The sequence below is a fragment of the Oreochromis aureus genome, linkage group 14 (assembly GCF_013358895.1).
Source record: "Oreochromis aureus strain Israel breed Guangdong linkage group 14, ZZ_aureus, whole genome shotgun sequence".
Classification (NCBI taxonomy): domain Eukaryota; kingdom Metazoa; phylum Chordata; class Actinopteri; order Cichliformes; family Cichlidae; genus Oreochromis; species Oreochromis aureus.
The window spans coordinates 18661143-18805321 of NC_052955.1; the positions used below are offsets into that span (position 1 = coordinate 18661143).

At 41.8% G+C, this 144179-nt stretch overlaps 4 protein-coding genes and 1 long non-coding RNA gene across 9 annotated transcripts in view; 3 read left to right on the forward strand and 2 right to left on the reverse strand.

Moving 5' to 3' along the window:
* Window positions 1–2179: 2179 nt before the first annotated feature.
* Window positions 2180–11681, forward strand: rab4b (RAB4B, member RAS oncogene family). Its single transcript, XM_031732870.2, has 8 exons — window positions 2180–2340; window positions 5939–6019; window positions 6863–6977; window positions 7148–7210; window positions 7907–8061; window positions 8146–8241; window positions 8461–8636; window positions 8762–11681. The coding sequence occupies exons 1-7, from the start codon at window positions 2325–2327 to the stop codon at window positions 8574–8576; spliced, it is 642 nt and encodes a 213-aa protein (XP_031588730.1). The 5' UTR covers window positions 2180–2324; the 3' UTR covers window positions 8577–8636; window positions 8762–11681.
* A 719-nt stretch (window positions 11682–12400) lies between these two features.
* Window positions 12401–19546, reverse strand: ap2s1 (adaptor related protein complex 2 subunit sigma 1). Its single transcript, XM_031732828.2, has 5 exons — window positions 19389–19546; window positions 18693–18842; window positions 18172–18285; window positions 14541–14600; window positions 12401–13949 (listed from the first exon to the last, which is right to left on the reverse strand). Exons 1-5 carry the CDS (start codon window positions 19389–19391, stop codon window positions 13848–13850), a joined length of 429 nt encoding a protein of 142 aa, XP_031588688.1. The 5' UTR covers window positions 19392–19546; the 3' UTR covers window positions 12401–13847.
* Window positions 19547–21528: 1982 nt separating this feature from the next.
* LOC120443494 lies at window positions 21529–24014 on the reverse strand. The gene is made up of 3 exons (XR_005615460.1): window positions 23907–24014; window positions 23773–23823; window positions 21529–22819 (listed from the first exon to the last, which is right to left on the reverse strand). It is a non-coding gene; the product is annotated as an uncharacterized LOC120443494 (long non-coding RNA).
* arhgap35a (Rho GTPase activating protein 35a) lies at window positions 23830–86874 on the forward strand. Its single transcript, XM_031732830.2, has 7 exons — window positions 23830–24478; window positions 63446–67289; window positions 73049–73181; window positions 78167–78244; window positions 80197–80328; window positions 81873–81978; window positions 82728–86874. Exons 2-7 carry the CDS (start codon window positions 63561–63563, stop codon window positions 83197–83199), a joined length of 4650 nt encoding a protein of 1549 aa, XP_031588690.1. The 5' UTR covers window positions 23830–24478; window positions 63446–63560; the 3' UTR covers window positions 83200–86874.
* Window positions 86875–94916: 8042 nt separating this feature from the next.
* The window catches only part of npas1 (neuronal PAS domain protein 1), a 59937-nt gene continuing 10674 nt past the window's right edge, over window positions 94917–144179 (forward strand). For 2 of the 5 annotated variants that reach the window (XM_039622313.1, XM_039622318.1), the window contains exons 1-5: window positions 116932–118851; window positions 128485–128652; window positions 130135–130373; window positions 140557–140624; window positions 142263–142352. In XM_039622313.1, the coding sequence (XP_039478247.1) occupies window positions 128558–128652; window positions 130135–130373; window positions 140557–140624; window positions 142263–142352 (492 nt within the window). In that variant the 5' untranslated portion in view covers window positions 116932–118851; window positions 128485–128557. Of the gene's footprint in view, window positions 95068–96620; window positions 96786–116931; window positions 118852–128484; window positions 128653–130134; window positions 130374–140556; window positions 140625–142262; window positions 142353–144179 lie in introns of those variants that run through there. The other 3 variants (XM_039622317.1, XM_039622316.1, XM_039622315.1) reach the window with 3 other exon arrangements.

The window sequence follows — 144179 nt, forward strand, 5'->3', positions numbered from 1 at the left end:
ACAACAGTCTGCCTGTTATGTTTTTAACAGCTGGGTTTTAGAGTTTTTCAGACTTCAAGTTCTGCATAGGTGAAGTATGTCATCACGAATCCTTGCACGTGTTTCACTCATTAATGCATTCACACCTTTCATCAATTTACAACACCTTGTGTTTTAATAGCCCTGACTTCATAAACTTAATGTCTTTGTTTTCTTTCTAAAACAGCAAGAATCCATCTGTTTTACTGTGTGGGCTATGACTCATGTGACAGACACCTTTATATTTACAGTGATGCCAGCCAAATACAGAGCTCACCTGTCTCCAACTATGCCCTGGAACATGACTCATTGTTTGCTGTAAACATTGTAAATGTTGTATGGTTTATGTGGGGATTCCCTAATGAACGCATTTGTTTTGATCTGGGATTGAGACTGTCTGGATTGGGGCACGAAGAAGTCTTATTTCTGCACCGTTTCCCTCCCTTTGTGTTTCTGCTTTCTGAACGGCATGTGAATCCAGCAGGCAACTTTTCTATTTGTCTGAACTGCGTCAGCACAGCCCAAGGTCAAAACTCCCAAACATCCCACACACAGATATTGCAAACACCTTGTTTGTCCTGCAACCCAACAAATATCAGCTCTAGTGATGATACTGCAGTGAACAAAAGGACAAGGAAAAGGACAAGAGAGACAAAGATACAATGAGCATTGGGACACCCATAAAGGAAAAGCGCCTAACGGAAGCACACCCACCTGCCCACCTCCCCCCTTTTCTTTCAGCCTGCTGCACACCTTTGAGGCCAGCCTTTCTGTAGCCCACCTTAGGAAAACATCCGTGCCCCCACACGATGTTGAGCCTTGTGTTTCCTTCTGTCTTTAATCTTAGTGAAAAGAGCTTTTAACAAGGCCAGGGAGGATGAGTAGATCTGCCAAAGAAGAACAAAGGCAGGGAGGGACTTGGAGAGATAGTAGCAAAGTGGAAGGCTCTGTAATCTATCACCTGTTGCCCTTGGGCGGCCCTGTACTCCCTGGGCCCTGGGCTTGCTGTGAGTTCATGTGTGTATGTACGTATATCCAGGTATGGTAAGGTGATGAATAAATAAGCAAAGAACAAGAACAAAACAGATATTCTGGATTCTTTCAAAACCTCAGATTGCTTCAAGTAATTTTCTTCACAAGGAAGCAGTTCTCTGCTTGCCAACCACTTCACACTTATACCAAACTCCCATATCACAGACTTATTTTGACATAGCGTATTTATGTGCTGTTTCTTTGTTTGTTTTTTTGGTCAAGATAATGGGATTAATGGAGCAATATATCAGTTTCCATAGTGCACATATGAAGAAAAAGTGCAAAATTAATTTACAGTAGCATTTAAATGAGAAAAAGTATGCAAAAGTAATTATGAAATACATCAAAATAGTCACATCACCTGAGGTTATACTCAAACTCTAGTGTTGTTAGAGGGATCTATTTGGGTTTTGCTACATTCTGCTGCCTCTTAAAAACTCAGTTCTCAAGTTCCACTATCTTTGTCTGCCATCTTGTGGCTTCCTGTTGCACGTACCGTAATATAGCCTATATCCTGTACAACATACTATATGGCCAAAAAAGTATACGGTGGCTTCCCTCTGCTCAGGAAGAGGACATTAATTCTGTGAGAGGCAATGCACAAGCTCACTCTACTTCTTATTTCCACACTATACTGTACAATATTGTAGCAATATTTCGATGTCATGTCATATTACATTTATATTCTACTTTACTCGTATTATTTATTTATTTAGTTCCATCTACCTCATGTCTATTTCGTGGTGTGTTTGTAATTGATGACAATGTGTTGCTGGAACACTGTGATTCATAAATAAACTATCTGTAAAAACTATAAAGGAAAAAATCTGGTCTTGATCTGTCTTAATACAAGGCGCTTTGCTTTTTAGCTTAGTTAAAGTTGGCTAGGCTTCACGCTTCTCTAACTGAGCATCATTTTATGTACTAGTCGTTCGTTCATTAGTTTAAGCGTACAAATGAGAACTGTCTATTCGTAAAATTCACTCAGTTTCTGTGCGATGCCAGTGTCCTTTCAGCGTGTTCGTCTCTTCTCTTAAAATTCCAACGTGGCCAATAACACATGAACGCAACACCACTAGATAACTAATGACGTAGCGCGTAGCTGCCGTACTGGTTGTGGTCGAAGCAGAGGAAGCTGGGAAAGGATCAAGGAAACCTCTAGCATCGTAGATAAACACCGTAAAGAGGTGTGAAGCCAGCGGGCACACGGCTGTCACAGTACTAAAAGAACAGTAAAAGAGTCCGACTGAGTCCTCCATACAGCGAGGGTCAACATGTCTGAGACATACGGTATGTTTGTGTGGAGTAGGCGGTCATTTAATGCTTGCTAGCGGTTATGTATGACTGCTTCGTGTTCTAATGTGACAGACTGGCAGCGTTGCTATCAGCAAACTGTAAGATTAGCTTAGCTTAGCCGCAGGCTAACTTGCCACCTCACCGTGTCTGTGGATTTTAATAGTGATAATTAACATTCAGTGCTGACACTTAGGTCAGTTAAAGTGCTCTGGTTGGATTTCTTCGTGTGTATTAACTGACACCCCTGTCGTATGATGGCAGCGTGCAGTGCTTCACGAGCAGTAAGGAGAAAAAGATGGTGAGACATCAACGAGTAAAAGTTGGCCAAACTTTAAACAAAAGCCATTAATAGCATGTGTAGAGACGTTGAGTTAACGTGAACTTGGGGAGATTCAGGCAAATTGTGTGACCTTGCGACAGGAAAGACTGCTGCGATTTGATGTATATTTTTACTTTTAACTGTTAGCCACAAGGCCTGTAAGAGGAAGTTTGATAGCGATGGTTGATCATGCATCGGTTACCTGCAAGGCAGACGCTGCTTGGTGTCTCACTTGTGTAATACATCTGCTTCCATGCTTATTTAAAGTAACTCCACTCTTGCGCTTGACACAGATACTTTACAAATGAATCCTGACAGAATGAATGCTGCCTGCACTTGTCCATGATCATTCACATAATGAGCAGATACAGAGATGTATTCATGGTCTCATAAATTCATTAAACAGTACTCTGTCTGATAGTCAGTCAGTAAGCCTGACACTGCAGAGCCATTTGTTATGAAATGGCACACCATCATCCTCTCCTGTTGCACTCCCAGATACACTCTCTCCCTCTGTTTATACTTGTACCCTGTCTCTCTCTTTCCTCGTATGAAACTTTATCCAAGAGGGGAACATTTATGGGAGAGTGCCAGCACTAATGGGAGCTGTAAAAGACTTTTATTGATTTTTTTTTTTTTTTTTTTTTTTTTTCCTTCTCTCTCTCTGTCTCCTCAACTGTCTCATCTGGAGGATCAGAAGTCGACAAAAAAGCATTATGAATTCAATAAAGGCCTGTTACGTGTTTTAAAATACATAGTTTTCACTTATAATTTGAGTAATTTCAATATCAACATAAGGATCATTCATTAGTTTATGTTGGTCTTACAGAATTTGGCACATGTAGCAGGGGGAGAAGGAAAATATTGTAGTAGTACTCCTTTCATTTAACTTTTTTGCTGTTAGTTTTTATTCATCATTACTTTTTATATCGAGGGATCTCTCACCCCCCTCAAAAAAAATAAATAAATAAATAAATAAATCCCTGTTGAAGTTGTCAGAGATGGGAGGGCTCACCCATCACACTGTAAGCGAATGCAGATAATTGTTGTTCTCCTCCCTGGGGGGGTATTTAATATTGATGGGTGAAGAATAAAGTAGCCTGAGAGGCTTCTCTTGAGGGGGCAGTGCTGCAGTCCATTCTCCCTGTTTTTGACATTATTGATGGCTTGATTGTTGTCCACATCTCACACAGGAGTATACAATGTCTGAGAAAATGCAGAAAGGCTTGGGCAAGCTTTTAAAACTGAGCTGTCTGTCTCTGATTTTTGTCAGCACTGTCACAGCCACTGAAGTGTGGTTGAGATGTTACACTGACTGCTATTACACAGAAAAATAAGCGGGTGTCGACACCCTCTCTTTGTTGCAGCTACTCTGTTACTGAGACTTTGACCTCTGGCTTGTGTTGCTTAAGAAAACACCCGCTTCAACAAAGGTGCACCATGAACTGAGCTGGCGGAGGTGTGTGTCAGTAAATGAAGGTGGCTCATGGAGCAATGACATAATTGGTTTAAATGTCACCCAGAGAGTAAAGATTAATCTCATTCTTTGCTTTACTGTTTCTGTTGACTTTGTGTGAAGCTGGTGATATCAACAGCAGCCAGTAATCACATGCCAGGCTTTGTGCTTTCAGAACCTGTGTTTGAGCTCAAAGTGAAATTGAAAATTTACTTTAAATTCAACCTGAACAGGTTCTCAGAAGGGAAGCTGTAGTTTGGCATCATGGTTAACTTTCACATATTTAGGAGCACACTATCACTTCTGCATGTCTTGCATTTCATTTACTACCTCTCTAATTATTTATTATCTTTTACTTAACCGGTTAAATGTCTGTCTTTTATGTGTTTATATATAGAGAGATACCAGGCTAAGATAGCTGGATAGATTGAAAGTTGCAAGATAAAGCTTGTGAAGCCTTTGGAATTACCTGGATTACTCACTGATTGCTCATGCAGGCTGGTCTTTATGTAAATCACAAGTATAGCCAGATGAGACTTGACTAATCTAACACACAAAGACTTTGATTCACTTAAGCACTAACCTTTCATGTCTTGTTTCATCCCACTCAGGAAGTGAAATTTTCTGTTAGCAGTTTGTCTCAGAGTGCCGTATCATGCCTTTGAAAATGATAGCATGGTAGAGGTAGCATCATGGTTTTGGGCTGCCCTTGGGATCTGGATGGCCTGTAGCCATTAAGAGAACATTTAATTTAAAATTATATCAAAAAATGTTCTCAGTGTAAGAACAAAGGAGCAGTTCATGACCCAGAGCTTGAAGAAGTTGGGTCACGCAGCCAGACAGTGACTCAAAGCAAAAGTAAAACAACAGAGTGGTTCAGAAAGAAGATTTTTGGGGAGTGATGGCCAAACCGCAGTCCTGACCTAGTTGAAATTATGTGGCCTGACCTCAAAAGGAGCAAACAAATATTTATGAACTGAAACGGTTCTCTTGGGAGGAATTCTGCATCATTCCTCCCAATCACTGTGTTGTGCTAGTCCCACAAGCTGTACGTGAAACACATGGTCAGGTCTTTACTGCTACTGCTTAGGTGGTTAAGAAATTCTGAAATCCTGGTAATTCCAAAGCCTTTTTTTTTTTTCTTTTCTTTTTTTCTTGCAACTTGGTTTTCATAACTCATCAGCATAAATTCACACACATGCAGCCACTTTTCATACCTAACTCTCCTTATCAGATCTCCCAGAATACCGGTCAGAACTGCAGTTCAGCGTACATCCAGTATGCAAATACCCCTCTATGTTATCTTTGGCCACAGCACAGAATGGCTATCTGTACTCTGAATGGGTTTGCATGTCAAGGGATCAAGTCATTATGGATCATTTGCGTTGGCTGGATTGAGCCCTTCAAAGAAAAGACCCACTTTCCACAACATCTGTGCAAAAGCCTGCCTTTGGTTATTCAACCCGCGTGCAAGTCTGTTACCCTAAGCTGTGGTTAATAATGCTAAAGCTCTAACCTTGCTCTAATGACATGTGTTATTAAGTGTTGGTGCTTTTCTAAGGCTTCAGATACACTCATTTTCAACCTCAGACAAACAAGTGTATTAAATTAGAATCGTAAGTGGCAAGTTAAACTGATTACATGCTAGGCGCTTTGTGATTAGTAGGCTAATTTGGGTTTGGCAGGATACTATGAAAGTAGTAGCTCAATGGGATTAAGAGGAAGGATTGTCCCTGAGGATGGAAGTGCAAAGAGTAGCAGGTTCTCCATTGATGTTGGCATTGCATTGATCTCTACCTCCTTTTTTGTGCTTGCAGACTTCCTGTTTAAGTTCCTGGTGATTGGCAGTGCTGGGACGGGGAAATCCTGTCTCCTCCACCAGTTCATTGAGAACAAGTGTAAGTTCTAAAATGCTGCATTTCTAAAGCTTAATACTGCGCAGACACATAAATCGACACGTTCACGAAATTATTGTAGTCATTGTCACGAGTTGCATATTGACTAAACAGTTAGTCTGCTGATGATCTGGAGAAAATTCTTAATTGACTGGTATGAGTCAGAGTACAATGACAGGATGATGTGGGCATTTGTCGACCCAGAATTAAACCAATCACCACAGTTCTTTGCCTCACACTGCCCTTCAGAAAGAGAAAATTTTCTGTGTGGTTAAATGGGGAAAAATTACAGTTCCTGTAGACTTTCTCTGGCTAACAATGGCCAAGTTTACACAGAGCTTGAGGCTCTCATTATATTGTGTTAAAATGCTCCATATGGAACCTTAATTAGTTTAAAATGCAAATTGAAACGTCAATTCAGTTTCAAAGGGGTGGTTTTAAAAAAAAACAAAACATGTCAACACTCCTCCATGTACAGAGTCGCACTCATGATTACATTTAATTTGATTAAGATATCTCAGGGGTCCCTGTGGATAGAGAAAGAGAGGCTGGGCAACTTGGCACTGTTAATCTAATCTGCAACTCCCTGTAGCTTATAATGTGGATATGAGCTATTTGAAAACAGTAGCAGAGGTCTTTTAAACAAGCCAAACACCAAGTATTACACATGTAGATTCTGATGTAGTTTCTATTATAGCAGTGGATCCCTAGCTTTGCATGGGATAAGTACATAATTGCATAATTACAAAGACTGCACTGTAGTTTTTTTCGTTTGTTTTCCTGCTCCTTTAGGTATATTTCACATTCTCCCTTTTTTACACTGTTTTCTGTTTGTTCCTGCCGCAGTTAAACAGGACTCCAACCACACCATCGGTGTGGAGTTTGGGTCTAGAGTGGTCAACGTTGGAGGAAAGACAGTCAAACTGCAGATCTGGGATACTGCTGGGCAGGAGCGATTTCGGTATCTACCTTCACAATTTGCCTAAAGTCACAAGTCCCAGCTCCACTGGGATAATAAAGTGTCTGACTGATGATAACCGTTAAAACGATTGGACAGTTTCTCCTATCAAATCTCACCATCTGATCTTTTAAAGGAGCCTTTCTCCCCCCCCCCCTCCATTTTCTCCGCAGCTCTGTTACACGCAGCTACTACAGAGGAGCAGCTGGAGCACTTCTTGTCTACGATATTACCAGGTAAAACAACCACTGACTTCACACTCCCACTTCCTTTTCACAAGTTTCTCTAACAAAGTGAGCTTTTTGTTTGCTGTGATAATGGGATGTAGATACTACAGTTGTACCTTCATTTTCCCAGAATAAAAACTAAATGTTTACTAAGACTCCCAGAAGCAACAAAATGTAAGGTTGTATTTGGTGTGGGCACTGGCATCTGTGATTAATTCAATATTTTAAATGTGGCTACAATTGAAATGAAATTTTAGACTTAACTGGAAGCTTAGTTTATTTTTGAGTGCTCATATTGCTTGTAGTCCATATAGCAACTAACAAAAGGAGTCACATTGTGCCTGTACAGCCTCCAGAAATCGTGCTGTTTAATGACAGACCACTCACATTACTGTATTTCATAAACTCTGGGTTGTAAAATCAAGATGGATTGAATGCAGTAGTTTGCTTTTAAGAAAGTATGGGCTTTTGTTGAGGGGAGGTGGAGTGCGGACTGTCAAGAGCTGTAATATAGAGGCATCCTCTGTCAGGTAGCGGCTGTAGAGGAAAGCAGAAGTCCATCACAGATGGTGTCACCTGACACACACTCTCGCACAGTGAAACAGACAAGTGTATACAATGAAACTAGAGCTACAGCCTCATGCTGAAAACAAACTGCAACAAAAAATTGGGTAAATAACATGAATAAAACATAATGTCTTACAGTCGAGAGACATACAATGCCCTGACTAACTGGCTGACAGATGCACGGACACTGGCGAGTCCCAACATTGTTATTATCCTATGTGGCAACAAGAAAGACCTGGATGCAGACAGAGAGGTGACCTTCCTTGAAGCTTCACGCTTCGCTCAGGAGAATGGTAACTAATGATAAATCTGTACATTGATGCATTTCAAATCCTTTCCCCCCACTCTTACAAGTATTTTTGTTCTCCCACACACAGAGCTGATGTTTCTAGAGACAAGCGCGCTAACAGGTGAAAATGTCGAGGAGGGTTTCTTGAAGTGCGCTCGCACCATTCTCAACAAGATAGATTCAGGTACACATTGTTTTTCTTTGTTGCAGAAGTGTATCTGAGTTGGATGTTTTCTGTTAGAATTTAGTGGCTTTTCCATTTTTATTTTTTTTTTTTTTTTGTTTGTTTGTTTGTTTTTATTTAATGCTTTTAGAGCTTGAGCGCATGAAGTCATATGGATCTGACATTTTTAGAGTATACATGTCTGTATCACTGATGTTTCTCATTGTGCTTCACTCAAAGGCGAGTTGGACCCAGAGAGGATGGGTTCAGGTATTCAGTATGGAGATGCTTCGTTGAGGCAGCTGCGACAGCCCAGAGGCACCACAACACAGAATAAGCAGCAGTGTAATTGCTAGGGGTCGGGACCCACCCTCACCCCAGCCCACAGGTCCACACAGACAGAACTCCCCCTACAGGTCAGTAACTTATTAACTCATGTGACCAGTGGGACTTGTAAACTAACAGGTTTTATCTGTGTTAGCGTTGATGTGGGCGTGTCGGTGCTTACTTTGTTTCCTGTTCTCAAACATCTCGGCTCCAGGTGTTTTTTGGTGTGTGATCGTCCTTCCCCCTCTCCTTCAGTTCCACACACCTTGGATCACCTTGGGTCGTGGAGATCACTGCAACCTATGACCCTTGACCTCTGGTAAGAGTCTCTACGGCTTACCTGAGTGGGTCGGTTTTGCCCTTGCGTTTGGACAGCATAACCCCTTGGTGTGAGCAAAGTGGAAATGTAAAGAGACATCCTCCACCATGGTCTCTGTTACTTACCAGACAAGGACAAAGTCAAGGGTTGTGTGTTTGGGCTGCCCTACTGTTGTGTGTTGTTCTCTTTTGTTTTTTTTGTTTGTTTTTTTTTTGTTTTTTTTGTTTTTTTTTCCTCTCTTGCTCTTTGCTTTTTCATTCTGGTTTTAGCAATCCCAGAAATACTTTCAGCGTAAACATATCATTGCTTGTAAATTATTATTGTTAAACTCTTTTGTGCATTCAACCTGTCCCTGTGTGGGTCATTAGTTGTGTTTTTTTTTCTTCCTAGTTTTAGCATTCATAAAGACATCCCTTACTGTTTTTTTTTTTTTTTTTTGTTTTGTTTTTTTTTTTTTTTTAAATCATGCATCATTAACTATACTTCTCATAAATTATCAGTAATGGAAAACAAATGATAAACATCACATATTTTGGGGTACAATTTACACTAGGTGTGATGCAAATCCTTTCAACTTTGTCCTGTTATTTTAATTTTTTGTAATACTACTTATTTAAAGTGAATGTTGAATCTTGGCTGACCTTGAGTTTTCAAGCCAGTATAGTGTTTGAGTCCTAAATTAAAAACTTTTGGGTTGCACTGTAGAGTGTTGGCCTTTGTAGTAGACCAGATGGGGGAATGATCCTATCACTTTGTTCTACACCCAAATAGGCAAGCCTGTGGGTCAGGTTGAAAGCACAAAAAGAACTTTTGGTCTTTATTTAAACCAAAAGTCCACCAGTCTGTAAATTGAGCTTTATCAGATTCACACCATGTTTAAATTCACATGTCCAGTTATAGTGATAAATTGGCATTATAATGTTTTTGACTCCTGCTGGGCTTTTCTCCATGACATCTCTTAGATTCATACATGCACATACTGTATAAGACGTCACAGGAAACCACAGTTGGCTTTTGCTTGTTTTCTTTGGGAAACTTTGGTGCCGCCCAACCAGCCCCGTCATTGAGGTTTGACCTCAAAAATCATGCCAGGTTTTACGTTCACTTTTACAGGATTCTGTTTTTAACCTTCCAAGTAATCACTTCTCTTTAAGCTCTGGATATCAGAGGGGGGAAAAAGACAACACAGTTATTATTAGACCGTGTACTCCCAAATCATCTTCATTGTGATCTGGCATTGATTGTACAAGTGGAGCTGTATTGGACGGATAGATACTTCCTCATTTAACATCTTAACATGCTAGTCAAAATCTTCCATATGTGCTCGTTTGAGCTGTAGTATATGATTTGTATTATTTTATTTTTTTTATAGTCGGAACAATAATCCCAGGTGCTCTATTGATAGGGCCATTCTCACCCTAGAAGACACCACCCCCATCAATTTTCTGCCTAAGATGAAGTTGTGTTTTTTTTGTTTGTTTTTTTTTGTTTTGTTTTTTTTGACTATCGGTGACCCTGACCTTCTAAAAGGAAAAGTGGAACTGATCCATGCCAGCAAAGTGGCCCTCTCAGTATAACTGAGACACCACATCTCCTCAATGTATGGGTCAAATTCCAGGTTTTTCCCTTTAATATCTCCCTCTGCAGCTCTGCTGCAAAATGTCAGTTTTGTTGCACCACTGAACTGACCCAGATGTTTTCTCTTTAGAACAGACCTTGTATTACTCTAGAGAGAAACAGGGGAATTTCCACAGAAACACAGTTTCCTCTCTGCTTGTAACACTGACAACATGGTTTGTGGTGCTGCTGGAGGAAAATGAGGTTGCAAGTTAATGGCTTAGAAAATCCAAAGCCCCTGCTCTGCTGTTTAATCAAAGGCACCGCTTCTGTCTGAATCACTGTCTGAGAGCAGGTCATACAAACCAAGCCAAGAGGAGCTCAAAAACAAAGTGTGTGCAAACGTATTTCTCAAGCTTCTGTGTTGGCATATGTTCTCCCAGACAAACCATATGTGTTTAAGCTCAACTGAGCCAGCACACTGAAAGGGCAAACATGAGATCATATAGGACATCAAGAGACAGATGGTCAAAACGCGTCGCTTTCATAAAATATTTGCATAGCATGATAGTTTGTCTCCTTCTGCAAGTGCACTTTTACTTTTGAATCTGTGTTTGTTTTGTTTATATGCTGTAACTATAGAATTGTACATTTTATTTTACTTGAACTGTATAATGTAATAAATATATTAATTTTAGATGTTATCTTTTTTTCTTTTTACTAAATGACAACTGAGATTCTTCATATGGTTTCATTTTTTTCTGATTCTGTCAGGCAGCAACAAAAAATGGTGTAATAGTGTGATCTCATGCTGTGTGAGATTTGATTGGTTTATTGCTCCCTGCTGACGTGGAGGTAATGATGGAAGGGTGTTGACTTTGTGAGCTGTAGGTGGCCATCAGCAGCAATTCTGATCACTCGTTCACAGGCTGTCATCTATGCCCAGTTACTGAGTCAACTGTTGAATCGTTAGCTTGCATTCATCTGTATGTATTTGCTGTACAGTTCATAAAGATAATCAGAATAGCTATATGAACATTATTTTCTCATTTGTTCCAGTATAGACTCAATAATGTGATGAACGCAATCCAACTCAGTTGTTGCTTAGTAATGTTATATAATCTAACCTAAATACTACTGTACATCTCAAGTAACCTATCCTGTAAATAAGATTTGTCTATTGTCTATTAAGGGTGAGTGTTGCTCATTGATTGTAATGATTATGCAATTCCCAGTAAACTGCTTGTTTTTCATTTAACTCTTTTCACTGGCTTCCTGATTGTTACTGCTATCAGGGTTTTTCTTTTTGGCATTAAGCCACTGTATGCACTCGGTTATTGCTCAAGGGCGTTGAAGTGCATCAGATCCTGAATGTTGGTAACCCCACCCCTCGTGCACAGCAACGCAAGCAGCATTTACAAATCAGATTTATAGCTAGCTGACTTAACAGACCTTGAAATTTAACAATGGGTCCTACTAGGTACATGATTCATTTACCTTTGCCTGCCATTCTTCCGTCAAGTCATTTCTCTCAAAGGCAGTCAGGTTGGGGTTAGGATATCAGAGGACTCATATGATGAAGAGTAAATGCCCTCTGTCACAATTGTCTGGATTTATGCTGTTGGGTCGATGGAGTAATGGCCAGAGCGGTTTAATGTAGCTCAAGTGGATATATTGAATGATTTATTGATTTTTAGACAGGCTATCAAGATGACCTCATAACCACATTGCAAATTCACCGAGGGAAAGGATTGGTTTACCGCTAGATGGCGCTGACGCATTAGAGGTTTAAATCTGAATTTTAAAGACTTGTTTTTACATGTTTCGTCAGTAGCTTTCAGTGTTGTTTTATATGAAATCAGCCCAACAGTTTTAACAGTGTAGCATGACTACACGTTTTAAGACATCAGGAAAAAGTCAAGATCTACACCTAATAAAATCCCCTCTTCCCAGAATATTAGGTCAGATACTGAAACCTTTGCATTACTTCATCTGTTTATTATTTACACAAAGAGGGAGATACTGGCATAAGTGAACGGGAGACAGTACTACACTCATCACTTTCATCAACAAACTCACAGGTGGACAAGAAGGGAAGCAGTACATATTTCACTAATTTAAAAAAAAAAATTCAAAACTTGAATACATGAAATCAACTTTGAGACCTGTGAATAGATATGGTTAAAATTAGATTATGACCATGTCAAAGATTTAGGCTGAGCAAAGGGATGTGAGTAAAAGCTTTTTTTCTGACTAAGAGGATTTTAAGTGGAATTTAAAATTCAACTCATTTTATGCAATGCCAAAGGAATGTATGGAAATACTGTGAGCAGGAACTACTCGTGTTCACAATATTCAACACAGGCTACACTGTATGTACACACCGTACAAAGCAATTTTCACATTACTGATTTATGTAAAATATACCTTCTGTATCTAGGGATAGTTAAGTGTTCTTAAGAGTAACCAACCAGCACCATTTGATGTAACGAGCTGCATTAAATGATAAAGATCATTTCAAAAGCAACAGAAATCATCACAACATACCAGTGTGCAACCATTGGATGTAACATGACCTATACTATTGACCACCATCAACCATGAGGACGTCTGGACAGCACAGGTTGCCATAACAAACTGTCAGAACGGCACTTGTTCTAAGCACACTCCATTCAATTGAACTAGCTGTGCTGGGTCAACTGGTCTGAAGAGGTTTCTATTTGTAGTTTGCCTATACTCCAATCCAGATATAAATTGCGCAGCAGCCATGATGAATATCCTAAAACTTCCAAGATCCTGCATAACATTACTTATAGAAAAGGCTGCGAGGCAATCATAAGTTCTCAATGCACACGGGTCATTATAGGCAGTCTCTATGGTGCTTGTTAGTCACAGTAGTGCCATTAAATGTTTAGGTTAATGAGAGGTGGACATAAGGAGGGCAGAAGAGAGCAGCGTGACACTTGTTTCCACACTGCACAGAGATAAATGCAATTACTTTGTCGTTACTACAGGAATAATTCATTTCTGTGGCCACTGGCTTGTGGAAGGAGAAAAACAGAATATAGCTGAGTGTAACTAAGGCAGTATATGAAATGTTAACATGTTGAAATGTGCTGTATAGCCTTCAAGACATCCTGACCAGTAAGATGGGTGCAGAATATTGCAACATATAGACTTGTGACAAAAGATTAATTGGACTCATATCCATATGTAAACAATATTAATCTTCTTTACTAAACACCCCCTCCCCCTTTTTCCCTTGAAGTCCCGGTAAATGTTGGCTCTGCAGAGACAGGAACATGACAAATGTCCATTTCAGACTGATACAAAAAAAGGAGCAAGATGTTTTGGGTGCCAGGGCAGCAGATTAGTATCCAGGTAAGATAGATGGTTATCGACTTTTTTTTTTTCTTCTTCTTTTTTACTCGAGTGACTGGAGCATGAGGAGCTGCTTGAGGACCTTTGTCTGACTGGTCTCCCTGATCTCCCCCGCCAGGAACATCTCATCCACCACCGTGTACACCTTGAAACACAGTTCAGAGGACAGTGAGAGCCCAACACTGTGATGAAACTGAGGATATTAAGACGATTCAAAACAGAGTACAAATATCACAAAGTAGTCATCTAGCCTGCTATTTGTCATCATAGTGTAAAAATAGCCAGAGTGACAAAGAAATTAACCTGACAAGATGAGTCACTCTTCTTTCCATCACCTGCTTTTCTCAGGTGTGTTGTAGTTTGTGAAAGAGGTTGTAGTTGTCAACAGCTGAATTACCTTATTTGTTGGTTTCTGGCCATGTCATACATGAGCGGTGTTAGAGTAAAGCATGTGGGCGGATGTTCACATGTAGGTAATTAGCAATTAACACTAGCGGCAGGTGGGGGAAGGGAGTTTAAGCATTTATGGAAAGAAAAAAAAATATCCACCCCCACTACAATAATTAAGATAAAAAAGAAAAAACCTAGCTGTGATTATTATATCAGTTACCATGGCACTATACTAAAAGAAGCACTTTCAGAGCTCTCTTTTGTCCTCTTCTGTTCAAGGTCTTTTTGATTGGATATTAAGACTCTTAAAAACAAAAGGGAAGAATTCATTTCTCAATATGCTTACCTTGTAGAAGTTGAACACAAGGTCCAGCTCACACACATTGTGGAAATACTCATTCAGCACCTTCAAAGAAGCAAAGGAGCAATTGAAAATACAGACCTTCAATTCAATCAGATAAGAGTCCAAACAGACTACTGTTAGTAAGACACACACACACACACACACACATATCTTAATGTGATGCACTAGTGCAGAAATTATGTGATGCTGTAGCAGCAGCAGAATCCACTTGAAAACCATGTAATACACTTATATCTACTACATCTAAAATGTGGCCATTTAAAATTAATGTGAGTCTGGCCTCATCTCGTTTCCACAGGAGATCATTTCGAGCAGTGATATGGTTTCATTTACAAAGCCAGAATTACTGACCCCTTGTTAAGTATTTGCTACAATGAATGTTAAAACCAGCCTGTGAGCAAATCCTGCTGTGAGCTAATGGTAAGTGTGGCATGGTATCTTTTATGAGAATATTTTCACTGACTGAAATAATAATAATTAAAAAAAATCCTTCACTGGTTTTTAGATGGGGCTTTATGTAATAACAAGCTTGCCAGCTAGAAAGTAAGACTGCTCATTTTGGAAATACCGTAATGTGCATTCCTTCACAGTCAAACATTACATCAAATGACCTTCACTCCTGGGTGCTCTGGACAGAATATGGTCTGCTGTTTGTCTTAGCTTGTGGCAAACACTAGATTGTACTTTAAGCTCACAATTTCAGTTGCTACCACATGATTTAAAGACTAAATGATTAGAAAAATAAAGAGATGTTAAACTTAGCTTTAGAAGAAAGCACACTCAAGCTGACTAATGTGTCCAGACAATCACCATGATCTACCTATGCTCTATAAATCACTGATTAAACTAAATGCAATAACTTGATAACAAAGAGTTCAACCATTTTAGAAATAACACCAACTATCCCATATCAACTGCTGATTAAAGTCCATGAAGGCAGCATAACTTGTCTCGAACCTGATGCACCACTGAAGACTAGGTGGTTAAAGCGACATTGAATTTTGGAGGGAATTGTGAGAGCAGTTTGAGGGCATTCACTAGCTATGGCCTTGTGTTTGTAGCAGTTAGGTCTTTTCTTGAGTTGGCATGTGGTATTTAGTTATGTCTATGTGTGAACATACCGTTTTTAACCTAATGATAAGGTGAGTGTTTTGTGGTTCGACCTTTAATGTTGTGGAGAAGTTGGTCAGTTTCATTTGGATCACTTGTAATTGTCGCTGGCCAAGTAATGATGGTAACTGTGGTGTAAATGCACAATGGTTGATGTGATCAATGTGGGGAGTGATACTGAATTTTGTGGCTATAGTAACCTTCTGTGGTATAGAACCACTTGGTATGTGACCATTTATGTTGTGTGGACAACAAATCGCTTCTGGTTGGGATTATTGGTTACTACTATTGGTTTCAGTGGCAAAGATTTTTTTGAGTAATCATTTTGGTTTGCGGGTGTTATACTCCAATTTGGGTTGATCGCATGTTACTATCGTGTATGCAGTGTAGCGATTTGTGTTATCTTCATAATGATTAAATCCATTTAAATTATTTTAGAAGGACCAAGTTTTGCTGTGTAGTGGTCAGACAGTAGCTGTCTTTAAATGGGAGTGGCTGCAGCTCAGGAGGTAGAGCAAGTCATCTACTGATCGGAAGGTTGGTGACTGGTTCGATCCCTGGCCCCTTCAGTATGCATGCCAAATCCACCCCAAGTTGCTCTCCCATGCAGCCACCTGAGTATGAATGTGTGTGATTGGTAGATAGAAAGCACTTACGCACAGAAGAAAGTGCTTGTGTGAATGGGTGAATGAGGCATCTATACAGCGCTTTGAGTGTTCGGGGAGATTTCTGCTGGCTTAATCTTCTTTCCATGGTTGATTTTGCTTGATTGGAATAAATTTGCCACCGTTGCAAGGCACACGTGTTGTCCTGCTTTCCCTATTTGTATTTCAGATCTAGGATATCAAGAACCAGAAGACTCCAGAGGGGTATTTCTTTATTTGGGGATCTTGGAGGAACCTTTTTGAGTAGGGGAGGTGGTACACCCATCTGCAACCTCTACTTGTCTTGCAGTGACAGTGGCCAATTGTCTACACCTGACGAGATTGGATAAAGCCATGCCTGAGGTTGGCTTAGGAGGATGGCACTTCTTGTCTTTATGCTCTCTGGCCTTTCATTTTTCGCTGAAATTTTAAGTACTTTAAAATAAAACCAGTGTTTTTAGAAACTGTGGTATCAGTCTTCATGCTGTGACTTTTGAGCCAAGTCATAAAATAGTGTAATGCTGCCTTTTGGCACTGCAGTGTATCTATGTGGCAAGGCGTTATCAAATCTATCAATATTTTAACGATAACATTTTTTTCCAGCATGGCATAACACTAACACTAGTCAAAAATGATACACCCAAGACTGTAAAATGAATGTGACGTAAACATAGCTTTAATGGGTTCTGGAATTTGTACTGAAATACAGCGTCATGCTAAAAGATTAAACTATAGATACAAGCTGTGGTATGATCTTCAGCTAAGTCAGGTTTATAGAAAATAATCTGACTTCACTAAAAACTATGAATAAGTTAGACTTTTAAAAATGCAGAAATTCAGGTAGCACTTTATTCTGAATTTAAAGCATCGTTTATACCTGAGTTATTTGAAATCCAAAATGGCATTCACAATTGGAAAACAATATTATAATAATGTAAACTAAATGATGTGCTCTTCAGAAAGGAACAGATAAAAAAGAAAACATATCATCTTTTAAAATTGGACATATGTATGCCATGGAAGAAAGGGTTTATATCTGCATAACTACATTTGATCTTTCAGTTTGAATTGCACAGGTTAAATTATTTTATAGATAGGTGCCTACTGGGAATATGCTTCAAAAATAGGGCATTCTATAGTATAATGTTGTAGTTCTATAGTCTTATACAGATTTTATCAGCAGGAAGTCAGATCACAGCATAATGGATCTCTGCTACCGATTCAGTTTTTACAATTGTCCTCTATTAAGTGGAAGGTAAATAATTGAATAACAGCATCATTATGTGGGCAGGGGAAATCTATCAAAATAAAGATATTTTTAAGAATAAATGGCAGAATTGAATAGCTGAATATGGGATGCTTTGAGCCAGGGTGAAAACTGTGAATACCAGTGGAGACTGATGAAAGAGGCAAGAGGGGATTTTGTTTTTCTTCCTGTTCTCTCTGTTATGTAAAGATGAAAAAATAATATTGAAATACATGTGCATTTAGCTATAAATGCACATATATTTCAATATAGGTTGGTAACTAATATGTGGATTGTGTTTAGCTGTACAGAATAATGCTTAAGTAATTTATTTTCTTTCTTTTCTTTTCCTCTGCTTCTTTGTAATCCAGCTTTTATTTTATTTTTTTACTTTTTCACTTCAACTGTATATACTTCAACTTCAAGATTTTTACTACATATAATTTTACTGCAATCCTTACAACCCAGAGAAGTTCTAAAGGAGCTCCACGCCAGTGAAGAATGATAGCCTCTGAACAAAATCATTGAGAGATATTCTTGAAAACCATCAGACCATGACAACTAAATTATCATAGCTCACTTACTAGGTCTATATACTGTGTGTTTCATTTACCTCTACAAAGTTGTGGATTCCCTCGAGGTATGCCAAGTTATTATCAGTCACGTCCACACAAATACAGAAGTACAGACCAGCATAACGTCTGTAAATGATCTTGAAGTTCCTGAACTGTGAGAACAACAGAAAAATCCTCTTAAGAGCTTAATCTCGCATATTGTGACAACAGCAGCAGATTTACCAAGGCTGAAGCTCCCACGGTAAGGTAAAACACACCCAGTATGCATACATTCATACTGATTTTTTTTTTTAATAGCATTAAAAACCTGATCCACAAAACGGGTTCTCTTTTCTTTTGATGTTGTATTCCACTAGAATTTCATTCAGTTATGCATATAACATTAAAAAAAAAAAAACATGCTAAGAGATAATGCCTGCAATATCTATACACCGAAGGAGCTGAGCCAGCTGTGTCATTATACAGGATTAGAGAAAAGAGGTTGTTGCTGTTCTAGCATGTCAAAGAATCATTTTAAAAAAGAAAATGTGGGCACATGTGGCACTGCCAAATCCCATACCTCCACAAAGTTGGTGTGCTTGGCATCTCTGACAGTAACGACAGCATGCACTTCTTCAATCAACTTCTGTTTCTCATCATCATCAAACTGCATGTACCATTTGGCCAGTCGTGTCTTTCCCGCTCGGTTCTGGATGAGGATAAAGCGGATCTGTAAGAAACAAGACAAAAAAAAATAAATAAATGAGGCATTCTTTACTTGTCCTGAACAAGTAAGCAGATTGATACTGACAGAATTATGAAACTCCCAAAAATGACTCACTAGCAACACACAATATAGTCTTACTTTGCCTATTAGTAGCTGTCGTACACATTATAACTTTGGAGATACTTACCATTTAGGCATCCAACTATTTTAATATGTAAGAGAAATTACAAGTAACTGTAGCTACCCTTAGCTTATCTACAGCTTATCGACAGTTAAACATAGTGTTAGCTAAACCACACCCATTCATTTTGACAGCATCATTTTTCGGAGAACTCGGCAAGGTAAAAACGATCTATTTCAGTAAACTGGTAGTTGATCTGTTTGGTAAAACATCTTGATTTTAAATTGTTGGCGTCCCAGTTAGCTTATCGTTTTCTACTCACTGAATGGAATAGCCGATCTGGGGAACTCTCAGATGCTAGCAACCAAACGACAAATGTTCCTGACATGAGAAGAAAATACAACATAGTTCGTTTGAGACATATTTACCATTTTCGCCTCCCAAATATGGACCTTAGAGACTCCAAAGCAGCAGGTTCCCAAGCAAGTGTGCAATAATTTTCACATTAATACATCGATATTTTATGACCGCTCGTCCGCTATCTTCTCCAAGCTAATAGGAAGTGGCAAAACTATGGCTGCGTCACGTTGCATGATGGGATTGTAGTTTTTGCTGTCACATTTAGAAGCAATGGGTTTTAATATAGAACTACAACAACCAACATCACTGTGTGGCGTCTCGTATTGAGTCGTGCAGTGGATCACATGAGAAGCAAAGAGCCCATCTCTCTAAATATTTTTGTCGTTTTTCGTGTTTGTTTCAGGTTTTATTCTTTTCTGAAAGAACTACCGAAAACACTTCCTGTGGAATAATTTCATAAGTATTGCATTCCACTTGTTATCTATTTTTATAGTATCCTAATACTATAAACTTGATTAAAAAAATATGTCACTCTTCTCTTGGGCAATTTCCTGTCAGTTCTTAGACTGGTTAACACTTCTTCTTTTGGCTGCTCCCTTTAAGGGTCGCCATAGTGAATCATTTACCTTCATCTCCTATCTCCCTTGCCTAGCATACTCCTCTGTCACACCAGTCCTCTGTATGTCCTCCTTTACTACATCCATTAACCTTCTCGATGATCTTCCTGTTGTCTGCCTACCTGGCAGCTTCATATTTAACATCCTTTCTTGAATATATCAACTATCCCTCCGCCTCACATGTCCAAAACATCACAGCCTTGGCTCTCTTTGTTTCCAAAGCACTTCACCTGAGCTGTCCCTCTGATATACTGATTTCCTATCCTGTTCCTTCTGGTCCCACTCCCAGTGAAAATCTGAGGATGTTCAACTCTAACTCCTATCTTTTTGTAAGGGCCACCATCTCTAAACCATACATCTATATCTTCCCTTTCACTCTTGCCGCTATCCATCTGTGAGAAATCACCCCTGACACTCGTCTTCACCCACTCCACCCTGCCTGCACTCTCTTCTTCTTCTCTATTGTGCAATGTCTGTCACCTTCACTGTTAAATCGGTCTCCGTCTCATTCACACGTCTATTCTGTCTGGCTTCTATTGACTTTCATTCCTCTTCTCTACAGAGGATACCTCCACTTCTCCAGGCTCTCTTCCACGTGCTGCCTGATCTCACTACAGATCACATCATCATAGTCCAAAGAGACTTTTGTCTGCTCTATTTGTTTATACACATGGTGAAAATTGCTCACATACAGACTTACTAAATGTAAAAAAGTCCCCAAACATGATAGTGTATTTGTCACATACACAGTTAATCAAACTGATAGTTTTATTTATATCCACTTAATTATATTAGATTATTGCGTATAATTAGCATGAAGACGTATGAACAAAAAGGAAGATTTGTAGAATACAAAAGATTTATACCGAAACTCATTACAGGCTGAAAAGCAGCAATAGCCTATATAACTTATTTGCAGCCCCTTGAGGTTACATTATTTTTGGAGGTTGTTTTCTGCAGAGTCAGAGTTTGTTTACTGGTGTGCTTGGGCAGCCAGTTCACCGCAGAACATTGCCCAGACAGCTTGGACAGCTTGCCTCTGTTCTGGGTGTTTAGGGAGTCAGAGGTGGGGGGGATGGGGGACTGTGATTGTCAGGGATTGCACAACTGTGAGTGGAGGAATGCGCTGCCCTTGGGACGGAGACATATTTTAGCTGCAGATACAACGAGGACTGAAAGTGGGATGGAAAAAATAATAATAAAATGAAAGAGGAAACAAACCAGTGATTAAACAAAAAGTGCAGTGTTTTTCTTCCTTATAATGCTTGCAGCTGTGTTTTGATACTGCCGCGTATTTTAGAGTAAAATAAAAATTAAATTTGCCGTGGTGGTTATATAAGAATTATACGCATAAACAGCACTGCATAGCAATGTTTTGTGATAGTCGCAAGACCTTGGCCTGTTTTAAAAACAAGTGGAGGTAGGCGAAAGGGATGTAAAACAGAGGCACATTATTCAACACACACTTTGACCCCAGCTAATCTTGGTTTGTGTGATTGGGGTCATGCAAATATTGCTGAGAACCTAGTGAGTAATGCAATGGGACAGAAGCGTGTGGACTTACTCAAACAGAGGACAGTGCACCTTGAACCCTGTTTGACTGTGTATTTAATGGTGGGTCACAATTCAAGCTTGTCAGAACACACATAGTGCACATTATGTACTTCAATTTAATAACTTATGTAAGAACAACATAATTTCTTTCCTATTTTTTTTATTACAAATGATTTTCTGCTATGTTTTGATTCTGCTATCCAACACTTCAGGAGGTTGAATACAGTAATAAACCTTTAAACACGATGGCTCTATTGTTTACAATGGTTTAGTCTTAAATATCCCCTAAAGTGCCAAATTCCAGTTCAAAACAATAAATTGAGTTCTACGGCCACACAAACTATTTGTTTTCATATCACACAGAGTTTAGATTACCAGATCGGAATTGCATGTTCTTGAGAGTTCAAGGAAGGACTAACAGGGAGAGAGAGGAAGCGAGTGAATGAGAGAGAGAGAGAGAAAGAATTTCAAGAGAGGGTCTCACTGCTAGACACTAAACATCTGTTTGAGCTATTAGTACAGGCTGTTGTCTTGTACGACACTGCAGATATTTCTCCAATGTATCTCAACTCTCTGCCTTAAAAGCGTAATTTTTTAAATGGCTTTAATCAAAGTAGAAAACACTTCGCAATAACTCTTGACGAGCACATAACTCAGCGAACAACACTTATAATTAGGACTAACCTTTAAGATGATTAATTTTTCTCAGGAAAGGCATTAAACATTTCCTCTCTCTGCTGTTCAATAACAGTTTAGGTGGGAGTCCTTGGGTGAATGCACAACAAATCTATCACAAATGATTCAGCCATTAACTATTTAAATCTATTAAGCAACAGTTCTGTGCAAAAGTCCTCAGCCAATCATCAATGCTAAGTGAACCACTTAGTATTGACCTATGAATCATTCAACCATAAAAAAGGAACCTAACTCAAAAGATGAACCACACCTGGTTTTCTACACATAGCAGATATCAGAAAAATTAACAAAGAGACTAATTAAATTTGTTTCTTTAGACACTTTTGTTACTAGCAGTCTGTCACAATCAAATCATTTTGTAATTAGTTCCTCTCTTGATAAGGTGGCTGTCAAGAAGCCATTCCTAAGGAAAGGGAACAAGAAGAAAAGATCAGTGGCAACAGGAGTGACGAATCCACATTTGAAGTTTTTCTCAGTTGAAATCATCATCAGTATGTGTAGAGGAGATCAGGGCAGGGGTAAAACAGGGAGTGTCTAGAGTCATCAGCAAAACATGGTAGAGTGTTTGTCATGGTTTGGGTCTGCAGTTCAGCGGCAGTGGTGTGAGGGATCTGATGGGAACTGATGAAATCCTGAATACAGAAATATAGAGTCAAATTTTGATCCATCATCAAAATACCATCCCATTAGCATCAGCTTCATTTTAAAGCACGACTATGACCTCAAACACACTTCCAGTGCAGTCAAAGGATACCTAAATTAAAAAACACATATGGGAACTTTACTGACGTAGCTCATTAGAATAGTGCAAACTTTGTTTTTGCCTTATATACTGTATTTCCACATATCCTTACAGATGTTTCAATAAATCGCTGCACCTATTTCCATTTTCCTGGGAAAATATAAAGAAACGAATGGGTTATTCAAGACCTTTGCATAGTGTTGTATAACTAATGCTTGAATCTGTCCGGGGAAATGGTGGTCAGTTTTGCAAGGAAGTGGTATGGGAGCCGTGGGGCCATGAACGCAAATGGGCCAAAATAAAATAAATTAATCACAGTCATGATAACATAAACACATTTCTTTTTTATGCTTAAAAATAATAAATAACAGTTTCATGTTTAACAGTAACCCAAGATGAGGCATTAAAGACATTAGCCCCACTTTGATACAACTCACAAATAAGTCCATGTTGTACAACGGAGCTAGTTTGCTGTTCTTCAATTTAAAATAAAAGAAAGAGCTATAAAGAAACGAAACTGGAAAGTAATAGAAATAGTTAAAGTAACTAGAAGTAGCTGGTTGCTAGCTAAAGCATACTCACCCTTTGCATGTGTGTGTTTTTTGTTGTTTCGAATATTTTCAAATATTTCTTTTTAATTTCTAATGTATTCAGCATGTTATATGTCAACTATTTATTTTTAGTTTAAATATACATACGTATGGAAGAGTATTATGATGGCTCATTTGAAATAAATTCACTGTTGTTCTCGGCTTACTAGTCACCATTAGCTACGCCTTAATAGTGTGGCGGTGAGCAGCGTATCATAAACAGTCTGCGTTTGTTGTAATTGTGTATATTTACCGCTGGGCGAGAGTGTCTCTCTGTGAAGAGCATGCCGCCATTACTGGGAAGCTGGGGAAAAAAATAGACTTAAACACAACGTCACACATTTATCCTGCAAGGGGCTTAACATCAGAAAGGGAAAAAACACACACACACACACGGCTTTCGTACGAACTGTTGTACTCTTCCAACAGCGGCGCTTTTTTGTAAATCAAGGCTGATCCTTGCGGTCGCGTTTCCTGCGGACTCTTTTTTTTTGTAAATTTTTGACACAACAAAGGAAATAATAATTGGTCAAAACAACGTGGTGGTGAACCAAGAAGGGAAAACACACCGAAACAGCGCTTTCCAACGCCGGCCCCCCTTTTCTCCTCCTCGCAAGACGTTTCCAGCCGTGGTGAAAAAAACTGAAGTTGAGCAGGATTTTTTTTTCCTGCCCTTTTCCCTACTAGAATTTACTTGTATTTTTTCCAGACTGGGAGAAAAGACAAACCATCTATGTATCTCGTGTCTGAAAACTTCAGACTGATGTAAGTGAACACCCTATGTGGGAAGCAATGGACAGACAGCCTGTTTACTGAAAAGGCGGAAAATAATCGATGTGAGAGCTTGTAGGGAGTGTTTTTGTCTGGTTTTTAAAGTATTTCCCCGGCTGCGGGTCGCAGAGGAGCACGGAGAGGAAGAAAGGAGCGGACAAGAACAGGACAGAAACGGGAATGATATGGTATGTAGACTGTAGCTTTTCGGCCACGATTGTGTGTGAGTCAATGTGAATAAGCGGTTTTTAGACCTAACTAGTATTGGCAAAAGGCATTTTAAGGCGTTCACCTGATTTTACTTCTCCTAACATTGCAGCTTGGGTTGCAGTGAAGTGCTGCGAGTAACAAGAAACTGGGAGTTAACCCCAGTCCCCCTCCCCTCCACGGGGGCTGGCTTGATTTGAAGCCCGTTAATAGTAATCATAATGACTGCGTGATGATACGTGTGTGTATTAAAATAAAAGGCGTTCTTATGCAGGTTAGGGGTTAGCGTGTGCTTGTTTAAATGGGACGTTTACATAGGAGAAAGGGACTGAGGGGGGTGGGGGTCTTAAAAATGGATCCTGTCCAAACCTTACAATTGTTTGGACAACAACACCTGGAATGCATTGGTCTGTCAGACCTGGAGAAACTCCAGGCTATGTCTGAATGTAAGGGGCAAACAGGACTTGAAATCGGGGTAGAGCAGATAGGATGTTTGGGGTAGGCTGAAGATTGTTAAACAGTTGTGTCACAGCATGTTTGATTGTTCAGTTTATTTCTTACTATGCTCTGCTTTAAAAAAATGACTTTGTTTTAAAAAAGCTTTGTTTATTGTAACTTCTTACATTTAAGTCGTATGTAAGGTCTTAATATACTACGTTTTCTTCAAGCAAAGATATTTTAGCGTTTATCGAATGTATCATTAACTTTGTAAATGCCAAAGCTGCACAGGGCTGTCTATTTCATATAGTTGGCTAATGCCTGAGGGTACCTGTACTAACTTCCTCATTTCCTTTACCCAGCCTGTCACACAAAAGGCTGTGTTCTTCCTAGAAAGCATATAAAACATGTCAAGTTATTTCTCACCAATCTCAGGTGAGAATATTTATGTTGGCTCGCTGAATGTGGAATGTCCACCCATTTGTCCTTTGGTTCTGGGCTGGTTAGGGTGACCTAATGGAGACAATTAACACTATTAATCTTTTTTTATGCCAGGACTAGTCACCAGTGTGTCACAGCCTAATCCTGCAGCAAAGTGGTCATTGCCCTGGAAGCCACTCCCTTTTCTTTCTTTCTGTTTCTTTCTTTCTTTCTTTTTTTTTTTTTTTTTTTTCCTGTGAGCCCTTCCACTGGACTTTGGTGCTTTTAATTCAAAGAGTGATCCTTCTACATGAGGCATTTAAGACTGACTGACAATGGCTGATTTTAAAGCATGAGATCTCTGTGTAGCTTTATGACGTTGCCTTAACACAGAGTATCCATTGGTTTGGTCTGTGCTGCTGTGTCATTGCCAGTTAAAGGAGACATTTTAAAACAGGAACCTTGATAATGGGTATGTGCCTTTGGTGTTGTGCATCCTTTTCAAGCAAGTAGGTTGAAGCACACATTTACTAGCTGTGCTTGGATATGTGCTTTTTGATGAGTTTTACCTCCCTTTGATCTTAATCAACCTTGTCAGGAAGACCATACTGAGGAGCAAAAGCACACAGACTCGTATGCAAACTTTTCTTGGTAAGATGGTCTCTTTGCGCTCAGGTAAATGCATTAGCAGCTGTCAGCACTTCTGTTCTGTGCTTGATTGGGCCCTTTGCAGTGCAGTCACACCTCTCCAGGAAGCCTCTTCTTCCCCTAATAGCCGTGCCATTTGCCCAGGCAGCAGGCTAGCTACCAGCATACCCACTCACCCCTGTCAGTCTGTCTCTGGGATCATGTTGTGAGTCCTGGGCTTGAACATGTTTCCGAGATTAGAGGAGAACAGGCTTTGTTTGTCAGCATGTAGGCCAGAGATGAGAATGCATCCTTTGATGAGGACACTGTTCTGTCCCATATTATGTGAACAGATAAATCCTGGGTTTTTCATGCTTTGTAATAGAAGCAGCATAGGAGCACTTACTCCTTACAGCAAATCTAAGATGTCAGCTCACTTGTTTTCTCAACAGTGGACCAGTGGGGAAAAAAACGAGGAAAGGTAATTAGAAATTACCTGAGCCCTGTAGTGTGAAACATTACTTAATTCACTAAGCCAAGCAGTGATTAGTTTATTTCAATAGGGCGAAAGTGTCTCGGGCTTGTAACACAGCACGGGCCGCTTTGCAGTGTCGACCCAGACGCTTAGATTTCTACTGTGCTGGCTGAATTAAATGGTGGACTTGCACCTGCTCCAGTTTTACTGCTTGCATACCTGTCAGAGTGAAGTTACTCCACCTGCCAAGCATGGAAAATTTTTTCCTACTCATCAGAAAATGCGTCGTTCGCTAAATCTCTTTCCTCTTGTATTACAAGAGAGGTTTGCTTGCGAGTCACTGTAAGTCTGTGTTTGATGGAGAAAGGAGCTAATTATAGCGGGCAGCTTTGGAGTTTGGTGGACCAGATTACAGTCACTCTCCTCTCAATGGCTGCCTTGTTCTAGTGGCTGATTATTAGGCAGAGAGAAGTGCATTCTGGGATGATTGTATCTGAATTTCCATTAGAAAGTGTGCCTGCCTCAGTTGAACTGAGGTTCTCTTCTCTCCCCACTGTTTCGGCTCTCTTGCTCATTACAGATTTGCAGATGGGCACAGGCTGATATAAAGGCCTCTGTACTGTGGCCCTGTTCTGTTCCAGAGCCAGTTTAGCTCTGTACCCTGATTGACCAATTTATGTACGAGGGAAATGACCCTGTTTTGAGGGAACAAAAAGATTAGAAAGTATTACTAATATTCCTATTCACTGGCCCTTTTTAACAAATTTGTGATCTGAGAATATTAAGTTCAACACAAATCCATCATTGTTGTACATTTCTAGATAAAAATAAGGGCTTTGGATATGAACAGTGGTTTGAATGGTGGCTGTACGGTTCTATTGAGGTACTTTAAAATAGCATTAATGTTTAAAAAAAATACAGTGCTGACAATGTTTGAAATTACTGTGACCGTCGAGATAAAGGACCACAGAGGAATGGTGACCTCTGGACACGAACAGCCCTGTTTTGTCTTTTGCAAATGTGATTACACAACAGAAGGACGAGAGCTGAACATGAAGGGAGATCTTTAGGAACGAGGAAAAGTGAGAGAGTGACGCCACAAAGTGGGTTTTCAGTTTTTGGGTGGGGGGGCCGCTACAAGGATGTTTGAGTAAAGTAAAGTGTGAACAAACTGCTGCCAGTTTCTGCTTCAGGCTGTGTTCCTGGTATGTGCCCTTTCAGCTTTGTGCTCAGGGATCAACCAATCAATGGCAGCCATAAGTAACCCTGCTGCTTGGCTATTGGACACAGCTGAATTCCATGACTCAGCACGGCCGTAGATAAGATGTTATGATTGAGGCTCTGCCAATAAAACGAGGCCACTGCCCGGAGTTCAATAGGTTGGACTTCTGCTTCTATGATTGCACGCACAAAGTTTGCACCACCTACACACACTGCCAACATGGTTCTTATCCTTAAAGTTCTCTGAGGTTTATGGACTATGCAGGGCACAAGCTTAAAATGAGAGATTTGTCATGCATAAATACACGCTCCATTACATTATCATGTTAAGGGTATAATGGCCTCTGATGGTTTTTGGATGAGTCAGTGTTTATACGGACTGTTGAAAGCCTGTAGACATTTGAAACCTCTCTCACTCAAAAAAAAGGCAACAAAAAGACTGCTCTGAAATCCACCTACATAAGTATTAAAGGATAACTCTGAGCATGTTTGCAATCTGTGGATGCATACACGCTCACACGCTCACACTCATTTCCCACACTAAAGCAACACTTGGTTTTCATTTTTGTCTTAACCTGTCGTGCTGACCTAGCCCTCATCTCATTCGCAAGTCCTAATGCGTTATTGCCAAAATTGGGCTGGAGTGAGCAGGAGAAGTCTGTGTTTGTCATTGTTTGACTGTTTTTTTTTCTGGAGCTTCTCCCCCCGATGGTGGTCCTGAATTTCCTGAAGGAAGTCCACTCACGATGCCTGGTCATGTGTTTATGCAAGGGGGATGGGGATGGAAGGCCAAAAGGAGTGGACAGGGTGGAGAAGAGGAGAGCTGAGGGTCAAAGGTGAGGGTAGGAGTTAGAAAGTGGCAACAATGGAGCCAGTTTTGTTCTTCTTTTAAGGAAGAATGGTGGCAAAATGAGAAGAAAGATTGGCTGTCTGTTAGAAAAATCCAGCATGGTAGCAGAAAAAAAAAGATCAAATCCTGACCAATCAGCTGTCATGACTGTTCTGGAAAGATATAGACAAGTTTTAACACAGACCCTCCCTTTGAACTAGTACTACCAAAAAGCCAAATTAGAATTGAGCCTCACTCAGTAGTACTTAAAACGTCAGTGCTCCAAGCACAAAGACAGTAGCATGTGTACATGTATTATTAAAAAAAAAATCTACTAACTTAAATATTTAATCCATATATTCAGCGTAAAATAGTTTTAGTGAAAGATTGTCTGTCTTTTTTGAGTTAAACAAAGTCATTTTGATTAACTGGAGCTGTTTTGCAGACTTGGCTCACTCCAGTTATTCTTATTGTTTCAATGTGAGTCTGACGTCATCATGTTAGTGGTCGTGTTAAAGCAGGCTGGACGAGAGCAACCGCAGATTGTACCAAATATGATCATGAAAAGCAACGACCAGCCAGCACCTGCTTGTCAGGTTTAGTCTGCACTGGACAGTCCCAAGAGGGAGTGTCTGAAACGTTCTTGAGAAGTAAATTAGTTAAACTTTCTTTTTTTTCTTTTTTTGAGGTTGTGGTAACCTCATTTGATGAAAGAGATAAATGAAAAATATGTGTAAGTATAAGTGGGTGTATAGTGCGGTGGTTAACACGTTCTCCTAACATGTGAAAGGTCCCCGGTTCAGTGCTGGGAGGAGACACAAATCCCTGGGAGGGCTGCTTCAGGAAGGGCATCCAGCCAAAGCAAACATGTCAATCCATCCGCTGTGGTGACTCCTTGCAAATAAAGGAGCAGCTAAAGGAAGCTACTTAAACTATAATCACAAGATCTAAACTGTACTTTCACTATTAAGTATATCATCAAGAGGCGTTATCTGTTTTTTTTCTAGCTCTGTTTGCTTATGAGTTTTAAAACTTTCTGCTTGTACTTGCTGTCCTAAGTCATGGCATGTGCTGTGGGTGGTATATGTGTTTTTAAGTGAAGCAATAGTTTTGTGTATTCTGATACAACTTGTTGTATGTCCATCTTTTGTGAAAGTAGAGAGCATTAGAGGGCTGGATTTTTCGAACATTTCATTTTAACGGCATGTTTCTCTCTGCAATCTTATTGTTTAGCGGTGGAGCCCTCGGAGCATCACCAGTTGGATTAAATTCACTGGGAAAGAAGGGGGGGAAAAAAGAGGTTTGTGTAACAGCAACTTGTGTATTTCAAAGAAACTTTGAGGTTGGGCTGTTATCTGTGAAGACTGGCTGGAAGCTCTTTCTGTCAGCCATAATATTGCAACTCAAAACACAAAGCAATAACTAGAATCCGCACCTCAGCTTCTCACCTCAGCTGTTTGCTTTTCATTTCATTTTAACTCATTATTAGCAATAATTAGATTGGGTGGCTAGTTGAATGTGGTGCAGAAATTATTTTAGTGTTTGGCAGTGTACAAACAGGAGACTGTGTGCAGAGGTAGGAAATGAGATGGTGGTGCTGTAATTGGGTTTAGATTTGTGTGTGAGCAAAAAACCCCCCCAAAAACACCTGCTTTAGGTTTGTTAATTCTCTTAGATAATGATGTTGACGCTGCTACAACATGAGGTTTAGTTTGCATTATCCCGACTTGATGTCTGTTTATCGTGACGTCTCTTACATGCTGCTTCTGCCTGGAGTCCTGACAACTTTATTGGAGGTGTCGGCATACACCTGCGATGCTCAGACAGAGGAGAGGTGGAGAGTGGGAGGCTGAGAAGTGTTCTGTTTCTGAAATATTCTAATTAAGGTTGGCAGCTTTAATCACAGACCGATAAGCATTGGAGAAAAAAGAGAGGGACAGGAGTTGAGAGGAGGGCTTGCAGACCCAGACAACCAGATGTCTCAAAAAGAGGTTCACTGGAAGTTTTTCATTTATGAGTTGTGTAGATTGCTTATGCTGCCCCTTTGCTTCCTCTTTTCTCTCCTGTTTTTTTTAATTTTTTTATTTGTTACAGAATGTTTTTGTTTATTTCTGTTCCCATGGCGCCCTCCATCACTGGTTTTTCTTGCCCTTGGAGAGCAGCGCAGTGGTCGTCTGAGCCGCGGTTAAGGACACAGGAAGGGCACCACCTTGTCACTAGACGTTTGCTTCAGATGCCACTTCAGGGGGATCTGGGCAGCACTGTGGCGGCCTTTGGCATCTCCACAGTGAATACGTGCTGACGCTGTCTCTCTCCTGCACATACATGGCTGCACAAAAAAACCTTGTATCTGGAGAGGGGACATGTTTTACAATGTTGTGATTAGGTATTCTGAAGTTGTATCTTGCCAAAGGCATTTTAACATGTGCAAATCATTACCTGGCTGTTAGTGGTTAGTATTCGTGTTTGATCCAGCTCGACTCAAAATGTTTCAGAACTGGTTGTTTTGAGTACTAAGGGCACTGAAACTGTGTGGGGAAAAGAAACATGTACACTACTTTATGTACACCCAATGAGAGCAACAGCAGCTGACCTTTCCTCACGCTCATAACATAACTGTCAGTTAACTGTGGTTCTGGCCATTCGGCAGCTATGTGACAACGGACATCATATCCTCTTTAAGGTGAGAAGATAAGGTGGCTGTTCATAGCCATTTGTTATCACAGGCAGTGAGACCCTGACACCTCCACATCCCTTATCTGGCTTTGTCCCAGTTTTTGGCCCAAGCCTGGGCTCATGCGTGCCCAAGGCTGATGAGTAAGCACCGCTCAGCCTGCGGATGGCTGTGCCTGCCGTTATCGATCGCAGCGGCACCGCCTGTCATCCAGCCACCACTTAGCTAATGATGCCCATGCTATTGTCTCACGGTTTGGAAAACTGCCATTAAACAGAAAGTGGCGGCTGATGGCGGCATCAGTGAAAATTTATTTTAATAATAGAGGAGACACACCTAAAGCGGGATCCACTGTAGCGTGCTTGTGTCCGTCTGTGTAGGTATTTGACTTCACAGAGTGGAAGGATTTGGGGATTTTCAGCCTACACTGATATCCATGTGCACAGGCCGCCAATAAAACTAAGAGCACGTAGTCCGATGTGGATGATACAGTGCGTAGGTCACATGCTGAGTGTTTGAAAAGTGGGTTTAAGCAGGAAAGAAGGGAACTGCGAAAGGGAGACGTTAGAAATTATACCAAAGATCAAAAAAAGCAACAAGAGAAGCACAGACAGTGGCTCCGGTGGACTGTTTTGTTTTTCACGCTGCTCCCACAGATGCAGCATATAGACAAAGCTGTGAATAGGCTCTCTCTAGGTCCAACCCACAGCCATACCACTTGTTTAAAGGAACCTAGGCTGACCGATACTCTGTTATGCTGTCCTTATCACAGGCTGTGCTTTCTTTCTGCCCACTCCCTGTCTTTCTGTTGTTGGCTGTCTTTGTTGTGACGCTGGTTGGTTCATCTGCATGAAAGACAGACCATGATTTCCACCAGTCTGCAACACTTTGTGCTGACCTGGTTTTGACCGTGCTACTCCGACTGTTACTGTTGTTAGGCAAACACACATACGCGTGTGCTTAATAAAACCCCCCTGTGATGAATCACGTGAAATGCTTTAATCTAGAGGATATCCGTGACGCGCAGTACTCTTTAAAACTTCTAGACATTTTAGATGCATCCGTCAGGCAGTCCCAGCAAAGGAAGTTGACTTATCTGTGCCAAATTTAATCTGAAGGGTGAAACCATCCAACCATACAGAGTCACAGATTTTCAGTATTGACACTTATGTTGTAGGCCTCACAGTATCTGGAGCTCAACACAATGGAGTTACTCTAGGATTACATGATGTGGCTGAAGCTACTGAGACAGGATTAACCACAGAAGAAATGCTTGAAGTTTCCCAAGACACTTGGAAAAATTGACCCTGCAACCTTCAAACGCTACGTACAAGTATAGCAAGGAGAAACTGCGCTGTTTAAAAGTAAAGAGTAGTCAGACTAAATACTGATTTGATTTTGTTTGTTTTTCTGTTTACTCCTCTTTGTGCTTCTGAAAGCAGCCTCGCTTAACAGTCATTAATATAGCTACTGTGCCATTTTAGAGGATTGCACATGGATTTCTCTGAGTTGGGGTTTCCTGGTGGTGACATGGGTCATTTCTCTTCTCAGTGCCATAATTTCCCAGGATGCAGTAGAGGCCCCAAGGTCCATAGCTCTTATGTCAGAGTTCATTTCCTGTTGGAGTGCTCCAGCAGCTCCTGATCCACCATTTTCTAACATTCCTGACAAGAACTGGAGTAATCCGTGTCACTTCCCCATCAGTTATTTAAAATGGGTTTTTTCTTGTTTTCGTTTTTTAGAATCAGCTGAGGGAGTTGCGGGGAATTTCCCACAAATTACCCAAAAATTTGAAACCATGTTGAAGTCAGTTTACAGTGAATAAACGAAGTGTAGTTGAAGTGAAACTATGCTTGAAACAGCAGTGTGAAATCATGCATCTAGTTTAAGATTAACCTACTGGCGTTAACTTTATGAATCACACAAGGGAGAGAGTGCAGTGGTTTAAAAAGGAAAGCGTCTCCTTTCACTTCTGTGAATGATTACAAACCACAAACATAACTCGTGCATCTTCCTTTGTTGCTTTCCTGACTTGCATGGATATTGTGATGATAAAGGTAAAGAAAACATGGATGAAGAATGTAAACATTTTGTTTGTTCGAAATCGCTGTTTTTGGTTTGTAGGTTATTCGGAGAGAAAGATGGCCTCACCAAAGCACAGCTTACATCCGCCAAGGAGAAGACACTGCAGACCTTTGTGGGAAAATGTTGCTGTGAATGCAGTTTGTTGTTGACGGGTTGATTTCCTGTAGCTTAAATCCATGTGATTTCCCAAAAAAACTCCAAAACATATTTTTGGTGGAAAAGATGAATACAAGACGTTGGCATTTGAGTGGGAAAAGGAGAGAATAATGCATTTATACTGAAAAGAAGAGATGCAGCATTTAGATTTGGCTGAATATCGTAATTGTCACCATTTGCACAGGTGTATGTGACCTTTCAAATCAAATGCAATTGAAATTCGGCATTTACAAACGATTGCATCCATTAAAGAAGAACTCCAGGTATTTAGCGTCTACTTCAAGGGTTTCAGATTTCTGAGAACTTGTGCAACAGTGAAACTGGCTTTTGCATTTGTAGTTTAGTCGGTGTGGATCTTGCATTTCAAGTGTTCAAGCCCAACTGAGTCATTTTCCCTGAATTGGCTAAGCCTTGCCAGAGCCACACACAACTGTTTTTCCACGCACTGTGTAGACCGCAACTAGTAAAAGGACGTTTACATGTGCCCTTAACAATGAATTAAAGATTAACACTTACTAAATGTTTAAAAAGGCGTTTCGAGAACACTGATTGTGTGAATGTGTAACTGAACTGTTGAGGTTTCCAATGCGGTGCAGAAATACAGGATCATATCATATCATATTAATATAGTATTTCAGTATTTGTGAATTTTCTGTGGCTTATAACTCAATTTTACAATGATCCCAAGAAAGAGCGAAGGTGCCTCGCAAGCTTATGTGTCGCTACCGTTACTCCTGCACAAAAAAAACAAAACAGTTTATTCATGTTTATTCATGCAGGCTCTTATGCTTTAAGTCCTGCAGTCACACCACAAGGCAAAGCAGTTAATCACTAACGACTCTGAATGACTAATGGCGTGCTCATCCACCAGCGATTGTGGATTCGGTTTTAAAAATTTCATTTGTTCTCAGTTGTTTTCTGTATTTGGTCATCAAGAGCACATCGATTCAAAACAGCAGGGATTGTGGATAAGAATTCTTAATTTCTGACATGAAAGTTGTGTAAATTACATTTTGGAAATGATTTTAATGTGTTGTATTTATTGCATTACTATGTTAGAGCTAACAAATCTTAAGTCACAGTTCTGCTTCCTCCATAAAACACACCTGTGACACTTTAAGCATTACAAACGCTGATGGGCACTTTTAGAGTTACAATTTTCAGCTCACAAATGCTCTATCTATGTAAGCACTTTGTGGGCATGCCAACAGTAAGGCTTTAGGTTAACCAGAAGGTAACATTAGTGGTATGTCCATGTTGAGACTTTAAGGCTACAACAGAATAGAAACAGCATCTGTTAGATTACGCAATAGCGTTTTACACCATGTGCTACAGTTTTGTGCACATACCACATGACTCAAAGTAAGACTTTTTATTTAGAGCACAATATTTTAATTTTAATTTTTAAAATTATTATTATTTCACCCACAGTTACAGTCCAGCGCTAACTGCATAGTTTCAGCATGAGTTGAGCTTATATTTCCTTCCCATATTCACCGTAGTCACGCCTCATTCCAGGTTTTGGGTTACAACACTTTTTGTGACAGAAAGAAGCAGGGAGCAGATCCTGATTTACTCAAAGGTGCAGTGTAACAGTTAATAATTTTAAACAGAGCCAGAAAGGTTTCTGGTCATGTCGAGAAGTTTTGTCACCACAAAAAAACAGTGAAAAATTATTCAAAAAAGTTCCTCGAGCAGCTCTATCACCTGCTCTTTGTGTGTGTGTGAAAATATGCGTGTGCTTTAGAGAGATCTAGAGTCACAAAGAAGTGATTTGGAACTTGAAATAACAAGACTAAGAGAATGATTGTACAAGGAGAAGATCCAAAGTGTATTATATCCATTAGCTTAGGAGTTGACGTAACATGTCAGATTCTTTCATTCTTACATGTTTTGATTGCAGTTCTTGTTTTGAAGCTCTTTGGTAAGATGGATCAAACCAGTGCCCAAGACTAGTTTAACCTGCCCTTAAACAATGATTCGAGGTGTTCCACATGAGCAAGTTTAGGCCCTAAGCAACCCTATTTCAGTAAGAGTCCCATCCACAACTTTTCAGTTTTCACTTCACAACTTTGTAAATACATCTTCTCTCTGTCTGAGGTCTCCCGGTGTTTGAACATCGTGATTTAGGCTGTAGGAAATTTTGCCGCTCTGACTGTTCACATGCAGCTTTTAGACTGCAAAGCTGAGCTTCCATTTAAGGCCTTGCCTTTTCCTCTCTTCCTTTCAGTCGTGCCTGCTCCTTCAGAGGTTATAGTTGACAGGAGACATGGGTGGGTGATGTCAGCCCTTTCCTTAGGGAATTCAGGGGTCCTCAGGGGTCCTGTGAGGTTGGGCAGCAGCTCCAGACGGGAAACGGTGATGGTAGAGAGGGGAAGGAACAGCTCGCTTTTGTTTTGCTTTGTTTTGTTTTGATCACGTCCGTGCTAAAGAGGGAGACACAGGATGTCGATGGTAATGGCTCTATTGCCAAGAGGGGCTCAGTCATGAGCATTTGTGCATATACATATGTTGGAGCTGTTGGAAATACTTGGCACACCACCAGTTTTCCAGATTTAAGTTGAAATCGCAGTTTTGCTTCCTTTTGCATTCATTTTTTTTTGAGAATTTCTTTGTTTTTGCTACAAGCGTGTAAAAGAAGTTTGTGTTTCTTGCAGCAGGAGTTTTCCCAGCTTTTCATGCAGAGATTGCATTCGTTAATGCTGGGTTGCTGACTTGTTCAGAAGGTGTATAATATTTAACATCATGTGCTAAACACTTGAGCGGTGGTTGTGAGAGCTCTGCTAGCGCGTGGGGTGTTGCTCCTGGGTCTCACTGATGATGTACCATTGTAAACAGTTCCCACTGCTTGCACAGCTGGGGCACACTTGACAACCTCTGCAGTGCATGTGAAGTGGGATGGGGAGGAGGCAGTCGGAGAGAGCTGGGTTAGCGCTGGGCGGCGAGTGACTGGACTGATACAGCAGCGGAATGCTTCGAGGGCCTTTGGGGCACGATACGAACTGCAAAAAGGAAAAGTGAGTTCAGGGGAAACAAGAGCATAAAACTGATTATAAATGACAAATCCCCAGCTCTTGCAAGCAAACAGTGTTACCTGCTCTATTCCGAGGATGGTAAAATGCAATCACAACAGCTCTGAGCCCAATTCAATCTCCTGTATGTATTCTGCGTGCATGTGTTGTGAGTACCATTGTGTTTGTGGCCTCCCTGATTTCGACAGTGACAGGAAATTTTGCCCCTCCTCTTCACTGTCCTCCCTTCATCCTCTACCCTCTGCTCGCTGCCTGGCGCTGATTGGCTGGAGGGAAAGCGAGGGATGAGGTTTTGTCGTCTAATCTGCCAGCAGATCGCCTCTGATGGGTCTCTGTAGAATGGCTTTAGTAAATTACTGTTCCAGGGAAGGGCAAATCCCTTCTATCAGATAGCAGCTCTCTCTTCATCTCTCCCTCTATTCCAAGTCCCACACTCTTTCTCTTCAGTACGTCAGTCAGGCTCTGACTTTATCTTTTTATCGCCATCTAACTCTCCTGTTCCTTTCACAGTTGTCCACTACTTGTGTTTTTTCTTCTCTTCTCTTCTCCTCTTTTCTTTTCCCTCTCGCTTTTTTAACCTTGAACGCCTCCCGATGCACACCTGTTTGTGCGTCTGCACATTACACCTGATTTTCTGTGCCGATGGGCCTCACACCTGGAGTGAATTAGATGAGCTGGTGTCAGAAAGAGACGCGCTGTGAGTTTTGCTCCGAGGCTACTCATTGACATCGGCACATTACAGTCCCTGTGAACAGTTTCCCCTATTCCCTGGTGTGTTCATGCGTGTTAACAAGATGGACCAGTTTTGAGAGCAGCCATCTTGCCTCTCAGTGTGTGTGAAATTGCACAAGATAATACAGTACATCCTGAAGAAGGGTGTTTGCGGATTAGAGGGGAACTGTTTTATGCATATGGATTTAGTTTTGCATACCTGTGTCACAAAAGATATCACAGGAATAAAGAAGATTAGGGAGGGAGAAGGATTTTGAAAAAAACAAGGGAGTGTTTTTGTCTACCTGTAACTTGCTGTGTGGGTGCACTTTTGCCTGAGGTGGGGAATGTTGCTTGGCATGAAAAGCTGAGTGAAGCCAAACTCCAAGTGACCTCCTGTGTTTTGTTACAGCTCAGTCTAACTCCTCCTCAGTTGTGTGAAACTGCCAGCATTATTCTGCTCTGTAGTGACATATGGTAGCCAGGCATGTCTGATGTCACAAAGTACCATAGTTTCTGTGATGGTTCTCTGTCTTGACAATTTGCAGGTGGGGTATGGTGAAAGGTGGAGACGCCACACGCGAGCACATTTCAATTTAAAAGGGAGATTTGTAGAAAATGCTGCCGTGGGAGAGATCACTGTTGTTTCTGTTGAATATCTGTGAGCTACTGAAGCCACTTCAGTATTATACATGCATTATTTGTGTTTTAATACTCACTCATAGGGTGCTTAAATCACTGTCAAAGACACTGAGAGGCACTGTCATAGCATAGAAATGATCCAAAATGCACTGCAGGATAGGCTACATGATCTCAGCTTGCTTTGGGGACCAGGCCTCAGTGTCTCTTAATGCCGGTGGCTGTGACGTCATAAGCGAGGAAGCATAAGTGCAGCTAGAAAGAATAATGGTCTGTGCTGTGGCTAAAAACAAATGGCCATCCTGCTTTCTAATTGTCGCTTGCCAAGAGCTTCTGCCATTGTTTTGTTTACTGTTTATACTTCTATATTTCCTCTTATGTCAGACGGAAGGCAAACTGTATGCTGCAGTGACTCATCCCATCTTGGTACAAAGTACTACCTAACCAGCTAGTGCTGGTTTTTACCCTTATATAATACCATATTTTGCCATTAGTAGAAATATATTACAAATATTTCTTGAACAGAATGCCATACCTGTACGTTTTAATTTTGGAATGTTTAAAACTCCCTCTTTTATGATGAGATTTTTTTCTTGGCTATACTGTTACCATGATGTGTTTCACTAAACACGATTCACATAACCCAACCCACTGTTTTGTAACTGTTTTATGAGTGTTTGCGGTTAAAGTAGAAGTTTTGAATCATACACTGGCTTTGATCATTTGCAAGATAAGCGCTTTACAAGGAATGCCAAAACTCTAATCATCTGAAGGAATTTGTCTTTGGCGCCTTTGTGTTGGGGGTAAACACACATTTCTTGACGTGTGGACATTGCTGTTGCACAAACAATTGTACTTGGTCACCAGTTGAGTCCAAGATAAGGGCGAGAGCACAGTTAACATTGCAGATGCATTATTGCTGCAATAAATAATTCTTATCATTTACTCAATTTTCTCCTGGAACTTCTCCTGACTCGGCCAAAGTTTACATAAATTTGGTGGCAATGATCAAGAGGAAGGATTGTTGTTGACTTTGTCTGTCTACAGATTTAACTGATGCATTCAAGTCAATATTACTCCGACTGCAAGGATATAAGAAACAGTAATGATGAAAGTATATGCACAGTACTGGACAAACATGTACTGGGCAAACATACATATATATATATATATATATATATATATTTCTTTTTATATGTATTTTGCTTCCAGGAGCGGTATTGAGCAATAGTTATCCAGGCGTTCAAGATAGAAAACAGGTGCAGAATTATTGAAATATGTTCAAACATACACACAAATTCAGAATATAAGGCAAAAAGAGTTTGTAAGTTGATATTTGGTATGATGGTAATATGATTTGTATAGCGCTTTTCTAGTCCCTAAGGACCCCAAAGCGCTTTACACAACCAGTCATCCACCCATTCACACACTGGTGATGGCAAGCTACATTGTAGCCACAGCCACCCTGGGGTGCACTGACAGAGGCGAGGCTGCCGGACACTGGCGCCACCGGGCCCTCTGACCACCACCAGTAGGCAACGGGTGAAGTGTCTTGCCCAAGGACACAACGACTGAGACTGTCCAAACCAGGGCTCGAACCGGCAACCTTCCGATTACAAGGCGAACTCCCAACTCTTGAGCCACGATCGCCACATTTATTCTTCAACACAGCCTGAACTCTCTTAGGCAGCTGTCTTGTAATTTCTTTAAGTAGTCTTTAATATTTCTCCAGGCTTCTTGAAGAAGAACCATGAAGTTGAAATCTTATGATGCTGGCTACACCTTCCATTTTCTGTCAACATGAACCCACACTGCTTTAATAGTGTTGAAGTCCAGGCTGTTGGGTGACTGTTACTGTTCCATTGTGGGGGCGGGTTGTGTCTATGCTTTTACTGCATTGCCAGTGTGTTTGGGATCATTTCTATGAATCTGGGAAATTAATCTGTTGCCAAGCTGATGCTTTCTAGATGGTATTGCATGGTGGATCAAAATCTGATGGCACCCTAAGTGGCTGAAATGCAACCTCAAATGATGACAGACCCTCTGCTGTGTTTTACAGACTAGCTGCTGTAACTCTCTCCTGAACTTCTCCGCCAAAAAATTCCAATTTAAATTCATCACTCTATAAAACCTGTTGGGAATCATTTTACTTCCAGTTTTTGTGTAATTTGGCATACTTTAGACTTTTCACCCTGTTTTCTTTTCCACACTTCCACTGAAACAATTTCTGGTGAGGCTTTGGCAAAACATTCCTCCATTTGGTGAAACAATTCTCTGATAATAGTCAGGTACAAAGACTGGACTGAAAATAATTGAAAAAGACCTTCCAAAGCCCAAAGAACCGTTGTTCAAGGCCATTTTTAAAAATTGCAAGAAAGTCTGATTCCTTAGAAGCAAAATATAAAATAAAATGAGGGGTGGCAGAAGACCTTTGCAGAGCATTGTGTATATTAATGTTAAGCTACACCTGGATTGTTTATGCCCATAGCTTCTAGTCAGTATTGCTGCTTGTGAAAGTGGATAACGGTAATGTTAATTCTTTGACCTTAACACAGAATGTTTGATTCTTCAGTCCAGATTAATTTTCCAAAGTATTTTGAAAGACTTGAAGGGCTCGTCCCGAGGAGATGCAAAGACAGGGTCAGGAAGAAAAAGCTATAGCTAATGAGAGGAGAAGAGGAGCACACCAGCCAATATGCCGCTGCTAGGGAGCAACCAGATTAGATTAACTGCATATCATAAATATGTATGTCCATCTAAATGTTATATTTTCAAATTATTGTTAGTTTATAAGTGTGTTGATATATTGTGTATCATATACATTTTTATGCTTTATGCTTTGACTTTTTTTGTTAATTTAAACTTGTCAGTCAAGAAGCCAGAGTTGAACTACCCACCCTACAGCTCACATCTGCTACCACAAATAGATTATTGTTTTATATAAGGCTGTTGCAGGGAACATATCTATGCTCTCGAAGCAAAAGATAAGTAATAAGTGTGCATTTTGTAGGCAATGTTGCTCTTTTTGCCTTATGCAGTAAGGCAACAAGTCACCTGTAATTTTAGGGTGTTGCCTGGACTACACTTGCAGGAGTAATAGTTATGTCTTATTACACCCTAATAGTGTGCAGACTGGCTTAATTCTTACTGGAGTACCAACACAGATTAGAATGACAGGACTCAGGATGACTCCTGTTCGCTGAACCCCACCCTTTTTATCGACTGTCTCTCCCCACAGTCTGAAAGGAAGCATCTGCCTGCCCCTCTGTCTCCCCGCTCCTCACCACACAAGCTCTCTCCCTGTTTCCACAGCCCACACTGCTATCGCTGCAGCTGTTAGCTATCCAGCTCGCACCGATGTTGGAGCCTCTAATCTCTCTAGCATAAAGGCCATGCAAAGAGAATTTATGTTAGCCTGCCACGGGAATGAAAGGAGAAGCGGAGAATCGTTTGAGCAGGTTGACAGATAAGGCTCTTGTGCTTTCTGTGTGGTGCTTTTTAAGCCATGTTAAGCTGCTTAATTAGACATAATCTACAGACCCCAGACTGAGGCGGAACTAATGAAGTTAAAAGACTCAAATCCCATCCTGCCATCACACTCTCCACTGCTCCACACCATCACCCGTGCTTCTCCGTCTCATCACTGCGCCGTCCTATCTGCTGCCTACCATCGTCCTTCCTCCTCCTCTTCGCAGCACACTCTGCTCTCTCTTCCTCCCTACCATCCCACTCTTTCCTTTTAACACTTCAGTCCCACCCAAACATTCTGCCTACGGGACAACCTTAAACCTTGAACACAAATAACTTGCCCATCATCAGCATAGTTTCTTTGGAGCACTGAATTGTTCCCATCTAGCATCAGCAGGATATCCTCAGAAGAAATAAAAAGGTCACACGGTGAACCTCAGAAAGAAATGTTATAAATGGATATTAACCCCCTCCTAAATTCATCTATATACTTATATTTCAATATCGCAAACCAACCATTGGAGTTGTTTGAGCGGATACTTTTTCTGTATATCCAATTGGCAAATCTCACTGTTTAAGCTGCTTTAGCCGCTTTAGCAGCTTTACCCTGTCATATGTGTTTTCACTGATGCCTGCTCTTTTTTTGGGCTCGGTCTTGTGGCTCCTCTTTCCATCTACACCTAGGCTACTGTTGGGATAGATAATACACTTTAAAAAGCCTATACGCCAAAGCATTGTTTTTTCTTTTTAAGGCCGCCATTCTGCATTTTTACAAGATGCTAAAACATCAGAAGTGTGACGAAGCACTGAGTGTCTTTTCCGTGGTGAGCACTGCATGTCTTTCCTATCCAAATGGAAGGCTGAACCATTCACAGGTCAACACCTCCACGGGGCTAAAAGAAAGTCAAACTCTGGGTAGAACGCACCACTTGTTACAATCACTTTTTACCTGGCCTCACAGTACAGGAGGGGTGGGACAAAGTGTACACAACCAACTATTAGGCCCTACTTCTAAGCACTTAACAGCATTCGAGGAGAAGTTACTGCTGCTGGTCTGTCTGTACCAAATGACATCCCCAAACTGTTGCAATTGTGTTATGAAAAATAATGCTTGGAGGAACAGGTTGTTCATTTTGTTCCGTGGGTCTTCCAGTTAAGCAGCATTCAGGTAGAAACAGGTACTTGCAACATATTTCTTCTTTAGACATTTTTGTATCATAGCAATTAAGGCATCACAGCTTCCAGAGTGCTCTCAAATGCTCCCAGCAGGGTGTTTTCAGAAGAGTGTCAGGCGTTTTCATCTGGCTTATTTGTGGTTTATCGAGCTTGTGCTTGTCCTGCCTACATCTTGGAAGGGAAGTTTTGCAAATGCGTACGTGTCTTTGACGTGTGCTACATACTCTATAGTATTTGCTGATTTCTCTTCATGTAGCAGCTATCAGCTGTGTAGTAGCCTTTGGGTGTACTTTTCCAGGATAGGTTTCCTCGTTGCAGTAAGTCAAGATGAGAGGAGGATAATGTGACAGTTTACAGCAGCTACAAGGCTGGTGAGATTCTTCTGTGAATGGTAATAAAACACAAATGGTGACTATAGTATCCTCTGCTTTGAGAAATACTAAATATTAAAGACAGTTCAGGGCCTAAGAACTCTATTCCTATCCATGCAAACGAGCTTCTTATCTAAATTGACAGATGTGCGATAAAGTTCATAAAGAACAAGGTGCATAAACCAGAAAATGTCATGAGGCAGTAATTGTTGCTTTGTCTAAAAATAGAAAAGTGATCGAACTTGGCAGGTGTGGCAAGGGCTTTAACAAGTTAGGCTTCTTTTAATTTTCGACCCATGCAGCACTTTCAAACAGCCTGCCCTTGTTTTTCTGTCCCCCTCCAGTAAAAAGAGGATGTTTTCATGTTAATGACAACACTTCTCTTCCGTAATCCCACCATGGGAAGAGAGCCTGCTCTTCAATATATGTGAACATTTATCTGTAGCTATGTGAGTGATCCCTCATCCACCCATCCACATAGCTTTAAATAGGCTTCGTTAATACATCAGCTTTTGATGCAGCGTCTAGTCGCTGCTTTGGCATGTTTACATATTTCTCCTATCTTCATATCTTGCAGTACCAGCTTCTTTATTTTTACTGAAGCTGAACAGCAGTTGTTCCCTCCACCACCACACACCCTCCCACAGAGGAGTGGCTGCCGTGCTAGCTTGTAAACGCTCATCCTCTGTCCAGGAGGAGATTGCAGCTGACCATTGTTGGGTTTCATCATCGTCATGAATGCTCTGCTTCACTGTCGATGACCTGTCAGAGAATTTTCCTCACCCCATTATCTTTCTGCCTCTCCTCCATATCCTCCTTTAGCCCTCCTTCCCACCTCATCTTACCTCATCTTAACCTATAATGCTCATGGTCATTTGCACTGTCAAAATCATTCTCTTCACTCTCTCTTATGGGTGCTGGAGTATATTTGCATTCATTTAGATGAAGCAAAGGCAAACACTGCCAAATCCTTTAGGATCGAAATTACTTTCAGCTCTGTAAAAATGTAACAGACGACGACATTAACATTATTGTCCCTGTGCATCCTCCTTCATCTCCTCCTGATGAGGTAAACCTGTCTTCTCCCTCCCCCTGAATTGGCCTCTTTGCCGGCCGGTATCATGGTACTGTTGAGTGGATCTGAAGGCTGCTGCATTCTGTTTTGCTTGATTAGCCAGTGTGTGATGCTGTAGGCAGCTTTGTTTTGTTGCTGAATGGACTGTTCCACTGAGAGCGCAGCAGACGACAAGGAGCAGAGGAAGGAGGGGATGGAGAGGAGAAGGGTGGAGTGGAAAAGGAAAAGCAGGAAAATGCTGAAAAAAGATAAAGGCTATGAGGGAAGGATGTAAAAAGAGAGGTGGGGAGTAGATAAATGAGTCAGGAGAAACGGCTGGAGGAAAGGGGAAAAGCAGAAATGAGGAAAGGAGTGTGATGCAGAGGAGAAAAGAAGAAAGAAATGACCTCTTCTCCTGTGGAGAGGGAAGATAACTGAGTGTTTAGAAATGCTGAGGTGGACAGAAGCCATATCTTCCACCAACACAGCACCTGCTAGTCTGCCTGCCTCCTCCCATTCACTGACCGACTTTCTATTGTGGGTATTTGTGCGCTTATGAGTGTCTTTCTGCGCGTGGAAGTGTGTGTATCTGTGAATACACGTTATTATTCATACAGTTGCCGTGCCATTTTTGTTTCTACCCATAAGCAGACTGAGATTTTATGCTCAAATATGACAAATCCCAGAATCCCTGCACTGCACCACTTTAATACATGCGTGATGGGCTTTAATAGCTTTTCATGTAAAATATGAAAAGCGGTCTCTTTCCATAGGTTTCACCTTTAATGACTGCACAAATTCAGAATCTGTATGAACCCGTGGGACCTGCAGCTGTGCATCCTTTATAAGTTGGGGTTGAACGCTCTGATCGTTGCACTGCTGGTCAATATGATCATAGGCGTGGTCTTTGAAATGGCACCACAACAGAGGAACGACCAGGCTGTATCAGCTGAATGATTTAAATAATTAAAAAAAAAAGATAAATATAAGATCCACATTCCCTGGCGAATAATGTGGTTGCAGTACTTCTGCAAAATAGCGCTGCGCTTCTGCAGCGTGCTGACTGTGATAAACTTTAGAAAGAGAAATCTATTTGAAAGTTTAACAAAGACATTCTGTTTGGCAGCCGGCTGTAATTTGCCCAGAAATGTAACAAATTGTGTAAAATGACTTCTTATTGCAGGTGAATTTTTAACATTAACATTTTTAACATTAAGTAGTACCTACAATTGCCAATAGTTGCTTTTGTAACCGCTTCAATGAACAGTTGGGGGCGGGGTTAAATGTTTAACATCTTAATTATCCAAGGTTCACAATTTTAGCCCCACCATATTTTCCTTAGAGATCCTTGCTCATTCCTACCAGCTTTTTTACAGATACAAATACACTTGTGAATATGGAGGTGGAGCAGCTTCAGTAGTGCTTTCAAATCCACACCTGTTCCCTTACCGCACCTCATCCCACTTCTCCACCTGCCGCCCGTTTGACGACAACACTGTGTTCATCCAGGTGCAGACAGATGGTGGATGATAAGAGAGCCCAGAAATTTTGGGTTATCTTTTCATTTCAGTATGAAAAAGGATGATTTTTTTTGCTTTCATGCCTTTTTTCCTGTTTTTGTTTTTTGTATGGGTATAATTCATTGTGCCTGTGCCAGCATGCATGTTTGGTTTTGTGGAAGCTGACTGCGCTGTAGATGAAATAAAGCCCACTGTGAGTGCCGACAGGATTGGCTTGTTAGCGCTGATGGGGTGGATGAATGCTGAGTACCGTGGGCTAGGATGGGATGGCAAAATATACTGTGTTTTCTTCGGCTGTACTTGTCTGATTCCTGCAAATCTCTGCAAAAATTCAAGGATGTATACGATAAAATGAAAATATGACAACGATAAGCCCCCTTGAGCTCCCTCTTTGCCATCTCCAAGCCTCGCTTTCTCTTTCATTTCCTTCCTGTTCCTATATTCTCGTATTCCTCTGTCTATTAAGTGATTTTTCTGTTATTGCCTCATCTTGTTGTTCCTTGTCCCAGAAACCATTTTGCTCCCCTGTTATCTCTATATGTTTCCACTTCTCCCTTTTGTAAATGGTCTGTTTAATAGACGATTGGAAGAACACGTATGCATGCTTGCATGCATTCACACACAGGCGAAAGGCTGAAATAAAGAAGCCCCTTATCTTTGCTAGCAGAGACACTTTCATGTGCTCGCATGCAGATGAATAATATATGTGGATACACACACACACACACACACACACACACACACACACACACACACACACACACACACACACACACACACACACACACACGTAACCCTATTCGATTGGGTGTGATGCTGACATGGGCCGTTGTACGGTGTGCGTGTGTGTGTACTTGGATGACTGCTGGCACTGTGAAGGGATGTGGAGTCTCTAGGGGCCTGGTGATGAATGGGAGTGTTGTCACTAGTCAGGTCCAGCTGCCTTTGTGCTGTCTTTATGCTGCGTGTTCTCCTATTATACCACAAGCGCTGCATGTTTGGTGCACAGAGAGACAGTGTGGGCGAGCTTTGTTGTTAATGTGGATTGAATGAAACAATCTTTATACGAGAAGGGTGTTAAGATGTTTACGTGCTGTATGTGTGAGAATAAGCGCTAACACTTTTGATTAATGTCTTTAAGCTGTGCGTGGAACATCTAGACATTCACCCATGTGTACATCTGACTACACACACACCAGAAAAAATGGCTTCTCTCTCTTCATTTGCCTGGATAATTACGTGAGCGTTTGTGTAGTTGGTTTGGAATCGGTTTGAAAGGGTGTCTCCTGTGCCGGCATGTAGATTTTTTTTCTTTTTTTTTCTTCAGCATGTGAGAAGTGAGCTCTGCGAAAATGCTGTCAAAGCAGAAGCTGGATAATTTGCCTACAGACACATTCATGATACAGTGACGTGTGTGTCCATAAATTTGCCTTCCAGAAGACTAGCTGAATGGTTCACATGGTTTGTGTGTATAAAGACGACTCATATCTCAGTGCAATGGTCAGAGTATGATCACTGTGCACACTTACGTGGAGGGTTATAGATAATAAACCCCAGCTTCTCTGCTGTGCATAGATGAATCAAGTTATGGTTTGTGTTCAGTGGGTGGCACACAGGTTGTTGTGGGATGCAAAAAAAAAGTTTACATGCTTTATGATAAGGCAGTCAGAGCTGTTATACTGATAAACCTCACCAATAATTTCCATGGATGCTGATTCATGTGCAGACAGTCGATGTAGGAACCTGTGCTCCGGTTGTGTGGTCTGATTTCTGGGTGAGTCAACGAATCTAGCATGACTGTGCATAAATTGCTGCGTTCCCCATCTGGCAGGCATCGCTCTGGGTGCAGTGGTGGTATGTTGTTGCACTGTAGACTGGCTGCTCATGAGGTTCAGCAAGATTACTTATCACTGGAGATTCATGCCCTATCAAGCTTGGCTTACAGCATTTTCCAGATATTATTTGTTCTGCTTTCCGTCCGGCTGTGATGGAAATGTTACTAGTGTAATCTTGGAAAGTGAGGATGTTTGCAAATGAGGATGCAGAGCTTCTGAGCTCTGATAAAGAGTCACACCTTCCTCCTTGTGATGGAGACTTTTCTGCTTAGGTAAAATCACATTTAATGTTTTGCAGGCCTAAAACTAGCTTTGATACATGTGTAGTGGGATAATTTGACACCTATGTGTATGCTCCAGACCTACTATATTAGAGTACAGCATACTTGTCATATTATTCCATTAAACAGCTACTGTTTTTATCATCCAGACAATTTTGTTCATTATATTTCAAGTGATAATACTCTAAAAAAACAGGCGTCAGGCTAAACTAACTCACCTTGCTGTTTATTATGAAAAGCATTTAGTGGTGCAGGTGATAATGACAAAATTACAACTAGCCTCTCTGTTATTGTTAGATGCACACTCACACACACTCTCTCACCTCCCTCTGCTTCTTCGGGGATCTAAATGGGAATCTGACTGGAGGTAAACATGTCATTGTGTAGAGCAGCCAGCAAACAGACAGCCTGACAGACCAGTTAATGGGGAGATGAAGGGATAGGGTTTAATAAGCAGTGTAGTGGATTTTTTTAAACGGGGCAATATTTACCAGTCTGGACAATGTCTGATTGACTTTAAATTGACCTCGCGGTATCTCACCACATCGTTTGTGTTTAAATTCTACTTATTTAGTTCTTTTCATTCATTATCATTTTCCCCTGATTGTGTCAAGCCCTTGATTTAGCTCCCAGCGTAGGTTGTTTCTACTGAGGGAAGAGCCACACTTGGAAAAACTAAACATCGAAGTGGACTGTGGGACTGAGGCCAGGAGCAGTTTGTTGCCATTGCCGTGCGACAAGGATTTTAAAGATTATTGTACAATAGGAGCTTATAATAGTAATGTAGTCTATAAATTGAAGGAGGAAGATTCTGGCTGTAACATGCTTCAGGTTGTGGCTCAGCTCTTCATTTTTGCCTTCTTTCACTTTCACTGACTTGCTTATGCCTAAATTATGCTTCGGCGGGAAATCTACGTCATAACTTAACCGGAAACCCCTCGTAGCCCTGTGCTGTAACCTTCCACGTAACCTGACATAAGGTCAACAAAACCCACAACAACTTAGGGGTAAGCGTGGTTTCTAGTTATGACGTAAATTTCCCGTAGAAGTCTAAATCGGGCTTTCTCTCCCTTTGTACCTTTTCTTCTGCCATGGCAGCAACTCTCTAGAGTGCAATAGAAACAAGTCTTTATCTGGCTTAATTCGTTTATTCCTTTCTTTCCGGCCTTTTTTCACCCTCCCTCGCACTAGATTTTATCACTAGTAGATGTTTAGCCATAACCCACTGCTATGTAGCTTGACTTTATGAATGAGCTCACTGAAGGTCATTTGGTCACTGTGCGTGACGAAGCTTTGCTCACGCAGCTCACACATATTTCTCTTATCTCTCGGTATGAAGGGGGGGGCGAGAAAGTTGTTGAGTGGCTCACGCCTTCTCACCTAATTCCTCCCTCCCCTCCCCGGCTCTCTGGGTGCAAATCCCCATGGAGACAAGAAGGGAAGGAAAAAAGAAAGTACGCTGGAGAGATTGCTAGAGAAACAGAGAGATAAAGAGGAAAAAAAGAGAACTTTAAGTCCCCTGATGTGTGTTGAGTGGCCGGTGGCAAAATAATCCCTCCTTACCTTCACACAACAATCACACTAATGACCTTGCCTGCGCTCATCAGTAGACAGACCAGCATCTTCAGGGAGAGACAGATGGAGTGTGTGAGACGGTGAGTGTGTGTGAGTGGCCCCCTCCTTTGTTTGAGAGAGGGGGGGGTACTCACACATCAAGGATTAGAAAGGCTTAAAGATGCTACGCCTTGGCGGATGTGCGCATTTGTGCATCTTTTGTGAGGTGAGCGTTATCTCAAATGACGTCAGCACTAATAGAGAGTGGTGTTGCATTTGAAACACAGTCGGGTACAGAGGCTGCAGGAATACTGGCCCGCCGCTGTTATGAATGGGCAGTTTAAGAGACGGGAGCATGTTCCTTTGGTTCATTTCTGTGTGTCATAATGGTCTTGTGTCGGGCCAGTGCGACCTTCTGTAAACAATAGCAACTCATTACGATAACAATCTTAAGGTTCTCTGCATTTCTTCCGGGCTGTCTGCAACCTCTTGTGGCTTTCGTCGGTGTATGGAGTATGCTCAGTTATGAATAAATATTTTTACATGTAACCAATGTGATCTATACAATCTGTTTGTATAGTTGTTCTTGTAATCCTAAAAAAAACATATGAAGGTTTATCTGGTGACATCATTCCATGCTTTAAGAACATTGTTAAAAGATATCTTTTTTTACCGCTATTTCCTGATATAAGTTCCTGCATAGCAAGCAATTCAATTCAGACAATAAGAATTTTCAGGTGATCCTTTCTCATAACTTCTACTGCATCATAGCTTGCTGTGGTGAGTCATAAGCCATGTGAGTTTTCCTTTTTTTTGTAATTATTTTGTTAAAAGTGTTACCAGAATGTTCAAGTTTAACCTGTATGTTTTTAATAAGAGGAGTGATGTGAAGAAAACACAGCTGAAGGACTGCGCTTTTTTTCTTTTTTTTTTTACCCTATGGCAGGAATCCAGAGAGAATTTGGACCCTTATCAGCCACTGTGATTGGCCAGTGGGTTCATATGAGAACCCTGGGACATGAGGTAGTGTGAAGCAACAGTGCCAATCAGAGGGAAGAGATGGAATGGGTGGAGAGAGGAGGGGAAAAGTGAAAAGGGAGTCTTGGCATCATTGCTTAGAACGGGAATTTAATGGTGTGTGCGTGCTTGTGTGTAGGTGTGTGTTAGTTTTCATAAGAATGGAAGAGATGGGAGGGGTGAACACTTGGATTAGGTCCAGGAGAACTGTTGTAAAATCCAACCTGGTTCTTTTCCTGTTTCGCCAGAGAGGATGGTCTAATTCTCACCGCTGCCTTTTCCTGACTTTTTCTTCCTCCGGGCCTGGAGAGAGAACAGCAGACAATGCACAGAAACTAGTTTGAAGAAGATTGAATTCTATAGTAGAAGTGTAACTTCTACAAATGAAGAGGAGGATGAGGTCAACAGGGGTCACGATTGATTATTTATGGCTGCAGCTGTGTTTACGGACTGCCATTGTGTTTGGTGAGCTTTAATAATTGTGCAGCATCGCAGAGTTAAACTTCACCCTTTACTCCTGGTCTCACAGCCTTGAGGCCTCCAAGGCTGTTTTAAAAGATCCAGACTTTGACCTCCAGGTTTTCTGTAAACACAGGGAAGTAAATCTAGACCCAATCAGATCATCTCTTGCCAAGGAAGTAACAAATACTGACTTAGATGACCACAAAATATGCTCATGTGACTTTTAGCTATTTTTATCTTGGTCCTATAAAACTGTGTATGGTGCAGTTTTACTGTTTAAAATCAATCTGTCTATAGTATATGTGGATTTATGCACCCCACTAACCACTTAACAAATCAGGTGCATAGGTGAGACTTGCTGGAGTGCTACACTAGTTTGTCTTATGCATCGTTCTCATTCAAAACTGATATTATTATTAAGTTTAACAAAAAAAGGAACAAGCTAACATGTAGGTGAAGTAGATGCGCAGTGAAAGGAAATATTAATTGCGTGCTCAAATGCTACTGCTCAAGGACAATCCCTATTACAGCATCACCACCTATTGCATACATCCATTGGCAGTGTGATTACTGTTGCTTTTGAGTTTATACTGACACTATTCCACTTTCAATAGAATTGCCATAGACCTATTGAGAATATTAGAAAGGATGGCAGTGAATTAATCACAATTTTCTTTTTGTGGTTGTATGTGTAAAATACAAAATGATCCTACTCCTACAAAAATGTTAATCTGTAATTTTAAAAAGTTGACTCTTAGCCTGAAAAACTGCATCCATTTGAGTGTAATGTAGACACGACCAATTAGTTAGCGGAGGCTTCTTAGCGAGCCTCGTCAGGCAAAGCTTGGCCTTGGGCCTTAATACTGCTGCAGCTGCAGACAGCTCAGTGCAGAGTAGCAAAGTCTTGAGCTGTAATGGCGCACCAGTGTCTGTCTGTAGACTGCTTTAAAATGGATGACCAAGCACAACCCCCGTAACCTCTGGACTTGCTGCCCCAGAGCCTGCCAGCTTCCTCCATTCAGACTACAGGAGGAACTCAGGGGTGGTACTCCCACATACGGGCGCATAAGCACAGCTAGAAGAGTTCCAAAAGGTGATAGATTAACATATTCATGTGCTGCTAGAGCTTACAGGCTACATATGGCTAAACACTGTGTTCTATATATTGTAGTTTGTTGTATTCACTGTTTTTATATTAACCAACTTCTAGTTCTTGCCATAAAGGAGCAAAAGCACAGATAAAGTTTAATTTGACAGATTTACCAGTGAACCAGTGTTATCAGATGATATTGGTCTATTGGTGCGATATGCGCTGAACACATTCCACAACATAGTGCAGAAGGACGGTGGGGTGTTTTCGATATTGGTGTGCTCACCTAGTTTGTTCATTATAGCAGCTCAAGTAGGGCTGCCACAAACGATTATTTTGATAGTCGACTAGTCACCGATTATTTTTGCGACTAGTCGACTAATCGGATCATGCATCCATTGGACGTAAAACGTACAGCTTACTTCACCAGCATGCATCTGCTCTTATATAACTATCATTAGCTTACAGCTTTAAGTGTTTAAGGTAGGTGCTAACTAAAAATAAAGACAAGAGGATAGTTTATTAAATTTAAATGAAATTTGCAGATTGTTTCGGTGGAGTTTAATAAACTCAGCCGTCTGCTCCTTGCTATCTAAAATATAACAGGACACCGGAGTATATTCTCGAGCATCTCACACTTCTGATAATCAGTTGTCTGCTTGACGTTTATTCAGCTGTGTAAAAACTATAACTTTATTTCTCAGCCAAACCAATTTACTCAGGAACAAATAAAATACTAAAAAAAGCCAAACAATAACATTTTTAAGTTATCTAAATGACTTATATATCATGTTTAACCTGAATAGCGAAAGACGGCGGTGGGTTTGAAAACGATTTGCCGGGAGTCCGGTGTTCTCACCGGCTCTAGTGAGCCTTCAACCCCGGCTAGCTATCAAGCTGGTGGGTAACAGACGTCTCCGAAAACGTCGGAGCGCTTTTGAAAATATGTGATGTCTTGATAAACTGAGCAGATATTTGAGGTTAACACAGCTACATTCTTGCCTGAAAATATGTTAAACGTTTATTTTGTGAACCAGAAAGAATAATAAGAGTGATATTAAAACTAACTAGCTACCGCCATTGTTGAAAACTGAGCAGGGCCGCGCTATGAATTCTGGGACACAGCTTCTTCTTCTTCGGGGTTTAACGGCAGCTGGCATCCTTGTACATGCAGTGCTGCCATCTTCTGTTTCAGTCCGTCATTACACTCTTAAATCCTACTACTTATTCCTGCGTCTTTTGGGATCTTACAAAGCTTCAAACGATGCGTCGACTATCAAATTAGTCGTCGACGATTTTAATAGTCGACGTAATCGTGACTAGTCGACTAATCGTGGCAGCCCTAAGCTCAAGGTCACTTTTATGCACAGCATTGCCAGAAGTTTGTGTAACAGTCAAGCTGTTTGTGAGATGCACTGTTGCAAAGTTAATAAACAAGAACCCTGTCATTTCCCTTTTTTGATATAACATGTTTTATATACTGTATATAATATCAAACGTGCATTGGTGTCAACCCCCAAAATCAGTATGAGCCGGGCTCCGATCTCTTTGGCTTTCTATTATCTGTGCATGATTTGCAGTTTGGTGAGGCAGGCAGGAGGGCAGAAAAAGAGAGTGAATCTGGTGGAAAAAATGAAAGTGATAAAGACAGAGAGGGAGTGAAAGAACACTGAAAAGAGGGAAAAAAACCTCTGTAACCATCTGCCTTTGTGCCAATAGTTGGTTACTGTAGCAACCAGTAAAAAGTCATTATCTTTAATTGACATGGAGGCAGGTTCAGGTGTTTTCAATTGTATCTTTTTTTTTTCTTTCTTTCTGCAGTGACCCCACCTATCCCCCAGTTTTTCTGTGTGTGTGTGTGTTTTATAGAGAGACCATCAAGCCGTTTTCTTCTGTTACTCGGGCTTGATGCTTCTGGGTGTTCAGGTGGTTTAAAGCTGCATACACACTGGAAGCGATTCACTCATTGCACATCGCTTTGAAGCTGAACGACATTCCAGGCTCTGGTTGCCTAGGTGACCCACTAATGTATTTACTACTAGCTCATATGCCAATCATTGGTATTCTTCCCTCTCATTGGTTGTTGCTTCAGTTGCTTGCCTGGAAATTTAGAAAAGTTTGTCTTTTGCTTACTTCCTCTCAGCGGATATTTCTCCTGTAGTTGCTTGAAGTCGTGGAAAGTCTCTGAGTTGATGATTGAACAGATGTCATAAGTGATCGGAGAGCAATTTAAAGATGAAAAATGTCATGAAGATTAAAAGTGAATGGCAGTAGAGACAGGAGACGGTGGTTGGTAAGGCTGAGGACACAAGAGCATTAAAGGTGGTTGTCTGTGATTTTTATGTTGAGGCTTGTTAGGGCAGCGGTAAGCGGTACAGATGAGCGATGAAGTAGTCCTGTCTGTAGACCATTAGCCAAGTTCTAAGCACTTACCAGAAGCTCCTTGTGTTAACTCCCTGCCACGGCACAAAGTCCTACTTTCTCTTCTGTTTGTTTAGTTGGAAGCTCTTCTTGTTGCTCCCTAATATTTCGTATTACTTCATTTGTGATTTCACACACACCTACGCCTCACAATACATTCACTTCGAGCAAACTTTCGTTTTCTTTGGCTCATTTCTTTTTCTTTTATAATGTGGTATACCCAAGTTCTTGGAAGGTTGTATTTACCAATGGAAAATAATTTTTCTTTTTCTTTGAAACACTCGAAATGAAAAACACAATTTAACTCTGGCATCAATATAAGCTTTCACAAACCATTTGTACTTTTCAAATCAATTTTTCCATTTTGTACAATGAGCCGTTTCTCACCATCCCTAACTCAGCCGATCAGTATAAGGGTACAAAAAAAAAAAGCATCCAATTCAACAAAAAAATAATTACACAAACAAAGCCTGCGTTGGGGTGTTCTGTCTCCAACTATTGTTTGAATCTGGGTTGTGCCTTTAATTCTAGGGAGCCTGTCAAAAGCAGTTGGCAGTGCTTTGTCCAGGCGCACCTTTTTATTACTACTGTCTGCTTTATTAGCCTTCCACAGAGCAGGAGAGGACAGAGAGAATTGACTAGAGATGCGAATGAAGGTGGCAACTATTGACTAGTTTGTCTTGTCTTGCTTCTGGCAGGGTGCAATGATGCTACAAGGACGCCGCTGTCCAGGCTAGCCCATTAGCACCTAGACTCCACACATGACAACATGACAAGAACAGACCAGACCACATGCAATGTGGCATTCGCAGGCTTGCTGCGCTGCTTTCACAGCCACCACTTTGCTTCAGCAGCCTTCTGTAGAAATAGCTTTAAATCATCTTCCACTTCCCCCTCAGTCCCCCTTTTTTTTCGTTTCTGTCATTTTCCTTTTTAATTGGTCTCAAGATTCAGCAGTGCATGAACATTTCTGTGGCAAAGAGGAGTGTGGGGGGGAAAAAAGTTTATTTAAATGTTCAGTGTGTAAGCAGGGAGCATGTGAGTTAGAGGGCTTGTGTATATTGTTAGATGTGAACGTGCCGTATCTATGTTGGAGCATATGCTGTAGGTGTAAGTGGCTGTTTTTGTGTGCGTGAAGACCATCTGTCACCTAGTAACGGTTTGGGTGATCTCTGGCTGATGTAAGAGCTCCCTGTAGGGATCATAGAGCATAATTATATACAAAGCCTGCAGGTCACAAGTACAGATGGAAAGAGTTTAGCAGCATTGCGCTTATACTCTCTGCGATTTGAGAAAAATTATTGTATTTCTTTAATGTCAAAGTGAAAAATGTTCACATGTAAAAGCCTTGGCAGCTGCAATTTTCTGAATGGGGTGTCTTTAATGTATCAGCAGTTTAATAACGTCTCTCTCTTTGATGATATCCTGCATAGAGGCTAACTGTAAAATGTATATATATTTTTTTCTTTTCAGGTTTGTGTTTAGAAAGTCAATTAAAGAACCTTTCAAGCTCCTACCACATCTCAAGGAAATCTAAATGAAAACTAGATATACTTTGAATAATTTGGCTTTAGGTTTCTGACGTTAAATCAGCCACCAGACCTGTTTGGTCTGCTCTTGCTTTCCTCTAACAGTCCAAAGCAGGAAGCAGGGAATGCAGAGGATACACACATGTGCACTACTTACAGTATATGCTGCACAATTGAAACTTTCCTTCGTATTAGGACAAAACAATTGAAGCTGTATCAGTACCGCCAAAAAAACAAAAAATGTTGCAATCAAGCCTTTGCCCCTGAGTTTATTCTGGCTGTCAAAATCTTTGCAGCGGCTGATAAAGTAATAAAAATTAAGCTCCGGTGGCAGCGGCATCGCTCCGTGAGTGCACACAGCTTTCCTGTCTTGTGCACCATCTGGAAAACACACCCAGCACATCTATTAAGCACTTACTCCAGCTAAGGACGAGCGCTCTGCTGAAAATGGGTTAATAATGACAATTAAATTGAAGGTAATGTCAGCAGTTGATCTGCCACTCACAAATCATATTATTTTATGTGAATAGCTTTCTGTGCCTAGGAGTGGAATTGCAGTTTTGAATAAGTGTGAGTCACTGAGCCGAGCTATTGAAAATCTACAAAATTGCATTATTTTGTTTTATCAAGACACTCTCTTACTACATGAAGACTTTCCACCCAGAGGCCAGAGCGCAGAGTCGGCTGTGTTCTATTATTTAGGATGTAAAGGATAGAAAGTTCTGCTTGGCTCTGCTGTTCTTTCAGATGCATCAGATGCATATGACTTCTTTCCTAGTTTATGCACTTTTTTTTTTTTTAATTGAGGAACTCTATTTGGTGTGGTGTTATTTTATTACATTCATAGTTTATCATAGTGCAATGGCACATGGACGTGTTTATTAACAAAGACAAATGCAGGCACATGATATCCACCTGTCAGTGCTGAGAGATGGAGGTCATCCCTAGTGCTAAAATGAGGCGTACACACACACACCATCAAACCAATTACACTAGTAATTAGAACTGGAAGCTCATTCAGGTGGAAGATTGCCAGCTGAGTTTAAAAACCCACCTGCTAACCGCTCTCTGCAAAATGCTGTCAGATTTAGGTTTAAAACTGCCGCGTACGTCCATGTTTTTGTTTACTTTCTGAAAGCCTGCCCCCATGTCTGCGTTTAATGCTCTGCGTCCTGCCTTGTGCATTGGATATATTTGCGTACTTTCTATATCCGTGTTTGTCGGTTTTTGTTTGTGCTGTTGCATCACGTTTGGCTAGGAGGACAGGGCGGCTGTATTGGATGTCTGAATGTGTGTATACAGTTGTGCTGATGCTGACAAGCCTTCTAGCAGGGGAGCAGGGATCAGATGTATGCTAATATCACCAGCAGACAGTCTGCTTGTCTGACAGAGGCCCGGCTGCAAGGTTAGGCACTGCTGCGGGAGAAAAAACTGAGAGACAGAGAGGGAGACATGATAAGAAATGAAGAGAGGGGGATAGAAAGAAAAGAACGAAGGTAAAATTACACAAGGGTCCAAGGGCATTAAAAGAAGTAAGTACGCCAGTTCATGTCAGGCTGAGGGAATTAAGAAGCAGGGAGAGCGAAGGTCCACAGATAAAGTTTTGTGCCAAAGGAAAACACAGGCCATCTGTCCTTCTGACCTTGCATGCAAAGCACCAGTTGTTGTTGTTGTTGTTGTTGTTTATGTTGTACAGCCTGTTGAACAGGGAATTTCTAGGGCAAATGTAAAAGAGTGTCTTAAAAGTGCAGTGCTTTCAGTTGGCTCCATCACACATCTGGACAGCCAATTGATCATTTTCAGTTCATATTTTCATTCATCCTGTAGATTAATGTGTTTATCAGGCAAATAGTCTCGCTGTTAACCCTGAAGTGAGCGTTACTTTTTTTCTGCTTCAATAACAGTCCGATACACAAAGATATTTTAAATGCAATGATTATTCGAACTCGTCCTTTTTCATGCCACTTAAACCTTGCTCTTTCCTGGTTTTTAGCTCCTCCAAATCTTTAGTCATAGTCTTAAAATTCAGATTGGACTGTGAATGCAGTCTTCTTTGCTCTGGCTATTTTGGATTCTCAGTAGTTTTTGTTTATTGCCTCCTCCTGTTTGTCCAGCAGCATTGTCTCCTCGGGGGTCCATCAGAGGGAATAGCTGCATGGGAGTGACTTACTAATAATGCTCAGGAGTCTTCTGAGAATATAGCTGCAATTAATGTTAAGGTGTATTGTAATTAAAATGATGGTGTTTTAGAATGTATGGTGGTATTAATCATTTTTTAGAGGTATTATATTCCCATTAGTGTGTTTCAGTGCGCATGAGGAATGCAAATATGTACTGAGACAGAGAGGCTGTGGGGGGTATGATATTTGCCTTTTTATATCACTGTTCCATCAGATCATGCTAATGCACAAAAGATCCTGCAAATGGAAACATGCGACTAGCTGAAGCTATTCCACAGAGTGACCATAATCTGAGTCACAGCTAACAAGCGCTTCTGAATCGGGACCTGGCTATGTGATGGTTTGGTTGCTGCGTTCATATTTCTGGTTGTTGGCATCAAAATATCTTTTTAATGGGTTTATAGGAATTAAACTTACTATTTTTTAATTTTTTAAAAACTTACTATGAAATATGAGAGCTATAGGTCGATTAATTCAGCCTGTGCAAAAGTATTTTTGTAGGAATCATTTATTACAGTTGGGTGTACTTGTGCGGTTGTTTGCCTGGCCACATGTGAAATATGTTAGCAGTGGTGTGATTGCAGTGTTTGCCTTCTGTTGATGCATGCACACAATGGATGGAAAGAGTGAGGGTATTTGTATTTCCTGTTTGGTGTGTGTGATTGATGGATATGCTGCATATGTGGAAAAGGCCTTCTGTTTAAGTGGTTACGCTGAATGCACTGCGCCACAGAGCACTTCGTGTAAAGGGCAGTGAATGTGAAGTGCGGAGGCATTCACATATAGATGCATATACATTATATATTTGAGTCACTGTAAGACCCACGTCTGTGTGCATCGCTGGTTAAGTGATGTTTAAAATGAGTTGTTTCTGACTCAGCATTCAGCATTCATATCAATTAATTCCTTTCCACTGCGAGCCGACCCACCCTGAACAGGAAGCAGCATCAGTGGAAGGACTGTCGACACCCACACACAGCCCCAATGCGTTGGCCACGACCCTAGTATCTTACTAATGGACAGCAAGTCTCCAGAGGAGGGGCAAAATGGGAGCGGGCGAGGGAGAAGGGATTCTTGACAGATGGGAATCGGAAATCTATATGATGATGGTAATGTTCTGGGTGAGACAAGAGAAGTACAGCTAGCTGCAGACCTAATTCATACAAGTGGGGGTAAGGGGGGGGGCACGTTGTGGACGAAGACAAAGGAAGGGTCATTCACTCTTGAATCTTCGAGAATACAGGAGAGGGATTTTTTCCCTGCTGCCTCTCTGTCGTCATCATAATCCACATCACCACCCTGCACACTTCATGACTATTTCATGACCTTTGTTTCTGTCAACTCCCAGCCTTTCCTGAGTGTGTATTACTCTACAACCAGAAGGTTTTCTGGGAAACTCGGCTTCCTAGTTTGTCCTTGCTTAGCACTGTTCACACTGTACTGTGTGAGATTCTCTGAGGCATATCTGATGATTTTGGCAGCAACTTAAGAAAAGTGATAAAGTACTCCTTCTTTTATCAGAAATATTATTTATACTATACTATTCTTTCACTCTATATCTATAAAATACTTGACCTTTACTAACAGTGTTGCACTTCAACTCAACATTTATTTCCATCACAACTATTTTTCTGTCTCTGACTTTAAAATTCTTTCTCCGTAGATATAGCTTTCAGTCATGGTCATCCCATTCAATCCATATGGACTCTCTCTTGTCCAACATTTCCAGTCTGTAAGGATTTCTGTGTGTATCAAAACAGGCCTGGCTGTCATCCTCCCTTGCTAACTGTTGTAACTCTGTAATGAAAGGAATGCAGCCAACTCTTGAAAGCTGCATGGCCTCACGGGCAGTGAACAGTCTCTCCCTTGCTGCCCTTTGTAGCACGTGTTATTCTGAACTTCACGCCCTGACGCCCCAGCATTACCTTAAGGCTGAACTCCAGTACCTTACAGACACATCATATCTTCCTCTACTTTGTCCTTGACGGAGAGCGGGTGTCCTAAAAAGGGCTGGTTCGGTCAAGGCAAGATTGCTGTATCTTTCCTGCTTTTAAACAGTTTGAAAGGAGGGAATGAAATAATCAGGCAAATGGAGATGTGGTATTTGGGTAGACCATGCTTATAATGCTATTTGCGATTACACAGGGGGTTGAGTGATGGGATGGGTCGGACTTTGACCCTTGTATCCTCCGCGCCTCACCACGCCCTGCCCCTTCTCCCTCAGGGAATTCCAATCTGCAACTCACATGACCAAGGTTGCTGACCTCTCTCCCCTTCCTCTTGTACCCCTTCTCGTTAGTGCACATGGAGAGGATGGGGGTACAAACTTCACACCCTCCTTTGCCTCCCTACAGTGCCTTGCCCTCCTTTCCATCTCCTGTCATTCTGCCTACTGTCACGTTTCAGGGTCCAAGGCAGATACAACGCAGGCCTTTAAACCAGCCCAGGGCCTCGAGATGGTGGTATGCGGCTGGACATGCGCAGCAGACACCAGGCCTCAGGGTGAACTGGGAAACTGTCTGCCTGACTACTCTGCACCTGGACTGCTGCACTGAGACTAGCTAAGCACAAGCAGTGGTGTCTTTATGGGAAAGAGGAAATGTATTCCCCTAATGACTAGATCTATTGTGTGAAATGCTGCACTTATGCTGCCAGCAGAAGTGCTGTAGAAACAAGCTGAATTGTGCAGTTGCAGTTTAATATAAATTCTGTGTTTCTGTCAGTGACTTTGGTGCAGCCGTCACTCAGCGAGACATTTCATTTTTCTCTATTATTCCCTGTGTTAGAAACTATTGCGTCCTCACAACAGACCAGCAAAAATAACATCAACACTTTTTTTTGTTGCTACTTTTTTCTTTTTAAGCCTATCTCCTTGTCATACACACGCACACACATTAACTTGCACTCTGCTCTAGTGAATATGTGGGCTGACTGTCACAAAATCTATATGAACTTGGAGGTCCATGTACACCTTGCACACACATGGGAACATAATTAGAAAAAGATAGGTAGGGTCAGCAGAGCAGATGCTAGCAGGGCATCTGTAAGAGTGCTGAGCCTGGCCAGCCGCCAGGTCCATATAGACTTTCGGAGTGCTTGACTGCACTTAATCCAGACCCTCACTGCTGGTCGCAAACATGACCTATTTCACACATGAAGTGATCATCACCAGGATCTTGATTACATAGGATACATTCTGGGTCATCTTTATGTGCACGCATGTGCAAGCTCAGATGAAACATTCATGCTAATGTGGTTCTGCACTAGGGTTTCCTTACTTATCTGTAAAGGTAATACCCCCTCTCAGCTCATGCAGTAGACAGCTACTTCAAGCATGTCACAACAGTTTACGCTACAGAGATAAGTTTTACAACCTAGCAATGCAAAAATAGAGCCCACAGACCTACCAGAAATCCCTTTTGGTTTACTCTGGGGGAATAAAAAGAAATGCAGTATATGCAATTTATAATAAGTGATATTGCTGTACAGACTAGCAGTAGCTGTAAAATTAAAGGTTACCACGTATGAAGGATCCACTAATAATATGGCAGCTACAAATATGTATTGTAGTATGTATTGTATTTATTGATGGTCTTGAGTACCATGCAGCTTTTTAATTTCATGTCTGTGAAGGATGTCTGTATACAGCACAGCAAAGGATCATGTAGACACTGTATATTAAGAAATTATTATTATTATGCTGAATAGATGTTCAATTAAGTCAGTGGACCATGTCCAGGGGCAGCAGGTCTCTTTTTTTTTTTCTGGTGGATGCAGTTGAGGTATCTGCTGAGGTCATCTGTGTAATGCGAACATAATTAGGTCAGTGAACAGGTTTGTTATTAACCCACAGACTACCTCGATAAATACCACAGTGCAGTCCTTCCCACCCAGTTAAAGTGGTGTGTGTGTGTGTGTGTGTGTGTGTGTGTGTGTGTGTGTGTGTGTGTGTGTGTGTGTGTGTGTGTGTGTGTGTGTGTGTGTGTGTGTGTGTGTGTGTGTGTGTGTGTGTGTGTGTGTGTGTGTGTGTGTGTGTGTGTGTGGTCATCTATAATGTGTACATTCATATACTATCAAGCAAGTAGACACACACAGCGAGAGAAGGAGATGAATTAATCATAATTCCTAGGTCATATTCGTATTTGATCCTATCGACCATCAAGTCAGGCTGTACACAGTGTACAATGCATGTTGTTATTATAGGGATTTGGTCCACCTCTGTGAGCTTTGATGCATTTTTCATGCATGTTTCCTCTATAAATATCAAAACACGAGGTATTCTATTTGATATGGATTCCTTTTCCTGCTGGTGCTGGGTCATACACCTGGTTAAGCACGGGGGCACTCTTGTCTCTGTAATTTTAATCCACAGCCTGAGTGGAATTTACTTTTAGCAAAATGCTAGGCTTCAGCTTTGAACTTTGATTAGTGGCACTCCCTTTCAAATAAAACTCAGAAATGCAGTATATAAAATATGTAGTAGTCATTACATAGCAGGTTGGGTGTAGCTTGTTTTTTGTCAGATCTGTGTTGCCTGACAAACTCGATTCAAAAATAATGAAGGCTTTGGCTGCTTTTGTGTTCTCTGTCAAAAGAGCTGTTCATGATTAATAGTGGTTTTAATGTCTGTTTTAATGTCTGTTTTTACTACATAAATGACTCAGTTATGACATGGAGGGGGTGGTCTCCATCATTTTGAAATGCAGTGCGTGCTATCTGTCTGAGAGCTTAACAAGATTTTTGTTCCATACAAATTGTGTTGTAACACCCTTTCATGCCTCAGCCTTTCCCTTTTCTTAACTTATTTTTAGGCCTAATCTACCAGTCGAATAAATAATACTGAGATGAGCAACTAAGCATCTCTATATGGTCTTATGTGTTTTTGCCTTTTTCTTACTTGCAATGCAGCCATTTCTTGCTTCTGATTTAGGTAAATATGCATGACATTAATGATGGTACAGGAGCCAACTCTTATCTGTTTGGTTATAAACATAGGGAAACATGTTTTTGATGGAAACAAGTCAGCCAACAGGCAATGCAGCCTTTTAAAATGCAGATGGCTTTCCCTAGTTGGCCAATTAGTAACTTTAGCTCTGGAACACTTATCTGCTTTCATCTTCCTGTGTGTGTCTTTCATTTAGGGTGCCGAGAGCTTGGTGTGCCTTTTTCTACAAGTGTGTCGTGCTACTTGTGTGCATATGTTTGCGTGCACAGTCGTTTGTTTGTTTGCTGCAGTAGTGAAAGAGCTACATTACTTTCCTCTAATGTTGCTGCGAGTGAGGCAAACCAACCAGACTGTTAGAAGCCAGATAATAAGCCAAAACACACATTGCGTTGCAATGAACATGAGAATGAAATGTGGAAGGCACCACTGTTAGCACTGCAGTCCTGGCAGCATTAAAATTAAATGAGTTAAACTGGGGAAAAATTGCCTTTAACTGAGCTACAGCTGGGTTAAGTAATGTGCAGCATTCCAACAGCTTTACCACTGACCTCAATCTTTTCAGGAAATATTCAGTGGAGAAATAGGATCACAGATTAACAATTGTTAACAGAACACAGGCACATAGTAGGAATTTAGATGTGAGACATTAGCTAAAGGTTGTCATTAGAATATTGGAATATTTTTTTTGTATATCTCTAGATTAAATCTCACTTTTGTCTCTCTCTTTCTATCATGCAGGACCATACCTCAGACCAGTGAGCTTCTCTTGCATGGAAACCCTGCTTCCTTGGCAGCCTGCTCCTCTCTCTAGAGCTCACGGCCAGCATGGCAGGATGAGCGTCTGCCAGCGACGATGATGGCCAAAAAGCAAGATCCGCGGCCACCCACCTACAACCTGGTTGTGCTTGGGCTGTCCGGCACAGAGAAGGAGAAAGGGCAATGCGGTGTGGGCAAGTCCTGCCTGTGTAACCGCTTTGTCCGGCCAAGTGCAGATGACTTCTACCTAGATCACACCTCTGTTCTCAGTACCAGTGACTTTGGAGGACGTGTAGTGAACAATGACCACTTCTTATACTGGGGAGAGGCTGTAAGGACAATGGAGGAGGGGTCAGAATGCCGTATAAATGTGGTGGAGCAGACTGAGTTCATTGATGATCAGACATTTCAGCCACACCGAAGCACGGCACTGCAGCCTTACATCAAGAGGGCAGCTTCCACCAAGATGGCTTCAGCTGAAAAGCTGATGTACTTTTGCACAGATCAGCTGGGGCTAGAGCAAGACTTTGAGCAGAAACAGATGCCTGAAGGCAAGCTTATGGTGGATGGCTTCTTACTCTCTGTAGATGTTAGCAGGGGTATGAACCGTAGCTTTGAGGATCAGATGAAGTTTGTTACCAACCTATATAACCAGTTAGCAAAGACAAAAAAGCCTGTGGTTCTGGTCCTCACCAAATGTGATGAAGGTGTTGAGCGGTATATTAAAGACTCACACACTTTTGCCCTAACTAAGAAGAATCTACAGGTGGTAGAAACCTCAGCACGTTCCAATGTCAATGTTGACCTAGCCTTTCTTACACTGGTTCAATTAATAGACAAGAGTAGGGGAAAGCCCAAGATTATCCCCTACTTTGAGGCACTGAAACAGCAGAGTCAACAGATTGCCTCAGCCAAAGACCGCTATGAGTGGCTGGTCAACCGAATTGTAAAGAACTACAATGAGACATGGCCTGTTGTCAGTCGGCGCATGCAGACTGCCCCCGAGTACAAGGACTATGTTTTTCTTGAGGGCACTGCTAAAGCTAAGAAGCTCTTCCAGCAGCATGTGCATAGACTTAAACAAGAACACATAGAGAAACTTAGGAAGCTCTATCTAAGTACTCTGCCACAGGCACTGTCTACACTCTTACCACAGTTGGATGAGATAGACCACTTGAGCTGGTCTGGAGTTCAGAAAGTCCTGGAGACAAAAAGAGATTTCTCTCAGTGGTTTGTTGTGCTAGATGATACACCTTGGGAGACCACAGCACACATTGATAACACGGAAGATGATCGCATCCCACAAGACCTACTGGAGACCCCTGCAGCTGAAGCCATCTATGAGTCCCATCTGGAGCAGCTAAGGAATGAGCGGAAACGGGCTGAAATGAGATGGGAGTTCAAGGAGAAGTTAAGTGTCTCTCCTTTTATCACACCAGGGAAGCCATGGGAGGAGGCCAGAAGCTTCATTATGAATGAAGAGTTCTACCAGTGGCTGGATGAAGCTGAATATCTGGATATCTACAATAAGCACCAGAAAGAAATCATCGACCGGGCCAAAGAAGACTTTCAAGAATTGCTCCTTGAATATTCTGAGCTCTTTTATGAGTTAGAGTTGGATGCAAAACCGAGTAAAGAGAAAATGGGAGCCATTCAAGAAGTGCTGGGGGAGGAGCAAAGATTTAAGGCCCTTCAGAAGCTGCAGGCAGAAAGGGATGCTCTTGTACTGAAACATATCCACTTTATCTATCACCCCACAAAGGAATCCTGTCCCAACAATCCGCACTGTGTGGATACTAAGATAGAGCAAATACTGGCCTCCAGATTCCCAACTCGGTACCCTTCATCAGACTCTGCAAGACTGGAAGGGGGGAGAGCTGAACGGATAAATCTTGTAATTCTAGGAAAAGATGGGCTAGCCAGAGAGATGGCCAATGAGATAAGAGCCTTGTGCACCAGTGACGACCGGTACGTGCTAGATGGAAGGCTGTATGAGCTGACCCTCCGTCCCATAGAGGGCAATGTACGTCTGCCAGTTAATTCCTTCTACACACCAACCTTTACACCGCACGGTTGCCTATGTTTGTACAATTCAAAGGAATCTCTCTCCTATGTTGTCGAGAGTATAGAGAAGCTTAGAGAGTCGACTATTAGCAGACGGGAAAGGGAAAACAGCTTTGCTCAACTGCCACTGTCCCTCCTTCTGGTCACCAAGAGGGGGGTGGGGTCCATAGGGGATATTGGAGGGGAGACAGCTCAAACTCTCATACAACAAGGGCAGCAGGTAGCTGCAAAGCTGCAGAGTGCTTACCTAGACCCTGCCTCTCCAGGCATGGGTTATGGCCGCAATGTCAGCGAGAAGCAGATCACTCAGATGTTGAAAGGACTCTTAGAAATACGTAGAAACATAGGGAGCAGCTCCCCTCCACTACCTCCTCCATCCTCTACCTTCAGAGACTCTCAGTCCCAGTCAATGCTCGAGGCAGACCTGAGGATAGTCATGTGCCTGATGTGCGGAGACACCTACGACCTAGACCAACTCCTTGCTCCCTTCCTTTTGCCCCAGCATTGTCGTCCTTCCTCGAGCCTCGGTGGTGGCACCTCTGTTCTGCTGGATCTTAGTATAGGAGGTCAGAAGCAGAATATTGAGCTGTCATTGCTCTCCTTCCATTCCTCATTAGCCCTTCGCAAGACTGGGCTCATCCATGGCTACATTGCTGTTTACTCTACTCGCCGCAAGGCCTCTATGGAGACATTATGTGCTTTTCTGTGTGAGGTACAAGACATCATCCCAATCCAGTTATTAGCAGTAGGGGAGAGCCAGATGGAGCTGTCAGATTCAGACTCTGCTAAGGAACAAGTTATTCAGGGGGAAGAATTGGCTCATGAAATAGAGGCAAGATTTAGCACGGTAATATGTGGACATGGTGGCGTAGTAGGTGGTCTTCATAAGATAGATCTCTTCCAGCCTTTCTTAAAAGAGGTGATGGAGAAGCGCACCATTGTTGAGGCCACACACATGTATGACAATGTAGCAGAGGCATGCACCAACGAGAGCGTCAGCCCTCGTGGTGGCTCTCCCAGCCCAGTTACACTTTTGGACTCAGAAGATGATATTGATCCATCACCTCCTTACCCTACCCTGAGGGAGGATACTCTCAGCTCCCAACTGGGAAGCTTCAAGCTGTCAGAAATGGATTCAGATGATCCCTTCTCTTTCATTTCCGAGCTTAGCTCTTTTGAGAGTAAGGTGAACAACAAAGTTCCTCCACAAGTGAAGCCCAAGCCAGTCCTTAAGGTTAATCTTGGCCCTTACATGGACCAACAGGGAGGCACCAACCGCCGCTCTTTGCCCCAAGCTGTCACCTGGGCCCGAGGTAGTGATGGTGGCTATGACCCCTCAGACTATGCTGAGCCAATGGATGCTGTGAGCAAACCTAGACACACAGAAGAGGAAAATATTTACTCTGTCCCACATGACAGCACACAGGGCAAGATTATCACCATCCGCAATGCCAACAAGGGTCATTCAAATGGGAGTGCTGGGGGGAATGGGTCAGACAGTGAAGCTGATAGCAGTTCACTGGAGCGCAGAAGAAAATTGTCTGCTATTGGCATAAAGCCTAAGCTTTACAGAGACAGATCCAAACGGCTTGGAAAGTTCAGCAATTTTAGGACGAGCTTTTCTATCGGCAGCGATGATGAGATGGGGAGTTCACTCAAGGCAAGCCAGGATGACGAAGGACTTAAGAAGGACAACTCCATTGAGGATAGTGAGGATCCTAAAAAAAGAAATATTCTCAAAAGTCTGCGCAGAAATCCAAAGGTTAGTGTTCATGCAACTATCTGCTTAAGTTAAATATGAGTGCCATTTGGTTCAAAAAATTCTATAATTTAACTCATAAATTCAGAACACTTTCTTTTTCTTAGTTTAGCAGTTTCCAACACAACAGTTACCAAGCTTTATTGCCAAATGTTCAGTATTTATTATTGAACCAATCACCCACTCAAGTGCATTTTAAACTGTAAAATTTTCTTAAAAACCTCCTCACTCCCTTTAATTGTTTTGGCAGGTTAAAGTGTCTAATGCTAAAGTTAGGTAAAATTGTTTTTTTAAGCAAAAGAAGAAAACATTTGTGTCAATTAAACTGGTTATTTTTACATATTCAAAACATGTCAGGTTTACTTTTTTAATATATTTGCCTCACATATAATTATAATGTATACAAAATCTGTATGAAAAATACCTCAAAGGGACAAGTGTGTTTATATATAGTTTATATAAATTCATCTATATACATATAGAAAAAAAACACATAAAATATCCATAATCTCCAATATGATTAGTTCTTGTTTGAGATTGAACAGCTGTTTGCTTTTGCGATTAAATGTGTTTCTAACTAAACTCAAGGAATTTCTAATGAGTTGAGAAAGATCCGTCTTCTCTGAAGCTTAGCCCACTGATAACATGACATACTGTAGGGGGTTTGTATAAAAGGATGTCTGCAATATTTTTTCACTGACCGCTCTGTGGGATCCCTCTAAACTAGCCAGATCATCAGAGATAATGGAGGCAAACTCTGGTCAGTAAACCTCTATACCAGAAAGCAGAAACTCTTAATGAATAGGGACAGAGCCGTGGTATAGACTGTGCTATTTCATCTGTCTGTGTCCATCTCTATCTGGTATCTTCAGGTTTCCCATATATGAGAGCTAGAGGAATAATGTTAGACATTAATCTTTTGCAAGGTTATTAAAAGTCTTTCTATACTGGCACATAAAACAGATTAAAACAGATACTAAATCATTGCAAATTTTTAGTAAACTAGGTGCGAACATCCCTGCTAATAGCACTAACAAGCAAAAAAAACAGAATAAGAATATAAGGAAAGTAATCTTTGTTTCAAATTAAAACCTTCCTTTTTAGATTTATCTACAGTATGTGTAGTCTATATGTAACAGCAGAGTCACTATATGTAGTGTAAGGTGTAAGTTAGGGCCATGTTTTTTGTTTCTTTTTACTGTAGTAAAATTCATACTGCTTCTCTCATTCCTGTCACTTTTTTTCTCTCCCCCCATTATATTCTTGTCTTTTGGACACGCATATCTCCTACTTTACTTGATTTCTGTCTCCCCATTTCTTTTCCTTCCTGTGCTTGTCTCTCACCCACATGCAGTGACCTTACAGTGTTAGGATTATCAGCTTGGTATGCTGTTCATTCACACACATGGTGCGGTATAGAAGTGCCAACTGAACAGCAGTTACATCTGTGTATGTTGTGCTTCTGTGTCTGTGATAATTACCATGGCTGTCAGCAGAGAGGAACAGGAGGGGGATGATTAATGTTTTCACACACTCAGATGTGATGTCCAAGTACCTGAATAGAAGCTGTCCTCCCGGATAGTTCAACTGCTAAGACCGCATTCTCTAGCACTTGTTGCCATTTATCCCACTGCAAAAAAAAAAAAAATGTGAGAACCAATAAAACACAAGGTAGCAGGATTTGTGAGCAGACTAGTTCAAGTAGTACACTCACTGGCCACTCTATTATGTACTTGCTAGTATTGAGTTAGATCCTTTTGCCTTCAGAACGGTCTTAATTCTTTGTGGCATGGATTCAACAGGGTGCTGGAAATGTTCCTCAGAGCTTTGGGGCTATATTAACATGACAGCATCACACAGTCGCTGCACAGTTGTCACCTGCACATCCATAATGTGAATCTCCTGTTCCACCAAATCCCAAAAGTGCTTTATTGGATCAAGATCAGGTGACTGTGTAGGCTGTTTGAGTACAGCGAACTCACTGTTATGTTCAAGAAGTCAGTTTGAGATGCTGTGAGCTTTGTGGCATGCTGTTATTCTGCTGGAAGCAGCCATCAGAAGATGGGTACGCTGTGGTCACATGGTCAGCAACAGTACTCAGGTAAACTGTGGCCTTTAAAGAATACCTTTAAAAAGCCCCAAAATGTGCCAAGAAAATGTCCTCCACAATGTTATACCATCACCAGAAACCTGAACCGATATACAAGGCAGGATGGATGCATGCTTTCATGTTCATCCCAAATTCTAAACGTTGCAGCTGACACCAGCCATGCCACATTCAGAGTCACTTAGATTTTCACTTAAAACTTCTGCAGATCATATTAACGATGTATGCATGTCTAAATGCATTAAATTTCCATGTGATTGGCTTGCGTTAAAAAGCAGTTGAGCATGTACCCAACAAGGTGGCCAGTGACTGTATGTTAGCAAGTGCAAAAGTTGTAATAGCTGTGATTTTTACACAACCATATGCTTTGACCCTCTCTATGTAAAGGGGCAGAGCAAAAGTGGATCCATAAAGTGCATGATATGAACTTTGAATGCCACTATATTGGTGAACGGACAAAACTTCTAGTCTCATTTTTTTAAAGGGTTTAAAGGTAGTTTATGATTCATTGCCAGGAGCATATTGCACAGGGACCTGTAATGACTGCACACCCTTCATTCTTATCATTCTAATTATATGGCATAAAAAATAATAAAATACAGATATTGACATTACACAAGTAATTCAATAATAACGATAAGTGGGGCACACGCTAATTTGTGAACTACATACAGTTTGTTGCACCAGTAATTTTACATTTGAAATGCATCTTGGGTAATGATTTTTATATTCTGTATACTGACAGTAGAATTTGCTGATGTATACCTTTTATGAAGGGTCATTTGTTTAGAAATCGCACTAATGATTATACTGTGTAACCAGGCAAAAGCTTTAAAATAAATAAATGGATAAAAACACTGTGATTTAAATTTTCAGTCATACCACCCAGTAGTACATGACACATTTTAAACCCACACATTTCCAAAGGGAAAAAAAAAGCCAACAGAAGGTAGGCCAGTGTCAGCATCATTAGTTATATCAGTGCCCATGATTTGTGCCCTACGGCATGTCTTGGGATCTGGATATCCACATTACAAGCCATTATGGCTTAATTGTGGTTGTAACAAAGTGATCAAGTTCCATCACCTATTTTCTAAGCAGCTGTCTGAAAGATAAGTGTCCATTTTCAGTCTGCTGCAGCCTGAAATCCCTTCAGGAAGACATTTTATTGAGTTATTTGGTCATTTCAGGGAGATGTATTGTGGCAGTGCCTCTCGATTGGCAAACAACCAGCCATTCCTGTTGTTGACTGGTCGGGGTTAACTCAGCCTGTTTTTCAGTTGTCTTTTACATGACCGTTTGGTGTTATGCAGTGTAAACATTTTCTTGGAGGGAGCCTTAGGGCGCTGTCTACCAATCTGAGTCATGACGTCTAGGAACAAATAATGGAAGCTATACTCTTAGCCCATTTTAAAGCCCTCTTTACCTCAGGCGCTGACCAACTGTGTCTGTCCTGATCACCCTCCCTCAGCGAGAGGCCGGAAACGTTTCCTCTCTCTTTCGTCTGCACCTTTTTTTTTTTTTTTCCCCCCTAACTTACTCAGCCAGAAAGAAAAGTGTTTGAAATTCCTCAGTCACCCAGTTTGTCTACTGACTTCATGCAGGAAATAAAAGGCAGGGAGACAGTCAAACAAAAGGCTCAGAAACAGCCATGGAAAGAAAATGGAGATGAGAGGAAAAAGAGTTATGATAAAACTTTTGAGCGGCTTTGCGTTTCAGTGTCCTACAGTGTGTGTAAATGCTCACTGTGGTGTCTGCGTGTTATTGTTGAGGATCTGTTGTGTTTTGATTTTGTGGTAGAGGTCTGTTTTGTCTCCTCAGCGCTGGCAACGTATCCTGTCTCAGTCAGCAACTGAAAGGAGTGGCCAGAAGGCAAAACTGCAGGGGGAGAAGACAGTAAGAGAGGAGAGTGGATGCAGGAGGAGGGGGTGGGCGTATAGAGACAGTCTGCTAAACTGAGATAGGGCACAGATATACAACACGCTCAGTGTGATAGGACACAAATAAATTATGAGCTGCAACATGGAGCTCGAAACCAAACTGGCAGCGAGTTATAACAACAATAGTTCTCTGCTGTTCCTAAAATTCAATTAAAGCCTTACGTTAGTGTTTTGTGAACGCATGAATACAGGGTTCAAATCTACAGTGTGTGTATAAGTGTGCCACCCCGGTCCCATGGACGTCCCAGGGAGTGTCAGAGAGGCAGTGGAGGAGGTAGCTGGGGAGTGATAAGTGAAGGAATTCCACTTAGGAATCTGCTCATGTGGGGTTATGATGGACAGATAACTGGGAAGCTGCAACTGACTGGCTGAGAATCTGCAGGTATTTAACATGTATCTCTTAGTGCAAGTCCAGACCTTAACGGGATTCTTGAAGGAGGTGCAGACTCTTCTTGGAATACATTGTTATACTCTTATCATTTGACATTTAGGGTTTTTTTTCACTTGAACTTTTTTTGTCAGCCGAAGCGCTGACAATGTTCTTTTTTCTAAAGGCTGTCATAGAGGAGCGTCTTGAGGCCAATGCAAATACTTGGATGCGAAATATATTCTTATGTATTTGTTTGCTAACTAAGCATTGCCTGATATTTTAGCAGTTAATAAGATTTAAGAAGGAAAAATCACAGTGAGTGCGCTAATGACTTTTGAAGAGTGAAACTCATTGGCCTATGTAAAATTGAAGCTCTTGAGACAATGTCATAAAATGAAACTACAGTTAAAGGTAAGACACATACAGACATAACTCTAGCCTGCAGTTATGTGCTAATAATGGCCTTATAGATAGAAGGCTAATGAAAAATATCTTGCCATGGCGATGGGGAAAAACTCCAGGTGAGCCTTTGTTAATCTGCCCGGTCTTAATGAATCTATCACCACTTGTTCCCTCGAGTACCACTGAGAGTGAGTGTGAATATATGTGCAATCGAAAATGTTTGGCAGAGTGCAGCGAGGCCAGTATCTGGAGCAGAGGGCACGCCGTGCTTCTTCCCTCTAATGAGCACTCCTCTGCTCCTTTTCTTGTGTCTGTCAGGCCTGCACTGCACCAGCAGTCTGTGTGTCCAGCCAACCATGCATCTCTGGCTCGACACCCAGCCTGCCAGGCCAGAGCCTCAGGGGGCTGACAGACATACTAGAGATCCAGGGCTCAGAGGCCTTCAAAACATCCCTGCTGAACACCATTAAGGCACAGCACAATTACTGCTGACGCCTCAGCCATACGGAGTGGCAGGCAAAAATGTTGCAAGAGTGTATCACAACTCCCATAACAGTAGTAAGAAAGTATTTAAACAATGAATAGGGGAGTTTGATTATCTGTTAACAGCAGTGCGCGTGCAGTAGCAGAGAGAGAAACAGAAACAGAATGCCATACAAAAGAAGGAAGAGATCAAGTGATGAAATAAGTGATGCATATCTCTCAGGTAGATGCACAGAACAGGGCTTAAGGCAGCCATATAGGAGTGCTTGTAAGTTTAACCTTTTAAGGAATGTGCGGGATAGGTGCATACACGTCTCGTCTCTCACAGTTGCTAACATAACAACGATTAAATAAGGTCATGGCCATTTCAAGACCAGTGCCACCAGGAAATGTTGATGTTCTTCCTTTGATTGCTACCAACATTCTGATTTATCTTTTTTTTCCCTTTTATTTTTCCTAGAAACCACGTTCCAAACCCAGGCATTCCATCTCAAAACCTGGCTACTTTGGCATGCCACTATCCACTGTGGTCACTCCTGAGAGACCAATCCCAGTCTTCATCGAGAAGTGCATCTATTTCATTGAAACAACGGGTAAGGATCTGTACGGACACTTAATGGCATCCAGTGCAATGCATCGCAGGTTCTTGTGTTTCAGTCGTTCAGCTAACAACTTTTATAAAATGACTTTGTGTGAGCTGTTGTGGCCCTGCATGTACTATAGCTGCTTCCATAAATCTGAATAGTTTCTTTTCTGGTGGATATTTTCCTTATCCGTCCTTTCTTCTCTGGTCGGTTTACATTTACATTCACGCATTTTCTTTGTCTATATTGTTCTTTGCTCAGGTTTATTTGATGATTGTGCCTAAGCCTGTAGGTACGCTATACAGGAGAACATCTACAACCCACTTTTTAATAAGGAAAAGAAAATGAATTGAATTTGAAATCATTCACATAAATATTAAAGGGTTCATGTGGCATGTTGCAAGTGGTTCATGTAAAAGCATCAAAGAAAACATGGCTGTGGTTATAGTGACAGTATTTTGTTACCTTAGAGACAAAATCATTGATTTTAAGCAGCATAATTTTTTTTTAATATGGAGTATGTTAGAATATTAGTATGACTGAAATATTCTCATCTGCTCTGTGTTATGTGAATTTTGCAGCTGTGTTTCGCTGACAGGTCTTTAGTCTGTTGCCTGGCCTCTTGTCTCCTCTCTGCAAGCACAGACACATGCGCTCCGATAGCTTCCTCTAACCTTGCTACCCTGTTGCCGTGCTCCTCAGCTGCCCCACTGCCTTAGGATTGCCAGCTTGCTTCTCACTCTGTTACCAGCTGTTACATTAAACCAGAAGCAAAGTCTTGCGTGGTCAGTGCGCGTGTGAAGACATCGCACGCCTCTCCCTCTTCTCGGCTGGATCCATAAAAAGGATTTTAGCTACTCAAGGCGTCAGTTAATAAAAAAAAATGTGCACACATTAACTTCATAATGGGAGTTGCATTTGGCCAAGCTTACTGACATGCCAGTGCATTCCACTGTAATCTCTGTCCTGATTAAAGACTCAGTATTTGTGGATTACTGCGGCCTTACAAAACATCCGCCTTCCTCTGTGCAGGAGCGTAGGGGCAAAGCTCTCGATAACAAAGCGTCATGATAGGTTTCACCTCGCCCTGTTCAGATGTTAACTGGAAGTGGCTACAGCAGTTGCACCTGGTTAAAGTAGAAAAACTGGTTGTATATGCATTCAAGTACGCACAAGAGTGAATTCCAGGCTCCTCAGGAGGTATTTTCCACCTATTATCCTCACTCGCTTCTTTGTAGTATTTCTCCTAATGCGCTGTTTCCTTTCCCCTCGTCTCTTTCTGTGTCCTTGTTTCTCAACTTCTTTCTCCTGATCCGCTCCTCCTCCTCCCTCCATCTCTCCAAGTACCTACACTTGTCACATTTGATTTCCTTCATCTTCTTCCTAGCACACATTTCTTTTTCTTTCCCTGTCCTGTTGTCACCCCTGTCTAGTCATCATATTTTTTCCCTACTGTTCTCAAATCCTGTGTTTCCTCTTTCATTGCTTTCTGTCCTTCCCCCACACCTTTTGTTTGCATGTGGTTGGGTGTGTTTTAGTCACACCATTTAAAAGAAGTAGCTCCTCCTGTCAGAACAACATCGCAGGGTTATGAAGTTTCTTTTGTGTTTGGCTTGTTCGGGTTTTACCTATGAGTATAGGCATGTGTAAGCAGTATAACTTCACACATCTTATTAACCAACTGTGTGTGTGTGTGTGTGTGTGTGTGTGTGTGTGTGTATATATATATATATCTATATATCTATATAGATAGATAGATAGGCATGTTTTGTTTGCATACTAACACATATGGGACAGAATTCTGTGACTGGAAGGGGAAATGAGCTACAATGTGCTATTTAGTTTTGATTGCAGCTGCTGTAAAGTCAGACTTTACTTATCCTCCTATCTGCATCCGTAATCTCTGGGTATAATCACACTCTCGGGAAATTACTTTACAGCGCTGACACTATGTTTGTCACTACAGTGTGAGCTGGTAATGAGTGACGTTGTCAAGCTGACCTTGGACCTGCTGCTTTAACCTACATCCTTCCCTTTTCCTTTTACCTCGAACAAAAACACTTAGCCCGAACTTGAAGGAAGAGTTCAGCCCCAAATCAAATAAACATGTTTTTCCTCCAGTTTGTCCATCAAATTCGATTTGGTGTGAGTTACCCAGGTTTGGAGATACTGGATGCAGAGATCTATGCCTTCTCTTGAATATGATGGAAATTGCCTTAGCTCATCTTGCATTGCTTAAAAAGAAAAATACATCTGAGAAACTCTGTGAAAGTGTCTCTTTCCTGACGTTATGACCCAGTTACTTAAACTACTTTATACCAAACTATATTCACCAGCCAAATTACGCTTGCAGTTAGCTTTCAGCTCAGGTAGAGGGATGGTTGGATGGCATATTTCACCCTTCTCGTGCTATTATATTCCAACATAAGCCAAATATCTCTACAGTCAATACCTCAAAAACTAGAACTTCAGTAAAAGAGATCATCAATATTTTGTTTTATAGTAAAGTCTCGCTTCAAACCCTGTCCCTGCTTTTATGCAGCTGTGTAAATATGAAAGGTAATCCTCCAGTCCTTAATATATACATAAAAAGCCCCACAAATGTTCATAATCATATTTTTTTTCTGGTTGTGAATAAAACACCTTTTTGTCTCTTCTTGTAGTTTCGATCCTAAAGTCTTCTGTTGCTTCTTTTATTCGTGCTTCATTGCTCACTCTCTTTGTCCTTGAGAATAATAGGAGTGGATGTGGTATTTTGTGTTATTTTCATGCATTCTGAGCTTGTAGAAAAGCAGCTATATAAAATCAATCCACAGCGACTGCTGTTATCTCTTCTCAGCTCCGGCTTTCTCAGCGTGGTAGTCGCAGTGTGCTCTGCTCATGGGTACTGAGGTGATGAATGTGTCTTAGCGTGTGCAGGCATATCTGCCGGCCGTACAAGCCTCCATAGCGACGAAAAGGGCAGCACCCAGCGACCGCTCGTCTCCATGGTGAACTATGAAATCAGCCTCTGGGCTGCTGAACCCTGAGAGAGACTGGGATCTGGGCTGATGTGGGATCAGCTGGAGTGGTGTCAGATAGTAACACTCTGCAGAATCGCAGCCTCTAACGCGGCGGGAACATTTATCGCACTCTCGGTTTGTGTGATTGCAGGCCCACAGGCATTTTGGACCATTTGGTTGCTCCTGGAAGCTAACAAGTCACCACAGATTAGTGTAGTTTAAGTTTTTATTCTGGTTTAAAATGTGTGTCCAGTGCTTAAAGGCATATGCACCAAAAGCTGACAATAATTCATTTGTCTGAATATGCACTGTTTTATGAATTGGAAAAGCCTTAAAAAGGTTATTACTATATAAGAAAATGTCTGAGGGGGCAGAAAAGAACTTGTTTGTCATAGGGAAATTTTTATTTTTGCCGCCCCCCTGGAAGTGATTTTATCAGGAGGACAAGGAATTTTTATTTTTTTCTACCTTCTAAAGCCACTAGCTTCTTCTCATTGTCCTCTAACCTCCCTCAGTAGTGTGTTTTGGAGTTTTCCATCCCTCTGGTTAGCCCTCCTTATCTTAATCCCTTTATTTTTTCTCATTCTCTCTTTCATCAGTCTTGACTATGCATCCTCACATTCCCCCAGTGGCCATCCCATCCTCGGGTGCTTTTTCTATTTTGCACCTATCTCTCTCTCTCCCTCACCACACCACTACTACACTGCTCCCTCTCCGTATCTGTCCTCCCATCCCTGTTTTCCTAGCGTCTGGCTCGAAAAGCTTTTGTGGATAATTGATTGGTAGGAGGGGAGGAGATCGATGTTGTATGCCTTGTATGCCTTGTATGCCTTGACTGAGAGCTCTCTCATTTCCTCCCTGCCTGTTCCTTTCAGGCCCCATTTTTTTCTGCCACTCCCCATCTCCTTTACTCCCTCTGGATTGCTCTTTGTCTTCTTAGATTGCCACCAATGTGTCAGCGAAGAGAGGATTTTAAGGCTGTAGATTTGGGGGGGAAAAACTATATTAATTAACCAAAATGAAGTGCACATTCATTATGCTGGCAAACCATGTGGCTTTCTGTCCCACTTTGGCTTGCTTGCAGTTTTTCTAATTTGTTCATTAGGTGTGTGTGTTTTGGATTACTAGCAAACTTTCTAATATGTAAGGAAAATGTTTGCCATAGTTGATATAAAAAATCAGTGCATTTGTCAAAAGTTAGACTAGGTTATATTAGAATAGATTATTGCTGTAAACAGATTATAAAATCCAACAGCCTGACATAATAAGCATTTAATTGGCTACCTCAATCATGTTGCATTAGTGCGCACCTGCTGTGAGCCATTAAAAGTCTGGAAAAACACAAATTTAAACAGAAGGCAAGAGGAGCAGTAAGGCTTGTAGGAAAAGTAGCACTCATTCCTGTTCTTTTGTCTTGTGTTCATGGTTTGAGATCTCATGTTTGAGGGATTCATTATTTGCTACAATTCTTTATCGGTCTGTTCAGAATGTCAAATCATGACTTGGAATTTTAGCTGGATTTCATTGCTTTTCTTACAAAGTACATATTATTGTGGTTGAGGTTAAATAAGAGTGTTTTTGCCGCCCCTTTAGTAAACATATACATAATCTGACTGTTCGGTATTTAAAGAAAAAGCTGCAAATTGACTTTAAGTTGGAGAGAAAAAGCACATGAACAACAAATTACACTTTTTGTGTGGCACTAAGGTAGCCTGAATTTCTCACAATGGACCAATGGGCTATTAGCAGACCTGCAGGAGTGCTTTATGGGCTTAATAAATTGTGCTAATAGTGTGTTTAGATTGAAGGGGACATAGGCAATAAGCACAGACTTCAGTAGCTGTACTTTTTCTCACTTCTGAGTGCATTTATGCACTCCACAATTCTGTTATTTCAGCAGCTCCCATGTATAGTTGACACTTGTTGCAAATTAAACATATGAAAATAACTGTGAGCTAATACCAATTTTTTCTTTCTTTCTCTTTCCACCAGGCCTGAACACAGAGGGCATCTACAGGGTCTGCGGGAACAAGGCAGATATGGAGAGCATGCAGCGGCAATTTGAGCAAGGTGTGTTACTTTGTGCCTACTGTACTCACACGTACATGTGCACATATGCCTCAGATGCACACCTACGGGTGTGTGTATGTCTGCTTCTATCTGTTACAATCTTGTATCACCTTAATTAACCTTGGAGCATTAATTCTTCTGAGGGAATTGGCCTTCACTTCCTCTTAGATTACTGCCTCCTCCATCGTCTACCTGCTTCTCTGCGCGCTTGCAGCTTCACTTGGTACAAGAGCCCTCGATGTGTGTCTCCATGCGTGTGGCTGTCTGGTGTGGGCAGTTAATTGCCTGCAGATTGGTTTGGTTAATGAAGCTTGCAGCTGCCGAGATAGATGGCGCAGAAAGATGGCTCGTGTGTGTGTATGCATGCGTCCACGGCTGGTTGAGGTTAAATCCTACTCTGGTAATCAGAGTTGAAACCCAGTGTTGAATCATTCTGAGCCTCAGGCTGATGGGACAAGACAATTACAGGTGAAGCTACAGAGCAGGTGTCTCATAGCAGTGCTGAAGATGGCACTTCGTCACGTCAATGAAGATTCAGATAACTCATCACAGGTGAAGCAGCATCAGAAGCTCTGTGCTTGGAAACTCTAAAAGTGGGAGCTCAAATCAGACTTTCAAGAACTTGTTAAAGACTTGTCTGTCTCGCCTCTTTTTTCTGCACATACTACCTTTGTAAAGTAAAAAGTTATCAGAAAATGGCTTTTTTAATTAAGTCTAACACACACACACTCTCTGGGAGAGTGGTGCTCTATTGGTTTTGCTCTCTGGGCTTTTTCTTTGCTCAAATTAACTTTACAATTGTCTGTCGTTGATTGTTCTATTTAACTACGTTTATTAACTAAAATGATTTGTGGTACATCAACAGAGATGCTATTTGATATATATTTATATCAAGTAAACTATGAAGTGAGAAGTCTGTTTGGCCAGCCTTGTCTCTAACATGTGTGCACACTGGAAGCATCTTGAAAAATTAGCATTATGAAGACCTAGCAAATTGAAGTACATCATCACATTAATGCAAAAATTATTTATATAAACTCCATTATTTCTACAAGGCACTGCTGTTAATGGGAATATATCTCGGAAAGTCTGAAAGGATGGCTAAGGTTTACAAGATGATACTGAAACCTGCTATGATCTATGGTTTGGACAGGAGGTGGAACTGCAGGTGGCTGGGTTTAACAGGCTAAGATTTTTACTGGGAGTGACCAGGAAGGACAAGATTAATAATGAGTACATCAGAGAATCAGCTCAGCAAGAATGATCTGGTTTGGACAAGTGCAGAGGAGGGACGGTGAATATATTGTACAAAGGATGTTAAAGATGGAGCTGCCAGGCAGGAAGAAAATAGGAAGACCACAGAGAAGGTTTATGAATGTAGTGATATCGTGATATTAAGAGGCTCGGTGTGACAGAAGGAGATGCTAGAGATTGGGTGAGACGAAGATGGACCCCTAAAAGGAGCAGCCATAAAAAAACGAATAAGCCGTAGCACAGAATGAAAAGTTATTTGGTTCCATGGATGCAAAGAAGTTTTGATCAAACGTACTGACTGATTGGCCAAAAAGATAACACTGATAATCACACAACAGTGTCATCAGTTCGGTGAATGAATTTTGCACTGGCTAGGCTATATCTTCAAAGACGGCACAAAGAGCCGAAAGACAGTTCAGCTATTTTTCATAATAGAGATTACTCTCTTTCCCTGCAGCAGAGGGGGACTAAATAATGAGGAAAACGATAAATATTTATGCATCCCTACGTGGTACCATTTTGTTCACTGTCCTCAAATGTATTAAACTGCCTTCTTTTTCTTGTGTGGTCCAGGGATAAAGCATTGATCTCATGATTTTCTTATATATTCTGTGCATGCACAGTTGTGATGTATATATTTGGCGTACATCTGTCTTGTATTTAAAATGTCGCATTTCCATTTCATTTTTTTTCCTCAGACCACAGCCTCGATCTGGTGGAGAAAGACTTCACCATCAACACAGTGGCAGGCGCCATGAAGGCCTTCTTCTCTGAGCTACCTGACCCTCTGGTGCCCTACAGCATGCAGACAGAGCTGGTGGATGCCTTCAGTAAGTCCTGGGGCTGTGGGGACGGTGAGGTTGAGGCATGTGGGGGGAATTCTGCACTAAAACCCGAGGATGGATTGGATTTTGCCTGAAATCCTTTCCCCTTCATTGTAACTTTTCTTTAACCTAACAAGCAATACTCCTGCAATCCAAATCCACCCATGGGGAGAATTGGATTTGCCACTTGGTAAAGGGCTGGAAACGGGAGGAGGAGAAATGGATGGAGGGGAGAATATTTAAGGCTTTGAGAAGGAGGATGCGGGGCTGATTGCGCAGCGTGATGAGGGATGCAGGAGCACTAGGGTCTGGATGAAGTCATGAGAAAATATGTTAGATAAACGAGAGTGCCCCTGCCCTCTCCACTGCCTCGCTTTTTCTCTTTGTGTCCTGTAATCTGTCAGAATGGAGATTTAAAGCATAGCTTAGTCTTGCATCACGCCAGAGAGATTTAACCCTGGGCCGTGAGGCTGCTGTCACTCACCGAGCTCTGCATCCCATGTCTTTGAGTGTGTGTGTGTGTGTTTGTTTTCTAACGCCCCCAGCGTGACCTTTCAGCCGTGACAGAGACCCGATAAAGCTCCTGCAGTCTGTGCCACAATAGAGGAAAAGAAGTGAGGGTGAAAGAAGAAGAAAAATTATGGTAGAGTTGGAGATGAGAAAGGCGTCATTTGAGGAAAATAGCAAATTGGGGTTAGCAGAGAGGTGGAGAAAAAGGAGACGGAGAGAAAAGCTGGTGGGTGGATTTTTGGTGGATATTGTCATGGTGACATTACTTTAAATAAGCTGTAAGGAACTTGAGTTAAGTTTTGATCGCTCGTGATGGATGTAGAGCGGGAGGAAACTGTGACTGTGTAAAGTCGTTCGGTCCCAAATCTGTTTTTGATCCGCACTGACCTCATTGTGGGAATACAAACTCAGATTGTGCGATTGTAAATCATGTTTGTGATGTGCAGGAGAACATCTGCTGTTTCTCGCTGCTGCTCTCTGCCTCACTCGCGCGCGCACACACACACAAACTCCCGCACTCTCAATGGACTGTGTTAGCCGGTGACGTCAGTTTGTCTGACTCACTCCTCACTGCCATCAGGCTTAACACACCCTGAGTGTGTGTCAGTGCGCGAGTGTGTGTGTGTTGCTGTAAGCTGCAGGACACTGTAATGGGTGTATGCATGGTGTATTTCTCCTGCAGTGTGTGTGGTCCTTGTCCAATGTTTTTTTTTTTTTTTTTTTTTTTTTTTTTAAAATATTATTTTTATGAATCTAGTCTGGAGTCCGTTCAAATATTTTTGTTTTTTGTCAGGGAGAAAATTTTATATTAGGATGAAATCAATGTGTCCTGCACAGACTCTGCTTTTAGAGCTGAAACTACCTCCCCTATGCTCTTCAAGCTCTCTGCTATTCAATTGTGCTCTCCCCATCCCTTCCTAATCTTTCTTTACTCTCCACTCGCACTCCCCTGACATCTTCTCCTCAGATTCCTCTAATCTTGTCTTTCAGCCACTTTTCTCCCTCCTGCTAACCTCTCGTCTCTCTTTGCCACCATTCAGAGATCAACGACAGGGAGCAGCGCTTCCAGACGATGAAGGATGTTCTGCGCCGCTTCCCTAAGGAGAATTATGAGGTCTTCAAATATGTCATCAGCCACTTGAACAAGTGAGTGAACGGTGGGGGTTGGAGATGGCTGCTGGCGACTGTGCTGACTACACCACTGGTCAGACAGTCAAGTGACCCAAGGGTGATATCACTGTGATGAGCTTACTGATGAACAGAGGTTTTACTCAGTCTGACAAATGATCTTCGTTAATGCCGTGGTCACTTTATCTCTATTTTTAAATGGATGGTAGTGTATGTTACATTTTAATTAATGTAGAAAATTAATAATTCTGTTATCAGCATGTGTCAGGAAAACTGAAACCTGAATTCAAAAGTGGATATAAAATAGTGGCCATCGACCTGAGGGCCTAATCCCCTCGAAAGGTGACAGGATGATTAAAGAAAAGGGGCATATCAGTTATTAAAAAAATCCTGATCCTGGGCCAATTCAAGATTTAAGACATAAAATAAAACACTGATTTTGATTAGGTACATGTGCATATCCAATGTCACCTTGTTCCTGTTGACATTGGTGTGATGATGTTGATGCAACCTAGCTAAGTGAAGCAATGTCATTCCTTTACATAAACAAATAATAATGTGTGCAATCTGTTCACTGGACCTGTGTTGGTTTGTTTTTATGCATGATTTTATATTTGCAAAACAATGAGAGTTTTTTTTCTAGAAACTTTGAGTTTTATCAAAAATGACATATAAGCAAAAATGTTTCCTGCAGATATTTGTGGGGAAAAAGAAATAGCCTACCGGCAATGATCATATAATTTCACTTCTTTCGTTCTGTTTTCCAGGGTGAGCCAGAATAATAAGATGAACTTGATGACCAGTGAGAACTTGTCCATCTGTTTCTGGCCCACGCTCATGAGACCAGACTTCACCACCATGGATGCCCTGACTGCTACCCGCACCTACCAGACAATCATCGAGAGCTTCATCCAACAGTGTGCATACTTCTTCTACAATCAGCCTCTGGCTGACGGCCTCCCTGGCTCCCCCACATCTACGCTCTCCGGAGGAGGAACCTCTGCCTACTCCTGCATGGCTGGAGGCTACTCATCCTCACCAGCTCCGTCCCCAACTCCCTACGTCCTCCCTGCCACTCCACCTGTTATTCCTCACTATGGTCCTCCTGTCCACCATCATTCCCATCAGCATCAGTCCCCATCCCATTCCCCGCCTCCTACTCCCCAGTCGCCGCTGCCGACCCTGCTGCCGCCCTCCCTGCACCCCCATCACCCCCCTACAGAGCAACACACGCTGTGAATCAGGGATCAAGGGAAAGAGGAGGCTGAAAAAAGCAGAAAGATAACAAGATTCAGTTTAACGGTTTCAGAATGAGAGATTTTGAAGTTTTGGGAATGAACTGAAGGAGATGAATTGAAGTAGGAAGTTGGGAGAGAGCGAGTGAGATGCAGTATGTACAGGGAGAAGAAGGGGGGCATTTATTTCAGCCTTCAGTGCTTTCAGAAAAACGGACACACAGAAGCCAGGAAGGAGAAACACTGAGGAGCCTTTGAACTGGCAGTATGATCTTTCTCCCTCCCTGCCACTTTATCCCTTTTTGTCTCTCAGTCTCACTTCATCTAGATCTGCCCTCCTTGCCTTATAGCAAATCTACAGACAAACAGGCAAATGAAGAGTCAGATGTATCAGTAGTTGTTAAAGGGACTCAGGGAGGGACTAAGAAGTAAATTACAAGGGTGAATGTGTAGTCCTTTATGTTGGGATTGCTTCAGCGTACACACAACCATGCACTCAGTGCAAACACCCAGTGGCCAGTGTGCCTCCAACAGCCATTCTCCTCAGTCCCTTAGCTTCTGATTGTGCTGGGAAATTTGGTGGCCTGCACACGTTTGGGTTTTTTTTTTTGTTTTTTTGTTTTTTTTCTGCAAATCAATCCACTTGCTGTATGTAATTGGAGGCTGCATCTGGGACAAAGTGGATCAGAGAGCCTGAACACACACATTTGTTTCTTTCACCACTGTACAGACGACTTGAGCAAGAGACATGAGTTGCTGCTCACCCAACAGGATGTTCTCCTCAATCACAAATTCCTATTTGTCAACCCTTTACTCGGCCACATACACACACAGACGAAATCAGTTTTAGTTGAGGCAGTACGCCAAGCACATTACAAAAAAGAAAAAAAAAAAAATCTCACCCGACTGGATCTACTGGGCAGCAATTAGAGCAAAGGATTGTGGGCACTGTGCTGTCTATGCATTTTTGGGAAGGCTCCTCCCACTCTCCTGTTTGGTCTCTCTGTCACTTTGAACTTCATCCTCATGCTCTGTTCTTGTAAACACATAAGCAAACAGCTTAAAATGTGATTATTTTATTTTATTTGGTGAAAGCCTTCAGTCGACGTTCCCATTACCACTGTCCCCATTTGTTTTTATTATGTTGTTCATTTAAGAAAAATCCCAGCCGAACTGGCAACTAGTGTAATGTGTGGCTGGCTGGCTGGCTGCTTCTCTGAGCACACCTGTATCCCTGACATTTTGTTTTAAGTGAAAATCCCTGCATTAGACAGAGAGTGGAAATAATTCCAGGTTTGGATCCTTGCCTGTCATGTTTCTTCTTTCACGCTGTGGTGGATTCACGAGCGAGCTGGTGCTGCAGTTTTCATACCAAGGACCTTGTTCATAAAGCACTTTTCTGAGCACTTTTAAGGCACATTTTAAATCGGAGCTGCCATGACATGACAGCCACTGTTCACTTTATTGTCAGTCCACCCTACTGTCTCTTTCCGGGAGCACACCACTGACATCTAGAGGAAGAAATGGGTATTGCAGTTGCTTCCACTGCTGCATGGGCGTAGCATCCTTCCCGTACTGTGGTTTGTGTTGCTTCAGATTCTCTCTTAGGTGCAATTGTCAAGAATAATCTGTCAAGTAGGATTAACTTAAGTGTAAAATTATAAATTAAGCAACTGTGGCAGTTTTAAATCTGGTAAAAATCAGTTGAGATTACATAGATCCTGACAGTGGAACCGCAAAGCATGTGGCCACATTGCAGTTGGTTAAGCATGCAGTGAATGAAATTGCCTTTGTGTCTTTAGTTGTTAGTCCCCTGTGGGCACCGACTCAACATTCAGCCCTTTGTAAAGAAGTTCATTCCACTACCCAGAAGTTAATTTAGAGAAGGAATATGAAGACTTAGAGACTGAGGCACAATGTAGCATTACAGGCGAGAAATAAGAGCTGGAAGTAAGGCTCAAGCCTTGAGAGGTGGGAGGCTTTTTATCCTTGGAAATAATTGGTAACCGCTGCTCTAGGCCCCAGCGTGTTGTCCTCTCATGAGACAGTGTTTAGAGACATGTCTCTAAAACGAAGATTAAAACCTGCTCTTGGTGGACGTGAAATGTAATTTGCAAGAGTGCAACCACTACGCCAAACTCCCTCCATCGTGACCGTTATGCCGCCGCTTCCCCTCGTCATTCGCTGTCCAAGAGAGACAGTTGGGTCCGGGAGAGACGGCAGACAGAACAGACAGTCCATTCATCCGTCTGCATGACTCGAATGGAGCATCACAAAATTCCTCTGCTCACAGCCTGCTGTTACCGTAGAAACCAGCAAGATGGGGCTCGAGGAGAATTGCTGAGCCCCGATCGAAGCAGGTTTTGCAGTGCGTGTGCATTCATGCACATGTGTGTCTACATGGGGAGTTTTTCGAGCTTGAGTAAGAATGTGAAGTTATGCGTGTTAATGTTAAGCAGATGCTCACTGAGGTCACCTGCTCTGTTTGACACTAAATTGCATCTTTGCGCGTCTCTCTCTCTCTGCCCAAAGAAATAAGAAAAAACCTTTCAGCCAATAACTGAACTCTTAAAGGAGCTTTTATCAGTCCACACTACCTATTTACTGCGTGTGTGTGTGAGTGTATGTACAGTTTGTGTGTAAGAGTGTGTGTTTGAGCAGGTCGGAGCTAACATGCTAGCAAGCGTTGCTTGGCAAATGGCCAGACACCAGTGTGATCCCACCAAACGTGAAGGAGAGGAATGCAGCTCCTCTCGCGGTCATTACCCCACTGTGTAACCCTGTTAGCTCGTCCAGATTACACACACTGATCCTCAGTGAAAGTGTGAGAGAGAATGGGGAGGGGGGAGCGAGAGGGAGGGAAGACAGACAGCAAACTGGTGAATGGGATCTTTATTTGGGAGACGGAGGGAAGGAGGAGGGGTGACCACTGGTACTTGTGTGTGAACGCCGGCCAGTGGCGTTCCCTGTGTATATCAATGTGTTAATACTGAACTGACTGTGAGGCAGCCAAAGACTGTGGAGGGAAAAAAAAAAGGGTTGAGTGAGAGATGGGAAGCAAAAGTGACAGTTTAGGAGAACATTGGATAATTAAAAAAAATTAAAATGTGACTTTGGTTGAGCGATAATTTGTGGCTGCATTGCTTTCCTTTTTCTTTGTTCTTTTTTTCTCTTTTTTTTTCTTTTTTGCAACAATGGTGACAGATGTCTGTTAAGTTAAATTCAGAAACAAGCAAAACTATATTCAAATGGTTGTTTATTGGTATGTTAGGGGGTCTAACACTTTTCCCTTTAGTCAGTGGTGATAGAGAAAGTTTCTTTTTATGTTTTATTTTATTAATTAAAAAAAAAAAAGAAGCATTTTTAACAATTTCTTGATGAACGATTGAGAGACCAGCCCAGTATAGTGCATGATTTCTTCCGGACCAAGGAAGTGGGCTCCACCACTCTCACTATTTAAGAGATAATAAAAAAAAATATTAAGAAATGATGGGGGATGGGGTGGGGTGGAAATGATACAAAAATAAATAAATGAAGTACTGTAAACTGAAATAATAACATCAAACAAAAAAAACTGTCATTATTTACGGAGTATGGTAATTTGTCTCAATGGGAATGGTGTATACAGCAAGGCCTTATGTGATCTGTATCATAGTTAATAAATCAAATCTTGTAAAACTCTCGTCTCTTGTGTCTCTTTATCGGTTTAGTTACGTCATGTGAGGCACTTTAGGAAACCCCAAGCTACCATAACAGCCCAGATATTTCAACTAGTGAATCCTCTCTTAATAAAGCTTTGTCGTAAGAAATAAAACAAATAAAAACTGTGTCATAGAAATTAATTCTATTAACTTCAGACTGTGGTAAATATTTACAATCATTAATAGTTCTCAGTGACCAAAAATAATGTCATTCAGTTTGAAACAGAGGTAATGCTGACGTTTCATCTATTTTTGTAGGCTGTTGGATAATTATGGTGGGGATCAACAAAAATGCTGCTTTATTTAAATGGGGTATTTGTTCAAAGCTGTAGTTAAGGGAGGAAGGAAGGAAGCTGACGACTAAACCAGTGGATATTAAGTGAGCTGGTAGTTTACCTGTCTATGTCTGCAAGTGTTGTGATTTGGCAGTAATGTAGAGGACACTTGTACTTACAAAATGCCGTGAAGGAAAGCAGTACATTTTATATAGACACTGGCAAAACTTCAGAACACTTTGAATTGTAAAAAGCCTTTAAAAGAGTTTTTTTTTTTTTTTTTAAGTTTTCTTTGAATTTGCAGATTTATTCCTCTGTGTGGGAGACACATGACCAAGCCTATCAGTGTCCCTGATTTACAGCCTGTCAAATGTATTTACAAGGATCTAGGTTCAGAACCTCTGGTAAACTAAAATTACAAATAGAAGTGCAAACAGTATAGAAAAATGGGCTTTATAAACAACCTTGCACATGGGTGACCCGCAGAGACCAAAGACATGTATTTTGTTCTGAAAAACTAAAAGCAGCAATGCAAACTCATGTAAGAAACATCAACAGTAACAGTGAAACCATCAAATATTCAGCTAAACATCCTGTTATATCTAAAGTTGAAGGATATTTTTGTTTGAAGTGATTCCTTTTTTTTCTCTATAGACATACAGAGGAGGCTTTTAAGATTCTATGTTTTTTGCTTGTGGATGCCAAAGAGAGCTATGACCACCACAGGAAAGTGGTTTCGTGAACTGAGGCTAAATATGAATCTAGTGCATCTTTATAAAGACAGACAGTGCTGTTATAAACATATAAAAACACCAGCAAATGTTTATACAAGAAATGTCAGGATGGAGAAAAGTACAGTCTTTTCTAGAAGACAGCTTTTTTGGTATGTTATAATGCAGTTTAACAGAAGTATACTTATACGATGGGCTAAAAAAAAAAAGAAAAAAGTTTAGTTTCACACAAATCTCTGTACCACAGTTTGATGCTCTGCTCTTTCTGCACACTGCTGAGGGACACTTAAGTCACAGGGGGACTGGGACAAGGTCACAGCAGCCCACAGGACCTTCCAGGATCCTGTGAGAGTGGCCCAAGAGAGGCTTGGTCTGTGCCATTTCAGGGTGATGTAAGAACTCTGGTCCCTGTGTGGCCGATGTGAAGGCCTCACTGCCATTTCATGGTGCCCTCATCTGACCTTTTCATTGAGTCAAACCAAAGGAAATCCATGTCCATGACCTTTGTGGTGCATCGCTCCATTCTGGCACAGTAAGAAAAAAAAAGAGCAGCTGATTAGGAATGAAAAGGGCAGGCCTGTGTGCACACAGGACACACGACCCATGAACTCTAACCTTTAAGAAGCACCATGAGGGAGAGAGTGCTCTGGGATGTGATTGGAAGTCAAATATGGGGACTGTCAACATTGCTTGACAAGCCAATGTCGCGCTCACGGAGACTTGCACGGTTTCAATCCCAACCTTTGCCTTTACTTTACTCGGCTGCACTGATCTAATGTTCCACTTTGTTTTAGTAAAGCGATCCTCCTCCTCTTCCTTGCGCATACGCGAGCGCACCACTAGGAGGCTGACTTGTCTCACGCTACCAACCATCCACCTCTGCTTACTGTATCTGGGTAAACGAAGCAAAAGCGGTGAGCGCGGATCTAATTGATTGTGTCAAGATTTGGATGTCAGCGGTGAGAAGGCACTTTAATCCCGCGCTCGCAGCGAGATGGATGCGAGAAACGAGCATCTGAAGACTTTTCTCACTGACTTCCTCTCTCACAGTCTGAAGTTGGGGGAGGAAACAGGTTTGACTAAACTCCAGAGATTGTGCGAGGAGAGGGAGGCGGTGGCGGGAGGGGGGTGCTCAGCAAAGTAAGCCTCGGAATAAAGACAAAAGAACTTAATTTGAAGTCATTGTTGGTCTGCGTTAGAGACGTGATGCCTTTTCGGCGCGGCGCATTGGCCTAAAAGTTCTGAGGCAGACGGAAAAGATTGTGGATGGGGATGAGGAGGAGGAGGAAGGCGACATATATGGAGAAAAGAGACTGGTCTTATGATAAGTCGAGGCACGTATCTCCGCTCAACCGTGTCTTTCTGGGCTCGGAGCGCGCAGCTGCGGCGGCGGGTATTGAATTCAGATGCGACCTGTCTCTCCGCTCGGGCCGCTACAGGTGGAAATGCTCTTATCAATACAGACTGTCCGAGCCTGACTGCGGCCCGATCCGTCTCATTGATGATTTTAGGTGCCCCTGCCCTGCCTCTCCTCCCCGAGGAGCCCAATTGATTAATGTCTGGGTCACAGTGGTATTTCCATATTGATACCTCGATTGATGATGGCGCTTCAGGAACAAGCCATATTGACCAGCTGAAGAGTGATACGTTTCAAACTGTTTGGCGGACGTATTTATGTGTAATGGGTATAACGAGGGTGGAAGCGGAGGATATCCATGATGTGCAAATGTGTATATATGACCCATTCATGCTGATTATCCTGTGTGTATGTGTGGCGCATGGAGGGGGGGAATCAATATTCCCACAATAAAAAACAGCCCGTTATAGCTACTCTTACTGCCAGTACTTATAAAGGATTGATAAGTGAGTAAAATGTAGTGTGTATGAGATGAGCTAAGAGATCAGATCCTATAAATATGTATTACATTTTCACTGATCACAGAACAATGAGGAAAACATATTAGGATACATAGGATATGTTGATTAAAAAAAACATATTCAAATGTCTGAAAGTAAGTCAAAGTTCTGTGTGCATGCTAGCATACATTTAATTAGCTTTTTATGAAATGATGATCTACTTAATGTAAATGTCTGCTAAGACAACTCTGGGCTTCCTGAGAGGGATTTAATATGCATTCATGCACGTAACAACTTTTTGCATATCATATCACAGTCAGAGTGACCACAGGCCAGGGAGGCCAGGGTCACACAAAGGGGCCCTTCAAAAAAACCCCCAAAAAACAGCTTGTAAGGGGTGACATTAAATTTTTAAAACTCCAAATGTTGGCTCAAGTTAGGTTTAACTCCAATCAGCAGCATTTGTCTGCTACAAAAGAAGAAGGCGGTGAGAAAAACACGTGCCAATCAGTAATTTGATAAATGGCTTATTACAGCTCGATGAGACAGCTAACCGAGCTTCAAATAAGCTAAATCATCTGTGCCCAATTTGTAAGTGCATCTTTAAGAGAGGGGGGGATCACTTAGAGGGAAACCAGGGAACACTGAAAGAAGAAGCAACAGCTGTCACGCGGTTACAGTGCTACAAAATGTCATGAAGCCCGGTGCGAGTTTTGTTGCCACATTTTGCCATTCTGAATTTGCTTCGCCCCATGTTTACACGGCTTTGCCCTTGCAGCTGTGTGATCATATTCCTGCAATTCCACCATGTTTTTCCAAAAGTGGCTATTTTTTGTTTTTTTTCCTTCATCGTGTCAAGAGCGCGCACTGCATAATACAGAACAACTCCGCCGAGGGCCCGGAGTTGTGAACCCAATTTTGCAGACGCCCTAATTTAAAGCATAGGGAGACAACAGCGTGATTCTGTGAGGCTTGTTCTGCTTGTTGTAGAGATTACTTTGGAGGCAGAGGGCATTGTGTGAAGATGATAGTCAGTGAGGAATAAAAAAAAAAGCATTGGGCAGAACTGATCCTACTTTATACTTTAAGGGTCAGTGGTCGAAACGGGCGCTCAGCCTTCAGGTCCTTGTGACAAGGATCAGGGGCCCCAATGTATATCTGCTGATTACATCTCCTGAAGTGGAAAAAATGCAAATAATAAATGTATGAGCGACGTGCTTGTTTTTTTACTTGATTAATTATGCCGTTTAATTCCAGATCCACCACGCTGCTCCACCGTATAATTTCCCAGTGGTCTTGGCTGTTTCTTCTCTCACATGCGCTCTCTCCTTTTTTTCCTCATTGCAAAATGAATCATGGATCCAACCGTCTGTACCCGGGGGAGAGCGGCGAGCTGGCGAACGGGCTGACCAATCATGAGCATCAGAGGCAGACGCACGGAGCCTTTTGTTGTGCGCCACGCTCATTGAGTTAGAAGACAACTACGGATTTGGCCGGAAGAAAATTAAAAGATGGAGTGTAAGGAGACCAAATAGCCGACTTCATCCGTGTTTGTCGATTGGTTTTCTCTAGTTTGTTACATTAAATCTCCTCCTCCTTCCTCTGTACTTATCCAATCAGCTTATCCAATCAGGCTGACCAGTATGTGTTTATTAGAGTGGGTGGTGGGGTTTCAGTGCCATTCATAATGTCACCTGGTGAGCCGAATGCTCTTCTATTCCCAGCCCGGCAAACCTTCTTTCAGCCTCTTGACAGTTCCAGGTTAGCCCTTTTTCCTCTCTTCCTTGCCCCTCCTCTTCTCTTCCCTCCAGCTTTCCTCTCCAGCTCTCCCAGGGGCCCCACTGAGAATACTGCTCAGATCCAGGCCTCTGAGCCCCAAAGCCGGTCCTAATCCTCTGCATCGATCGTCCTGAGAATTTCCTCCCCAGCACAGCAGGCCCCGCTCACCGGCACTCACACTCCTCGACCCTGAACAGGCAGCACTTTATGGGTAGACACATGGAAAAGGCGCACTGCCTTTGTCTTCTCAGCAGATGGGTCTTGTTGATGTTATGTGTGTTATTAGGTGGTTATGGCAGGCTGTGCTTTGCTCCTGGGAGAACTGATGCTGCTGCCTCTCCAAATTCAGTTAGACTTGGCTGTAACCGGCTTGATGAACTCTCAGTATCTCAAACTGAACCATCTATACTGTTTTCTGACTGCAAGTTGTGTTCCAGTCAGAAATGATTCAGAAGTGAGTCAGAAGGGATTTCCAACTACAAATACACCAGGAGGAAGTATAGCATGAAAGTAAAAGACATCCAATTTCATTTGTTTGGACAAACACATATTATGCTTCCTTATTCACAAAGGGTTGGCAAAACAGGTAGCTCTGCATATTGATTTGACAGATTTTTATGCTGGATGCACTTCCTGATGCAACTCTAAAGGAATTTGTGTCTCCTCCCAGCCACGAACTGAGGCTCTTTCATTGGTTAGGCAAATGTGTATACCACTACACTGTGGAGCCACATCCTCATAGATCCACTGTCTACTGATAAAGGTAGTAAACACAAATGAGGCATAACTTTTTTTGTTGTGCAGTATTTTCATAATTTCAGCAAATGATAAAGATAAATAATAATAGACAAATAATAAAGATCAGTCACAATGAGAGATGAAGTATACCTCAACATTTAGATGACAAAGATTTGAAACTCAGAGAGTTTCAGGGATCCTCCTTAAAACTGACGCCTCTGTGCTGTTCTTTTTGATACTGGGGTTTGTGGTATCATCGCATTAACAACTAAACAGACCTTTAAGATCTTTAGATAAAAGATTATAAGTTCAATGTTGGAAATCTACATGTTTCATCTATCTCTAAGTGGCCTGGCTAATTTATCGAAATGTGCTTTCTCCAAAGAAATTCATTCCAAGAACAGACTTTTTAATACAAAAAGAAGTTTCCTAAAACCCCTAAATTTCATCTCAGGATCAGCATGTAGCTGCATGAAAGAGATTATCCACCAAGGGTGTGTACCAAGAAAAGAAGTCTTTGTTCAAATAGGAGCATTGCACCTGAACTACTGTTTTTCCGTCGACCATGTAGGCAAACCAGAATGCGTGCTAGACCGATGAATCAAAGATAGAGTTGTTTAGTCATAGTAGCAGTAGACATGTTTGGTACAGATCAAAGAACAGCATTTCAGGAGAAGAACCCAATAACAGCTATGAATCATGGTAGTGGAAATGCTATGCTTTAGGTTTGCTTCACTGCCTCAGGGACTGGTAAAAAGGAAGTATAGGGAAGAAACCCTTTGGATATTTTGCAACTAAAGGGATTTGTATTAAGGGGTGGTTAAAAAAATTCAATGCCAGAGACTGGTGGGAAAAATACCTTCAAAAGTGACTTCTGACCACTAGTGTACTTGCATGTCATCTTCAGGCGTGGGTCAAATCTGTCCAAATATGTTCAAGACTCCCACTATTTGCAAATGAAACTGCATTTTAATGGAGCCAGTTGGAAAGACTATAAAATAGCTTGCCTAATGATGTGTACAGGTTTGACAGACCGCTGAACAGAAACACTGTAGACTATATGAGTAGAAAACTTATACATAATCAACTGTGGTGTCACTGCTTATCTGTGAGGGCAGTGGGGTTAGATCTGACTGGAAGGTTGGGAAGCACTGTGTTAGCAACACCAGATAAGTTTGAACGGTGCAGTTCATTGCTGGAAACAGCTACACTTTGAGGAATTTAAAACATAGATCTCCTGGCATAAGGATAGACTGTATTTTCATGCGCAAAGATGGAGTAATGGAAGGTGGTGTATGCTATACAACTCTGCTGGAAGATGAGAAAGTATCATTACTAGAGTCCTCCTGGGAAAGCTCCCAACCAACAGTCTATCCTGCGCAACATACTTGTTCATAATTTATTTACGTGGAAAGCTTCCCCTGGACTCTGCTGTGTGTCTTTTTACTGCAAGTGTGGAGGTTTTCGAGAGGTATTTTCCTCTATTTCTGTGCTCTTGTGAACAAGACCGGCAAGGCTATGTATCCAGTGAAATAGTAGATGATTAGACCTCATGCTTTATTAACACATTTGCTGTGTGGTTGGCATGCTAACTTCATCCCAATCATGAATGAGAGAGGGAAAATCTGGAACATTTGGCCCTCGTCAAAATTTGACTCCCTGGGCCAGTTAGAGAATCACTTTCTATACTGGCATTTAACACCAAGTACAGATGGTAATGTATCAATACTCTTTTTAATGGGGCTCAGAGCCACATTTGTGAATCAGCCCAAGGAATATATCTGGCAATATCAGTTTGCAGCCCTTCTTGAGTAAATAATTTCTGTTCAATTGGGGTTTGGTACATTCTGACAATATACTGCAGAGTCATCTTTAATCTGCATTTGGATTTTATTGATAGGAATATAAAGTATTTAACAGTTACCTTTAACCTCTCTGCCCATTTTCTTCTTCTGCTATTTTTTCTTATTCACTAGCCTTTTTTTCTGTCTGAGCTGACCAAAGACCCTTAGCCTTCACACTCATGTTCACACACCCTATTTTGCCAGTATTTCCCTCTGTCTCTTTACACCCTGCTAGACTTTAGCGCTCCGCTCTTTCCTCTCATATGCTTCCTTTCCCGCCCTTTCCTGGCATCTGCTTCCTTCCCTCCTGTACTTTCTTCCCATTTTACCCTTGCTCTTCTTGCTCTCCTCTTGTCCGCTCCCTCCCACCCTGCCTTCTCTCCACTCTCCCTCTTTCTCTTTATTAATTTATTGGGTTGTTATTCTCCTTGCCTGGCTCTGCTAATGAAGGCAGGATGCAGATGAGGGCGAAGGTCATCTCCGCAGCGATCGACCCCACCGCCCTGCAGCATGGCACTCTGACTGGCACAGGTCAGTGGCAGCTGTCAGTCAAAATGCACGCATGCGTGCGCCCATTCATGTGCACGCAAGCACTCACACACACTTCCACTAAAATAAATTCATACATAAAGATAACAGCTATGTTGTATGACAGTTAACAATGTATAATTACCCCTCCAAAATCAAATACCATTAGAAGGTAATTTTACAGCAGTGGTCTTTGACGCATTCTTATGAAACAGTATCTGTATTTTAGGTGATTTGTTTGTGGTCTCAGACTTAAATTTTAACATGTTTCAGGCCTTTAAAACATAGAATATCACTTGGAAAACTTATTAGTGAAAAGTGGGATGTGCTCAAACCACTCCAGAAACTAGCCAAACCTTTGCACTCAAAAAGATCAGAAGCGTAAATGAGCATCTCTAAACATCACAACCTTAATAAAGGTAGGATTTATTTAACTAATATGTTTCTCACTGAAATTCTCACTATTCTCATTTCAAAGTTTTATCTCTGTTTGCTGAAATGAAACACCAGCTACATGTTAGCCGTTTCTGCACGCAAGGAAAAATAATGCATGATCTGGTCTGTTGTCTCAGATATTCATTTTTTCCCGGAGAATAAAATGTATCCACTTTTTTAATTTTCCGAATTTCACTTGATCAATAATTCAATTTTGTCTTAGGTGTACCTTGTGCTTAATGCTAGCAACTGAATGTTAGCCTGCTAACATGCTAATCTAGTGAAAAAATGCTGAACCTAGCCACTCAGGCCTACACACTGGCAACACATCTGGCAACCACCGTTCACTAGGGTGAAATGTGTATTTCCTTGCTTAGTGTGAGGGCTTGCTGGAGATTGCTGGCAGTTACTATGAAATGGCTTGCTACAGCCTCAGTCGTGCAGGCTTAGAAACTGGTCAGCAACCTCATGGTAACCACTGTTTGCCTGCCGGTTTGGTGACTGGTTGTGGGATGTTGTTTGGATGCCCTGGTGTGAAGCTGGTTGCAAAGATGTAAACAGTACTACATGGAAAACCTCATGGCAATTGCTTTAGTTGCTAACTGGTCACTAGAAATGCCTGTGGTTTATATGGAAGAAGTCTCCCTCTTCTAGCTGTATAAAAATTTTAAAAATTGTAACCCAAACCAGAAACAGAGTCCAATTATTCACCCGCATGTTGTGACTTTCGAGCAGCAAGGCACAACTTTTGCTTTCAATGTGAATTTGTTCTTCCAATTCTGAAAAAAATCAAACCTTAATTTAAAATTTCACTATAGCTTAGAGAGTAAATGAGTATTTACAGACAAGTTGGCATCTTCCATGCATGTACAGGTGACCACTGCAATCTGCTAGCAACCAAACCAATTTCAAGGAGGTTTTTGGTAAAACGTCTTAATTCCAATCAAATTAATCGAATGACATTCAAATATATCTTAAAGATATACATTTAAATATAAATATGTGTAGATGCAGATATAAATGTAAATATAAATTTCTTTATGTGGCAGAAAAATAGGTATGGCTGTTAGGTAATGAACAAGGAATCTCTTGGGGTGTGTTGTAGTGTCTGGCACTGGGATTCTGTGGGCTTTTTAGGCGGGGCATTCATGGAATGGGGCTGCTCTGGCTCTAGAGAATTTATGGGCTGGATCACTACCTTTAGGTCTTTGCCAAGGCACTGACCCAATGCCATGACAAAGACCATGCATCATTGCGAAAACCTGGGCAGTCATGCAGGTTTTGTTGTCTTGCAGTGGGATGCTATTTTGTGGCGGTGGTGTTGCTGTTTGGGATTTACATGTGGTGTGCATCTGTGTTTAAGTGTTTAGTTCATGTCAAAGTAACATTCATGAATGCGATGAATGCCCAAGTCATCCCAGGAGAACATTGTGCTATATTAAGATTATTAATTTTATTCACTTTGTGGTTTTTGATCATGCAAAGATACTCACATGATCTTTCACTTAACACAGCTCATACATTTTTGCCTCCACAGGTTGACGTGTTACACTCCTGTTAAAGTGCCTAATCCTCGCCCTGCTGTTCATTGGCCTTGACATTGTGAAGACCTTTGGACTGCTGCTCCACGAAATTCCATATCTGAGCACTCCGAAGCATTTACAACCTCTGCTCTTCATCACACCATGTCAGGAGGCTGTGCGTATGTGTGTTTGTAGATGCACTCTGTGTTCAGACATCTTGTATGCATGTCAGTGTTGTTCATTGTTATTGTTGTGGGTTTATTTGTGTGCTCAGCCATGTTCTTGAGTGTGTTCACCTGCATCTGGGCTCCTGTGAATGTGCATGAGTGTACAGCTATCACAAACACACGCACACACCCAAAACACGGACACACACACACACATATCTCTATTAGCAGTATAGTAGTGTTAACAGTGTTCTGCCATGCGTGAACCTCCCCACCTTTCCCTCATATCTATGCAAAGCTGGGGTCCTGTCAATCAGTCACCTTGGTGACATAGAGCCCCACCTCCCCAATTAGAGCTGACAGGGCAGGATTAGGAGGGGGGCGGGCCCCCACCGACCTGCCTACGTGTCAATCACGCGCCGGGCATCCACACGCCTGTTTACTGTCAGATCCCATCTCCGTCTGTCAGACTGCACGGCAACCGTCGCCCAGGGAGGAGAGGAGGAGGGTTGTGGGAGAAGGAGAGGGGGGAGGAGGAGATCTGATCGGAATTAACTATGCTTCTCCCCACAGACCGGCCGTGCTTTTAATTCATGAAAGGGATGAGAGGAAAGTGGGAAGAGAGAGGGAGTGATGGAGGGAGGAGAGCATTTAAAACCCAGAGCAGGGCCTTCTTTAGAAGTTTTCAGAGTGATGTTTCTTCTCTCCCTGACAATCACTTTTCTCACCCCGACTCTTCCACCCGTCTTTCTCCCAGACTTCTTCACTCAGCGATACCTTAGTGGCGATATTGTTGTAAAGTTTTTTTTTTGACCCCGGCTGTTTTTAATTCACCCAAATGGGTGTTTGTATTTTTCGACTCAGAGAGTTAAGGTCAATTTTATTTAGTTCTGTACATGCTCATGCAAATTTGTGTCTCTGTTTCAGTACATGTCTTGGGGTTAGGGTCCTGCCTACACACCTACAGTAAGTGAATACATAATGCAATTCTGCTTGTCAGATTGTGTGGTCTAAAGCAGCGTCACGCATTTAGAGTTCACACAATGCTAATGAGTGTGTGTTTGTGTGGCTCTCTGTTCACTTGCCTGTGTATATTTCTTCTTTTTTGGGTCTCTGGTGGTGCCCTACCTTTGACCTTGTTGCCCTTACTCTAATCCTTTAGCAAATGAGGACTGTTTGGGGCTAAAGAGGGGGTTTGAGGGTCTGCATCAAGACACTGTTTTAGGATTAGAGGAGCAGATTGAAGGTCTTGGGGGTTATTAGGATAGAAGAAGAGGGAAACAATAGATTGTATTGGAGGAGGAGGAAGGATGTCATCAGCACTGTGCCTGTCACTGACGTTATTATATCTCACACAACAAGGATGTGTTTCTGACTCCCTCATTTTTGTTTATGTGTCACTTAGCAGAATCAAAATGTGCTTAATTCCTTTTAGTCAAATTTTCAGAAAGTTACAGGATCATTCAAAATACTCTTTTTCTAGTATAGAGAGCTCCAATATGTGGCCACTTTTCAGCAACTTTCACCTATTCACTTATAGTCAACATTCCTAACATGATTCATATGTTTCCATATGAGCTTAACCTATTTTTGCTTGATATTATTACAGTATTATTACATTATTACATGTCTTTGACTGCCATATTGTTCTTGTAATCATGCCTGTGTGAACTGCTGATATGCATCATGAAAATGTGATCATATTTAGACCAAATACATGCAAATACATCTCTGGCATATCTCAGTTAATTGCCCATAACTCATAGATCATAGGTTTGGCATCAGTTTTGTTTATTAGATTCAGTGGAGATTGGATCTGTTAAAAACAACTTCACATTTTTCATCTTGACATCGCCGGTCACCTGTTGGTTTGTGGTTTGTGCACGTTGCAGCCTCAACTTTCATTGACTGGTGTTGTCGCAGTTTACACAGCAAAATGCATTGTGCAAAGTATATGTGGCCACTGCACACACTGACACATGAGTGGCACAGCAGGCCATATTATTTATTGAGGTAATTCCATTAAAAATATTTAACAAGACATATAAGCTACAAACTTGATCCAATTTTAAGTTCAGTGACAAAAGAAGGCAGCTAGACTGTTTTGGCATCCACCTGCCACTTAAGGGGAAACCCTAATAATGCAAATAATAATTTGTCAAATTTAAAACATTTATAAAACAATTACCCTCCTTTATAAGTATGTTTTTTTGTAATTTGCTTTTAACCTGCTTATTTCTGCTCAGAGGTATTTGAACATTTGTGGTAATAGACTGTGTGAGCATTTGGGCATCTGGAGTTTGTGGCTCCTCGGCATTGACCCAAGAAGGTTGCTGCTTGGTTTCTAGCGTATGCTTCTGCAGTCTCTTTCGCTCTGCAAAATATATATATATATATATGTACATATATCTCAGATATATTCAGGGTGAATTAACAAATGCTTATTTTGAAGAAACTGTTTGTCAGCTATCATGCCATGTGCTGCTGACAGGCATAGATGCATCCTGTCATTTGTGCCGATAACCGTATGCTCTTGGTGTTTGTTGGTAGCAGGCGTATGTGGGTTAAACATGTTTGCGTGTGTCTGTGTGTGTGCGTGTTTGCATTTGAGATGCGTTGCAGGCTTGTGTCTGAGATGCAGCTCAGGTGTCTGTTGGTGTCTGTTGAACGACCTCGCTGCAGGGAACAGGCTATCAGGCTGAGATGGAGGCTATCATGTTAATTACTTTACACACACCCTGCCAGCCAAGCGTGCAACACAAGTGCTGAGCTCACACACACACGGACACGTACACACAAACGCACTGGCACACGCACCTGAGTACATACACAATTAAGCGCGCACACTGATACACACAAAATCATCCGTCTTTTCCTTTCATTTTGTCGTTTCTCTGTCTTCCTCCCTTTCGCTGTTTGAAGGCCTTGGACATCAATTCCCTTTTGCTTTCAAGAAAGATTGTTTTATATTCTAATCAATTCAACTCTGTCCTGTGAAATTAATTGACATTCATTCAATGATTTGAAATTCCTCCGAGGCTGTTCTTTTGTTTCAGCCTGTCAGTGAGCTGCAAGTGAGATCGGGCTAAATGTTTTGTCATCTCACACTCCAGGGTAAGCTGCTCCAAAGCATGAGCTCGAGGTCAGTTTAACCTCCTCACAGTCCCGTCTCCCGCTGCCTTTACAGTTTGTGAAGGGGATAGGGGAGGGGGATTCGGAATCAGAAACTTGGGTGAAGCCCATTCTTCAGTGGCAGCCTTCATATGTCTGCTCAGGACTATATTTTTTCAGAATCATGTCAGGGGTTTGAAAGGAGGTGTCCGGCGCGCCCGGGCCGAGGAAACGGAGGAGCGGTATTGGCTGGGGCAGGTTGATGCCTTTAGTTAAATGATGGTGGCACGCAGAGGGATTGCTTTGGGAAGTTGTCATCCATCATGATTTTAGAATGACTCAAAGCTGCGCTCGGCTTTTTGGGGTTATGGTCTGGGATCTGTGATTGATGTGAAATGTGTGTGTTTGTTGTGTGTTGGAGAGTGGAGTAAAAAAGAGACTGTGTTTATTTATTTGCTAAAATAAGTGAAGATTGCTCTGTAGTTAAAAACTTCTTCTGGAGAAGTTTAATTTCTTCTCTTTTTGTTTGTTTTATTTTGTTAAAGAAGCTGATGGATTAAAGTCACTCAAAATCAAATGATAACGACTCCCACAATGTGGCAAATTGTCTATACCTACTCAATGTTAAACGCAGTTCATCGCGTGCCTTTTCCTGTGCGTGCATCTGTCCGCTATTGCATTTCTTTAAGCTGAAGCATTTTGCCTGTCTTTTCCTTTCTCCTGCTTCTTTTTCCAGGTCCAAGTCTCACCCAAGTTAATTCTTCAATTAGTGCGATCCCAATATTCTGGAGAGATCATGGAGAGGGGCTCTTCCAATCAATGTCCAATTAGCCAGGCTCTCAGAGAAGACGGGGGATGACCGCTCAAGCAGTTTTAGAGAAGACAGGGTTAGGGTGAAGGCAGAGGTTCAGAGGAGAAGGTGGAAAAAGGAGGGAATGGGGGCAGCATGAAAGAGCGCTTAAAAGATGGCGAGAAGAAAGGATTCAAAGTCTGTAAGTGGGTGGGGGTGAGAAGGGAGCATTGGGGTCTGAGGAGGTGGGTGTAGATGTTAGATGCTCAATCAAGTTGTGTGAGGACAGTGTAATTAATCCATTGAAGATGTCTGATTGCAGATGACTTTGGGAATACCAGAGTGGTGGCTGGGCCTGAGGGAAGGGGAAGGGGGAGGGCCGGAACAAGATGGATGCGGGGATGCAGGGAGTGGAAAAGCGGAAGGGCAAACACAGAGAGAGAGTGAGATTAATCGAGACACGGGAGATACAGTACCTTTTAAATGAGAAGGATGAGTTTCAGTGACAATGTAAAAAAAAAAAAAAAAGTAAAAAAAAAAAAGGGGGGGGGGGAATTGATCATGTGCGGGTTAGGTCGAACCATCACTCACACCGTGGGGGATAAAGACCTCCACCACCAGAAGTCACATGTATGTAAAGGAAGAAGCACGAGGCTTGATGCTCACTTAACCCAGACTTTCTCGCTGCTGAAACACTTTCCTACGAGATAAATGGGTGTCTATCCTGTTCTAATGCTAATATGCTTTTAAGGTACTATTAGCTGGCAGAGGTTTGCTTTTATTTAATGGACTATTAATTTGTTTGAATGCATTTTGTCTCTGTGGCTACAGTACAGAGTTGTCTTGGCTTAAGCTCAGCTCTTGAGCGGCACGTGATTTACTTACCCAGAGCTATTTGGAGGCTAAGCCTTTATAATCTAATTAAATTTGATAAAGCTGAGCAATCATTAGAATATTATGGTGAGTACTCATCATACTGATAAGGTGATTTAGTTCTATTGTTATTGAATATATTTATTAAGGGGTTTTTTTGCATTCCTGTTGGAATATGTTTCAGACTGCATACACTTTGTTGCAGAAGCCCGTGTGGGTTATAGAAAAGCAAATGTTTGTTGTTTTCACAAAGACCGTGATGGTAAACTGTGACGGATTTTCAGAAGGCATCAGTTCATGCGCAGGCTGGTAGAAATTGCTGACAAAAGTTGGAGCCTCAAAATGTTTGACTTCTTTCATGGCAGAGAAGATGGGCTGAGTCAAAGGCCCCTTTTCCTCTCTTGACAGCTCACTTCAAATGTGTGTACACGTGGACAAACGGCATTGTCTGTAGTTAGGAAGATAGTGGTTTACGTCTACTACTTTTGTTAGAAATGGTGTTCTTTATGTTGATTTTATAACTCTTTCTTTTTCTATTCAGATATCTGGATTTGTTTTTTCCCCTGTATTTTTCTAAGCATGCTGTGATGGCTGGACTAGAAAAGTCTTGTACTGAACTTGCTTAATATAACAAATTGAGTTTAAATGAAACAACTGCTCTGAGTCTCCCTACTTTCAGCTTTGACTTAATTGCTATGTTTATATTGAATGAAAAATGTAACAATTGCATAATTTCGGGACTTTTGGGGAAGTGCAAAATAGCAAGTTAAATACCCATTTAAGACTCATTTTTCAACAACATTTGAATGAACTGGAATTACTTGCCACTCACTAAAACATTCAGAACTTGTAGTAATGCAAATAAACTCCCGTCTCTGCACTTGTGCTCTGAAGGTTTTGTGTTTCGGACCAAAACAGACTTCTCAACATGTCTCAGAATGATATTCTATGTGTGACGTGTGCACAGTGAAGATCTCTGCAGAACCATGCAATCGATGTAGAAGTCAGAATGCTTTCACTTAATAGTAATTAATAATTTAATAGTATTTTTTATTCATCAGTTAAAATCAGATATAGATACACTCGTTGAATTCAGAATTATTTTAATTAGAATGACCAGGTCCTGGTTTTGGTCCATGTGTATGTAATAGCATCAGACAAGTTGCTGCAGATTTGTCAGCTAAACCACTTTGAGATTATTTGAGTTTTGTGACACGGCACATTATCCTTGCATGAAGCAGCCATCATAAGATGGGTAGACTGTGGTCATAAAGAGATGGACACAGTCAGCAAAAATGCTCAGGTAGGCTTTGGCATTTAAACAATGCTGAGTCAGAAAAAGGGACCCAAAGCCAAGAAAATATCCCTCACACCATCCAAATGGCACAACAGAAATCAAAGCTCATTAGACGAGGCAATTTTCATCCAATCATCAGTTGCCCAGTTATGGTAACCCTGTGCAAATCATAGCCTCAGTTTCCCGTTCTTACCTGACAGGAGTGGTATGGGGTGGGCTCCTCTTCTTCCAGGTTTGACATGCTGTGCATTCAGAGATGCTCTTCTGTATCCCTTGATTTTAACGAGTGGTTATTTGAGTTATTCTTTCCGTCCTCTCATCTCGTTGCAGTATGGAAATTTTATTCTGAACAATGACATCTACAAAGCCCAGAGAACTGCCACGCACTGGATGGTTTCTCTTTTTTGGACCATGCTCTGTAAACACTAGAGATGGTTGTGTGGAAAAATCCCAGTAGATCAGCAGCATTTTCTGAAATACTCAGACTATCCTGCCTGGCACCAGCAATTGGGTTTAAAGTCATTTAAACCTTTTTTTCACCTTTCTTCCCTATCTGCTCCAGATAGACTTGTGCATAGATTTCTTAACCTTCTTGCCATCCAATTTTAATTATTTTCCCATATAATAACTGCATGGTCAGTTGACTGGTAGTCTAATAAAACATAAATACCCTCAAATAACCTTGAAAGTTCTTAGTTAAGCAAACAGAATACATTTTCAGTCAAGAAAACTGAGTTAAACTGTAGACACCTCCAATAAAAGTCCTTTTTGCAAGTAAGATTGCAAACACAAAAATGTATTAAGTGTTATGTTTGCAAATTCACAGCTTTTGTTTGCTGAATCTTTTAGGCTGGCAGAAGTAAGATGGGCCTCTGTTGGCTGGTGACAACTTGGCAAGGGCTCGAGAGATAAAAAAGAAATATGTCTTTCCCGGTCTTTACACCTTCACAGATAACTGTACAAAATCAATCCAGGTATACATCAGTTTAAAGCTTTAGATAAACATTTGATTCCATTTATTTTACTTGCAATAAAACATTTTACAGTAGAGCGACTACAGCTTTGATCTGCAAAACCATTCTGTTTGGTTACATACTAAAGACATAAAATATTGCCACAATAGCTGAAGGCCAGAACTCGAATTGCATTAAAATTCTAATTTTAACTACAGAACTTAAACAATGTGATCGTTGCAGACTTACAGACTGCACAGTACATTTGTCCAATTGCTGTCACCATCCAGTAAAGATAAGGTAATAAATGAACACTTTTCCCCTCCAGAGCACTGCACAATATAAAATAAGATTAAATTGGATGTTTTGATTGGGCTGTGCTCTCCATTTTCTGTCCTGTATTCATTTACAGCAAGAATGACATTTAATAATTAATGCAAAAATGCTGGCTTTAATACATTCAATGAATTATTGAAAATGAATATGATACTATTTAGTGGATTGCTTTTTATTTATCTGCATGCTTGGAGTGGCCAAGAATTATTACAATCACCATGGCAGCAAAAAGGGACTCAGTTTAGCTTTGCACTCGACTGCGACACTGACTTGTACGACAAAGTTTACACTTTCGTGACTCAGTTTTGTAGAAAGCTTTTATTAACCCTCACGATAGTTCTATAAATAAATTACCATTTTAATGCAATAATCTAATGATTACTGAAATGAATGTGCACGATGTGTGTGCGCAGACATGTTTCAGACGTTGATAACAGCAAAGAGACCGAAACTCGTGTGTGAATATAAATCCATTTATTTGCTGTGTTTTATACATTTTCTATTTTACTGGTAGATAAAACTAACTGTCATTTCAGAAAGTCTTACAAGTAATTTCACACATAGAGTTATGGTAAAAAGAAAGTTCACTCTGTCAGAGCTAAAGTTTGACATATCAGGGCGTAATAGAAAGTCATCCAGTGCTTTTAAGGGCTTTTAAAGAAAATAAAACCTCACACGAACAACAACACATGCCATGTTACATCATTATTTATTTAACAAAAACTAAACCAAAATGCAGAAGCTGTGTTAAACATTAGCTTCACCCCATGATTCAGTAGCTTGCTGAAGCACCTTTAGCAGTACTAGCTTGAAGTAATTGATCTGTGTGCCTTTGTGAAGTCATTTTTGGGCCACTCTTCTTGAGGTTTGCAGGTTTACACACAACTTTTTTATTAGATAACACGGCGACAGGACTGGAAAGTGAGGGGAGGACGAGCAGCAAAAGGGCCTCAGGTCAGAATTGAACCAGGCTGTTTCATTTAGCCTTGCAGCATATAGTTGCCTGCTCAGCCTGTGTGCTAAACCAGCACCCATGCACAGCTCTCTTAAGGTTCCTACTCAGCATTTCAATCAGGTTGAGGTCTGGGCTTTGACTAGGCCAATGCAACACCTAGATTCTTTTCTTTTTCAGCCTTTCTACTGTGAATTTGCTGCTGTGCTTGCAATCACTGTCCTGCTGCATGATATCATTTTGGGCCAAGCTTTAGCTGTCACACAGATGGCCTCATATACTTTGGTATACAGAGGAGTTCATGGTTGACTCAATGACTGCAAGGAACCCAGGTGATGTGGCTGCAAAACAACCCTGCTACTTTACAGTCTTACTTCAGAAGAGGATATACAGAAAGAGTATGCTACATTTCAACACTGCTTTGGCTTTAGTTTTTCGGGAGATAAATAATAACTCAGAGTACTGTGTTATATGTTATTGATAAGATCTGCTAAAGACCAGATGATTTAAAAAAATATCCTGAAATGTAAAACCTTAGAAATAAGAGGTTCTTTTGGCCATCACTGTAAGTAAATTCAAGTCCACATGTATCATCATACAGTACAATTTTTACATCAGTGCCATTAAAAAGAAACCTGTTAAAGCATTTCCTAATCTCAAGAGCACCTATGAGATACAAAAAATTACATCCCCTTGAATTTAGTTTGGGTGGAACAATGGTGAGGTAGTTTGAATCTGGGCAGCATCCTTTCTGTGTGGAGTGCATGCTCTCAATGGGTGCTCCGGCTTTCTCCCACAGTCCAAAGACTTGCGTGTTAGACTAATTGTCAGTCTGGCTGTAGGTATGAATGTGAGCATGAATGGATGTTTGTCTCCCCGCGTTAGCCCTGTGACAGATTGGCAGTCTATCCAGGGTGTTCCCCGCCTCTCGCCCTATGACAGCTGGGAGTGGCTTCAGCCCTGTCGTGACCCTGAAATGGATAAGTGGAAGAAAATGGATGAATGTTGGGTATACATCCAGAGGATTTGTAGTCCATTTATTTTGTGAGTGTTTTGCTTTTGCCTCATTGCATAGCAAGTTGATATTTCCGCCACCGCTTAAAAAGCAACAAGCCTGTGAATTCTCTGCAGTCTTGCTCCTAAGCTGTGACTCCTCTCCTCTTCAACAGGCGTGTTTTGATTACTTGAATAGCAAAACTAACACGTCACCTTAGTCATTACAACAAAAACATGATCTGAGTACTTTAACTCATTATAGGAACTTGTTGAATCCATCCAGATCACGACACAGGACGTCGTTTCAATACTCACTATCGTCCCTCGTGGCTTGATCTGTAGGACTCTCTAGTTTGTGAACGGCATCATTTCTGTGGGCCACGAGGTCCTGAGAAAAGCTAAAGAGAAAAGATGACAAAATAGAAATTAGTAGAGAGAAAGATAAACAGTAAGATGACAGTTCGAGATAGAGTGATAGGAATATACAAGAAGACTGCAGAGAAAATCATCCAGAGTGGAGAAAAACAGTGACAGGCAGTGGCAGAGTGGTGGGAGAAATGTAACAGACAGACTCAGGGTGAGCGAGGGAGAGGGAGACAGGCAGAGACAGACAGAGGGAGAGATAGACGAGCTGCGTGAGGATGCAGAGAGTGTCCCCCTCTCTCGGCTGCTGCCAGAGGCAAACAGACAGCCTCTCTGCTGGTGGAATGCTAATGCAACAAGCTGCTCCTCTCTTGTCTTCCCGCCCTTCTTTACCTTTCTTCTTCTTTAACTCTCCTCTGTGCAGAAAGTTTAGAGCCTAAGACAAAAGCATAGACTTTGATAATGGAGACCCCAACCGTTTCATATTATTTGCACTTTATATCGCGCCTGATTTGAACAACCACGCCGATCCGTATTCTCTCTGGAAAGATTATTTTTTGGGGGCTAGTTAGTTGTACGTGGACGTGAGCGTGTTGAGGAGAATCTTAGATGAGTTGTTTTTTTCATCTCTCTTCGTCTTCTCGCCACCCCTGTGTCATACACTGACATCATGTTTGTCTGCAGCTCAGTAACTATGGCTACTGTGGTGTCACTTGTGTGTGTGTGTGGGTAGGTGGGTGGGAGGTCAACATATCAGTGGGGCAGTCGCAGGTCAGTCTGTCAACCTCTCTCTGTCTGTGTCACTGCTGGCTGACCTTTGACCCCCAGCTCTAAGACTCGGTCCAACCGGAGAGACACAAAGCAGTTTTTTTTTTCCGCGACGATAAATGTCTACTGGCATTATCTTCCAGCCACTTTGTTCTTCCATCATTTAAGACGTTCACATTACGCAGAGAAATGGCCGCAAGTAAAAGACAGCGGTTATTTGTCCTCCGGAACTCCAGCGCATTGCCCTGCTGTGGCGACGGTCATCAGTTCTCAACTTTCAGGCAGGACATAACCTTGAGTGGAGCAAGTGGGTTGAGCACGCACCCCCCCACCCCTTACTCTACGCCCCGACACGAAAAACCACACTCACACACCCTCACGGTCTGTCCGCCGGTGTGTTTGTCTGTCTGCGGGGAGATGGCAGGTTCTGAGAAATGGTGGCACGCTCTGAAGTGCGATCCATTTAGATAGCAGCGAGGTTCTCTCCCCGTGCACATGCACACACTTAGCTAAACACACACCGCGCAAGACACCCAGACACAGACGAGCATGCGTGCGCTTCCAAACACACAAAACGGTGTGCACACGGGCACAAAGAAACAGAAACAGATCTCCCTGCTCCATATACCCACACACACTCACACACACACACTATATGCAGCAGTCTCTTGACATGCACTTGCTTGGTTGACAAGTCATCTCAGATAAGCTTGAGTGGCAGGTAGGGAGTGTTGACTACCAGTGTGTGTAGAACACTCTGCTCGATATCACAACCTTATGATTATTGTGTAGTATTTATTTAATCAGATTTATATTATTTACTTCTAAAATAACAGGAACCCATTTCTTAACAGATATGGAGGATAGTATTTTTTTTCCTCATCTCGCGCTTACTGTTCAGTTCATGTGGTATGGGGTTTATTTATTTTTTTCCCTCTGTTTCATTTTGGTTGTTAATTTCCCTGCCACCTTTTTCTATCTCAGTTCAAACATATTGCACTGCCTCCGTCATCTAGAGAGAATCTTGTCAGTTTTTTGGCAGCAGATGTATGTTCAAGCTATATTTTGAGGATTCAGGCCTTGTATACCCTCTCGCATTCACTCCTCCTCTCTGCGCTCCTCTCTATCCCCAGGCCTCCCCGTGCTCCATTCCTCTATTTTCTTATCTACTTTCTTCTCCTACTTGCTCCTCTATGTCATTGCCAAATCTCTCCTGTCTGCTCTTCTCTGTCTTCTCCTCTCCCTCTCTCCTAACTCTCTCCATTTCTTTTACGCAGCCTCTTCTCTCTCTATCAGTCTCTCTATTCTGTGACTGCTCTTGCTGGTCCCCCTGTGGCACACCGTGTCGTGTCCCTAATTTATTTATAATTAGTGCTCTTTGTCGGGATGCGTCGGGAATGTTAAAGTACACGCCACCTCGCTCTGGATACAAATGGGCTGATGTTCCTCCATCCTTTCTGCCCGCCCCAGCTGCCCCACCGACACGGCCACTGGGATGGACAGATCTTACATCTCAAAGCCAGACACAGGTTCTTAAAATTATAACGACTCCACAGAGAAGGAAGCTGTGCGCTGCAGGAAAAAAAAAGTGCTATTTTAAACTTGGGCTTTAAAAATGTGTTAGAACATGTCAGTGAAATTCAGTTTGCACTAAATTTTTGTACTCACTTTTAAGAAGTGAGTGCACATTTCTTAAAATCAACAAAGGAGAGAGGGCTGGCGGCTGCACTGCAATCAAGAAAAATATGACTTGATTGTGCAACATATTTGAAATTCTTATCTGCGCAGATCTTTTTTCAATTGTTCTGAGATAAAAATGACTTAATAGGAGGGAGAGTTTGCAGGCTGACTGACACCTGCTGAGATACAGATACACATTGTCAGTGCACTCACCTGTGCCGCACCTGAATGCAAAACAGAATAACAAGATTGGACAACATGTAATCTGAAAGTGTAATTTATTAAACATCCTGTTGAATTTTAATGGCCATCACTTGTAAAGTTGACTTGTTTTGGGGATTCGAACCTCACAAAAAAAAAGACAAAAAAATCCCCCACAAAAAAAAAAAAACCACGGTATTTTTTTATCACACCACATTAATGTCAATGCCATCGTCAGACATAACGTGCACGACCAGATGTGACGGGGCTGACAGGCTTGCTGTGTGTGTGTGTGTGTGTGTGTGTGTGTGTGTGTGTGTGTGCGCGCGCACGCGCGTGTGTGTGTGATCAGCCAGGAAGAGCTTTTGTCCTTGGGCTGAGAGGGCACCTGGCTCCTCTTCCTGTCCTTGTGATCTCTCTGTTCCTTCTCTCTCGTGCCGCTCTATCCTTTCTCTATCTGTCTCTTTCTCTCTTCCCCCAGCTCGGATCCCTTCATCCCCCCATCTCGCTCACTCCCTCTCCTCTGCCCAAGGCGATGCCGTCCTGCAGGCTTTGATCAGGGGGCCAGGGAGGAGAGAGGAAGTGGGTCAGAAAGTTGTGCTGGAGACTGCAGGAGAACAAGGCTGGAATATCGAGTAGGTGAGGCTGGGAGTGGGAGAGAGGGAGAGATGGGGTAATCTAGTGAGAAAGTGATAGAGCGTGAGAGGGTGAGATAGTTGGGGGGGAGAATAGAGGGAGGGTGCTGGTAAAGAGGAAGGGAGGAGGGGTGAAATGGGGCAACCGTGAGAGGTAGAGGGAGGAGTGGGGGCTGCCTGAACTAAACGAGTAGAAGCAGATAAAAAGAAAATGAAGAAAGCAACAGGAGGAGATAGAGGAGAAGGACGTGGGAAAGAAGAGGTGTCTTCATTTACTGAGAGGAGAAAAAAAAGACAACACATTTGTCTTGAACGTGATGCTCAGCATTTAAACAGCAGGTTGGAGGATAAGGCCCTGTTTTAACTAATCTACACAGTGCAGGACAGATAGTTCAGCCCAGTGTGTCTGCATGTATGCGCAAGCCTATGAATATGTGTGTGTGTGAATACAGGCAGTATAGCCCTGACTGTGGCTCTTTGTTTTTTTTTCTATAGATCATTAAGATGCAAGCTTTATTAATATTCAGATCAAACCATTAATATTCACAGAGTGTTTCTGCTCTCCTTGTGTCGTCAGCTCACCTGGGACCGGGGAGGGCAGAGGAGGAAGAATGGAGGCGTGAGGAAGGGGCAGATGGGAACAGGGGGCAAAAAGAGGAGTTTACAGGGTAAATCAAGGAGGAGAAATACAAGATGATTGTCGAAGAGGAGAAAGGTGAAGCAGCGGTGATGACTGCATGTGACTTAGGAGGGAAGGGGAGCAGAAAGTACAGTGGAGGTGGTGGAGGTCCTGCAAAGGGTTGGGCGTATTGTGATGGACAATCTGGCCGTGCGGGGCTGTGGGGCGGGGTTGGAAGGTTGGGGTGTTTGGAGGCTCTACCACTGGGACCGTGAGGTGAGAGGGGTGAGGGATTTTAGAGGAGAGATTGGAAGCTTTGGGGTTTTGCTTGTGGAGTAATTGGGCCAATGGGAGGCTAACCATAAACATGCACACACACCAGCACTCATATATTAAAAAAACACACACATGTCAATTGCACTTTGTTACATTTCTATATTTAAAAAAATCACAGCTATTCACAGTCATGCATGTAAATACATATTTTGATTTTATCAAGGCAAATAATAGCTGCAGAGGTACTCACCAATCACTGATCTGTGCAAACCACTTATACATGTATGCATGCAAACATTAATGTTACATAGAAAACATAAAGAGGTGCACACCTTATGGGGGCTTCATTTAATTGTTTGAAATCAGTCGCAATGTCTTACGCTTGTTTGTGAAATACCGAAGCAGCAAATCATCACAATTAAGATGCAAACATGTAAGACAGTGGCTTTATTTATGGTTGAGAAACAAACAATTAATTATCGAGTGCTGTCAGTTCATTTAATCAATTATTGACTAATTCTTTCACCTCTACTCACATTTATGTGAATACGCGCACTTTATTATCTCTTGTATGCATACATGTACCCCCCTCACGCACACATTAATACACACAGCAGGCACTCCAGTCAGCTACAGATACACTCAGGCATGCACAAAAGCGGACAGCAAATTAAAGTGGTAATTACTTTTAAGCCCAGAAAGGTGAAGGATTGTATGGCAGGGAGCAATGGGTCACTGTTGAATAGAGAATAGCGATGCAGGCAGACAGTGTGAGAGGCAGATATGCATCTCAATGAAATATGGAGGAGCATATTCAACAAAAAGAAGAAATGGCTCCTTAATGGCCACATGCCCTCAAAGAATTATTGTCTGATAGATTTGGAATATTATCTACTCTGTGGCAGTTATCTTCAAACACCCTTTTATGCCTTTTATGCGCTGCTGTATAGGGAAGGGAAAAAATGCAACCTAATGGTGTCATTTTGGTCTAATAAACACCAGTAAACTGTTGTTTATATGCTCAATTGTCGGATTTCCCCTTTAACAGTTGCTACTTGAATGTCAAGAAGAAACTACCTCTTAATTACTTAGAACAAGACTTGAAATGCTATAATTTCGCTTTTACAATTATGATCAGTAGCAGAAGGTGACTATTATCCAAAAAATCAAAGATTTTTTATTTGGTGCATTTTGTTGATTAATCATTAAAGATCACACAATTAGTCATTGTCTGCACATTTAGATACTGTATGTTAAAATTCATTGTTTATATGCTTGGTTTATTTTTGGAAGTTTTCAGCAGAACAGCTTCATTTTCATTCAGTGCACAGACGCAGTGTGTTTTTGCTGCCAGTTTCACTGTGTTTACTTTCTACGGAAACAGAAAGTAGGGTGTGTTAGGTCAGAGGACACGTTATAAATCTCATCTGTCTTTAACATAAAACCGCCACAGGTTTTCTTCCCATTGTTTGTGACCTAAGCTTAAATAGCAGCCATAAGTTCTCTTTTTGTAAAGTAAAGTAAATAGTCGTCACCTATGATCCCTGAACAGAAGATGTTTTTTTATTTCCCAATAAATTTCAGCTGCATCTCATGTCAGAGTTTTTACGCCAAGTCAGATTTTGGGTTAAGAACGAACGTTTATGCTTTTAGTCTTTTCTGTAGCCTCACTTTCCTTCCTTCCTTGTTAAGATCCAGCCATGCAAAATATGATTTTTCAAGTGGTCTTAAACTGCAGAAACAGAAAATATACTCACCAGTCACTTCATTAGGTACACTTGTTCAACTGTTTGTTAACTCAAATGCCTAATCAGCCAATCACATGGCAGGAGCTCAAGACAGTCAAGACAAACCGAGTATCAGAATAGGAAAGAATAGTGACTTTATGTGACACTTCACAGCAAAGTGTGTAATGTTGTCTATTTCACACTTTGGCTCTCCAAAACGTGAAATGGACATGCATGCAGAAGTTACAGTACCAGCAGGAGGAGAGAATATATTTAAAGGCAAGAAGTCTCTAGTGAACAAGGAAGGTATGAAGTACATTCCAGAAATAATAAAGCTAGGCAGCTAATATGGATTTACATGTAAATGTGTTAGTAATGTCAGTTTAAGCACTTTTCCTTGATTATTTTGATATTGGCTTGAAATAAAATATCTCAGCAGCTTACTGTTACGTACTGCAACTGGTAAAGTGTCAAATGGACACAGTGGACCAGCGTGCCTATTACACGCTGTGTCATGATACTATGGTTGTTGGGGTCAGATGGGCAGGTCTGAGTATTTCAGAAACTGGTGATTTACCGGGACTTTTCCTGCACAACAGTCTCTAAGGTTGATAGGGAACGGTCTGAAAAAGAGAAAATATCCAATGAGCAGCAGTTCTCCGACTGAAAGTGCCTCACTGAAGTCCAAGATCACAGGACAAAGACCTCAATGTGAAGCCAGACTGGTTCAAGCTGAAGGGAAGGCAACAGTAACTTAGATTGCCACTTGGTAAACCGAGCAGGCCTTTGGCATTACATGTTTACAGTCCCGATCAAAGGTTTAAGACCACTTGAAAAATCATATTTTGCATGGCTGGATCTTAACAAGGTTCCAAGTAGAGCTTCAACGTGCAGAAAAAGAAATGGGAGTGAGACAAAACATTTTTTTGAGCACCCAATTTATTGCAGTTATTTTTCAAATGGTCTAAAACTTTTGATCAGGACTTTTTGAAAGAGAGAGATATTGACATTTTTCTTGGTTGGTGCAGCTGTTGTTAGGTTAGTTCTTAGCTGGACTGCAGCATGTGACAATTAAAAGCTACACTTCATCTCTTAGCAGTGCCTCACAGTCAAAGTACCCATGCATTTTACTCCTTGTTTATATCCCTCCATCTATTTTCTTAACACATTCATTTCACCTTTCTCTCTTCCTCACTCTGTTGTTGGGACTGCTGTCCCTCCTTCTGGACGTCTCCACAGCGGGTGCTAGCAGCAGCAGCCGCCTGTAAATGTGAGGCCTGGTTGCTGCTGGTACTACTACAGCTAACACGCCGGTTAATTTGACATGTTTTGCTCTATCTAGTTTTTAGTTTTAGTTTTTTAGTGCCATTTTTTCACCACTTCTTCCACATTAAACTTCCACAAGTTGCATCTGTGCACACTTAAGGTACAGGATGAGCCGGCTGCTTTAAGACGTGTGATTGGGCAATCCAGTGTCTGTAATGAAAATGAATGGGCTGCTGTCAGTGTTTGTACAGCCAGTGTGAACTGTGTTATAATAATAGGGGATAGTTTCTTGGTACACTTAGGATCTTTTAGTACCAAGTGTGCATCATGCAAGTTCCACAACCTTCCTGGTGCTTTATTGCTTACAGCAAAAATAACAGTTCTTCATGATTTAAAAAAAAGCTTGGTCTTTTAATGCATATGGTATATTTTTAGCCCTCTTCACAAGATATTTCCTTTATCACTGACCTGTCTGCACTGCTTTCCTGAAAGGGCAGTTTACTGTCACTACATCGAACTTACCACAGCCGATAGCATGTGTAGACAGGCGGAGAAACAAGGTCAGACATGGGTGTGACTGTCTCGTTGACTGCTACAGTCATTACACGCTATACCACTTGCATGTGAAGGCCCACACTTACAGAAACACACTGAATAAGGATTTTTTCCCCCATTTTTAGTCTTATTTATTCACCTGATTTAATTACATTTCTCATTCAGCAGGCCGTGTTAATTCTCCAGCTGCAGGTTGTGGTTTCTCTTATTTCCAGGAGCACCCTGATTTGTGCAGGGAACACCTGTAATGCTGCTCTGCGAGGCAAGCCTCTGGTACTAAACTCAGCCTGTGAGGGCTCACTGTCACAAACACAGACACACACACAGACACACACACACACACAGTCAGATATTCCCCTCAAGTCTCCTTCAAGGACGCCTGGGGAAGACTTGGAGGACAAAATCACACACTCCCTCTACCAGCATCTCAGACGCGCCGCACTTCTAATGCAGACAGAAAGCCTCCTCCAAAGAGACTAGGCACACACAGCTCTCTCCCGCGCAGACACACACTTAATCTTACACACACTCAGAGTTGTAGATACACCAATAGTCTGAAAGGCCTTACCACCTTTCCATCCATAGGAAAAGCAGGACAGTTTAGTCTGTGCCATTTTTCTTTCTTTTACTAATTCTTGCGCTTTCTTGCTCTCAGCTGTTTCAAGATGTTGTGTGTGTGTGAGTGTGTGTCTGTGTTTGCATGTGTGTGTGAGGTAGAGGGGGCTCTCTGGGACTCTTTGACGACCTCATTCACTCCCTTCTTCCCCCCACCCTGTCCGCGCCACAGTCGACATGCCCAACAATGAGGTTGGGGCGGGGGGGAGTCAGACAAAAAACCACTGAATGCGTCTTCATTTGCCTGAACTTTTCACACGTCTTTTCCCTTTTGTTGCCGGCCGCCAGTTCACTACTGTGCTGCGAGCCACTCGGCCAGTTTCCGCTGGCGAGACAGCCAACCAAAGCAGCACTTTTCCTCCTCCCTCCTCTGTCAACCCCCCCCTTCCTCCTTTCCACAATGTTAAGCCCATTTTTAGCTTGACATAATCTGAAATGGTACTTAAGTGAATTTATGTCTACCTCAGTGCATTAACTTCTGCTATTTCCTCTTTTATGTTGCTGTTTTTTGCAGCGGGTGCAGCGACAGAGGGAGCGGGAGGGAGGGAGAGATTTGAAACTCAGACCACGGAGTAGACAGCCTATCAGTATTCAGTAGAGAAAGTGAGTGATGGAGGGAGAGAGACGGAGGGAGAGGGAGAGGGAGAGAGAGAGAGAGAAAAGGAGGAGGGGGTGATGTATCAATATTCTGAGTAGTGTTTGAGGGCAAGGGGAACGAATAGAGGAGAGGGGACGGGGGAGGAGGGAGGGAGGGAGGGAGATTGGTGGGAGAGAGAGTGCTTGAGTGAGTCTCTGAGTGTGATTATTTGTTCAGGTATATGTTTGCATCTTTGATTGAATGTGTTTTTGTCTCTGTGTGTGTGTAGAGTTGTTAGTCTTAGCATGCATGGACTATGGACAGTAGCTGTATGTAACTAAGTGCCCTCAATTGCAATTTTTGGGCATTGTACTTTTTAAAAAGTATTTCCATTCTACGTGTCATCAAAGGTGTTATTTAATTCAGTAGAAGGCAGCAGACTTTTGCTGACTGGCTAAATATATCAAATCTTTGTGAACAGAATCTGTTCAAATCAGTTATATGTCTATGGTAAATATGCTACCTTGTTTATTTTAATTTGGGCAGCTGTGATTGGTCAGCTTTGAAGAATAGACAAAGACTATACACATGACAGCCCAGTCCATTAAAAGTGTGGGCTGTAATGCTTAATTTGACCTCTCTATATCCTTGTTTGTTATGTTTGCATCTTTACACAATAATGTAAAAACATATTTTAAACAAACTAGTTTCGCTCCCAGCTCTTCATCTGAGTGTCAGGCCTTGCCTAAACCAGTGCTTTTGAACATCATTTCTCTCTTTTGTCTGTGTTGAATTTCCAAATTCAAACTCTAAAGATAGTAAGTAACACTGCTTCTTGAGCTATACATTTATGTTTGAGCCAACGCCTGATTTGCAACAGTCAGATAACAGCAGGATGTTTCTGTTTGGTAAAAGTACATCCCTGAGAACAGTTCTGCTGAAGGTTTCTTCCTGTTAAAAGGGAGTTTTTCCTTCCCAGTGTCGCCAAGTGCTTGCTCAAAAGGAGTTTGAGTTGTTGGTATATTCTACGTGTGCTTGCAGGCAAGCGATCAAAAATTATAACAGACATAATTACACATTATTCTTGTCTGCATCTGTCTCTGTCCACAATCGAGCAAAAGACAGCAAAAAAAAAGAAAAGAGGAGGTCTGTGATGTGCTTATGTCTCCTCAGCACGAAAGTAGAAAAAAATAGCATTGAGAACCTTTCAGAGAAGTCGAAAGCCCGGGGATTAGATACATTCACCTCTTTATTTGAAATTTTGTCTGTCTTTAGTTTGGAAATCCAACCTTACATCATTATATATATAACAGAAAATAAGATTTTAGAGGTATTAGGGTAGAGTATAACTGATACCCTTTTAAAATAGGCCTACTTCCTTCTTCATTTGCCTTTGCACAGTAACTCTAATGATCATGTTTACCTCAAAATTTGACCAAAGTTTTGGCATGATTGACAACCCGTCGAGATGGTTCAATTAGTCTGCCTTTTTTATTTATTTATTTTTATCTAATCATTCATTTTGAAGACAGGTGATGATTTTGTTATTAAATGGGATATGCCAAAAACAAGCAGTGGATGGTCTTGTAGGGAAGTAATATTGGGATAAGCTTCCTAATATAATTCAAATTCAAATCTTACTTTTTTAAAACTTTTTTTACACTTTAGAGTGAAATTAATAAATGATTAATGGTTCTTTCGTGATCATCGCAGCTTTTAGAGTTTAAAAAGGTTCAGAAACTTTTATATTTCTGAAGTTCTGAAAGTAAGAGTGCCTGCAAGAGACATATTTAATGACATCTTACTCTCTGTAAGTAGAGTAAGATGTCATTAAATATGTACTTCTACCCAGTATGCTTTCAAGGTAAATACTTTGAACTTACCAGCTCATTTGTGCATTAGTTTGTGAACTATATGGAGTTTTACACAATGCAAGGTCTAAGTCATCATCCCTTTTTTGCGCTTCTCCAAAACAGTGTTATGGTCCTGCTAGTCACTGAAGGTGACTTGCCTAAAATAACCTCAGTTAATCACAGTGTGAAATAAAGGATGTGAGGTTTATGTCTTAAAAGACAAAGCGAAAGTAGATAACATAGTTACGGATGATGAATAGCGGGATCAGGAAAGCGTGTAGTTTCTGTTCGTGTCTTTCTTTTAACAAGTCAAACTTTTAAACACAACTTTGATCTTTCGCTAACCTTAGCCAAGGTAGCTCTTATCTTAAAAAATATTGACGTCACACTTGTGGCAGCTTTGATTGATTAGGACCTAAGCTGTTTATTTTCCGTGTTTTTAAACATGAAAAAAAATTGAAAGCTGAACACGTCAAAAGTAAACATCAGAAAAATGTGAGAGCTTCACATCAGGAAACGCTGAGAGTGTAAAACAGTGAAACGTTGGACAAAATTAGTTACATTTTCTGGGGTAGTACTTATTGTTCAGTTGAGGTTAGTTTGTGTGTGTGTGTGTGTGTGCGTTTGTGTGTGTGTGTTTGTACAGGACAGGAGTCATTACAATATGTTTGGATGTGATGGAATCTCCCACTTGTTTTAGTCATCCTCTCTCCATCTCTTTCCTTCTCCGTCTCTCTTTCCCTCTTTTACTCTGGCTGCTAATCAGCATTTGAAAGGCAGCTTTGACAGTGAGAAAGAAAGTGAGGGGGGCACATGGAGGTGGGGATAAACGAAAGCATGAGACACAGCGAGTTAGGGGGGGAGAGCCAGCCAGAGAGAGACTGAGGCGAGGGGCTGTACAAGCATGCCTTTTATATTTACTAGTGACTGAGAGAGAGAGGGAGAGAAGGAGGGAGAGAAAGGGAGCAGCTGAAGGCAGAGACAACTGGTGTGCACGGCTTTCCCAAGAGGAAATGAAAAGAAAGAAGCTCAGCAAGGAGAGTGAATGAGTGAGCGGGAGAGAGGAAGGGTGGGAGGGAGCATGCTGGCTGGAGAGAGAGAGAGAGAGAGCGAGAGAGAGCGAGAAAGAGATTCTCACACTGGCTGTGTCCTAATCCGAGTCCATCTCAAAGAAGCAGCGGAGAAGAGTGTTAGTGAAGTGAGTCTGAGAGCCGAGGAGAGCTACATCAGCTAGCTCACTCCACTTCGCACAAACACACACAGACACACGTTCTCCCTCTCTTTCTCGCGCTCTCTCTCCCTCTTTCACAAACACACACACAGTCTCCGTGCAACGGGAGTCCACGATGTGTCCGGCTGCACGGCCACGGCTTTTGTGAAAGTGAGGGGATTGCCGCTGCCCCTGTCCCAGCCCCCTTGGCTCACACACTCAGTGTTTGCCGTGTTTAAGCTCGAGGTGCTGGTGGAGGTGGTGGAGGTGTGGAGGGAGGGGGCACTGCCAGGGCAGAGCAGGGGCACCGAAAGGGAAGAGGAGGAGGAGGAGAAGAAGAAGACGAAGAAGAGGAGGAGGAAGAAGAAGGAGACAAAGTGGATCAGGTCGACAGCGGTAGATTGAATGTTGGAAATGCCCATCAGGTGAGTAGATGATGGACCTAACAACTTACAGTCAGAATACACATGCATGATCACACACACACACACACACACACACTGGTCGCATTGTAAAGTTCTGTGACTAGAAGGAATAACTGTGTCTCCTTTTATTTAATAATTTGCTGTCAGTTTAAAATGACTGAATTATGATGTGTTAGTTTGGTGTTTGCTGTGATTTTTAAATGATTTTTACCAGATTAAATTTTGTCAAAGTTTTACTGTATTTTGTTAAATCTACTCCAAAAGTACTTTCCCCCCCCTTTAGATGAAAGATAAGCTTGGTAGCCATAGTGATAACTTTTGTAGCCAGTCTCGTTTAGGATGGGCGATAAATGTTTTACTTGATTTCATTTATATTGCTAAATTAGTCCGTTATCAGTGTGGTTGTTATTACAAAAATAGAAAAAGGACACAATGGTAAAACTGACTGTATCCTTTCAACCTTTTTTACTGGAGTCTGTTTGTACTGTGTCAGCTTGTTTAAATCTATTTAGTTAGAGAAAAGAAAAACACAGAAATGTGCTTTTTTTAAAAAAAAAAAAAGTCTAACTTTATAACATTTATTATTAATAATATTAATGCACATCAAGCATACTGCTTCCCCACAAACTTCTTCATCAGTTCAGTTAAGCTGGCAGGCATTTTCACTCCAATCTCCACTTTTTCAGATAAGCCGAATAATTACGCATGTTTATGTTTTGTGCTGAGTGCACCTCTTTCTGATAGATTTCCTGTGCTTGAGTGTGTTTGCGTGCGCGTGTGTGCGTGCCATTTGAGATATGGAGGCACAGAGTGAGCGGCTGCCTGCCCGTCTCCACCTGCAGAGGCAGAATTGGTCACAGTTTACTGGCTTGGTAACATTCGCTGCCTTCAGGGTGTTTGCAGCAGGTGGTCCAAATTGGCAGAATGACTGTGACAAACGCACGGTGTTCACTGCTGCTGTAAAGTAAATAACAAACTATCACAGAGTGTTTTCTAGGTTTTTTTCTTTTTTCATAATTTTTTTTTCTGTTATTGCTCTCAGAGGCTTGTCACTGGAAGAAAAAGTCAGACTACCAGAATAGAGAAATGCGCATTTATGAGTATGTGCGTCGACGGGCAAGTGCGAAAATGGGATTTGTTTGATTTCCTGCCAGATTCCGTTTGTAAGTCTGCACTCCTCCATATGCGGATATTTGCCTTGAGTGCTTATTTTGTATACTCTCCTTGAGCATCACTCTGAAATCAGTGGCATGTGTTTGCTATAAATTCTGCTCCGTCTCGTACGCCATCTAAAGCATCATTTGCAGCCACACCTGCTGAGATTGCAGGTGCTGCAGATAAAATCCAACCAAATAAGTACGTTCAGTGCAGACTTTCTCATTCGGGTGTCAAAATGTTACCAGCAGTTAGAAAAAAAAAGAGTTACCGTCCACACTGGTGTAATTTTGCAGTTTTCCCCCCACTTTTAAAAAATCGGCATTAGAGTAAAGACTGGATCAGAACACTGACGTGAAGCAGGGTCAGGCCGAGTCATTGCATGAGCACGGTACAGTTTATACCCCGACCCACTGAGCCACTAAGCCTCCCATCCGTTTCACTTCTTGCATGTGCGGGACGCTTTGGTCGTGACCTACCTTCGGGCCTTTTTTATTAGTCCCAGACGCAGGTTTCTTCTTCGGCTTTTGCATTCAGGGAGCTGCAGTTTATGCCAAAGGGCAACTGTGTGACAGAAGCTGACTCGGATTACTGTGTGAAAGTGGAAATATTGGTAAGAGCCCTGTTTGAAGACTGCAGAAAAAAGAAACAGGGAAATGTGATAAAGGGTAGTTTGGGCTGCTCTTAGATCACCTCTTTTTCTGCTCATCAAAGATCAGGGCTGGCGTGCGTTTCTGATGTTTTTCTTTGTTCGCTTTGCATAAACGATGATCACACGAGTGGATAAAATTGCTAATTTCAGCAGCGCAACAGCAGGTAGGCATTTTAGGAATTTATCTTGGTTAGCAGACAGAGGCAGGCAGCCACTTTTTTGACTCATTGACAAGTTCTCAGGTAGACAGACACCTCGCCTCGCCTCTCCCTTCCTCTTTCTATTCCTCTCTTGATATTTTTGTCTCTCTCTGTTGCTCTCTTCCACACACAGACACACACCAACGTGGTCAGTGTGTGGCGTGTTGACAGACAGCCGCTCACACACTTCCAGCTCCCGTCGTGCGTGCGTGCCAGTGTATGTGTGAAGAGCGTTGACAGACAGTGTGTGGGTCTGTGACAGAGGGTGTCAGCGCAGTGTCAGAGAGATGTGTTTAGTGTCACACTCTGCTGACCTGATCTCCGGTCGGACTGTCCACTCCGGCCCCGCTGTGGCTCCTTACATAACCCCTGCTGTCATTCACACACCAGCCTGAAGGGATCCACCACTCTTTTGTGCGCAAACACTCGCAGACACAGTTATTTAGTGATATGCACACAATGTATGGATGTCCACGTTTGCAGACACTTTCCCTCTAGATGGAATACCAGATCAGGTGTGGGCTTCAGAGCGTAAATCCTCACTCTTTCATGTCTTTTTCTTTACAATCTCTACTTTATAGTATAAGTAGAAGTTACGTAAAATATATCTGGAAATGTACAAAAAAAGCATCTGTGTGGAAATATAGCGTGAGCCCGGCGGGTATCCTGGTTTCCCCAAGTGTACTGCCAGACACCTACACATCTTGTGCAACTCTTATCAAGAGTTTCACGGCGCTCTGAACTCTGACATTTGCACCATGCTAATTGATGTGTCTATATTAGCATGTAGACTTCTCTGTGCTGGTGTGCAGAGCTAGAGTGTGCTTTCAAGTCCTGGTTTGAGCGCACACATTGCTGTTTGTGTGTGTGTGTTGGAGAGATTGAGTGACCCTGTGTGCTGTTCTCTGGCCTGTGGTTATTTGGAGGTCAGTGCTGATGTGGTCTCTGCCTGCGGGAGTGGATTTACCATCTTCAGCCGTATAGAGAGCTGCATCCACTTGGCTGACTCTTCCACAGCGAGAGGGAGAAGTTTCTGCCTTCTTTCTCCCTTTTGGTGTTCGCTCGCTATTAGCTTAGATTTTTGAAAAAATAGGAAACGCTGCAATATGTGGGAATGTTATCAGTATTCCCCTTACATGTGAGCACACTGACATTCTTTTTAGAAAAAGTATTTGAAGTCTCACTTTTCACCTCAAGCCTTCCCTAGCATTAATGTTGGAGTATTTAACCCCAGAATAGACTGCATTTATTATTTAACCTTGTGCTCGGGGGTTTCTGTTTGAAGCATGTAAATCATAAAGGTCAAAGATGGTTAACTTAATGATGGACGGAACATTTTTACTAACTTACTTAATGCAATTTTTTTTTACTGCATTTTTCCCTCAGCCATATCCATGTTTTAGTGTTTTGTACTCCTGTTAATACTTTTTAGTTGCTCTGTTGCACTATTTAAATATCTAGTGTATCAAATTGGAACTGAAATATTATTCCTGCCATATGCAGACTACTTTTACCAACAGGGAAGCCTAACCCTAGAACTCATTTTTCTCCTGCTGTAGGACTAAAGTATTTGAAACATAACATACTTTCATGCACTATTTGGATTATCTTGTATATGTGGTTGCTTCGATAGCAATATGACTGTAAGACCTTCGGGCTCAGCAGACGGCGTGTCTTTTTCATTAATTGAATTACTGAGAAAGGGATTGCATTCAGTTCGTATGATGAAAAAATAAATAAATCTGCAGAGCAATCTACAGGGGATACATAATTTTTGCTGTAAATATGGTTTTCTGTGTAATGGTAGCTTCAGCTTCATATTTGATATAGTGCAGGTGCAGTCAAGCACTCCTTTTGTGTACACTTAGGGCCAAGGTAGATGGTAATTATGACAGGCATGGATTGGATTCTGCGTATCTCCACGCGGTGAGGAGTGGACATCAAAGAGCGCTCACCAAAGCCTTCTGTAATAAAAGAGAAGAAAGACAAAGATATTGATTAGGGTGAACATTAGTAAATCTCTTTCTCTCTCCTTTTTTTTCCATCTTTGTCTTTATCTGTCTATCATTTCACTACCACTCTCTCTCTCTGACTGTCTGATTTGCCTCTCTCCGCCTCTACTTATGCTCTCTCCATCCCCCCACACCTTCCCCATCCACCCCCCTCTCCCCCTCCAATCATTTATTTATTGCTGATCTCTTTATTCCGTATTCGTTCAGTTTAGGGACAGTCCGCGCTGTGTACGATGGTGTTTCACTCTCACGAACACACGGTGCCGTTATTATCATTCCTTTACACCCGTTCCAAACACTTTTTCTTCCTCCTCATCAACGCAGAGATACCTGGGGGCGGGCGGGGTCACACTGGTCCAATCTAAGGCCGTATTGATTCCATTAGATAATTAATGATCCAGCCAAGGGCCAGGGAGGAGCAAAGGAGAGGTTATAGGAGAAGGATGTGCGGTGAGGATGATGGGAGAGGCGAAATTGGTGGGTGGATGGGTGTGTGTGTGTGTGTGTGTGAGAGGGAGGGGTGGCTGCGGACGCCAAGGCCCTTGAGAGTTGGAGAGAACCTTGGGTTGGGAATCATCCAGAGTCGTCAAGGTCAATCGGAGCCGGAGCTCCGATACGGAAGCAGAATGCCGAGCGAGTTGGAATATGGAATGCTGAGCGAGAGAGGAGGGAGAGAGATCTTCATGTCCAGAAGCCGCCGATTGATCAGCAGCTGAAAAATTGTACATTAAAAAGTCTTTTGACTTCCAAATCCTGAGGTCCAACCAGGGCCGTAATGCATGATAAGTAGTTTTCAGCCCTCCAACCAGAATACCAAACTTCATCTCCCCAGACGCTCCAGACACTCATTTACAACTACTCAACAACATGAAAGGCAAGATAGAAAACTAGCTACATCAAATATTCTGTTCATGTTATTTCCAACCGTGTTTTCTACATCTTCCATGATATTGAACCTTCTCGATTTGATCAAATTTTATTCACAGGAATACTTCATCACTGTTGTACTGTGTATATACTTTACTTTTACCTTTAGACTTGGATGAATGAAGAACAGAGGAGAGCTGTCAAGAAAGCATTATCAGTTAAATTTTGATTGCACTGAAAACTGAACTGCCTATGTCTTAAATGGGCCTTGAATGTTAAAACCTTTTATTTAGCATTTAAGTGGGGAAAGCTTTTATTCAGCTGTGGGCATGAAAACAGAGGAGATCGAGAGGTTGAAAGACAACACCAGGCTTTTTACAGCTTTACAAAAATAACTTGTGAGCACATGGCAGATGAGAGCTGTCATCTTTCAAAATTTTCCATCATTTGTAAATTACAGGAATACTTGCAAGTTCAACAAAGCTTTTGTAGGTTTACTTGATGTAAATGTGTAAAACTTTCTGCTTGGATTTTGCAGATTTTGTGAATCAGGCTCAGCCCTGATTAGCCTGGCCTTTGTAATGGGCTATTGGTCAGTATTTGCTCTAAAATGTACTAAAAATAATAGTTTTTTCACTTTTTTTAAGTGAAAGAAAAAAGATCTAAAAGTGCAAAAAGTAACATTAAGAGTCTCTGTGTGATGCACTAGGACAGCGGCATCATACACATAATCTGTAAGACTTTCATTGAGGAGAATGAGGTTCTACTCCCATTAAGGAGTCCTTGTTTTATACTTAACTAGTTTTTTTTTTTCCTGTAAGTTTTCTTTCAGTCACTGCTTGGTAACAAAAGGCATGGCTAAGGCAACAAAGCTCCTTGGTTAGATCTGGGAAAAGGTCATTAGTTTTGGTTCTAACAGATATTTTTACATCATTTAGCGCATTACAAAGAACCTTCTCCATTTTCAGAGGTTCACCCATTTCCAGGGTGACGAGTCACATCTTTAGTTGAGCTGATTACAGTTGTAAAACATGACAAACAAACAGAGTGAGGCAGAATTTTATTTGCCTTGACATGTAACTGAGAATGCAGTAGCTGTATGAGAACATCGTTTTTAGTAGACGGCACGCACAGCGATACAGAAAGCAGCAGAGAGAGCAGGAGAACAGTAGTAAAGACTCTCACTCTGAGCCGAAATAAAATAATTGCACTTAAGTAAGGTAATTAACACAAATAAAATAGTTTTTCGCTGCACCGCCTGAACACTCTGGGTTACACTCTCACTTTTCCTCTGACTCTTGTCTCCTTATAAACACAGGGAGGTCCAAGGGTTTCAAAGGGAGGGTCCCACACATGCTAACATCCTCGCAGCCCAGCTAGGGAGGGAGCCCAGAGTGTGACTTTGATTGTTTGCGAAGGTCACCATTATTCTGCTGTACAGAGGAAAACAATTCTTCTAAAATAATTCTTTGCTGTGATGTTAATGTATACAACCCTTAAAACAACCTTTTACATATTTCTTTGATATTTTTTAAACCCCCAAATTTGTGAAAAATCCTCTGAAACTGTTGTTTTTATTGTAAACTATAAATCGCACAGGCTCGGTCCTGCTCTTCCCCTTTTTACATGAGTGCAGTGTGCATGTAGTCTCTAGTGGGCAATGAGAACTCCTCTGCCTCCACATTGGCAGTCTTGGCCAGCCTCTGTATTGGGCCCCAGGGGTTGGGGAGATGAGGCATAAAACAACCATGTCTCTACCTAGGGGAGCTGGTGGCATGGCAGTGGAGCTATTGTCTGTCGGCGTGCTGTTTGACTTAAATGTGTTCATTTGCCTGATGCCCCTGACTCCCCACGGGGAGGGGCGGCCCGGGGAAAGGAGGGGCACGCTAACGAACCTCTGACAGCTGGAGGCCCTAATTAAACGTCCCTGCTGAAAATAAACAGAGCAGGAGCCAAGCAAGCAGCCAGAGAGAAGCGCACTGCAAACAGCGGCTGTGAACGCTCGCCGCAGTGCCCTCCTCTTCTGTTGCTGCTGAGGCTGTGCCAAGAGTGCACGGCTCTATAGGGTAGGGGTCTCAAACGCACACGCTCAGGCTGGCACACATGCACCACACTTATGAATATGGAGCACTGCAGCAACATTGTGAACACCTGCGGTCACACTTGATACAAGTTGATCTCTACAGCTGTGGGCACAGTATTTTATTTTTTTATTTTTTTTAACTCCCAGTGCTCTCAGAAGTTACACTTTTCTTTTTCATAAATTTCCCACTGTGCCATGACAGAATAAGTTGACTGGCTTCTCTCGAGTGGGGTTGTTTCACGCTCTCCGTCTAGATGACACATCTGACATTCAGAAGCCTGTTGTGCTGCTAGCTAGCTGGAGCATTAGCAGTCAAAGTGGCGGGGTCTATTTGGGTGAGTGCATTAATGGGCCGACCAACCAGCGACAAGGTTATGAGGCTGATTGAATAAATACTGTGGAGGCCCCTGTCCATTACGCCCCTGTGTGTCTGCCCAGATAGAGAGAGAGAGAGAGACAGAGATGGAGAGATAGTTTGAGACAGAAAGATGAAAGGAGAGATTAGATAAGCACAGATAGGGTCAATTAAGAGATAAACATACAGGTATAGGTTGAAGAGAGGCTTGCGCCTGTGTGCGTGGTGAAAAATTGAGAGTAAATTGCTTCCTGTCTGTGTCTCCTTTTGATCTCTTTGTCCTACTGTACACAGCCCAATTTGGCATGTAGTGCATTTATCCTGGCGAGGTGGAGAAGGTGACAAAGGTGAAGTTGTTAGACAGAGGTGCAATGCCCTCTGCTCGACCCTGTCTTCTCTCCGGCAGACTCTTGGAAAAGACTGTCAATGTTGCAGGCTGGTAACTTTAGGATATATATATATATATATATATATATATATATATATATATATATATATATATATATATATATATATATGTATACTGTAGGTTACCTATGTTGGAGGAATGCCCGAGCCTTAAAACTTAAGGCTAGGAATATTCTGCCAATGTGAATACCCAGGGAAGATGTTAAATCTGGAAAATTAACCAAACTCATTAAATTTGCAGCTTTATTGCTTTCCTGCTGATTTAAATTTACTTAACAGGCAATCAATTTGCAGGCAAATTGTCTGGATTTCACATAAAAGAACTCTGAAGAGCTAGAGCATTTAACATTAGGAGTGCATTAATGTATGAACAGCACCAGTTTATTCTTCCATGTCTTTAATAAGTAGAGATAAGATTGCCCTTCTCTGCTTCATCTTGGACTGCAGTAACATGCTGCAGGTATAAAAGTTCATAAATTATAGCCACAGTCAGGTGGTCAGTCCCCAGTTTGATCCAGCTTGAAGTATTTCAGCTGCAGTTACATGGATTTTGATGTAAAGCATTCATAGTGGAGGATAAAGCATGCTGATTCTGGTGAACTCTTCCTTTACTGTTACTGCACGCTTTTTGTACATGCATTGCATAATTGTGAACAAAATATTCCTGCTAGAACTACCTCTTCAGTTCCTTTGGATTACTGACCTCAGAGCATGTTCGAAATAGAAGTTTTACATTTCTGCTTCACTGTTGCGGCCTAAATACAGAGTAAAACTATTAAAGTTGATGACCCACTCTTCCCTTTCAACAACTATTCCGTCTTTGTTGAACTGATTATTGACTCCTCTGCCTTTGAACTCTGTCCAAATGCATTAAATGTTGGCTCTTTTCGCCCAGATTTGCAAAATGATATCTGCCAAACCTGCCGAGCTTCTGCTGACCCCTCTTAGCCAAGGTCAGCATAGCCATGCTCAAACTCGAGACATAATCCATTTTCTTTTGCCCTGGCACAGCTCTACTGACATGATTGTGCTGACCCAGCCGGGCCAAAGAAAGAGGAAGTGAGAGAGCGAGAGGCAGAACGAGAGAGAGAGAGGGCATCTCAGGCCCAAGGGCATGACACTGGGGTGCTCGGGGCCACACCAGCCCTTTAAATGTCAACACAGCACAGAGGGGAGGGAAACTGGTGAGGAGCGGCGCTCTGTTTGAGGACAGGAAAGAATATTGGCAAGTGATTTTTTACTGCAGGAGGGTGTTAGAAGCTGGCACAACGCAGCAAAAGATCTGGAACGGGCGGGGTGTTTTGTCTTCAGACATATTCGGTTTAAACTCTAGTCACACACAGGTTTGAATATTCTCTCCGGGATGAAGGGAGACATTTTGAGATCTGTGATTTTCAGAGTAAGTGTGACTTCAAAGGAGGGTTAGTGTTTTGTCTTATGTCTGTTATCTTGGGAGCAGCCCCTGACCTTTATGTAGGGAAGTACACACGGTACCTAATTACTCTGCCTCAATCTCTTTCTTCCCTTCTTTTAAAATAATCACTCTTGCCTTCAGTAAGATATCACAAGATGGGATAAATTTTCACCCAAGCTTTTGGATGCAAATGATAGTCAAAAGTCAAATTAAAAGTGTTGAATGGAAACTGTAAAAAGAGATAAAGTGTCATCGTTTTCTTAAAATTAAAAGCAGGTTTTCTGCCCTCTTTAAGAGTTTTTCTAGTGTTTCTTGAAAAAGGGGGGAATATCTCATCAATGATGGAAACAACACAAAAATGCCATGCGTCTTCCTGCCTGTAGTTCCTCACTATATTGTGGCTTTCATTAGTAGTAGTAACGTTCTTGGCTCTTTTTTCTCACACCCCATTTTGTCACTTCTCTCCTTTCTTTTTGTGAATCTCCAGGTCTGAGTCCATCACGTCCTCAACCAATCGAAGCCTTCGTTAACAGCGGCGTGGGCACGTGATTGGAGGAAGGATGGCAACCATGCCATTTGTTAGTGAGGGGAAATGTGTGAGTGTGGAGTGGGATTTCCTGCAAGGACTTCTGGCCAAGCCTCCCACCCTGCCCTGGTGAGACATCTCTCTCTCACACACACACACACACACACACACACACACACACACGCACACACATAGGCTGAAACTGTATAAGCCTACGTGCATGCCCATGAATTAATCTCTGCAAGATGAAATACATGCATTAACACCCTTGCACTCACTGACAGCCTGAAGAAGCTTTTCTTTTCTTTTTTTATCAATGAAACAGTATCCAGAAACATACGTCTTTTCTCCTTAGTGCTACATATCACCTGTATTGTTGTTCACCTGCCAATCCTGTCAGAGTTGCGAATCCCCCACCCTTAGTGGGAGATTAAGTAAATTTGGCTGGAATTATTAATGGGAAGTCATTTACAGGCGGATATAAAAACTAAGCAGAATCAATGTGTGTGTATTGATTGTTCTCAGTGGCCGGGGTCGAGGCAGTATAATAATGAGATGTTACACAGGCTGGCAGCATGAGTCCACACACACACACACACACACACACACACACACACACACACTGATTTCACTTATTAGAACCTAACAGGGAGAAATGCAACAGCTGTGTCAGCTGATTAAGATATAAACATATGTAAGCACAATATGCGCACGTCTTTCCTTTGTTCTTTTCTTCTGTCCCACGTGTATGCGCGCACACTCACTCACACACCACCGGTGGTCTGTCTAAGGATGAAAATCAACAACACAGACACGAGGGAGAATGGCTGGTTCTCCTCTCTCTCTCTCTGTGTCTCTAACACACACATACACACACTTTATCCCAGCGCAGCACCGACACAAATTGTGAAGTGGCTGTGACAACATAATTCCACCACTCAGGCCCCATTGAGGAGAGTCAATACCCAATCACAGAGACAGGCTACCTGAGCCCCGGCCCCCCTCTGTCACTCTGCCCCTCCCTCGCCTATTGATCCCTCAATCATGGCTTCAGCTCACTAGCCCGGGACCAGATGAGAGGGGGAGCTGGGGCGGGGGAGGAGAGGGTGAGAGGAGAGGGTGAGAGCGAGGGGCTGTAGGGAGCGAGGGAGAGTAAGAAAAAATAGGCAGTGAGAGATTGTGTGTATGTGTTCACATATGGATTTTGGAGCAAATGGCATTATTAGGACTCTGCTCTGCCCGATAAAAGAAGCGAGTTTGTCTGTAATTACCAGGCCAATCTGCGAGAGATGGGTCAGAATGGAGATTGTTTCACTTGAATTGCAGGAGCCATTCCCATTATGTGTATTTATGAAATGAGTTTTTCAGACTGATGCTGAGGTCATTTTTACAGAGCACGAATCAATCAACAGGTGGTCAGCAAATGGCCATTAAGCGATAGCCCAGCAGTTTTTCTTGTCTTGCGCTGCGCTGATTCAGATTTGTGTGCCCCTCTGATCCTTTCTCCCTGTGTTTATCTGTTCCTTCATTTTACTTCTGTCTTTCGTCCTCTGCACCACTTTCGCCCCTGTCCCGTTTGCCCTCATACCGACTTCCCTGTCCACGTCTCAGTCTCCAGAACCTGCGTAAAGAGAAATCTCGCAATGCGGCTCGTTCTCGGCGGGGGAAGGAGAACTTCGAGTTCTTTGAGCTGGCCAAGATGCTGCCACTGCCCGGGGCCATCACAAGCCAACTGGACAAGGCTTCGGTCATCCGGTTGACCATCAGCTACCTGCACATGCGGACCTTTGCCAGTCAGGGGGACCCACCCTGGAGCCCTCTGCTGGAGGGAGACAGCAACTGCAGCAAAGGTGAGCAAGAAACAGGGAATCACCTGAAAAGAAAAGTTTTTGTGACTGAGATATTACAAAGAAGATGACGAAGAAAATGTAGGTTTTATGTTTTCAACTAAAAGAAATATGTATGATCTAAACTATTATAAATGTGGGTTTTACATTGCAGGTGAAACAAATTCTTTTGCACCATTTTTAAAAGTGTAACTTAAAAACTACTTTTTATGTTTATTTGACTTTAACATCAAATGTAGCAGCAGTGTGTTTGCATTAAGATATCGAATTTCTCCCAGACTGAATGAGTATTAGAGCTGTAGACTCGTACGTTTCCTTTTTCTCTTCTTACCAAAGTTAACATTTTCTCAGAGCCTGGGATGGGATTGGAAAAGTATTATGCTTTCAAGCTGAGTAACAAAATACCCTAGTAGTGACATACTAGTGAATAATTGCCTAAAATATGATAATCTAGATAATACATTTTTAAGGCCTTTTTGAGGGTCTTGTCCTTGAATTAAAATTTTATTTTAAAAAACCATCCTGGTAACAGAAAATATCTCTATCATTGGTTAAGTGTTGACACTTTTTCTGGGTATGTCACGAGTAGGTTGTTGTTATCTGTTCACAAAATTCAACCTCGACAAAAGCAATGTGCAAATATGCAGGATTAAATTAAACACGGTTATGTGGAACACTTTCTGCTGATGATTCCTACATTTCAGCCAATATGAAAATTATATAGCAGAGATAAATATGCTGCTTTGTTGCCAAAGGACGCAAACCACTAAAATTCATATTTCGACTCACTTCTCTGTTTCAATCAGAAGCAGACCTCAGCTGTCTGTTCTGCCTACGTACTCCTACCCACAGAGACACCCCACGCCACAAAAATTCAGTTCGGACTGGGGTATTTATCCAGCCTCCTATTAACAATAGTAATTACTGCCACTGTCTATGCGTGCAAACAAGCTCATGCGTTTTCTTTTTTTTTTTCTGTAACACACATGCAAATAATCATATAACTATTTTACATAGACAAGAGTGAGTATGAATATAATCTATGTTTTTTGTGTGTGTATGCACATAAATATTACTCATATTATAGACAAAACTCCGAAAACATGTTTTCCTTATGTGGAAAAAAGCAAAGTCCCTATAATAATCATTTTAAAGTGAAGACCCATTTAAGGGGGAGGTCGGGTTCAGGTTTAAGGTTGTGATTAGACGAGTAGTAGCAGTAGTGGTTAAGCTTAGATCAAGACTCCAGGTAATTATTGCAAGTCAAATTGATGTCCTCTTAAGTTACGGACACACAACTGTGTGTTTGCGTGTGTCCTAAGTGTGTGTCTGTTAGGAAAGAGAAAGAGAAAGAGAGGGGGTAGATAATAAAAAAAGAGGGAGGAAACTATTGGTGCAATTTGTAATTACTGAAATTAACTATATAACGAGGACAGTGTAATTATATAGCCTGTCTAATTGCTACTATTACTGAGGGGAAATGATGCAGCTACAGTGCAAATAGACATGTGTGTGTGTGTGTGTGTGTGTGTGTGTGTGTGTGTGTGTGTTCGTCCGCCTTTGTGCCTGTTCCTGGTAAATTTGAGGAAATGTGAACAAAAAAAAAAAAACCTGTCGTATTAACAGCATGTTTCTGTGAGACTGCATGTGGCGTGCTTTACCCACATTATGCACTGCATTTTCCTGATGGGGTGAGTACCAGTAATACTGTGTGTGGCGTTATAGTAAAAAATACCAAACCAGTACTTTTCCCAGTATCCTTTGGGGGCATCATAGAAATTTTTACACATTAAGGTCAGTGTGGTTTTCCGTGGTTCCATTGTGTAGTTTGTTAACACCTTCGCGTTACTTGTGAAAGACACAACCGCAGCCTCAGGGTGTCAAGAGCTAGCCTGCTCCTAACGTCGGTCATAAGTCTCAATAAATGGGATGGTTATATCAGGAAAGGCATCTGGTGCCAGATCAAACATGTGGATCCATCTACTGTGACCCCGTGGGAAAAGAGGGAGCAGCTGAAAGTATCTTTAAGGTCAATGCGGTTTTCCTTTGGAACATCGCTCACCACATGAAAACACTCATGTAATGTCTTCTGTTTTGCTCGGAGACTACGAATTTAAGGTGTAGAGTTAAAGACAGATTCCATTAAGAAAGGATCAAGATACAAGCATCAATGGGAAGTTTTTATAAACAAATCGCCCACAGCCTAATACTGTAGGTCCCACAGGAAGATGGAAACAGGACCTGTACATGACCTGAGACCTCAGATGTTGTCAGTGGATCCTTTTGGGTCTGTGGGTTGTGGATTGTGGTTGTACCTGTTGGTGCGCTAAAAGGTTGGGAACTGGGCAGCTTGGAAGATGAGTCATTCCTCGGTTTCTTGTTTTGGGTCTTCAAACCCTTCTTGATCCGCTTGACTTCCAACAATGTTTAGGTGTGTGGTAGGTGTAAAACATCCACATGAATGCCAAAACCCAAGGCCTCACTGCGAGGAATATTGAGTGTAGAGGTGTCGAGCCAAATATGGGAGCCTGGAGGCAAAACGACTTAACAAAATCAAGCTTTTAATGCTGTATCAAATTCAGAAATAAATGAAGACCACGGGCGCCAGCAGCCTTCCACACACGGCAAGGGGAAAACCACTTGGCTGCACATGAGGAAGCCACTCTGGGAACATAACAAACAGGGGCAAGCAGGACTGTTTATACACAGAAGGCTGACAGGGAAATGACAGAGTTGAAGGTAATGAGGCACAGGTGAAAGTAATCATACACAGGTGAAGACAGGAAACTAAACTAACACAGGATGCAAACGAAAGCAAGCCTTCAAAGTAAAACAGAAAATAACCAAAATAGGCTGATAGACATATGAATACTAACACCTAACAAGATGTACAAGACAAGAAAACGCAAAGTGACCAGAGCATGAACATAGAAACAAGACAGAGGAAGGCACAAATGGATACATGGGGGTGATGATTACTACAACAGCTACCACAGGTAACATACAAAAAGTGGACAAAACACACAATATTTCAACACTGAATTCTTACCAGAAGCCAAAATGTAAAAACCACCAGAGACACAATAACATCATGAACTGCAGGCCATGCAAAGATTGTCAGTGACGCTAAACAGGAACTGAGGCTTAAAGTATACGGAGACTAACAAAGAAATCAAAACAGGAAATATCAACCTCAACCTAACAAATGAACATAAACTCAGAGCTCTGGTAGTGAAAACAACCACGAGACATCTAATGAACACAAATCCAAAATCTGCAAAGCAACATAAAAAAAACCCCCTGGGACCAAAACCAGAGACCATGACAGTCGTAGTAAAACGTTAGATTGTATATTGATTCTTGTAACATTATTTATGACTACTTAATATGCATAAAAAATGAATGTAAATTTAGACTTTTTTTGTTTTATATTGAACCTGCAAAAATATAAGTTATGAAACTCAAAAGTAAAACAACAATATACCAGATTTAAAGTCAACATGCAAATAGAATAATAAAATAATAAAATAATAATGAATGTAGAAAGGCTTTAAAGATTAGATAGGGTAATATATATCTGACCACTTAATAGCATGGATTACCTCAAAGCCAACATATTGCTTATAAAGAACTTTAAAACTGTTGCAACTTGAGTCTAACCTACAGTCATAGTGTGTGAAAACATGTATTCCTATGCATCAGCCCATTGTTGTACATCAATATCTCATCATCCTTTCTGCGCAGGACAATCTGAATGTCTGAGTGATATTCATATACTAGCACACATACACACAGCCGCAGCCTTGACTCCACACATGAATTGTGAATTGTTTTTCCTCCGTGTTCCTGACTTTTCTTGGCCTTGATAGAAAATACCTCCTGTTCAGAATAGTTGGTGCGCAAGTAGTAGTGCTTCTTGTCCTGTGTACGAACTGGAAGTGCGCTGAAAAGATAGATGTGAGGTATGCAGTTTAAGCTACAACGAGAGGCACTTCTTGTACAAATGTGAGCAATAACGATAAATATATAGAGCCCCCGTGGAAGCTGCTACGTGAAGGTCGAGAAAATTGTGAGGCGGCTGAGGACCTGAATTATCTTTCACATTCTTACCACTAGGTCAACATCTGATATGTTAAGTATTTAATTAAATGTTTGGAGATTTCTTACAAGCAGGTCACACAGTCTCCACAGGGCCTATATTGAAAATGCAATGCTAATTTGGACATCAGTTTGAACAAGTCTACCCACAATGCATTGGCAGGGTTTTAAGTGTGATGCATGACTTTAATTCCGTTAGTGGAATGTGGTCAGAGATCTGGCTGAAAGGGAGCGGAGGCCAGAGAGCAGGGGAAGGAACAAATGTAGGAGGAATAAAGACAGAAAGAGGGGAGGAAGGAAGAAGGAGAAGAGTGCGAGGAAAGTGGGGTGGGGTGGGGGGGGGGTTGCATTCCTCCACATTCCCTCTTGTCCGGGGGTTTTTGGATGGGCAGCGGAGAGGGAAGGAAGGTGGAGGGTGGAGGAGAGGAGAGGGATGGAGCGCAGGGGAGGGGCCGGAGTGGCTTTTGTCTGCTTCCCACGTTTCAAAGCCAGTCTTGAAAAATGAATAGACAGAGGAAAATCAATTGCATGACCTTCACAGAGAGAAAGAGAGAGATTGAGAGAGCGGGAGAGAAGGAGGAGAGAGAGAGAGACAGATTATGGGTGGAAAGGAGCAAAGGAAAAGGAAAGGTTGAAGGCAGGGAAGGTAAAATGACCCACGCTGTATGTTCACATTTGGTATTTGTGCACTTGTTTGCACAGTACATTCAAGGACTATTTGACATCATTTATATTTCAAAGCCTCTGTATTAAGTAAATTTTGCTATCAGGGACAGTTTTTTTTTCCATACTACACTTCCTTTGAAAAAAAATCCAGGAAGCCTGATTCCTATTCCTAAGCTTTCTATTGCTTGTGATAAGAATCTACTTAAACTTAGAGGCAGATCTGCAATCATGCAAACTGACCGTTTAACCAGATTCTACAGGTGAAACCAAAGCGGTCTTCTTGTTGGACAGGCAAGGTTAAACAGGTTAGAAATGAAACAAAGGCCAGGCGGTATAGTGTGATGGTGTGTTGTTTGTTTAAAGTAATTCAAGACTTTTTGGAGGTTTATATCAATTTTTTAAACCTCTGACACACTCTGTATTACGCTACTCTACACCGGCAAGAATAAACCACACCCAACCAATGCGGACAGTATTAATGTTTTTATAAAATAACAAATAAAAACATAATGTAAACAAACATTTTATTAGGATCAGCAGAATATATATTAGTCCGAAACGACCTTTTGCTTTGGTTCAGTTTTTACTTTTGCACCTTAGTTAAATATAATAAATATAATGATAAAGATAATGTAAGGTTTGTTAATGGTAAGTGCAAACATAATAATGATAATAATAATAACAATGCAAAGAAAATAACTTGATTGTGGTAAGACAGAGATATCTTTTAAAATTTCCTGTGTGAAATTGAACTTTCTACTTTTATTTTTGTTCAATAAAACAGAACAGGGGAAAAAAATATCAACCTGTAACAGGTGCGCAGGGCAGCTGGAGAACCCCCTCTGCCTTTTTCATAAGGTACAGTGCAATGACAAGTCAGCGCCAGCAACAGGGCCAGCTGAAGTGTTTTACTGTCTGGGCTAGTGAGGTCAAACACACCTCTCCCCTCCCCGGCGCTGGTGACATTGACTTTGATTCTGCCTCCACTTGCTCGTTCTCTCTCTCTCTCTCCCTCTCACTCTCCCCCTCATTTCTTTCATTGCTTTCGTCTTCCCTCGCCTCCCCTTCTGTCTCCCCCACCTCTTCACGATCTCCCTGCGTCTGCCTCCCCTCTAATTCACAGCGTTTAAAGCAGCCTGGGCTTTTAAGGGAAGTTAATTGCACTCAAATTATGTTCGACCGCAAAAGGAGTGAGGGAGCGATGGAGAAGAGACGGAAAGATAGAGGACAGATAGAGGGAAGGAGGGAGGGATGGATGTCGGCGTGAGAAGATAATTGTGCCAGAGAAGGACGCTGCGATTAGGGTCACTTTTTCTCTCGCTGTCTGTCGAACGGCCGAAACGTCACATTTGGATTGGTAGTAAACAACTTGGCAAGTGACCGGGCTCTTGTTTTGAAAGGGTGAAGCTGCGGTGGCAGAGCCAAACTTAAGAGACAAAGATGAATAAGAGGACAGAGAGAGAGGAAACCGAGAGAGAGAAATGGGGGTTCGCTGTTTGGTTCCCATGGTAACATCCTAACCTGGTTAAAAGAGGTTGACACTGTGGGGGTGGAGTCTGTGTGTCTACAGCCCCCCACGTGAGGATGCTTGGGTGTGTGTGTGGCCATTCCTCTGGACTGAACTGGGACTAAATTATGTATTAGGCAAAAGTATAATGAAAATCATTCAAATTTTTTCATTCAATCATTCAAATCTTTTCTGCTTGTGAAGCGCTGGGGAGTCCCTGCGAGTTGACCTGTGAGTCAAATCATAATTAACGTGTCCATTCGTGCCCTGTCCCATTCTGTCTCTTATTCCCACAATGGAATTAAATCTCTTAGCAGAGTCCCGGGAAGCTAATGGAATCGGAGTGTGACAGAATAGCTCGATCAAAGACCTCAGCCAGCTCTGCGTCCAGCTCTGCACAAAAGTCACGGTGTTTATTCGCACAAACTCACTTAAAGGAGATGTGCAATTTAACGCATCTTAACTGAAGTCAGGTTTTATTGCTTTTGAACATCTTTTTATGGTTAAAAACTGAAGGATTTGATGAGATCAGGGATCAAAAAAAGAGCAATCAGGCAGTCACATATTTTTTAAACAAGTTAACAGTTCGTGCAGGAAACCAAGACTGGGATGTCAAACTAATTTTAGTACATACAGCTCAAACAGCCCAGACCAGTAAAACCAAACATGCACATATACTCATCATAAAATTCCCCTACTTTAATTGTAGCATCACATGTGCAGTATCTTTGTTAATAGGAAGCATGTCAAACTGACAGTTACTTAGGCCTCTGCACTGGGTGAATGTAGCGTTTCAGGTCCCGGTTTAGGACACGATCTATTCTTAGCGACTTGCAATGCTTCCTGGTGCAAAATTCATTGAAAAGACCAAACATGACGCCCTCCTTTTCTGCAATTTTCACATTTAGCAAAAAAAATTCCAGCGGGCTGTGTTTTGACACTTTGAGAGCTGCGTGTTTGACACCCATGATTGAGACCACTTTTTTGCTTTAGGAGTTGAATTGAAGCCCTCTTTCTTTCCAGCGATTCAGCTGGGCCAGCAGTCACAGATACAGGAATTCTGGCAGATTAAACTTTTATTACACTGAGTGCCACCACTTTCTTTCTTGGCTGAAGGTGCTTATTTTGGGGCAAAAATCTCTTGGTTATATGTTTATGCTTAAACAAGAGGGAATAATGTCCAGTTGTCAGATCAGATTCACAGTAATATTCCAAAATCTTGTTTAACCACAACAATATACGACTACAAATGATGTTTTCAGGCACACCAATGAGATGTGATGTCCAAAACTATCTAAATGAAACATTTAGCAGACCTGAGCTCTGCTTTAATAACGTGGCCACATTGTTGGTTTGTTAACGTCTGTCCAATCATTTGTCATCTGTTTTGACTTGTTCTACCAATAAGGCGCATGCACAGCAAGTTCAAAATAAGATCTGAGTTGTAAAAAAAGATGTTATTGTTTGAATTATGATTTATAATGACATAAAATATTATAGAAGCTGTAATATTAAGGTATACACACAGAATAATGCAAAGCCCTCACTCGCACACGGGCACACACATAGAGAAGTAGGGGTTCACAGTAGCACTACAGAGGGATCTTTGTTCTCAGAGTGTGATACCATCAGCGCTGTGAGACTCTTTCACTACACATGTGCGCAAGAATACACCACACACGCGCGTGCTGTGCGCACGCACACACACACACACACACACACACACGCACACACATCAGGTCCAGTGTTTTGGTTTCCTGGTTGCCCTATTGTACTGTGGCAGTCTTTAATAAATGGTCCTCTGTGTATTTGTGTCTGCGTGTGTGTGCAGGGGTGTGACTCATCTGTCAGCCCCGCTGGCCTCATGTCACATTCAGCGTTTCCTTGGGCCCACTGACACTACTCAGCACAACTGATCACCCACCATCACCTTCGCTCCTCCAGGGTTCTGTGGCATGAAAGCCAGAACAGACACACACACTTTCACAACAATCAAAGTGCGTTTGTCTTCCGTTTTGATTAATTCTTATATGGTTACCACGGGGGTTGATTCCTCCAAGCTTCCTATCACTGCGGCTGCATCGCTGCCCCACAAGGGAGCCTGCTAGGCAGGCAGAGAGCGAAATGGGCTCCCCATCCCCCTCCAGGCAGGGACTGACTAGGCTGAAGGGTCCCAGCACCAGACCCCCTTTCATAGCCCTGAATGGACTTGCCTTATTTAAATTCACACTCTGTCACACAGGGGGACCCCAATCTCACAATGCCACTGTGGCTTTGTCCGGCAACTCTGTATTTATGTGTGTGTTTGTGTGTATGTGTGTGTGTGTGTGTGAGAGAGAGAGAGAGTTTGTGTGTGTGCACGGGTATTTGTGTTGTTTAATCGGGGAGCATGTTGCTGCTGTGTAGTCTGTGCATGAGAATTCATTGCTGTGTGTATTCCTAAAGTGTGTGTATGTGTGTGTCTATAGCTCTAATGGAATGCCTCCCCCTTCTATTCAACAAACCCACATCACAAGCAGGCAGCTGGGCAATATATATGTGCGTGTGATTGTATATGTGTGTGTGTTGGTGGGTGCGTGTGTGTGTGTGTGTGTGTGTGTTCCGATCCCCCCTCTGTGTTCAGTTGTAACCCACAGCAGCGCTTTCATTTTCCTGCCATAACGTGTATTGATTTCCCGCAGCCTTGCAGCGACACACACATACACACGCGCAGATATCCGATGATCCTTAAAGTCACGCACACAGACTCACACGCGTACACACATTTATATGCTCTTATACACATATATTTTGGGTACACACGCACATACGCAGTTTGTCTCCATTGGATGGGGAACACTGTGTTCAAAAGCAGCCCTGTTGGAGTGAGATTAGTTCTCACATATGGTCCCCACTTTTGCAATCACACACTTGCAGGTGCATAAACACCGTCACACACTCCTTCTGACATAAAACAGTAAATACACCTGATTGCAAAATTAATCTTCCACGTCAGTGGCGGCACCCTCAACCCCCATGCCCATGTTTGCTTTGGAGAAAGTGATCACTCTCTCCTTCCTTAAGGTTTTTTTCATTTTCCCTACCCTCTGTGCTCCTCTCATACCTATCTTCGCCCTCCTCCCCTCCTCCTCCACCTAACCACCTCCAACTCTATTTGTATTGTAATTGCCTTGGTAAACAGCACCACTTTGGCACTGAAGCAGCTCTGATAGCTTGTGTTTGGGATGCATTAAGAGTGGTGATGCAGACACTGTGTGTGTGTAGGTGTGTGTGTGTGTGTTTGCTTGTTTGTTTGTATGTCTGGCAGAGATTGAGTGGTATGCGTCACGCAGCGCTCCACCTTATGTGCACTTCTGGTTTTTTTAAGCACGGTAAATTCTTCTTTTATCAGACATAATTGCTTCAAGTTTCACTTTTGATTTTGCTGAAGATTTTAAAGTTGTGAAAGAGATCCCACGTTAACGCAAAATTCTCTATTTCCAGATCAATTTGTGTAATCACTTATTTCTCAAAGCTGTATTAACTCATCCAAAAAAATGGAAATTAATCCATCAGCGTGGCTTAAACCCGACCGGCAAAATGATTTCCTACATATTAAGACATTTTTGTTTTATTTTTGCAGCTTTGACTAATTAAGTTGCTTCTGATGGTTACACTGACCAAAAGCATTACCTTTCTAACTGCAATTTGGGATCTTAACGGTCCAGTACTGAGTATGGAAGCTTTTTTTTTTAGCATTTTGTCATACTACGGTAATAAAAACACTGTTAAAACACATGCTTTACCTACAGAAACCACTGAAAAAGCCCTGCTCATGATCAATTAACCAAACCTCCTTACCTGTTAGAATATCAACAGGTAGTGTTGCTGCCCGCCAGCATTTAATGACGATGTCTGTCTTCTTTCCCTCTGCAGTTAGACGTTCATCTCATTCTCTGGCGACTGACATGTTTGAGCAGCACCTAGGGGCACACCTCCTGCAGGTAACGACCGCATCACCCACACGCTGCTTCTTTTACCGCACTGATTGTGAATACATAGTTGCAACTGCATGTCTGTAGTTGAATTTTCTTGCTATGCTTATGCTGTGTTGTTAAGCAGAGAAACTAGTGTTTTCAAATATATCAAAAGTTGAAGTTAGAATTGTTTTTTCCCCCTCCTAACAGTCACATTTGTTTGATTATCCTGCTGTACTAAGTCGCTGCTGTGTGTGATCACAGCCTGCACTGGCTCAAGTCTTTCTGCCTTGACTCATATTTCCAGGCAAATTCCTAAACACATTCACACTCAGACACAGAAGCACATCGCGTAACCCTCAGATGCTGCCAAAGAATACCTCCCTTTTGCACTAACAGATGAATACAGCCCGAGGGGTACTCTGGGGCAGGAGGGCTGCTGGGGTGACGAAATGCAGAATGTAGGCAAAGACTCAGAGGAAGAGCAAAGGAGGTAGCACTGCAGATTGTACTTTGGAGGGAGCTTAGGGAGGGGGAGGCGGTAGGAAGAACAGGTAGGAGTGGGAACAGGTGGAGGGATAAAAGGAGAGTATAGAGAAGTGAGAAGGTTGTGGTAAAACAAAGAAACATTACATATGTCTGCTCTCCTCTGGCATTTTAAAGAGGAAGAGAGGCTTAGGGAACGGCGCTGATAGAAATCAAATTAACGCTCCAGAAAAACTGTATGATTCTTCCCCTCCCAGCCGTTCTTCCACAGTAATAGCCTGATAATTGCACTTTAGTTCTCCGACATTCATGCGGCTGGTTTCTCCTCGCCGCGACACACGACGCCCCACACCCCGGCCACACATTTGCATACTGGATGTGTCAGTTGCATAAATTACCACTGCCACTTTAAGCACTAGGCCGCCAAAATAGCAATCATTTTTCTAGAGCAAAGTGGCCCTGGTCTGTGTGCATGTGTGTGTGAGGCTGAGACTGTGTCAGCTCACTCCTGGTTGCTTGTTATGACGATTAATATTATTCTCTGAAGCAGTCCCCTCTAATGGGCTGGCTGTATACCTTTCACTTCTCATTAGAATCACTGCAGGCCGTAATGACTCTGGTTCTATCTGCGTCTGTGTTTATTTGTGTGTGAGTGTGTGTGTGTGGCTGGAGATCCAGGATGAAGCTTTGACTCTTGGTTTATTACGGCTGATTGGAACAGCCTCTGGTCTATAAGCTCAGTTTCTCATGTCTCGTTGCTGAATTTGTTTAAGTGCGCCTCTCTTGATGCATGTGCGTATGTGTGTGTTCGTGGACGTCCACACCGCATGCGTTACGTCTGCCTCTGTTTTGTTCTCCGTTTGTTCGGTCACGCAGGTCTCACTCGCAGCTGTCGCGCGTGTGGCTGCGTCTATGGGAATTGTTTCGTGTCTATTCACATTTATGCACGTCATGTGAGTTTTTGCGCGCGCGTGTGAGCGTGCTCGCCAGTTGAGAGAAGAGGCCGAAGGGTGATGGGTTGTTTGTTCTCTAGCTCATTGTAATTTGTTCGATACACGCTAATTGCTCTAATTTGTCTGTCTTGTTTCTGTTTGCCTTTATGTCTGCGTCTCTGCGTGCATGTGTGTGTGTGCGTGTTTTTGTGTGCCCGTGTGTGTCCCTGTGTGTTTATGTGCACAGTCTCTAGATGGCTTTGTGTTTGTGGTCAGCCAGGAGGGACGGTTCCTCTACATCTCAGAGACAGTTTCTATCTACCTGGGACTCTCACAGGTAAGACAACCTCATCTCACTCTCTTTATGTCTCTCTCTCTCACACAAACACACACACACACGTGACCACATAATCCTTTATTTACAAGTGCATTTGCACACATGTGCCTGTCTTCTCTTTATGCTTTCATATCCCTTCCCAGGAGCGCGTGTGTTTGTGTGTCTGTGTGTGAGTGTGAATATCTTTGACTTCACTCTCTGTGCTCATCTCTGGAGTACAACTCTCACAGGGGCAATGCTGCTCTCGCTCTCTCTCTAGCTCTCTCTGCCGCCCTCTCTCCCTCTCCAGGTGCTCACCTCTGTTGATTGCCTGTGGCCTCTTGTACTGTGAATGTTAAGTCCTGCCATTTTGCCCAGATGCATAAATAATAACAGTAATTACTGGCCTAGCAATCAAAGTGTCGCCCCAGCGCGCTGGGCCTGTCTAGGGGAACAAATCGATAGGCATCTTAAAAGCCACATTGATTGTAGGGAGGGGGAAAAACACCAAGGGGGATGGGAAGATAGATAGAGACAGCCAGAGAGAGAAAGAGAGGGGGAGGAAAGGAGGAGAGGTGTGATAAGAGAGAGATGTTTCAAACTAAGAAGAATGGGTACAGCACGAGAGAGAGAGAGAGGAAATAAGGCAAGTGTAACAACAACAGATGTAACTGAGGGTTTTTTCTTTGTTTAAGGGCAGTTGCTGAAACCATTAACGAACTTAAGAATAAGTTTTAAGGATATGGGGTTTTTTTCCGTTTAGTTCAGTACTCACATGAAGGACACCTTATTAGTCTCCTTCATTAGTCCTTGGTCACCATTATCATTCATATCTGTACTGGCTGGAAAAATCTCTAAAATATATATATGTATAATTATCGGAGCAGATAAATCAAACAGATGTCGTCCCAAGTTATCAAATCACTGTAACTTAGGAATATAATGTCAGAAGTAGTTTTTGCTAAGCAAAATACTCCTTGAATGCAGCATTTAGTTCACACAAACACGCAGAAAATGTGATTTTTAAACAAAAAATATATCTATACACATGAAAGAGGATAACAGGCTTAGCTTTTAAATCATTGCTCATTGTTTCATTAAATTTCAGATGGATGTTGTACTTTCTTTCTGTATTGTTAAGGCTGTGTAATTCTTTAATTACATACTGATATTGACTGTTTTCAGTCTTTTGTCCGTATGCAATGAATGTTATTACATTCTTGTTTTTTTTCACTGTAGTACAAAGAAAAAAATGCAGCAAGCAAGTTTGAAGTGGAAAGATTTTCTTTAGATGCATTTTACTAAATTCTTCCTCAACTTTGTTAAGTTGCACTGAGAGTCTGTAATTCTTGGCTCTGGTCATAAATATACTTTCTTCCACCTGCACACGATGATGTCCTGAATTGCACCTGTAACTCAGTGCAAAGCAAACATGAGGGGGGCAAAATAGGTTTTTAGTTTTCAGATATTCAGTCATTGTTTAATGCTTTAATGTTGAACTGGAGACTTGTAGGGAAAAAAATGAGCTCACTGACTGCATTTTTTTCCTGATGGAGTTTCATATCATGAAGAGCCGCATGTTTGTCCCCCCTCCCCATGTTCTCACTACTCTCTTGACCCCCAAAATTGTTCTTGCACCAGAAGATATAGTTCAGTCTCTTAAATCAGTGGTTCTCAAGCTTGTTCTCGTATGCTGAGCTTGAAAAGTTGACAAAGTTCCACCACTACTCACTTTGTTTTTACTAATTATAAAAAAGAATCCAAAATCAAATTTTCAAGATGACATCATCAAGGCCTTTCTTATTTTCCACATATACAAATATTCATTCAGTTTAGTTTCCCTCTGTA

Bases quoted from the DNA above. Each gene is read 5' to 3' on its own strand.
- rab4b (XM_031732870.2), top strand. The intron at 6,020-6,862 runs GTAAGTTCTAAA...TTCCTGCCGCAG, and splicing joins CCAGTTCATTGAGAACAAGT to TTAAACAGGACTCCAACCAC. The intron at 8,242-8,460 runs GTACACATTGTT...CTTCACTCAAAG, and splicing joins TCTCAACAAGATAGATTCAG to GCGAGTTGGACCCAGAGAGG.
- ap2s1 (XM_031732828.2), bottom strand. The intron at 18,286-18,692 runs GTATGGGATTTG...TTGTTCTCACAG, and splicing joins AGCACACCAACTTTGTGGAG to TTCAGGAACTTCAAGATCAT. The intron at 13,950-14,540 runs GTAAGCATATTG...CTGTGTTTCAAG, and splicing joins TTGTGTTCAACTTCTACAAG to GTGTACACGGTGGTGGATGA.
- arhgap35a (XM_031732830.2), top strand. From the start codon at position 63,561: ATGATGGCCAAAAAGCAAGATCCGCGGCCACCCACCTACAACCTGGTT. The intron at 67,290-73,048 runs GTTAGTGTTCAT...TATTTTTCCTAG, and splicing joins GTCTGCGCAGAAATCCAAAG to AAACCACGTTCCAAACCCAG. The intron at 80,329-81,872 runs GTAAGTCCTGGG...GCCACCATTCAG, and splicing joins AGAGCTGGTGGATGCCTTCA to AGATCAACGACAGGGAGCAG.